Source organism: Cibotium barometz, chromosome 51 (assembly GCF_041138505.1).
Source record: "Cibotium barometz isolate CiBa-2024 chromosome 51, ASM4113850v1, whole genome shotgun sequence".
Lineage (NCBI taxonomy): Eukaryota > Viridiplantae > Streptophyta > Polypodiopsida > Cyatheales > Cibotiaceae > Cibotium > Cibotium barometz.
The window spans coordinates 17,831,939-17,976,117 of NC_141096.1; the positions used below are offsets into that span (position 1 = coordinate 17,831,939).

At 43.0% G+C, this 144,179-nt stretch overlaps 2 protein-coding genes across 2 annotated transcripts; one reads left to right on the forward strand and one right to left on the reverse strand.

The window, feature by feature from the left end:
* Positions 1–9,268: 9,268 nt before the first annotated feature.
* Positions 9,269–12,053, forward strand: LOC147609380 (elongation factor 1-delta-like). Its single transcript, XM_086787840.1, has 7 exons — positions 9,269–9,453; positions 10,630–10,746; positions 10,939–11,044; positions 11,152–11,263; positions 11,354–11,467; positions 11,550–11,711; positions 11,810–12,053. Coding segments are annotated over exons 1-7 (702 nt in total). The 5' UTR covers positions 9,269–9,364; the 3' UTR covers positions 11,812–12,053.
* Positions 12,054–31,363: 19,310 nt separating this feature from the next.
* Positions 31,364–68,203, reverse strand: LOC147609381 (putative clathrin assembly protein At5g57200). The gene is made up of 15 exons (XM_086787841.1): positions 67,811–68,203; positions 67,581–67,650; positions 67,199–67,296; positions 66,965–67,106; positions 39,250–39,353; positions 39,065–39,148; positions 38,930–38,980; positions 38,775–38,840; positions 38,600–38,665; positions 38,409–38,489; positions 38,235–38,318; positions 37,877–38,053; positions 37,690–37,756; positions 37,224–37,357; positions 31,364–31,989 (listed from the first exon to the last, which is right to left on the reverse strand). The coding sequence occupies exons 1-15, from the start codon at positions 67,907–67,909 to the stop codon at positions 31,621–31,623; spliced, it is 1,692 nt and encodes a 563-aa protein (XP_086643967.1). The 5' UTR covers positions 67,910–68,203; the 3' UTR covers positions 31,364–31,620.
* Positions 68,204–144,179: the final 75,976 nt, after the last annotated feature.

Consider the following 144,179-nt stretch of genomic DNA (forward strand, 5'->3'; position numbering starts at 1 on the left):
GACGATGGAGTGTGTATGGCCCAGACACCTTTTGGTAGATATTGGTGTTGAATAGTAGTCCCCCAACTCCATCTTCACTGATAGCCAAAGTGCATCAGCTGTTTTGCAAGGGACCTATGTTTTATACTCGCATAAAGCAAATGGAGGTGCATTATCATTATGCCAACAAGGAGAGGCTCATTTGCAGAAGAGATTAGACTGACTTATGTCTTTATACATGACAATGTGGCAGATATGTTCATAATGGCTCTCTCAAGAGAGGTTTAAATCTTTTCGTGCAAAGCTTTGGGTTGAGTGTGCGATTTGGGGATTGATCAACCACATGATCCATGCACATGTTCACATCACCATAGGGGGGATTTAGGGCATTTTCAACGGCCTTCTCCAAAATCTCACTTGTGTTTACACTCAGCTTGCCATTTTGATCCAATGGTACAGAAATGGACTTACAGCCAGCCATACCATATGTAGACAACATGTCCAATGCATATTATCTCTATGTGACAGGCATATGCCCTCATGCGTCTTGATGACCTCAATGCCAAGAAAGTATCTCAGCTCACCCAAATCCTTCATATCAAACTTCTTCTTGAGGAGACCCTTTACATTCCCAACTTCCTGTTTATTATAATCAAGTCATCCACATAGATGGTGATGAGCAATATAAAAGCCTAAAAAACACATGGGAAGAAGCATGTAGGAATAGGTCCTACTCAAAAACATTTGACAAGAATCCTGCCACAAAAACATTTGACAAGAATCCTACCACAAAAAGGAACTTCATTTCTTGTCAAAAACATTTGACAAGAATCCTGCCACAAAAAGGAACTTCATCGAAGGCTAATTTCTTCAAATGATGAATGTCACTTCAATGAATCAAATGAGGAACTGAAAAACATAATCTCGTTCTGATGATTATGTCTACGTTCCTCCGAATCCTCCCTTCTCTTCTTCCTCGCTATTAACATCTCTTAGTTTCCCAACTTACACATATTAATTTTGTAACATTGCACATGATTGCCAAAAACAAAGTGAGCAAAAAAAAAACATGCTCACAAAAATATAAAAATGCAATCACTCTCGCAAAAAACCCCACACGCCCAACCCGTTAGGAAATCCCAATAAACCACTAACCTTTTCATTTATTAACTAGCCCTTCTTATTCCTTTCGAAGGAACAAAGATCGTTGAACATCAATCAAAATCAAATCCATCTACAAGCATAACAATTCTCCCCACACAAAGATCTTCAACGCGATCATGAGGACGCGATCGCTATCAGGAAGGGGGGAATGTTAACCCATTACCAGGCTTAACAAGAGCTACTACCATTATCTTATATCAAATAGTCAAGGTAGATACACTAAAAGGTCATATATTCAAGATATGAAGCAATGGTATCCAAATCTACAACTTGGACGGGCGCCCATAATGGTGTGACGGAGTATTTATGGCGATTCCCGCTTCAAGAGCATGTGGTAGTAAGTTGGGATGAAGTCCTAAGTGATGTACTTCATAGATATAATATGAGAGTAGTCATTATAATATAATTAGGCCTCTTATGAGCCTAAAGTGCTCGTCCAACCACAGTTTAAGTGAGTGTGAACACTTATGGCCATGTATTAAGTGAATATCTCTCATAATACAAGGATACTCTCCTATTGTGCAATGGAGTCTTGCTCTTACTAATCCTCTTGCTAATCTCTCTCTCTAATTCATGCTAGTGAGTGTGTGAGTGAAGTGAGGTTAGAGGAGGGACAAGTACACGTAGTGCAACATGACGGTGTAAACACTCGTGGTGGGAGATGCGGTGAAATTGCTTCTCAAGGAGTTGCAGAGCTTGGAGACCTCAAGGGTTATGAGCTTGGCCATTGGAAAAATCCTGACGAGACGACAGTTGCAGTTCACCAGGTAATCTCTTATTGAATGTGTTTCAAGGGGGGTCAGGGCGAGCCATAACAGTTAAATTAATTGATGATCCGAGCTATGTAGAAAAAGAAATCATCCATGAATTGCCAGCTTAATTAGTCTCGATGAAGAATGAGGTGAGAAAAGTGAAGTTAGATCAATCATAATGGACTGAAAGGGCAAGCTTCTTGAAATGGCCAAGAAATATGTGGAAGGGAAATATAAATTCAGAGGATTAGAAGAATCCCTTCCCAAGAAGTTACAATCTTACCCTAACCTGAGAGAGAAAATATCGAGGTTGAATGATGGCACATAGGAGTTGGTGTAGTAGACCCAACTAGAAAAAGAAGAGCTAATGGGACCAATTTCTATGTTCCCACACAAAATCCTCGTTCATAACACCATTAGATCCTATAGAGAGGAATCACAAGAGGGGAGTGTCTCAAGTAAGGAACAGAAATGGCCTACAAAAATGCTAAAGCCTCAAGAAGAGTTCAAAAACAAAACAAAAACATTTGGAAGAGCTTCAAGAGCTTGCAGAAATAGAGAATATGAGGTTGTTCCACAAGCACATCATAAAAGAGAGACTCAACCAACAGTGGCAATATTATGCCCTTGGAGAATCCCCAATGGGAGAATACACCAAGAGACTACCTTTAGAATGAGCATGGGTGGTGCCACACAAATCTAAACCTAGCTCATGCCTCGAGAGCAATCCTATGAACCCCAATCATTATAACCATGGCTGAATACTGGGAATGCAATCCGGAAGCTTGGGGATAAAGTCCATCAATGGATGAATGAGAAGCTTAAACCTATTGGGAAATTGAGGAGATAGACCACACTCAAATAGATAATCCATAATAGACATTCAAGGATGTTCTAGCTAGTGCAACTAGGAAGTACTATAAGGGTGATGATATGAATTCCACCATTCCAATCAAATTGGGAAGATTGGCCACCACTACAAGGGAGAAGGAGTCAACATTGTAACCAAAGACATGTGAAAAAGATAGGGAACAAAGCCCCTTAAACGAGCGATAATAGTCCTCAAGCTAGTAGTAGATGAAAATTTAGGAACCCCTAAAGGACATGGAGGTAACATCATGTGGCCTAACCTATGAGTATACATTTACTATTGTTGACTTTGGAAGGCCCACCAACTACAATGTGATTCTTGGAAGACCATTCATGTGTGCCGATTATCAAAGATCCACTATTAGGGCTATGACTTCGACTACCTCTGTTAAGAGAAAAATACCATTAAGGTAAACCTAAAAAACCATAAGTACAAAGAAGTCACGAGAACACCTATCAATGACTTGGGGTCAAATATGATGGCTTGCTTGGACCTAATACATATGCACCACTTCAATGGATAAAGTGGCAAAAGGTGTGAGTCGAAAGATGAAGCTTCCATAGCTTCACTACCAAACCCCAAGGAGGAGGAAAACTTGATGCACTTGCTAGCAACAACGATGGATGTATGTCCTACACCCATGGGAATGCAATTTTGTGATGATGAGAACGGTAGAGATGTAATCCCACTCAAGATTGTAGCCCCAGTGCTTCCAAAAGTAGATATATTGATCCTTCCAGGAAGGAGGAATTAAAATGAGGGAAAATTCTTCCTAAGAGCCAAAATTTGTACCAATCAGGGGTTTACGTACAAGTCTTGCACCATGCATCTCCTCTAAGAGTAAAGATGCCAAAGGAGAAGTATTGCTAGGACACTAGGCCCTTCTTAGAGAATTCATCGAAAAGAGAGAAGCTCTACTCGAGAGATTTAAGAAACCAAAAAGGATTAGAGCAAGAGACCCATCAGGCCTCAAGGGGGAAGACCAGTTCTTGCAATATGTGGAAGCCTTGAAGGCAACCAAGGAATTATTCTCTAGCTAGAAGGATCTAATGAAAAGACCCAATGTAAATGCCATGAAAATAGATCCTAAGATAGCTGAAGTACTAGCTCATGACTACCTTTATGATGTAGTTTCGATGGACTCCAAGTTTGGATAGAGAAGACAAAACAAGGCCATAAAGAAAGGGAGAGTCGAGAAAGAGGTTGAGCCTTCAAGACCAACCACCAGTGTCAGGAAGAGGACTCTAAACAAGTCCCTTCTCGATTCAAAAACTATAAAGTGGAAAGTCAAAAGGTATTTACACCACCACCAAAAATCGAAAGGTGTGTACACCACCACCAAAAATTCAAAGGTGTGCATGCCACCACCAAAAATCAAAAGGTGTGTACACCACCACCAAAAGAACAACTATAAAGTGGAAAATCAAAAGGTGTCCAACCACCACCAAAAATGAAAAACCTCAAGGAACCAGGAGTGTCTTACGACAGACCAAAGGATGCAAAACAAGTGGATTTAGTGTTGCATAGAGAGGAGCGCAAGTTGATGTAGATAGCCATAGACTTATCCCAAGAGGAGACAGAACTTGTAGCTATTCTCAAGGAATACAGAGATGTGTTCATTTGAAGCTATGTAGATTTGAAAGGAGTCCCTCCAAATGTTGCCAGCACACAATTCCTTTAAAAGGATGGTGCTAGTAGGTCGGTCAAACAATGACCATACACATACAATGAGACCTATACAAGGATTTCCTAATAAGGAAATTTAAGATCTACATAGATGGTCTCTACGTGAACTGAAAGTTGAGACGAGAGCACATACCCGATCTACAGTTAGTGTTGGAAAGGTGCCGACTATACAAGCTATGTCTGAATCCTAAAAGGTGATGACTATACAAGCTATGTGTGAACCCTAAAAAGTGTAAGCTCATGGTGAGATAAGTGTAATCCGTGGTGTCAAAAAATGGAATCTCCATACATAAAGGGAAGATTCAAGTAGTCATAGGACTTAAAAAACCCGAAATACCCAAAGCAGTCCAAAGATTCATGGGTGTCACACAAGGTATTATAGACACTTCATATTCATGTATGGGGAGATTGCTAGACTATATATGCCCTATTGTTATGTTTTGTGTGGACTGAAGAGTATGAAGAGTCATTCCATAAGCTCAAGGAGGCCTTGATGATAATTTGTATTCTCAAAGCGGATGTCATCGTCCAGGTATACATAGATGCATCAATGTATGCTATAGGATACATCAACTCAACCTGGCGAATAAAACATTGACTTTTCTATTAGTTAAGCCAATAGACAACTCAACCATCCTGACAAGCATTATGCCACCACAAAAAGGGAAGGCTTAGTAAATGATTTATGTGGTTAAAAAGTTTTGCCATTATCTTTTGGTAAATAAATTTAGATTTTTTATAGACCATCAAGCTTTACTCTAACTTATGAATAAACCCTGTCCCATATGGCAAAATTACATGGTGGTTGTTACTTTTTATTGAGTTTGGTTTCACAATATCATAGTTTTTTATATAGACCATCAAGCGTTACTCTAACTTATGAATTAAACCATGTGCCATTGGCAAAATTACATGGTGGTTGTTACTTTTTATTGAATTTGGTTTCACAATGTCATATAGTTCGCAATTCGCAAAGGAACAGTACATGTTAGAGATGAGAATTTCTAATGGGGAGGGAAGGATGATCTTTCAGATACGTCCCTATTTCAAATAATCTTAGTGCTAAGGTGGAGTTATGAGATTACTGGGTATTTGAGCAATGGACTTCCCTTAAATGAGACCATGTCCCTAATAAGACAACATCAATTAGTGAAAGCAGCTGCCCCATACACCTCATTTCTATAGAAGGGGGAAAGATGATTTTTTTAAGACTTTGCATATACTTGGATGAGTACATTGATATTCTAGAACAAGCTCATGAAGGATCCATTGAAGAACACTTCGAAGGAGACATCAGAGTAAGAAAATTCCTATATGCAGGACTATGGCGGTGGCCAACATTCTTTGATGATGCAATGAAATATATCAAATATTGGCGATGAGTGCCACTCCTTCACCATTTCCCAACAAAAGGATAGAATGCCTTTACAGCCAATCATGTCCATAAGACCTTTTGCCAAATGGGACATTCACTTTGTGGCCCATTAGCCTTGCCACTAATGGGCTAGAAGCACACAAGCATGATACATCATCGTAGGGCTACTGATTATGTGACCAAGTGGGTTGAGGCTAAGGCCATAGTAAAAGTTGATGGAAGAACAACTACCAAATTTACTTATGAGCACATCATCACTAGTTTCGGATGTCCTTTGGAGCTAATTAGCAAAATAAGGAACCAATTTCTTAAGTGACATGGTGATGTTTCTCTTAGCAGGAAGGTCCTATGCACTATGCTTACAAAGATAGTCGAAGCATCGGGAGGATAGATTGGGAGTAGAAGCTCTCATCCACATTGTGGGCTTATAAAACTGACAACTTTGACTGGGACTACACCATATATAACCTAGTCTTTGGACTTGATACTATACTCCCAATATAATTCGTGATCCCAACTTTGAGGGTAGTAAAGAAAATTGAATGGATAGGCAATGAGTTATCTGAATGTCTTATAAAGCTTGAGAAACTTGATAAAGTAAGGTTGTACTCAGTGGTAGGCACGTATGTTGAGAAAGAGAGAAAAAAAGGGTGATTCGATGCCAACATCAAAGCCAAGAGGTTCAAGAAAGGGGACCTAGTTCTACTTTATAACCTTAAGAAAAACAAAATGAAATTGAAGTTGAGAGAGATGGGTCCTTTTAGGATCTACGAACTCATGACTGGAGGGGCAACATGCCTAAAGACCCTTGATGGAGTAGTCCAAATGGAGGGATTCCTATTTAGAAAGTACTATGGACCGCTATCCTATTCAAGCCATTTACAAGGCTAAAGAAAGGAGAAAACATGAGGCTCAGATGAAGAGATGAGCCCAACGAGAAGCTAAAGCCTAGGCATAAGAGGAGAGGTATTATATCTATCCACATGGTAGGCATGCAAAACGATCATGAGGAAGAAGTCAAATCCACAAGGCTTTACCTAGACTTCCCTATGAACATAAACCATACATAAACTTAATTTATTGGATATAGAAGTAGAAAGAAACCTAATGTCATATGAGACTTGAGTCTCATTAGGAAAACCTGCCCTTGATCTAACACAAGCTCCGGTAAAAATTGTCTCACGCCTTTAGAATGAATGCAAGGGAATGTTAAATCTCTAGTTCTATATCAATTCTTACCCCATGGAAGGTAGCTTTTATGCTATGACTACAAGGACAATGTCAGAAGAGATTATCCTTGGAAGGGGATGGGTAAGTCAAACATGACTACAATGTAGATTGGACTATAAGGACAGCCCACAAGCTTGCGCAACGGGTAATAAATATTCTTCTAGTCAAAGGAAAACCGACACAGATCTCTACTGAGATCTAGTGGTTATTGACGCTGTTAAAAGAAAGTTCCATTGAGCCGGTAAGTGCAATTATCCATAAGATCAAGGCCTCATCCAATAAATACTCTCCGCATTCCATAAAATCGAGAAGACACTAAAACATATAAAGTGGCCTTACCTTGAACTTAATGTCAAATAGGGAAAGTCTAAGGATTCATGTATATACTTACTTAAGACTAGTAATAGTGAGTGCACCATTTATAAGTTTGGCCGGCCTAGTGTGAAAATTAGCCACTTATATATAAGTTAATTTTGACACTAAGCAGTAATAGAATACTTGTGAGCTCTTCTCTTCTCTATTCTTGCTTACATGTGCTCTATTAGATTCTTGTATGGTTTGCCTACTTGAATAGATTTGCTTGTAGGTTGTTCTCTCTCATTGGCTTCTTCTTCCTCTGTTTTTGTGAGGGAGAACCATCGTAAAGGACATTATTTTTTTGCCTCCATATAGGCATAGAGAGCTTTGCCTTCACCCCATTAGCATAGGAGCATTCCGGTGTGATTGCAATAGAGAAGAGTACGAGAAGCACTCTATTGCCATAACATGCCAACATTCATCCACACTTAGTACACACAAAAGAGCAAGAATATACACTCTAGTTTGGATAAATGGGTCCTTTCTTATTGACAAAATTGTCTTATTATACATGAACACCTTTTTACCCATTATTTCTTATCATTAAGCACTTAATGCAAAAAGAAAAATCCAAAGTTATGTCACAACACTTACAAAAATATATGGCCATGCACCCAAAGAATGTTAACCATAGCAAAAATGGGTCCCAAATTTTGTTTTACATTGATTAATTAGTTGATGCAAGAGGGACCTTCGGGTTATTTTTATCAACATTATGTTTTGGAACCTTTAAAGGCAGGTGACGTTTAGAAAAAGAGGAGTTATCTCAAATCTTCTTAACCGATTAAGATGGCGAGTGCAGAGAGATTAAGAAGGCGAGTGCAGAGAGATTAAGAAGATGACGTCCATGTTTTTTCACGTGTGCGCTCTTGTTTCGCATTATCCGCCTCAGAGAGAGAGAGAGAGAGAGAGAGAGAGAGAGAGAGGGAGAGGGAGAGGGAGAGAGAGAGAGAGAGAGAGAGAGAGAGAGAGAGGAAGTAATCTTACAAGGCTGGTGGTCTAAGATTCCATATCAAGGCAAGCCGTTCCTATGGCACATGCTAGTTGGAGGCCTACCATTAGGGGATCAGTTGCGAAAGCGATGGATTGCTTCTAGTAATTGTGTGTTTTGTACTACATGCCCACATCTTTTCATTTCATGTATGGTGGCAAAGAAGGTGTGGGATTTCCGTTTTCGTGTATGGATTCCGTTGACAAATAGGCCCGTAAAGGTTAAAGATTGGATTTTTGGCAAGATTCCAAATGGGCCAAATAACCCAGAACATTCAGTTTTCTTTCATTTTTTCAGGTGGACAGGTTTGTGGCATATCTGGTTAACTAGGAATGCCTTCATATTTGATGCAAAAGTGAGGATTACCGCTCACATAGGTCGTATAAAAGGGCTACTATTGTGACAAGTCTCTTCCTTACGATCAGCTCATTTGGCGGAGAATGATACGACTATATATTGCATGAGGGTACTCTGAGCTACACCTGTGGTTCAGAGTAATCAGTGAGGGAAAGCTAGTACATCACATGGCGGGCGGCCATGTGAACCATTTGTAAAGTAATTTTTGGTAATATATCTTCTATTACGAAAGAAAAGGAGAAAGGACGATTGAAATCGAAATCGGGTAAAAGAGAGTGCTTTTCCTGGTCGTCTCATTGCAAGAGAGTGCTTTTCACATTAGTCGTTGCTCGGTGCCTTCGCATAGAATAGACAGAGAGACATTTGTTTGCATAGGTTAAGCTTAGCCTTTAGCTAAGCTTTTAATTAATTAATCAGGCCCGTTGCCTGATTAATTAATTAATATATGTAGTAAATCCTCCTCTCTCCAAACTCTTATATTAATTCTTTGGTTAGTAACTAACTGTAAATAATCTTAGCTCTACAAAACCCTCGCTTCGTTAGGAGGTCTTTTGAAGCAACCACTTGCAGTGTGCCGCTTGCTTCTCTAGAGAAGAGCTTTAATGGCGGCCGTGGAGCTTCCCGATCTAAGTTCTTCTTCCGGCCTTGAGCAGTTTGATCAGTACCTCCTCACTAGAAGCTGTATCACCGGGTAATCAATTCCATCGTCTTCTCCAGAAGCTCCTGTCTTGGGTTTGATTTCTTTCCGTGTTAGGGCTTCTGTGTTTAGGGTTTTGGGTGCCCACTGTGTATGATTTTCACTGCGTTTAGGGTTTTTGTTGACTACTGTATTTCAAGATTTTGTTTGAATGAAGCTTTTTAGGCCTTCTGTGTACTCCTTGTGTGTGCAGCGTTTGTCTCGTATGTCTATTGATAGGGAGTTTCGATCTCCTTTGTCTTTGCTTATGCTTTCTACCTTTTTGTTCTAGGGGTATATCGTCAACCCAAGGCTGTCATCGTTTGTGTGCTTGCTTTCACCCTCTTCTTCAGCGATCTTGTGGCGACAAGAGTGTGCAATGCTTGCACTCAAGGTCACGTTCTGGATTAGGGACACAATGGTTGCCATAGAAATCAAAGATTGCGACTCAACTTGTGATGCCCAGTACTACCAAAGCTGTAGGGTGTTCGCTCCAATTGGCCGAGCTACTAACTTGTGGGTTCATCTTATTCGATTGTCCTGGCGCTCGCCTCCACCCTCCTGCTCAACAATCTTGCGGTGACAAGAGTGTGCAATGCTTGCCCTCAAGCTGACACTCTGGATCAGGGACAATGGTTGCCATGGAAATCAAAGATTGTGACTCAACTTGTGATGCCTAGTTCTGCCAAAGCTATGTAGGGTGTTCACTCCAATTGGGGTTTATCTCGCACTTGTTCACTGCCTACAAAGTCGTCAATATTTGGAACGGTGGTACCCCTTGTGGTGTGTGTGGGGGTGGAGTAGTATGGTGTGTGTGTGTGTAGCCAAGTGAAATTCCCATGTGCGACTAGGAACCTTATGAGAAAAAAGAAGAAAGAAAGATCCATAGGTGGGAATCTTCCTCTTTTTGGTGGAGACTGTGTGTATAGGTTTAGGGTTCATATGGTACAGGAAGGAAGCTATCATTTATGGCATAAGGTGTCTGTGTCCAAGGTTTTAGTGCCGCAATTAGAGCTTTGGACATAATTATTTTCTCATGTTTTGTTTGAAAAACTCTACTGGGTGTGGTTGCGTTATTTTGTATGCTCGTCTTCTTTAATGTGCTGATGGGAGACTGGCCTGGATCATTGTAGCAAAATATTAATGTTAAGTGGTGTTGGTTTTTGCTGACACTCGTGGGTTTGTGGTCAGTGATCAGCCCTCTAAGGATGATGTTCTGGCATATTGTGCCTTTTCTCAAGCACCGAAGGCAGATTTGGTGAATGCCTCACGTTGGTACAATCATATCTCGGCTCTATTGCTGAAGTAGTAAGTTTCTTTGAGCACTCTCTTCTTTTGCTAATGTAGATCGCATCATTTCAAGTGCTTTTGTAGTTTGCATGCAATGTCATCAAGGCTTTAGCATATTAGTTGCAGCAAGGAGTGTAATGTGCAAGCTCTTCTAGTTAGCTCGTGATGCATGTGCTTTTGTTTGACTCCGCTTCACTATTCTTCGTGCAGTTTTCCAGGCACACCTGTTGGTGTCAAGGTTGCTGGATGGTCTGTCCCACAGACCAGAGAGTTGGCCAATGGTGCCCCCGCCCCTGAAACTCCTCCAGCTGTGGAGGTGTGGTTTTACAATGTCCTAACGTTCATACTTTTTCTCTCTATACAATGTTGTTGAGATTTTGAAACCTTGGGAGTTAAAAAACCCATTATCCTCTATATTTGAAGGCTGGAGAAGATGATGATGATCTAGATCTGTTTGGCGAGGAAACAGAAGAGGAGAAGAAAGCTTCTGCCGAACGGGAGGAGAAGAAGGCGGCATCGGGAAAGAAGAAAGAGAGTATGTTACTCATGTTTGGAGGAAGAAATCTTTGATCTTTCCAAGTCAGGGTTGTGGGCAAGTTTGCAACTTAAAATGGGTTGTGAGCAGGTGGAAAGTCCTCAGTCCTTTTGGATGTAAAGCCATGGGATGATGAAACGGATATGGTAAAGCTTGAAGAAGCAGTTCGCAGTGTTTCTATGCCTGGCCTTCATTGGGGTGCCTGTAAGTAGTGCCGTAGTAGGAGTTTTATCTGTTTTGTGCCAAAATCGTTTGTGTATGAAGATCAAGTGTGTCTGGTTGGCAGCCAAGCTTGCACCTGTTGGCTATGGCATCAAGAAGCTGCAGATAATGATGACCATTGAAGATGATTTGGTATCAGTTGACAACCTTATTGAGGATTATTTGACTGAAGAGCCGAGAAATGAGTATATTCAAAGCTGTGACATTGTTGCCTTCAACAAGATTTGTAAGCATGTGTTTCTTTGGGTGTATATGATGCATGTGTAGGTTGTCGATTTCTGTCAAATTTGCCCTTTTCCTAATTTTTGTTTTTTATGGTTGCAGAAACTCTCAAGGTTGCAAATTTTCAGGTTGTGCACTACTTGCAATCCTAGCTTAGGAGTGTAGAAGTGGCTTGTCTTGTTGATCAGGCACAATTCGGTTAATAGGCAGTCTCAGACTATCTCAACAGAAAACTTTTACTGTCAGAATCTTTATTATGTTTGCTTTTGAAATGTAGACCTATGCAGAGCAAAACCTAGTTCACGGTCCTGGCCTTTTGTTAATTTAATATCTTATTTTTGTGCAAGTAAACACACACCCCCTTCCCCCCCCCTTCTTTTTTCTTTTATCAGTACATGGAGGAGTGTGATGTCTAGTTAGGTTGGTTACACAGCCCATGAGTGTTGTCACCAGCATTGAAGGATGGGACGAGGTAAAACAGAATGAAAGAGAATGGAGAATGAAAGAGAATGGGTATGCCTTGCAATTGCTCCTCTTTACACTGTTGACCGATCGGAAGGTCTGAACCATGCAGAGCTTGCACATTGTAATTATCCTTGCAACTGCTCCCTGAAGTGTGCTGAAACCTGAAAAGTTAGTGGATGGTTGTTAAGGCTTCAAGAATTTACCAGCTTTGGCTGCCAGAATGGGAAGGCTCTTCATGGCCACAAGCTGGCTGCCAAGCTACAGGTTCAGCTGATGCTCCTTGGCAACAGCGCGCAATGAGTAACCGTTGCTAGCATGATGATGGTGAAGTGTCACTATTCCTCTTTTTTGGGGGGATTTACTCACCCATGCAAAGGGTCCTACCCCGCCACCTTACACCTCTTGTTCAATTCCCCATATGATTTGCTTACAAGCATGTTTCAATTCCCCAGATGATTTGTTTAAATATCTAGGTTGGGGTTGTGGATGGTTTAAATCTTACATTAGTTTTGACTTGTTGAAATAATTTTGATCTTTGAATATCCCTAGCCAGGCATAAAGTTGCTCATTTGCTGCTATTATGATTTGTTTGTATGTCTTGAGCATGGTGGAGTTGGGAATATGGAATTCCTGATGTGGTTTGGGACCTTGGGATCTACGGTTGGTTTGTGAGCCCCAGATGTTGCATAATGGGCTGGTTCTGTTCTTAGAAGATAGTGTAGAGAACTGCAGCACCAGACAATTAATGCTAGTGTGATATGTAGAGAATTTCAGCTCTAGATAATAGTAGATGGTGTAGAGAACTGCAGTTCCAGACAATTAATGCTAGCGAGACATGTAGAAAATTTCAGCTCTAGATAACAAGGTGGTAGTGATGCAAGGGCATCGCTATCACTCTTGCAACGCTTGCCTCACTTTCAAATTTTACTTCGACCTTGCTACGTATGTCAAAGTACTTGGAAGATAGGGTTCCAAGATTGTGCTGTATAAACCGTGGGTTGCACATCTGCTGGCGAAAATCTCCTTTGAGGGTGTACCCTCCCCAAGTGGGGTTTCTGTGGAATATTCTGAACACTGGACGGGTATCCAACCCTGCATCAAAGGGCATCCAGCATGTTTGGAGCTCTCTGATGTACGTACTCAGATGAGTGCCACCTTTTTCAGCCAAAACATGGACTATGTACTCACAGGAGTGCCACTGGCAATTGTGACAAATTCTTAGATACCTTGATTTGTACTTACTTTCATTGAGAGAGTGGTCTACAGTGCTCATTTTGAAAAGGAGTCTGTGGATGTACTCGTGTCCTGAAAACATGTAGTAGCCAAGTGTTCTCTTATTGACTATTTAGGTCTTGTTTGGACTTGACCCAAGTCCCAAGGGTGGTTACATGGATGACAAATGGGAGTTGGTATTTGTGCACCACGATGCCATACATACTGAGTTTTAGGATGGTGAGTCATCGAGAAATTAAGGTTGGTGCTGACTGTTTTCTGAAGGTGTTGTTTACCCTTAGGTTATCATATTTTTTGTAGCATGTTAAAGGCACTTATAAGCTCTCATGTTGTCTCTGCATCAAGTGCCTATTGAAAAATGTAAAGTGGCAATCTAATGGAAAAATAATTTGCACCTAAAGCCTGTGAGTAGCAAAAGTGAAGGACAAGCACCATGGGCACATAAGCATGGGGTCGCTACATATATGGAATCATTTATATATGCAAGTTTTAAAGTAGTGAGAACAACGTTCCCATTGTTTAAACTTTGAGCTTCCTTTTTTTCTTTCCTTTCGTGTGTGTGTGTGTGTGTGTGTGTGTGTGTGTGTGAGACTCCCTAAGTGCAAGAATGTCTTGCATGTTTGTGTGAGAGGAATGTGTTGCATGCTTGTGTGAGAATCCTCCTCCTTTGTTCTTGTCAATGCAAACTTTCCTTTTCTTACCACATTTGTCTAGTTAGTCTCCAATAACTAACTAAGTCTCTAACTTGGCTGACTCCAAGAGGTCGACACCAAGATAGGCAAGAAAACTTTGTGCAATCAACTAGTGGCAGGTAGAAATCCTATGAGTAGTGGGAATTGTTTGATTGTGAGGCAAGCATGTCAGGTGCACATCAATTTGCGAGCTGGTGAAGGTTTCCTTGCATAATTGTTCATTTGCAGTTGGTTTTTCCTTCCACATCTCCTTTTCATTGTGGGTTGCAAATACAAAGATTCTTCATCTTTGTTTAGGTTTTTGGCACACGTACTGGTTTAAGGTTGAGGCATGGCATCTCTTCTACCTATTGGCTTGTTATTAAAGCAGAGCAAGTTTGACAGGTCCAACTATCTGTAGTAGAAAATGAAGATCCATAGTCAATTTGTTGTCTGCAAGTTGTGTAAGATTGTTGAAGGCAAGGAGTTGAAACTAGGAAAGCTAGAGAAAGGTCACATGTTTGGGTTGAAATGATGATGAAGGTATGATGAGGAAGAAAAAGTTGATTGGATTGGGAGGATCATGATGTTCAAGCCTTTGCCTTGATCCTTATGTCTATGTTGGATTTTGTGATTCCACTCATTCAAATGACGAGTCATGCTGAGGCGTGGAAAATTTTGAAAGGTCAGGGTGATTAGTCTAGAAAGTCAGTTGTATGGATTTTCTCTTAATGAAAGTGATTATGTCATTTCTTACATTACTCATGTGAAGGGTGTACAAGACAAGTTGGTGGGCGTTGACTCCAAAGTTGGCACATATGCTATTTAATTGCCATAATCTTATCGAGGTTTTGTGACGTCATTGACTCCAAAGTTAACAATACATAGTTGGCACTTATGCTATTGGACAAATTGCCATAATCATATTGAGATTTTGTGACTTCATTGACAAGAAACACATGAAGCCAATCCATGGCTTCCACTGGAATCTAGAGCTTGTAGCATAGTATAGTTTTGCTCCTTAACTATTTGTCGATCTGATCCAACAGCTACTGCAACACAGTGGTAGCTACTGTGGTGACTTCGGTGGATGCAATGGCATTTGTCAATTTATGATTAGCGTTCTAGTCTTTGTGTAGACCTTTTACATCTCTTTGGATCCAAAGGGAGATGTGAAAGGAAGAGGGATATTGATTCTCTTTGTATTATCTGGATGGGGTCATGCTGGTGCTAAGGAGATCTAGGGTGGTCATGGGTTGCCTCGAAAGGACCAATCATTGTCTTCTTTTACAGGTCTGGAGCTGTTCATCATGATCTAACGAGCTGATCAGATGTGAATAGCTCATTGGGAGACATAGTATAATTAGGCATGAACGTCTAGAGAAAAGGGAAAAGGACTTCTTTGTCCATGGCATCACTGGTTGTGGAGCTAAGAGGAAGTATTGGATGTAGGTCATCTGCACTTATGTACCTCCTAAAGGGGATATGGAGTGGATGCACATATGGGCATATGAACAGTCTCTTATGTGAGTGTGGGTCAATGTGAATGCACTTTTAATGCACCTAATTTTAGGGATGGGCCATGTGCCTATATAAAGGACCCTCATGTAATACTTTTTGTATACAATCAATCTGAAACAAGTTCTCTTATGCTCAATCTCTCTTGTGTGCAAGTACATGTGTTGATGCAATCTTGTTTATTCTCTCTCTCTCTCTCTCTCTCCCCCTGGGGTTGTGGTTTTCCTACAAGAAGGTGTTGTTAATGATTAGGTTAACATATCTTTTGGAATGTGCAAAAGGCACTTATAAGCTCATGGTTTTTCTCCGCACTAAGTGTTTAATAAAAGATGTAAAATGGGAAGATGGGCCTATCAAGGCAACAATCTAATGGAAGCGAGTAATAATTTGTAAAAAAATGTAAAATGGGAAGATGGGTGTGTCAAGGCAACAATCCCATGGAAGCGAGTAATAATTTGCACATTTAACCCCATGATTAGTGAAAACTAAGGGACGAGCACAACCACATACACAATCATGGGTGGCTAAATGTAAATATATAATTATTTAACGAAAACCATATTCCCATTGTGTAAACTTTGAGCTCCCTTTTTTCTTTTGTGTGGGCAACTCCCAAGCTCTAGCTAGCATGGTAGTTTGAGTGGGCTTAAGTGCGAGAATGTCTTGCATGATTGTGTGAGAGTCTGCTTCTTCTCCTCCTCTCTTCTCTATGCAATTTTTCCTTTTCCTACAATAGTTATCTAGTTAGTTTCCAATTATTATCTAAGTCACCTATTACTAACTATGTCCTAGTTATTGTGACCAAAGGAGTTACTTGATAGAGTCACAATCTCTTTTGTGGTGACAAAATAGCTCTCCAACTACCCAAGATTGTTACATTCAGGTTGTAACCACAATCTAGATGGTGATCCTTGACCCATGGTGTGCCCTTTTACCACGTGCCACAATCAAGTAATATCAAGAAGGCGAGTCAACAAGAAGCTACTATAATGTACCAAGATTGGTCAGCCAAGAAAACTTTTTGCCTTCATATTTGGTGATTCTTTCATTTGGAAGATTTTTTTAAAGTCAAGAGCTTACCTTAGCCCTGTTGAAGCATGTGTCGTTGGGTCTTACCTTAGAGCCGTAATCTTGAACTTCCCATGTGGGTGCGCTATCTCGTCCATTGCATTCTCACGCTGTTGTCACATCGGAATGCTTCTTTACTAAAGGGGTGAAGGGAGAGATCTCAATGCCAAGATGGAAGCAAGAAGAGATGATCCTTCACGATGGTTCTCTCTCACAAAAAGCAAGGGAAGAAGAAGCTAATCGAAGAAGAAAGCCTGCAAATCAAACCTACTCAAGCATGTATCCATCAAGCAAGCATAAATTCAAAAGCGTACAAGCAAGAAAGAAGAGGGTGATGGGAGAAACAGAATTAGGGTTAGGTTAGAGTATTCATGGGAGACATACACAGAGAAGAACAAGGGAGAGAGAGAGAGAGAGAGTTGTGGGGATAAGTCAACTCATGAGGCATTATGCCCACCCTTATAGTGTGTACAAGCCCATAAGTTAGAGTATTCATGGGAGACATACACAGAGAAGAACAAGGGAGAGAGAGAGAGAGAGTTGTGGGGATAAGTCAACTCATGAGGCATGAGTGTGTGACTCCCCTATCACACATGTATATTGCACTAGTACACATAGTGCACTTAGTACATTAAAAGTACTAAGTGTACTATGTACTATAACTTATGGGCTTGTACACACTATAAGGGTGGGCATAACGCCTTTACCCCAACAACCTCCCACTTAAAGGCAAAGTGCCCTTAAGTAAAGGAAAAGAAAAATCAGCATGTACATGATAATATACAAGGCCATATCAAGGCTGAAACTGGCCTCATCCAATGCCCATCAAGTGTCTGCAATGAGCAAACCGCTCCGGAGGCAAACTCTTCGTCAACAGATCAGCCGGGTTGTCATCCGTATGAATCTTAACAAGCTGAATTTGCTTGTTCTCTATCACCTCTCTGATGAAGTGATACTTCACATCCACATGCTTTGTCTTTGCATGAAAGACAGGGTTCTTTGCCAACTGGATGGCACTCTGACTATCACAATGCAACAATGGAATATCCCCTGTATAGCCCAAATCAACCACTAACCGAGATAGCCATAATGCCTCCTTGCAAGCCTCTGTGGCTGCAATATACTCGGCCTCTGTAGTAGATAAGGCAGTGCACTTCTGCATCCTGGATATCCATGACACAGCACCTCCTGTGAATGTAAACACATAACCGGTAGTAGACTTCCGGTTATCTGGATGACCGGCATAATCCGAATCCCTATAACCATGCACTAATGCATCCTGTTTGCCAAAACAAATGCACAAATCCTGTGTGCCCTTCAGGTATCTCATGACACCTTTCACTGCTTCCCAATGCTTCTTGCCAGGGTTGGCCATGTATCTAGAAACCACTCCCACTACAAATGCAATGTCCGGCCTAGTAGCAACCATGGCATACATGAGACTGCCACAAGCTGAAGCATACGGAATCTTGGCCATATCAGCCCTGTCTCTATCCGACTGTGGGCTGTCCATAGCACTGAGTTTCACATATGGAGGCAAAGGAGTACTAGTCTTCTTCCCCCCGTCCATATTGAACCTCTGCAAGACTTTGCCAATGTATTCCTTCTGAGACAAATACAACACATGCTGATTTCTGTCCCGAAGTATCCGCATACCCAAGATGTGATTTGCATCACCCAAATCCTTCATATCAAAGGTTTGATGCAGCCTCTGCTTCAAGGTATCCATCTCCTTACGAGATTTCCCGGCAATCAACATATCATCAACATACAAAATGAGAATCAATAGACTGCCATCCAAAGCTTTCTTGGTGTACAAGCAGTGATCTATGTCACTTCTCCTGAATTTCTAAGATTTCATGAATGTATCAAATTTATGATACCATTCTCTTGGTGCCTGTTTGAGCCCATAAAGACTCTTTTTCAGCTTGCATACAAGCTTTTCCTTTCCACTTACTGCATAACCCTCTGGCTGCTGCATATATATCTCCTCATGGAGATCACCGTGAAGAAAAGCAGTCTTCACATCCATCTGAATCAAGTCCAGATCATCATGCGCAACCAAAGCTAACACAGCTCTAAGTGTGGTCATTTTGACCACTGGAGAGAAGATCTCATCAAAGTCCACACCATATTCCTGCTTGAAGCCCTTAGCCACTAACCTGGCTTTGTATCTTGGCTTTGCATCTGGTGCAACTTTGAGCCTGTATACCCACTTGCATGGCAAAACCTTCTTGCCTGCAGGCAAATGCACCAACTTCCAAGTTCCATTTTTGTGCAGAGAATCCATCTCTGACTTCATGGCACGCTCCCATAGAGCCTTGTCTGCCCTCTGTAAAGCCTCCTTATAACATGAGGGCTCTCCACAGTCAGTAAGCATCAAATAGTCAACCCCTGGAACAAACCTGTCAGGGGCTCTGGAGGGTCTTGTGGACCTCCGTACCCAATGACCATCATTTGCAGGTTGCTGTCCAGCCTGCATATCACCCATTGGTGGCTCCTGTTCCATGCCATAAGGCTGAAAAATCATGCCCGGTATCTCCTCCAACTGTGGTATATCCATAGGGATATCTTCTGCCATCTCTGGCTGTCCATTTGGACCATTTTCAGCACCATTTAAGGGCTGGTTTTCCTGCTGTAATGGCTGATTTACAGCCCTTTGTTGTTGTCCATGATGTCCATCATCATCAAAGATGACTCTGCCAGGCTCCTGTTGCCTTGCAGGCTCCTTATACATGCATGTTTCATCAAAAATGACATCATTGCTGCGTATGAGCTTTCTATTCATGGGATCCCAAAGTCTATACCCCATTTCACCTCTGTCACCATATCCTAGGAATATGCATTTGTGAGACTTAGGATCAAGTTTGGTGCGCATTTCCCTGCGTATGTGCACGTACGCAACGCAACCAAACACTCTCAAGTGCTTGTATGACGGAGGCTTCCCTGTCCATACTTCTTCTGGCACTTTCCCACCAAGCCTCGTGTTAGGTGACCTGTTTATAAGGTGAACGGCTGTCATAACAGCTTCAGCCCAAAAACCATGAGGTAACGCAGCATGTGACAACATAGAACGGACCTGCTCCTGAATGGTCCTGTTCATCCTCTCTGCTGTCCCGTTTTGTGGAGGATCATAAGGAGTAGAGAGCTCCCTCTTGATGCCTTTAGCATCACAAAAGTCCTGAAACTGTTTGGACATATACTCTCCACCATTGTCGGAACGCAAAGCCTTCAGTGTTTTGCCAGTTTGATTCTCAACATGAGCAACAAACTTCTGAAACACTGAGAATGTATCACTCTTTAAACGAAGAGGATAAACCCACACCTTGCGTGTGGCATCATCTATAAAAGACACAAAGTAAGCTGAGGCATCTCACATACATCTGTATGCACAAGATCTAACTGAGCATCTTTCTGTCCAAGAGCTTTCTTGTGGGGGCACTGTAGTTGCCTACCATATATACAATGCTCACAAAATTGAAAACTTGAAAACTTTAGAGAAGGCAAGTAACCCAAACGAGACAATTGCTCCATTCCCTTGACACTCATGTGTCCCAACCGGCTATGCCACATAGAGATTTCCGGCAGCTCGGTTGCATTTACATTAGCATGGTGACAAACACCTGCATGCATAAAGTAAAGAGTGTCCACCTTAGAGCCTCTGGCAACAACCAGTGAGCCCTTACTAATTTTCCACTTTCCACTACCAAATGTGGTAACATAATCAGCATCATCAAGCTGTCCAGTAGAAAGCAGATTCTTCTTGATCTCAGGCACATGCCTGACATCATGGAGCATAAGCTGTGAGCCATCTGAAAATACAAGCCTCACATCACCTCTGCCAAGAATCTTGCATGCATGGTTATCACCCAAATAAACCACTCCTTCATTGCCAGCAGTATACCTGACAAACAAGTCTCTGCAACCTGTGACATGAAAGGAGGCACCTGAATCAATGATCCATGAGTGCATACTATGACCACCTGTAAGAAGTGAATGGGCATCAAGTGAAGAAGTAAATAGGACCTCATCCTCACTGCCACCTGCATGTGACACATTGATTTCTTCAATCTTGACTCCACTTTTGCCCTTTGGCTTTACATCTTTGGCTTCATCTTTCTCTTTGTCTTTGCCTTTTCTCTTTTCTTTTTGATCATTTTTCCATTTGTAGCATTGCTTTTTAATGTGTCCCTTTTTGCCACAATAATGGCATTCCAAATCCTTTTTGGAGCGAGACTTGCTCCTTCCCCGTTCTTGGCTTTTCCCCCTTTGCTGGGATCTCCCACGTGCATTCATTGCATTGGACTTTCCAACAGAGTTGTTTTTCCTGTTCATCTCTTCTTGAAGAAGAGCACCCTCAACATCTGCATATGACAGCATAGCATGCGAATTGCTAGTGGCTATCCTGAATGTGTCCCAACTCTCTGGCAAAGTGCATAACAGAAAAGTGGCTTTGAACTCATCGTCCATTGCCAACTTTTGATTAATGACCTGGCTGACAATACCATTAAACTCATTTAGATGGGCTGTCATAGACGCCCCTTCCTTCATCTGAAGACCTATGAGTTTCTTCAACCAATACACTTTGCTTGAGGCACTTTGTTGGGCATACAAGTCCTGCAATCTCTGCCACATTCCCCAAGCTGTCTTCTCTTCACGAATGCTGAAAAGTAATGAGTCTGACACAGACAACATGATAGTAGATCTTGCCAGCTCATCCATATCTTCCCACTCTTCAGCAGTAAGAGAAGCGGGCATTACACCCCTTTCTTTGATAGGCTTGTGCTGCTTTTTCTGGAGCAACACATTGTAGCACTGGGTTTGCCAAATATCATAATTTTGCGAGCCTTCAAGCTTCTTGATATGAAGCAATGAAGAGCTCTCACCTGTGGTTGCCATAGCAAAATGCAACCTGTCAATGCCTGACTCCCTGCAAAATATGCAAACACTGCACCAAAAGCACACAAAGTGCTCACAGTTTTTCTCCCAAGCTTTATCTCCCACTGCGGAAGCAAGAATGCAACTTTTCTCCCACTTTATGTGATGAAATCACCAAAATCTGGTTGCTGCAGATTTTGGATAGCACCTTAAATGTGCTCTGTTGCCCTTCCAAAGTACTGTACAGCAGTACCAAGTGCTCACCAATGATGTACCAAACCTGTACCGGCAAATACAGCAGCTGAAATTGAACCTTTTGGTCACTCAAAACAGTGTACAGCCATGCCAAAACATGCACAAAGCTGTGCCAAATCTGTACCAGCAGGTACAATAGCAATAAATGCTCTCCTGGCTGTCCAAATGAGTGAAAATCAGACTTTTACAGTCCTATACACTGCATACAACAGTTCCGAACAGAAATTGGGCAAAAGCCCCTTGACTGCAAGCTGATTTTTGAGGATTCAAGGCATAAATGTCTTGCCTGCTGCTTTGCCAAGCTCAACAAGCATAAAAACTTGAAAAGCCCCTTGATTTAAGATCAATTTTTGATCATACATGGTACATTGACGCACATGAAGGCATCCAGAGTGTTCACGATGCTTCCCCCTGGCCACATATACATCAAATACATGAAAGCCCCTTGATTTACAGGCACATTGAGTGCTTGTAAGGCATCAACACATTATCCACAGCATCAAATGCGATTGCCTGCATGCAAATCAACCAAATCGGCACAAAAGCCCCTTGATTTGCACTGCAATTTGCTGCAATTTTGCCCAAATGTGCGATTTTTCACATCATACAGCATGTATGAGTGCTTAATTGCACAATTACATCAAAAGCCCCAAATTTCGACATCCAATTTCCTGCAAAATGATCCTGATTGTGACCAATTTCCTGCAAATTGATCCTGATTGTGACCAATTTCTTGCAAATTGATTCTGATTGTGACCAATGTCACCCAATTTTGCCAATTTTGCTCAAAAATTGAGCAATTGGGCACCTGTACCTGCTCAATTGATTACTGTACTTGCTCAATTGCAAATCCCAAAAAAAAATTGAAGCATGTACCTCTGAAAAAAAAATTCTGTTTGCAGGAAAGAGGAGGGTCGTGTTGATGCTGCTGCAGTTGTGCAGGTGAAGGACTCCTCAGGCAAACTGCAGAAGACTGAGCCAATGGAGGGCTCCTGTTTGCAGCAACTGTGCAGAGAGGTGGTCGAGTTGCCACTTCACGGTCAAGCACAAGGGCGCTGCATAGAACTGCCTTCGTTTAGTTGTATGCTACGCGTACGGGCGAGCAGTCGAGCAGACCAGTTGTTACGCCTTCGCCCAATTCGACGCCTGTTATATTGACGTCTAGCGTTTCGGCTCGCTGCTCACGCTCGACGCCTCCAGCTACCGCTTATGTTTCGCCTAGCGCCAGCCGACGCCCAGCGCTACACGCTTGTAGTCGACAGCTCGGGTGGCGCCTGACACGCCTCTTCGCTAATGTTCGCTCGCTTTGCTGCCTTCGTTCACGCCCAGCACTCAGCCTACACAGGCTTTCGCTCGGTGACCAGCGATCGACTAAAGCCTTCGTCGCTTGATTGGCTGCGCCTCCTTCAATGGCTAACGCTCGCTTTGCTGCCTTCGTTCACGCCCAGCACTCAGCTTACACAGGCTTTCTTTGCTCGATCAAACAGAGAGGACGGGCCTGCTCCAGCTTCAGCTTCAGCTACGCGTTTCTGAAGAAACTCAGCGTCAACCCCTAGTCGACCTGCAGGCTCTGATACCAGTTGATGGGAGAAACAAAATTAGGGTTAGGTCATGTGGGAGACATACACAGAGAAGAACAAGGGAGAGAGAGAGAGAGAGTTGTGGGGATAAGTCAACTCATGAGGCATGAGTGTGTGACTCCCCTATCACACATGTATATTGCACTAGTACACATAGTGCACTTAGTACATTAAAAGTACTAAGTGTACTATGTACTATAACTTATGGGCTTGTACAGACTATAAGGGTGGGCATAACGCCTTTACCCCAACAGAAATAGAATTAGGGTTAGGTTAGAGTATTCATGGGAGACGTACACAGAGAAGAACAAGGGAGAGAGAGAGAGAGAGTTGTGGGGATAAGTCAACTCATGAGGCATGAGTGTGTGACTCCCCTATCACACATGTATATTGCACTAGTACACATAGTGCACTTAGTACATTAAAAGTACTAAGTGTACTATGTACTATAACTTATGGGCTTGTACACACTATAAGGGTGGGCATAACGCGTTTACCCCAACAGAGGGAAGAAGAAGGAGAGCTCACAAGTAAACTATTGTAAGGGAATAATTGTGTATTGGCTGATTGTTAAAAATGACTTATATGCAAGTGACTAGTCTTTACACTAGGCTAGCCAAAATTAAAAACGATCTAGCCTCTATTACTAATCTCAAGAAACTATATACACACTAAGTCCATATACTTTACCTATTTGACATTAAGTGCATGGTAAGGCCGCTTTTTAAATGTTAGTGCCGTCTTACAAAAGATAAGTACTCGTTCGTGTGGGAAAGATAGCAAAGCGCCTTCTAGTAGGTCGGGTGGGCAAAACCATGTTAACCAATGGAGTGGTTAACATACCCCCTTCCTAATGGAAACCACGTCCTTGCATCATTCCATCAATGGTGAAGTTACTACCACCAAGAAGTGGATGGTCCAAGATACACCATGGAGTTGGTGACCAAAGGTTGAGTGAGTAGTTCGAGATCGATCCGCAACCAAATGTAGGGCAAAACGATGGGAAACTTTGGCCAGCCTTGATGGGCGCACAGCTTGTCGAGGCATCATGGGACGTGATAGGCGATGTAGAGGTGCTTCATGCCAGGCGTCCGTTGGTTATGGAAGTGTGGATCAGTTTAAGATGAGGTAGCTAGGAGAAGCGGTCCACATAGGACCACCATGGAATGATTAGCCTAGATGGCTGGAGATCCAGGGTAGCTTGACACGACATGGTATTATGACTAGATGGGATTTGCTTGATAGCATTTTGCCATTATTGCCAAAAATGGAAAAAAAAGGATCCGTGTAAGGATTGGATTAACTTTCTTAATCAAAGTGATTTAACTAAAATAGTAGAGACAAATAGCTATATTAAATGCGTACCTTTTACCTATATTTAGAGGATAGTGTCTTTAATATGCCATCCCATCACATATCTATAGTGTCTTTAATTCACTTATACTTGGCAACCATCTTAGCTACTTTAGTACACTCTTGAATGTTTTCTAAAATAATCTTATTTTAAAAAAAATTAATCCACATACTTCTCTCTTCCATAGGGCATGACACGAGTTTTTCCCTCTCTTTTCTTTTTACTATCTTTTTCTCCCTCCCTGCCATCTCTTGCTTTCTCTTTGAATCTTCATCATTTGGTGTTCAATGTTCAATACTGCTTTCTTTTCTCTTCCTACTATGCCGACTCAAGGGGTTGATCCTCACTCAAAGAAAAGACACCATTTCAACTTGATACTTGATAAAGACTACATCACATGGAGACATATTCATCATAAAGCTTTGCATGATGAGGTTAAAGCTGAAAGACTACGTGTAGAAGGGAAGAACCATGTGGATTTGTGGTTTCAAGGAGGTCTATACCCTCTTGACCCAATCAACTAGTAAGCCTCCATCATTCAACCCTTTGCATGATCTTGTTCAATTCATTGGGGATGGTAGAGAAGGCTTATACTGCTCAAGATTAAACAATCAAGCTACCATTTCCCATTATCAACACATACACATGGCTGCAACTATGCTTGGTGTAATTTGTTAAAGAGTTAGAAGACATTTGATCTCACAAGCTCAGCGTGTAAATGAGTTAGAAAGACTACTTCAATCATCTCAGGAAGAGATCGAAAAGATTAGACAAACTAACAAAAAATGGGAGGAACATGCACTCCAAAAAACGCAACTAAAAAGCACTCCTTTTGGATTAAGGGCAAGATCTAGATAGTGTAAGAGTATTACATGCCTAGCAACACATGGGGGTGCTAAGAAAGAAATGTATGAAGCTTGCTTAAAGCTACATGAATAGTGTGGGAGGTTAATAGTATTACATGCCTAGCAACACATGGGGGTGCTAAGAAAAAAATATATAAAGCTTGCTTAAATCTACATGAATAGTGTGGGAGGTTTCTACCTGGATAATCCTATAGATAGAATTGCTATAATCAAGTCTGCTATCAAGAACAAACCCTTGATTGAAATGCTCAAGCTTCTAGAGTGTGTAGGGCTTTGAAGGAGGGTAGTCAAGGAAGTTTGCAAATGACTTTTATGAGTTAGTCAAGGAAGTTTGCAATGACTTTTGTGACTTGGTCAAGCCTGATGAGGTGGTGAAGGCATGTGACAAGGTTTCAATAAAGTAGGAAGGGATACATGCAATGCCTCAAATCGCGTTGTCTTTCTGTGCCATTAGTTTTACAAAATTCAGGGCAAGTCTGTTCTGACTGGTGGGCTACTTTGCAAAATCTAGGGATGATTTGTTGTTTTGGGTGGGGGGCTTCTTTGCAAAAGTTAGGGCAAGGGTGGGTAGGTGGCTGCTTGGAAGGGGCAAGGAAAAATGTATTAAATTAAACTTTATGAATTTTTTATAATCGGTCAAAAAGACCGTTGTAGTACGGAACCACATGGCAATGGTACGGCCACACGTGGCTGAGCACATGTCCACTATACAGTCACATGTGGATGTACGATCACACTTGTAGAGCACGTGGAACGTAAACGGTCAACACGTGGCATTTCTCTCTCTCTCTCTCTCTCTCTCTCTCTCTCTCTTTCTTTCTCCTCTTTACACACACACACACACACACACACACACACACACACACACACACACACACACACTTAAAAAATAAGTTTTTTTGACACGTGACACACATGAGCCTACTTTGCCACGTGGCACACATGAGCCTACGTGGCACACATGAGCCTACGTCACCACATGATACTTTTTTTTCCTTGAATTTTTTTGGTTGTGATGATGTGGCATCGTGAGCTTACATTGCCATGTGGCACATGTCAGCCTACATTGCCACATGGCACATGTGAGCCTACGCCACCATGTCACTTTTTTTTTTCCAAAATGTTCTTTTTTTTAAAAAAAATGTTTTTTTGTGATGACATGGCATCGTGAGCCTACGTTGCCATGTGGCACATGCGAGCCAACATCGCCACATGGTACTTCCAAATTATTTTTCATCTCTTTTTTGGTAACGATATGGCACCATGAGCGTACATTGTCACATCGCACAAGTGAGCCTATGTCGCCACGTGAAACTTATTTTTTCTTTTTTCTGGTATACGTTTATGTATAATTAATAGGAAGTGCTATGTTACATATGTACAATGGGGTTTTAAGGTTTCGGGCTTACCATGTGGTCTCACTGAGGAGAGGCAGAGAGTCACTTGTCCTCACTGGCTTTGCTGGTACGCTTTATTGATCTGTCTTTCTAGTTCTAGTTGGTGAGTTGGTGTTATTTTTCAGTGTGATGTACACAGGTGTGGTGGGTCATGGTCAGCAATGCCACAAAAGTGTGTGCACGACACCCTTTAGTGTTTGGCACCATGGGTGGCTCTTCTTTAATGGAAACTAGGATGGATAAGGCCACAGTACTACATGGTCTAAGTATTACCTCTTGTTACTTGGTATCCACGGACTCCTCTTCTTTGAAGGTGGTGTTAGCACATGAATTGAGGTGGAACCCACTACTCTCCATTCTGCTTAAGCTTTGGGGTCGGCATCGGAGGCATAGGTTTTGGTCTCCACTACATCTTTGTTTCGATGTTTGATGGTGTGGTTACAAAAGCCTGTGCCGTGGGTTTTTGTGACTTTAGAACCCAAATGTAGGGGTTCATCTTCTATGAAGCATCTTGGTTAGGAACCAACGAAATGTCGACTATTGTGCTAGGCTCGAAGTGGCATTCGAGGACTATCTTTGGCTTGGAGATTAGGGTGCAGTTCACAAGGTTTTCGCGACCCAAATAAAAGTGTTTCTATCATAGATGCCTTCAGCTTCTAACATCTTGACTGGGATCCAATGGGGCTTGCGGGTTGGGTAAACTCCATTGCATGGGGTTCCCACTTATCGCTCATAGGCAAGTTTCTAGCTAAATGGTGGTTGTCATGTCTTTGCTTGGGTATTTTTTATGCATCCTTTTATGCATAAATTTAATTTTATTGAGAATAACACTTTTGAAATGAAATTAAATCTTTTATGCATCAACTGGTACCTACTCCCTAGTGACCTCTCTGAAGGGTTGTTAAGGTTAAGGTTTGCTAGATGGTCTTCGTCTTCACCAGTGAGGTTTTGGATCTTCATAAAGGTTTGAGGGGGTGGTCAACACGACGAGGCAAGAGGAGTGTTTAATGTTAGGGGTTACCTGAGGTGATGGCTTGTAAGTGCTTGCTAAAGGGTCAGACTTGGGATGTTGTGTGTTAGGGGTTACTTGAGGTGATGGCTTGTAAATGGTGGAGGGGGAAGCTTGGGATGTCGATAGGTGAGGGGTGCCCTCATCCACTAAAGGGTAGGGTAACCATTCTATGGTGGGCAAGCTCAAGTGTTGTAGTTATATCCCACCAATTGATGACTACACAATCAATGGCTACAATCCATCCCCTCACAAGGATGATGCTTTCTTTCATGTACCTAGAATGGTCACATAACACTTGCAAGACATAGGCTTAGTTTCACTAAAATACTCAGCTTCAAAACTACCGACGGTCATAGATTGAGGATTGCTTACTGTGATAATGGTGATTGTGGATGGTGTAAGGGGTGGGTGGCCTAATGATGTCCACATCTCCCAAGACACATTGTGGCGAGCCTTGGTGTCAAGCAAGAAGGGTCAAGCACCTAGGTGGCCTTTCTGGGGGAACTCTAGCTCAAGGCAATCAAGTTCCACCCACTCGTTCTTCTGTAATCTGGCTACCTGGAATTTCTTGGAGGAAGTGGATAAGAGGAAAGCAATCATGCTGAAGCCTTGGTATTTCACAATGATCGAGGCGGAGTTGCTATACTAGCGCAGGCGCAAATATGGTTCTTCATCGATGTGTTGCACGAGAAGACCGAAAAGCATTTATCAATGAAGCTCATGCAGGAGATGATATCACCAACACAAGAAACATTTTCCAAGTGGGACCACACATCTTTTCTCTCTTCTCCTCTTCTACCTGTTGTGCCTTTGTCTGTGTTATTTTGCATTCTACTCTGCACATTGCTTTACCCTGTTCGCCCTAGCAGTTTGCATTGTGCTTTCTTTGAGCTGTGTTCTGTGTGTGTGGTTGAGAGATTGCCACCATGCCTAGGATGTTAGTAAGTTTGGTGTAAAGATCGAGGGATGGCGTTGTTGGACTTACGGCAGTTTTACGACACTTACATAGTATTCAAGATATGTGGCCATAGCACACAAGGCAACTAAGACCTTCAATGCAGACAAGGAAACCATTTTCTTAGGTAGATGTGAGCTCTAACTTATAGAGGAGCTGTTAGGCTATGTTTACCAGAGGAAGAAGATGGAGAAGACGTTCCAAAGGAAGATTTAATTGATTATCTTGAGACAGCAGTAGAGACCAAGAAGGCCATGAAACAAGCTGTTATGTTGAACAAACTGCCCAATGAGGAAGAGGCCAACTTCTTCAAGTTTGTAGTCATATTGAAGAAAGATGCCAATACCATGTTTGGGAAAATCATATAGCAACTCTTGAAGATTAAAACTAGGAAAAAAAACTAAATTGGATGAATCACTTGAGAGAACTCATAATACTTCTCTGTAATTGCTCTACATACGCTGTATGTAATTATAATTCCAATTATCTTGCTTCATTTGCTCACACGTCTTTGATGTCTATTGGAGTGTTCAACAACACTAATTGCACCAAGCACTTCCGATCTTGTTAGTTTCTCGCACCACAGCAAGTGGGAACAGCAACGGACCCGAGTAAAGTAGATTATTAGTTTACCTCACTAAACCATGAGTGCTTGGAGATAATCTTCTAGTAGCTAATTGGTCAAACACGAGAGTAAAACAAACACCCACTACAATGTAGTTAAGGTTCAAGTAGGTTTTTGTGAAGGACCATGGTTAGTAATGTCAAGTTCACGTTCAAAGTGGCGATCTGAAGGTCAAAAACTATTCATTTCTATAGATATAACTAGCACGCATGCTCTACACATAGAACTAGCTTTGAATTTTGACAAAATGGGATCTACTTCCTTTTTTTAGCACTATTCCTAGGCACAGAATAGTTCCTCTTATTAGGCCAGCTCTACCAATGGGAGACTGTGGAGGCATTTCTTCCACTTGCTTGTTACACATCAAAGTTAGATTGCCACACGAATACAACTATTTTGTAAAACCTTGCCTCTTTTACTTGAGACCCATGACACTAGTTCTCTTTCCACATATACTACTAAGTAAAGGTACTACCTACATACATTACCTCTTCTACTCTCTATACTCTAGTGAGGTCTAAAATCAAGAAATTTCTGCTATTGCGGTAGAAAATGACGCTCTTAGTACTATATTTGGTTTTGGCACAAGACCAACTAAGCTATGAGGTGTATAACTTTTTGGTGCCTAGAATAGTAGAAGCATGCACATCCTTACTTTGTTTCCTTCCTATAGGTTGAAGTCTCCTGAATTTAGGGGACTGTAGATAATGTTACATAAGATGTCAACAGATAAGTCAGTTTAGTCCATAGAACAATTTCTTAGAGAAACAACTAACCAAGTCAAAAAGTTTGTAGAATACCATAACGTGTGAAAATTTTAAGGGCAGAATCAAGACTAGAGAAACGGTCGCAGCCAAGGCGTGTATCAAAACAAACTCCACATAATTAAACTGGATCAAGATGCCGTGCACCAACGTGGGAGACCAGCATTTAGTCAAGATGAATGTCGAATCTTAAGGTTCTATGGTGTCTGCACTCTCATTCATATGTAGGTTGATTTAAAGGACTAAAACCTGCTAAACAAAGCATAATCCTAGCCCCTTATAAGGGAAAGTTTCAACATGGACATTTATAAAGGGTCAAGAATAAACACACATCAAACACCACAAGCAGCCCCTGCTACCTCATGACGAAGTCTAACTAGACCATTCTGACAACTCAATCACAAATGCTCTCTTTGGTAGGTAAGGGACGCATTTTACTGGAGCTCTCTATATAGACGAGTATCACACTTGCTGATACTCCCATTTGCAATTAATCTATGGAATATAATTGAGCAAACACAAGAACATGAATGTGTGTACTTCATAACAATTTTTCAAAAATTTGGGATGATTTACTTCACACCCTTTACCACCCCTTGCTGGCGTGAACAGATGCATACGAATGTGTATACTTCATAAAGCCAATGCATATTTTGTAAGTGCAGTTTTGTAATTTAGACAACCATAACAAAGTACAATACAATATATGAACTCCCATAAAAAGAAAATACTAACAGCTGAAGTGAAAACCTGTGTGATGAATACCGAAATAATACTAAACCAAAACTGGGGAGAGAGAGAGAGAGAGAGAGAGAGAGAGAGAGAGAGCCAAGCCAATGTACCATCAATGGTCCATATGACACCACCAATGGTCTTGAACCCAGAATTTCTCAATTGGAAGCCTGCTGCTGAGAGAGAGAGCGCTTTGAAACACGGCCATATATGCAACTGTGGTTTGTGTGCAAGCTACTATACAAAAGCATTTGATAGCCATCCACAGAACAAGGCATAAAAGTAATGAATGCATAGCCCGGTGTTAAGCTTTTTACTTTACATTCTTCCACGATTGTGATGTACAACTGTCCAGTGAGAAGATGGCACAAACACTATTTCCTCGAGGGAAACATGTTCAAAGGACCTTAATCTCACTAAAAATACTGCATGAAACTAACAAAATCTGTCAGGAAGCATGTGTTCCTGTGAGCTTTATTGAAATATGGAAAGGTTCACAGAATGCACCTTTCTCAAATAAATAGTAGGTGTCCGCCTTGTCTACAATAGACCTGGATTTCCAAATGGATTGCTCTGCATGTGACCTTGATACTGATTTGAAACAGGCGTCATATACGGCATGCCATAAGAGTAAGGATTCACTGGCTGTCCACCACCCATCATCTGCTGCTGCATCATCATGGCCTGCTGCTGCTGGGCAAGTGCTGCTAGTTGCACATTTGAAGGGGGAGCCACTTTGTTTGACGCAAGGAAGGGATCTTGCTGAGCACTCGGCTCCAATGCAGTTGATGCAAATGGATTTGGCCCTATATGACCCATCCCATTGGTAGTAGATGCTGTAGAATAGGCTCGTCTAGACATTGCATCATCATACAAGCTGTCTAATGTCAAGTGATCAAACCCGCCAGCCTGCAAATACAACAAGTAACAATTAGGCTTTAACTTCTGACAGCGTTCTGAATGACATCCAAATATGCTATGCAGCATCAGTATCGAGCAGAATGCATCACTTTCGATAAAATGGATAAAATGAAATGGCACAAGGCAGCTGAACACAACTTGGCTGAGAATTCGGAAGAAAACTGCATGTCTGCTATGGCAGAGAGGCTTGACAAAAAGAAAATTGTGCCCTTGGTGTATCTACAAAGCTTCAAACCAATATCATGCACAACATGTAATAAAATCCTCCTCTGGTCATGTAGACCCAGAGGTTTATGTATAAAGATATGTCCATTCTAAGTTCCCATCACTTCCCCAGAGGTGAAGTAGACCCAGCCATGATGAAGGCTAGCAGCTAAGACAAAAACACAGACCACCATTCCGCAAACACACGTGTATGCACACACGCACACGCACACGCACACACGTGAGAAGGTGACTGACTAGGTAACACAATAAATCAAGGAAATTGCATACACCATGCAACACTCTGGCCGCCATCCTTCAAAACCTGGACATTATTGATAATGCGAGTGCTTTCCAAGTATTGCAAGCTAAGAGGAAGGTATTTCTCCATTAGAAACTAACCTGTCATAGACAAATGAGCAGACACTAAGGTGGTAGTTTATGAAATCAAGGACTTCGTGCCAAAAACCAAGCCAAGTTGCAAGGGACAGACTGTACTAGGAAACCAACCCAGACACCATATGCCAGGTGGTAATTTGTGAAAATCAAGAAGACTTCCCTGTCTAGCATGCACCTTTCAGCGAAGCTATGTCCAAGTAAATATTACAGTTGAGAAGTTGCTGCTAGTTTCCGGAACATGGTACATATTAAAAACTAGAGAAAAGTTCACAAATGAAAGGATTGCCTGTACTAAAGAAGATTCAATAAAAAAGCTCACAAATGCTGTTATGTTCTAAACTCCCCTCTTTAAAAAGTGCTCCTCTCACCCTCCTACGGACCACCTACAAAATCTCAGCCAAATCCATCAGCCGGTGACTGCAGCCTTTCCTCCCCGATTTGAGTCATGGCACACAGACAGGTTGTGTCCAGGATAGGATCATTCTGGACAACATCTTCACATTTTGGGAGGTGACCGCTCGGCCAGGTTGAGGCAGCAGGATTTGATAGTTCTCCTGAATTTTGAGAAAGCATGTGACAAGGTGGACTAGGGCTTTCTGGAGGGGACGATGTGCTGGATGGGATTTCCAGAGAGTGGGTTTGAGGTGTTTTTGGGCTCTATTTGGCTTTGCCCAGCCAAGTTCTCATTCACGGGGCCAGAGGTGACAGATTTCTGCTTTCTTGCTCAATCGGCAAGGCTGCCCACTGGCACCTTTTCTCTTCTTGTTTGGTGCCGAGGCCATGAGCAATTCTCTCTCCACACAGAGCAATTTTCTCTCCACACAGGAGACATGGCTACAAGGGCTGCGTCTTCCCATCCGCTCACAGGAGCTGCTTGACTTGGAGTTTGCCGATGACACAGCAGCAGCATACTTATCCGAGATGAGGGGTTATCTCCATAGGTTCACCGATGCGATTGAGATCTTCTGTTGTGCATCCGGCACACACATCAATTGGCATAAGTTGTGGATTCTGGGTTGGCTCATCACCTGCCCTAAATTGGAGGCCAGTTGAGGCTTTTCATTGGATCCCGAGCAGCACTCATTTCGTCATCTTGAATGCTAGGCTGGTATTGATATTTCCTTGGGAGCAACAATTAGCCCCTTTTCTCCTGAGCATTCGGAACCAATCGCTATAGTGGAGTTCAGCCAATCTTTCCTTATCATGGTGGCGAACCAAGTTCTTCTTGCCCCACTATGTGGTACATCACCTCTTGCTAGGCCTTTTCCTAGGCTTGCATTGGTCAGGTTCAGCGGTTGATCTGCAACTTTCTTTGGGCTGGTAGCGATGGGAGGCATACCCTGGCCAAGGTGGCCTAGAGAGTGATCATTCAGCCTTGCGCAGGGGGGCCTGGGCATCATCAACCCCTCTATTGAGAGCCGTGCCCTTTGGGCAAGTTGATAGTTCGTGGACTTCTTCCGGGTGGCAAGCCCTGGAAAGAACTTCTCTTAGCCTAGATCTCCACCCGCACCCCCGTTTTGGGAGGCCACCCCAAGAGTATGAGATGGATTTCACAGAGGACAGATTTGCAGCCAGCCTCCTACGAGCTTGGGATCACCTCAGGCCAGCCCTTCAGCAGTCCACTCAACTTGCATCAGAGGAACACCTCTATCAACCCTTGATATGGAACCCCTTGGTCGGTTTACCCAGTAGTAATATGTTGGGGGCCCATTCGCACGTATCGTAGGGAGCTTTGAGTATAGGTCCAGTTTGGTCACTCAAAGATTGGCTTCTTTTAAGACAGCTGCCCCTGGATGCCTAGGAGAGGAGCCTCAGTAGGATACTTGGGGGCACGCCCGCACGTATCATGGGGAGCTTTGAGTATGGGTCTAGCTCGGTCACTCGGAGATTGGCTTCTTTTCAGTCAGCTGCCTCGGATGCCTAGGAGAGGAGCCTCACTAGGATACAAGGGAGAGACAGACTTAGCTTTGACATTGACTCTATTACGCACAGTCAATGGGAGAGGAGGGAGAGAGAAACACTTGATTACATGAACACACACTCTTGCACGAGAGAGAGAGAGAGAGAGAGAGAGAGAGCAACGGAACTTGCTTCAGCTTGTTTGCACTTCTGAATAACGTTACATGAGGGTCCTCTATATAGGAACCGGACCTAGCCTCAAAGTGCGTGCACTAAAGTGCATTCACACTAACCTTACACTTAATTAAGAGACCGTCCACATGCCCATAAATATAACACTTAAGTATGCACTCCAATGTCCCCTCAAGGAGGCTCACAAGTGGAGATGCACCGTAAATTGTCACTGTCCTGTGTGTTTTGACATCCAAGGAACCAAGAACAAAGGCCAATGCTCAAGGTTTATATTTCACTGCCGGGAATTGAGTATTCTAGAACTCGAGAATTGTTGTCCAAGTTGTATCCAAAAGGAGCAACTCTGAGATTGAACAACACTAATTCTTTTGTACAAGAGTCACGGGACTAGCCATCTATGTATGTGTGCCAAGAGTCGGGGATGCCCAGTTAAACACAAGGACGATCATGTGCGCACGTGTTTATATCTTCTGACATATAATGGATGCATGTTGATCTTGACAGGAAGATGAGAGCGATGTGCAAGGGGTGGGAGTATCTCTGCCAGAGAGGTCAAACCCAAGGTCACTTTATGTAAAGGGTAAAAACCGTGAGAGCAAGATACTCCCCGAAACCAAGCACAAGAGAAGAGGAGGACATTCCACATGAAGAATCATGTCTAGAGAGACGAGCTAGGACTAGAGCCAAAAAAAGTAGAGAAAAGCAAGAAAAAGCAAGAATGCTAAGACAAGGCTAGACCTATAAGTTGATGACAATTGTTTAATAAGTTGGGGGGATCTCACCAAAACATCAACGTAATGCACCCCCCAAAAAAAACAGTTTTGACAAAAAAAGTGGCGTGGCATCGATGACATGGCACTGCCATGTGGTGGCAAGATAGCACCACAGAGCCACCTTATAGGCTTGGAATGATGCAACTAGCTTTTGGAAAGCAATAGATTAAAAGCTTTTATTATTAAAAAGATGCTTTTTGGGCTATAGTGAGTTCTTAAGTGCTTAACCCTACATCCAACACACTCTTCCATCCCCCTGTAGTGGTTGGCCCCGACCCCAGACCCCCCTCCCCCCCCCTCCCCAGTTGGGAATGTTCACACCCTTGGCCGTCCATGGCGTTGATGAGAGCTCTGCTTCCTCACCTTCTCTATCAAACCACATGGCAGAATCCACACAACAGAGCCCCCTTTGGAGGATTTTAGTGGATGCACCTTGCAAAGGGTGAGGATGATTGGTTTCCACGAGCATAGTTGACACATAGACTCTCCACCGGCCAAGGTGGCCAGAGAGGGATTTTGGCCGTTATGGCTATGGGAGGGTCGCCCTCTCACGCGACTTCAAGGGGATCCAAGGAAGTGGACAAGGCACGATCCCTTTGATAGAGAGGAGCCTTTTGACACCCTTTTCTTTGCTTACACCACACAGCTGAGCCACACGATTCAGATACCTACGATCGAGGGCACTCCAACAACAGGACGGCACTGGCAGTCTCACGGCCTCCCTCAGATTTTTGGAAGTGGCTGTGGGACAGCTTTCGGCTATGAAAGATCACTCTCTTTCTGTGGTAATTGGCACATTGGAGCTTGGCGGTTGGCACTTGGCTGGCCATTTGAGGTAGGCCACAGCTTGTTTGAGGTGTGGCCACCTTCAAAAACCCAACGACATTGACTATGGGATGGCTCGAAGGCTCAACAGATTTGGCAAAGGATTCTCCGCATTTTCACCACAGAACGCGCCCCCCCCCCCCCCCCCCCCCCAACACAACTACTTGGGCACAGTTGCTGGGCAAGGCTGGCATATGAAGAGGATGGTGGGGGCCTTGCCTTGCAAGTCTCTCATCTCCGTATCTCTGCAGTTCCATTTCCAACTCCGAGTTCTGATCATTGTAGCGAGGCCATCGAGGGCATCATCACCTCGTGAGCGAAGTCCATCCGGAGCATCTAGCTCGATATCATACATACCCTCGTGGACATTGGGGGAAGCTTAAGGTGGCTTCGATCGCATGCAGAAGCACCACAAGACAGCGTAAAGATATAACTAGATGAATCCAAGAACATGCCCAAATTCACCTTATGAAAGTGCAATTTATAACCTCATGGTAGTCATCCACAAGACAATAAACCATCAACTCCATCATGCATAGTATGGACTAGATACTACGACATCCCCACTAATGTCATCAGTGCCCAATAGTGAGTGCAGAACTTGGTATCAATATATGCTCCCACACACACACACACACCCCACGCGCACACACACATGAGAGCATACATTGGTCTGGGCACAGTACAAGGGCCAAGAAGGTCTGGCCTCAAGCTCCAAACAAAAGAGAAGTAAGGTGGAAGTTGGTGGGGGGAGAAGGTCTAAGAAAAGAAATGCAGAAACTTCATGATCGTACAATTTTTACATTTGTTCTCCAAGAACAAATTAGACAGAGCTACTATTACCTATATTAAAACATGTAATCCATCATTTAAAAATCAGAACAGATCAAGTTCATATCGTTTCCATGACACTACATCCTGGAGTCTTACAAGTTTGCTTTGACTGAGTGCACCATCGTTGCTACTTGTTGTAGTAACAAGAGCTACCTCCCAACCAGTTACTCCCGCCGCTATGTCGAGCCCTTCTTCATTTTTGTTAGAGGTGGTACCATTTGATGCAGGTACTGCAAAAGTGAGTAGTCATATCATTACTGAGAAATTTGCAAAAGCTGCAAAAAAAACAAAATCCTTATAAAGCCACTAGAAGGTTGTGTAGGTCATCAAAATGGCTTCATCACACCCTTGCATGCTCATATGAGTGACTGCCTGTGCACCTGTGTTCTGCACATGCTCATTTTTTATAGGAGTCCACACAACCTTTCATACTGCAGAAAAACTGACAGATGATTCAGGTCATACCGTAGGAGTCTATGCAGGTAGCTCTAGGCGAGAATGAAACAAGTGTGGGTAAAGGCAAGGGACAAGGCACACAGAAACTTCAAATCTCAAGGCTTACCAATTGCCAAAGCTAAAGCATTGCTTTCCTCCAGCACAGATGGATCAACTTTGGAGTCATCCAGACCCTGGTGCTCAGCAGAGTCATGAACGTCCAATTTCCGTTTAGCACACAGACATGACTACGAAAAATGAAAAAAAGTAACAAGTAATGCAAGATGGAGCTGTACTCTGTAGATAAGGTATACCAGAAGATCAACATTCTCAAAAGATGGGGCCAGCACCGAAGCCGGGGAAGGATAAGTGTTCTCCTCTGTCGGTATTTTTGCAGGTAGAGGGGGGTGAGACTCTTTTGATTCAGCTAGATTGTACTGAAGAGCTGGAATGCTTAGTGCCTTCTTGACCCCACGACCATCATGATCCTCCTATGTCATAAGAGAAATATTAAACAGTATGCACATCTGATGTTATAAGTAAGAAAGTAGTAACAGCTATACAGCACTGATGGCAATCACAAGTTTAATGTGCCTTACATCCACTACAGTCTACTACCATTGAGAGTTTAAGAGAATAGCAAAGCATAAACCAGCAGTTAGGAGGAGGTACCATTGAATCTTTGCGTGCAAATGATGACTGGCGGGGTGCATCACACACATACTGCTCCATCGAGGAAAGGAATGATTGTGGAGGCTGTAAGGTCCAGTGTAAATCTCGAGCTTTATGAGCAATAGAGCAGCAAGCACTTTGTACTCTGCCTAAAGAAATAGGCCCCATTCTTACCTGCTCTAGAGGGGGGAACTTCATATTTCGAGAGAAATCCAGCCCTTTACAGATATCGTAAAACTCTGATAGCTTCTCGGTCTGGCAAAAAAGGAAGGTTTAGATGCCATCAATAACATTACAGTTAACTGAACTTTGAAGCCATGCAAACATGTTTCAGCATCAGTTCATCCAGAAGTTTCTGCCTCAACCTGTTGTCCACCTCGCCTGTATATGTCAAGAGCTTTGGAAGCATCATGGCGCTGCATTTCAAAAAACTGGCAGAAAGAAAGGAATCAAAACCCCCTATAGAGAGAAAACTCACATATAAGCAAACACTACAATGAGCTGAATTGAAATTTTCCACGACACCATGGTGCAACGTACCTTGTCAACCAGGTTGATCATACCATCATTGATTGCTTGATATATCTTCATGCTTTCCTTCAAGACCTGACAAGCAAAAAACCTTCCTGGTTAAGTTGTTTCAAAAGAAATGGAAGATGCTTTAGGCTAATAGTCTTGGTCAAAGGTTACCTTACCAAATTAAGTGCACATTGGATGACATAATTTGAGTATGCAGCTTCTTCGGGCTGCCATATACAAGAAAACCCCATTAGTTTACTTGATAAATGCAGGGGCAGAACAAGAATACATGCTTCTTTCAAGAACTGAACCTGGCATCCCATCAAACGGTAAAGAAGCTGTTGCAGGGCCGGCAAGTGCTCCAACAAATCAACTGTATCCAGTTCCTTTGTCCTCTGCATTGCAGAAATAAGTAAGCCCTTCACCTCCCAAAAAAAAAAATCTGAATCAATGTGAATAGATAATGCGGCAGGTGGATAAGATCCACAAATCGCACCAAAAAGTGATCTGATTCCAAATCATACTTCAAAGTCCGAAAGCACTCCAGGCGTTCCTCTAGGTATAGGGCATATGTGCGAACCCATGAAGAGTAATCCCATGCTGTAAACAATTTCAATGCATTAGTATAGACAATATACTGCACATGAAGAATTTATTATAAGAAAGGCAGGGGACAAGACAGGCCAAAAGCATCCAGGAGGGAGAAGGAAAGCTTGAGATTCATCAACATCAAAAGTGGCCTCGGTATGGACTTGCCTTACCAAAAGAAGCTCTACTTCAAAGGAGAATTGGTGGTCAGGGTCAACTTTCAAAACTCAGCAGCAGCCTTTCAAAAGCCACATTCTTTAGCACCTAGAATTGCAACTTTATGAACGTCTTACATCAGGCTATAGAAAGGAGGGCCCAGAAAAATGTCCACCTCAAAGAACCAAACAAAATTCTGCGTTCTATCACACCTCAATGGTTTTGTATCAAGTAGCAACTTTGAAACCCCAAGGTGTTCTATCACACCTTTCAAAACTCAGCATCAGCCTTTCAAAAGCCACATTCTTTAGCACCTAGATTGCAACTTTTACGTCAGTTATAGAAAGGAGGGCCCGGGCAAATATCCACCTCAAAGAACCAAACAAAATTCTGTGTTCTATCACACCTCAAATGTTTTGTATCAAGTAGCAACTTCGAAATCCAAACAATGATCCTCTTATACATCACATTTCTAAGTTCACTACAGCTTCAAGTATTAGAAACAATTAAAAATTCTTGGAAAAATAATGACCTTTGCACTCCTTAAAGAATGAAAGATACCCAGCTGTGGCATGCTAGGTTTGGCCATACATCTCTTGGTGTTTTAATGCTTTTGCAGAAGCATGGGATGGCTGCAAATCAGCACCAAGACTACTGATGTTGGACCTCTACAGAGTATCCATGGAGGAGGAAAACAGGGCACCTTCTGCCACAGCACTTGTACTAGCATTAATCCCCAGAAAGACCTCTACAGCACCTTTCCCCTTGTGTTTACCTTGTCTTGGGCTGCTCAAGGCATGTGCACAAGCAAGAACTTAATGGCAAAGTTCTCAGATGAGGAAATGATCCCTGGAAGCACCTTTATATAGTGAATATGGGGCTGTTTCTACTGGGCATTGCTGCTGGCTGACTTGCAAGAGAACAAAGGATCATTCATATGATCCACTAATGTGGGTGCCAGGTGCCTATGTGTGGCCTTCTGCCTACCCAATAGCCTGGTGAACGGGTTGTCCACAGCCCATGGCTTCAACAAGCCTCCACAAACCCTAATGTATGTTGCCAGTTACCATGCTAATGATGGATTTACACATATACAGGGTCCTCGATCTAAACCTAAGACTTGAACTAATGCCCATACACCCCTCTACAAGCCTAAGTGCCCAGAACATCAATAGATCATTCAAGAGGGTTATATCATTCAACAGGCTAATCAAGTAAAAGTGTAGCATGCGAAAGACTTGGAGATGAATCATAAACTTGATTAGAGCAGAAATTCAGCACTTAAACTTGACGATTTCATATGCACAAATAAAAGAGAGAGCAGCCCGAGAGAGTACTCCTTATTGGGTCCCAAACAACCTTCTAAAGGCCCCCCACCATGAAGGTGCATTTGCTTCTTCTATTGCTGAATGAGTCGTGGACTGACTGTTGGCTGCAAATCAGCACCAAGACTACTGATGTTGGACCTCTGCAGTACCCATGGAGGAGGACAACAGACCACCTTCTGCTACAGCACCTAGTACTTGCATTAATCCCCAGAAAGACCTCTACAAGCTACATTTTCTGTCCACAGAAGGTCACCTTCAGCAAAGTCCTCAGATGAGGAAACGACACCTGGAAGCACCTTTATATAGTGAATATGGGGCTGTTTCTACTGGCTGACTGGGCATTGCTGCTCGCTGACTTGCAAAAGAGGACAAAAGATCATTCGTATGATGCATTTTTCTCATATTTGTCCACTTGGCCAACGGGTTGTCCACAGCCCATGGCTTCAACTAGCCTCCACAAACCCTAATGTATATTGCTAGTTACTATGCTAACGATGGGTTCACATATACACGCTCCTCTATGTAAACCTAAGACTTGAACTTATGCCCATACACCCCTCTACAAGCCTAAGTGCCCAAGACATCAATACATCATTCAAGCACGACTAACTTGTGCAGGTGACCCTCACTCTCCTAAGGTGGCACACAAGCTTGCATGTCCCTCTATCTAAACCTAAGACTTGAACTAATGCCCATTCACCCTTCTACAAGCCTAATAAGTGCCCGGAACATCAGTACATCATTCAAGAGGGTTATATAGGTGTGTGGACATGCACGACTTACTTGTGTGGGACGTGCACACATGACCCTCACTCTCCTGAGGTGGCACACATGCTCGCATGTCCCTGGACAAGGGCTCACAAGGGACCAGGTGTCAAGCCACAAGGGTTGCACTTATAGTTTACAATTATGTCTCCATGGCATCCAAGTGCGGGCTGTACATAACATCCCTTCTAGCTTAGCTTGACGACAGAGTCGGCAATGTCCTCGGAGAATCCTTCAACCATGCGAGATCTTTGTCATAGTTTTCAGATACGATACCGTATGATTCGTACGATACAATACTGTACGAGAAAATACGGTATGATATAAAAACATTTCTTGTCTTACGATAAAATACAGTGTTTTTAAAAATACTTATAAACTTAGGTATTTCCAATTTCCACATATGGAGTATATTAAAAAGGAGAGAAGCATCATAGTATAGAGGAAGCTCAAACAGCCATAGACAAGCAAAAGCAAGACCATTACCCCCAAAAAAAAACTATTCCCAAAACTTTTTTTCTTGAAAAATCCATATGAGTCCGTACGGCGTAGTAACACAGAACGCCGTTCCATAGCCCTGGGAACGAGGGAACGCGTTCCGTAACCTGTGTCATTCCCATTCCCGTTCTGCAAATATGCATCCTTGGCTAAAGGCATTCTAGGTCTAATTTTTTAGTAAATGAGAATTTTTGTAACTATTTGGTCCTCCTAGCTCTATTTCACATGATGAAACTCATGCCCAGACACCACACGAGTGAAAGAAGACATGGGGACAGGGTCGATAAGGTTTGATTAAGAAAAAGCACCATTCTTGGTCAAAAAGCAAGAAAAAGCAAAAAGTCAAATAGGGTTGACCGTGAGCCAAGGGCACCATCGAAAAGAGGAGACTGAGCCGAACCAAAAAGCTAAATGGCGCTTTCTCAAAAAGCAGCTCTAAGGACAAAAAGCAAGGCCTTAAAGCCAAAAAAACAAAGCACCAAAAGTTGAGTAATATTTAATTAATAAAAGTAAAAAGTGTTGGATTATATCTCCAAATGGTCTACATCACCATTTTCATGCTTGTATTGGCCATTTATGAGACCCTGCATTGGCATATCTTATCAGATATTATTCAGCATTTTTCTACCATTTTCTAGGTATTCTTTATGCTACTGTCTTGCTGTCAGCCTACTACAACTGGCCGACCAGCACTCTAGGGAGTATATAAGGGCTGACCTCCTTTCCCCCAGTTTATCTCATTCTTTTGCATCCAGTTGAGGTCATTAGCAGTTGCTTCTGCTTCTTACCATTGTACAACACCTACGGGCTTCCCTCGTGCTCAGTTTTCAGCAGTAAACATCAGTTTCCAGCATTTACAGGTCTTGTACCTAGGCCTACATCTGTGTTTTCTATTTGCTTTACTTTCTTTCATGGTATTAGAGAAAAACACTGACCTGTGAGCAGAAGAGAGCTGCATTTTCTGTTTTGGAGCAGAGGCTTTCACAGTTTGCTGCATTTTCTGAAGATTTCAGCGTAGAAGGTGCTGTGTTTTCTTCTAGGAGCAGTGGCTTCCTCAAGGTTGTTGAGTTTTCTTCCTCTGACACTTGGGACTGTTGTATTTCTGAATTTTCAGCAAAGATTGCTGATTTTTATGCTGAATGGATTGATGGAGCCCTCTTCTAGGTGCTGAGGACAAGGATCTACATCTTGGAGAGATCTTCCCTCTTTCTCTTCTTTCAGTTTCCCACCCTCGCTCCCTTTCTCCTTGCTGTGCACTGCCTGAGAGAAGGACTTGCTGATTTTTTTCAGCCCCTTTCTTCAAAGAAGGTTTCTTGTCAGAGGACATGGCTGTTAGATATCATCCCCTACTTGCTGGCTTCCTATTTGGTGTCCTATTTTAGCCTCTAGGGCTGACCATGTTAGTCTGAGGGGCTGGTCACCCCTCACATGTATTTTACCCATATTTATTCCCATTTATGGTCTTGGGTATTTTTCCCGATCGTGGAGATATTTATCACCAGTCGGCTGCCTTCATGTAGTGAAACTCGTGGCGGGTGCCCGGGGGACTAGGGCCTTTGACACACTTGTTGATACCATCAATGCATATTAAAACATTTAAACATGGCCACAGCCTTAACACATATCCATCATCACTACAAAAAACATAAAGCTGGACAAAACATCCACAAATGCTGAAAATGGAGCTTGCACGTGTGACACCGCATAGAGGCCGGAATAGGCTGACCCCCCCTTAGAGTATTTTATTACCCAAGGAGAATAATTTCATGTACAAGCTTTGAGGGCCTTAGTCTCCCCACGAGATGCCAAATTATCCATATACAAATGCCATAACACAGCCCAACACCAGGCTACCAAGCCGGAACATAAGCTGTAGAAATGCCAAGCCAACAATATAATCAATCCATATACCTCCGTGTGGGTACTGGTTCTTCTCCAAAAACCACGGGTCTTCATGCAATAGAGCTAGTACAGCAAGTATAACTCTCCAAGGACTGATACAACCAATACAATGGCAGGTATAGCAAGTACAAAAACTGGTACAACAAGTACAATGGCTAGAAATCATAATAAATGATTAAATACCCTTGCCTTCAGTATTTCTTCGCGATGGAAGCCTCCAAAACAGTCCCCAACAGCCGGTATTCTTCATAGGCAGCCTTCAAGAGAGAGAGAGAGAGAAAGGGCAGCCTGTAACTGTGGTAGAGGCTAGTGTGTAGCAATAGAGCCTCTATTAATGAAGAGAGAGGACTCCAATTTATAGATTTGGGCCTCCCATGAGCTAAAATGGCAAGAGAAGGCTACAATGACAAGTGTGCAGCAAGAGAGCCTCTATTAATGAAGAGAGAGGACTCCAATTTATAGATTTGGGCCTCCCATGAGCTAAAATGGCAAGAGAAGGCTACAATGACAAGAGGAGAGTCACACAATAGCTGAAGTGACAAGTGTGAGGCCACTTGTCTCACTTTGATCCACTTTCTAACAAGTGTCAGGCCACTTGTCTCACTTTGGTCCACTTTCTTGCCACATGTCCCAATCTAAGAGATGGGTTCTTCCATAAACTTTATCTCTAAAAATATCCCAACTGGTAGACATTCTGTCATAGGCACTTTGCCAACTCTTGGTATCTCCTCAATTCCAGATGTAGTGACGCGAACAGAATTTCCATCGGAGTCAGGCCAAAAATAGCAACTCTCCTAAATTTTAGGAGTGTGGTTTTTTGTATTCGAGGATAATCCCCCATTCCCAAAGCTTGTACTTTCCAAATATTTAGACATCCTGGAATCCACCAGACTTCTTTCATACTGGGAAATGTCCAGGCTGGTGACATCCTCCCCAACTTCTTTAAAGTTGTCCGCAACTTTAAGCTTCAAGCCATATATTCAAGATATAATCATGTCCCATCGAGCGGACGAGACGAGACAGTCTCAATAATCCAATATAGCATGTCCCAAAGAAATGGTGAGACTAAATACGTTTCCATAATACCAATATCAAAATCATGTCCCAAAATAAATGGGCGAGAATTCCATGGAAGATATGCTAGACACAGGCACAAGAGCCAATTGTGTCTCAATCACCAATATCAATGAGATAATCATATGCCAATGAAAATCACGAACTAGGTGCTAAGACACTTGAATAAGTGCCATGCACAAGAAACTAGTGCCTCACATAGAAACATGTGCTATGCACACAAACTGGTGCCATTCAAGAGCACAAACCATGGTGACAGAAAAGCTGGTTCTCCATAGTTCTGGCAATCCTTTCTCCCAATCCCAACAGTTCCCATGTTCTCCCATACAACCCCAACTCTGATCAATAAGCATGGTGTGGAAACAATGAAACACTCACTCCATAATCGCAACACGAATCCACGTGTATGGTGGAGTGTTCATTGAATTGTCCTCTCACAATCCCAACATGAATCCACATGCATGGTGAGATGAACAATGAACCTCTTGGCCTCTGTATGGGGAGATAGTGATTCCAATAAGTCCAGATATCATAATCATGTCCCAAGTAAATGGGCGAGACAAATCAGTTCCATAAGTCAAGATATTATAATCCAAGCTCAAAGCACACAAACATGTGCCAATCCACATGACCCTTGGCGTACACATAAGTCCCTTGCCAACCAGGTATCATGTCCACTTTACCACTTGCACTCCGTGTTGGTACTCTGACCACACACCTTGGATGAGAGGTGGGCTCAAGTAACAAGATAAAACAATCACTCGCAAGCATAAATAGCCTGGTGTTCCATAAGCATTTCTACTGCACATAGTTTATAGGCATTTCAGCCACCAACTCACTCTACCCTCTCAAGTGCCCATGTTCCCTTCCATTTGCTCTCTATTGTTCCACCCAGATATGGTAAAAACAATCTTCAAGAAAGCACGTAGGACAAGAGAACACTACACACGGTATGTTGTGCTCCACACTACCCTCTGAAGTGCCCATGTTCCCTTCCATCTGCTCTCTATTGTTCCACCCACACATGGTAGAAACAATCTTCAAGAGAGCACGTAGGACAAGAGAACACTACACAAGGTATGTGAACCATGAGTTTCATAAGTCCAATGCATCCCAAATAAAGGGAGCTATAAAGAATAATCCATCCTAGTAAAAGGGAGTCATAAACATAATCCATAAACCTGAGGATGGATCCAAATCCCTAGAAAAGAAATCCAGGAATCCATAGACCTGTATACCATAACTCTTACCACATACTCCGTGCTAACCACACACCTTGGAGTAGAGGTGGACTTTTATTCATAAAAGCATTATATCCATGAGATATCCAAATATTTCTTCTCTATAAACTCGGACAGATTCGTCCATAGAAATTGCTTGTGAAGCCCAATATCTATATAAATCTCGTCCAAGAAAGAAATCTCCATAGATATAATCCATCCCAATAAAGAGAGCCATAAACAATGTTTCCCATATCCTTAAGATATCCCGAGATATATCTCCATATAGCTTGCCTGTAAGCTTTGATAATATAATCCACAATATCCATATGGAAAGAGTGCTAAACGTGTGCACATAAAGCCAACTCCATACTTCCAAGATAAATTTTGTGAATTCATAAATCCTTAGATCAACAAGCTGTCTACTGCTCCTGCTCTTGCTTCATAAGCTATGAAGCGGCTAGCCATGCTTAACAGCAATGATGGTAAGTGTGAACCCCACTTGAGATCTTTTCTCTTCCCTATTGATAGAAGGAAGCCTCCGCTTCCAAGAAAGCCTATGCTCTGATACCAATGAAACTCGCGGCGGGTGCCCGGGAGACTAGGGCCTTTGACACACTTGTTGATACCATCAATGCATATTAAAACATTTAAACATGGCCACAACCTTAACACATATCCATCATCACTTTGCATAAAACATAAAGCTGGACAAAACATCCACAAATGTTGAAAATGGAGCTTGCACGTGTGACACCACATAGAGGCCAAAATGGGCTAACCCCCCCCCCCTCCCCCCTTGGAGTATTTTATTACCCAAGGAGAATAATTTCATGTACAAGCTTTGAGGGCCTTACTCTCCCCACGGGAGATGCCGGATTATCCATATACAAATGCCATAACACAGCCCAACACGAGGCTACCAAGCCGGAACATAAGCTGTAGAAATGCCGAGCCAACAATATAATCCATATACCTCCGTGTGGGTACTGATTCTTCCCCAAAAACCACGGGTCTTCATGCAATAGAGCTGGTCCATTCAACCGGTACAGCAGGTACAATGGCTCGTACAACAAGTACAATGGCTGGTACAGTCGATACGATGGCTGATACAACAAGTACAAATGCTGGTACAACATGTACAGTGACTAGTACAGCAGGTACAGCGGTTGGTACAGCAAGTACAGAAGCTGATACAATCGGTACAATGGGTGGTACAACAAGTACAACAAGTACAAGGACTTGTACAACCAATACAATGACAGGTACAACAAGTACAATGACTAGAAATCATAATAAATGATTAAATACCCTTGCCTTCAATATTTCTTCGCGATGGAAGCCTCCAAAACAGTCCCCAACAGCCGATATTCTTCATGGGCAGCCTTCAAGAGAGAGAGAAAGAGAGTAGCCATCATTAGGGCAGCCTGTAACGGTGGTAGAGGCTAGTGTGTAGCAAGAGAGCCTCTATTAATGAAGAGAGAGGACTCCAATTTATAGATTTGGACCTCCCATGAGCTAAAATGGCAAGAGAAGGCTACAATGACAAGTGTGCAGCAAGAGAGCCTCTATTAATGAAGAGAGAGGACTCCAATTTATAGATTTGGGCCTCCCATGAGCTAAAATGGCAAGAGAAGGCTACAATGACAAGTGGAGAGTCACACAATAGCTGAAGTGACAAGTGTGAGGCCACTTGTCTCACTTTGATCCACTTTCTAACAAGTGTCAAGCCACTTGTCTCACTTTGGTCCACTTTCTTGCCACATATCCCAATCTAAGAGATGGGTTCTTCCATAAACTTTATCTCTAAAAATATCCCAACTGGTAGACATTCTGTCATAGGCACTTTGCCAACTCTTGGTATCTCCTCAATTCCAGATGTAGTGACGTGAACAGAATTTCCATCGGAGTCAGGCCAAAAATAGCAACTCTCCTAAATTTTAGGAGTGTGGTTTTTTGTATTCTAGGATAATCTCCCATTCCCAAAGCTTGTACTTTCCAAATATTTAGACATCCTGGAGTCCACCAAACTCCTTTCTGCCATCTCTCCCCCCCCTTGATTGTACTTGTTCTCTGCAGCAGTTCTTGATTTGAGGCTCAGCATTTCCATATTCAGCCTATTCCTCAGCCCCTTTTACCTTTGTGTTTTCAGATTTGCAGCCATGGTTACTGCATTTTTCTGAACCGATCTTACTGGTAGCTCTACCTTCACCTAGGCTTCATCTATTGATAATTGGACCCGAAGGTACCTTCTCTTCAGTGTTTTTCCTCATAGGAGGTGTGGACACTGGTTGACCTAAATTTTCAGGTTTGTAGCCCCTTGTTTGGCTGCGTTTTCTTCTCCAGTGGACACAGATCACTTGCAAAGGGGGTTTCTTGTTTGGATTATGGCTTTGGAGGCAGTTTGGTACTTGAGGAGGATTCTAAATTTCAGTTTTCAGTCAGTGTTTTGTGATTTTGGAGCATCTATACCTGTGTTTTGTTCCTGGCCTACACGGTTTCCCGGTTTCTACATGTTCCTTGCCTTTTATTGGCGGTGGAGTGCTATTTTTTGCTGGATAGCAGTGTTTTGGCTGCGTTTTGCTTCCCACAGGAATTTTCTACACTCAGAGGGGACCTATCTCCAGCTACTTCACTTGAGGATCAGTTTCAAGAGCTGTTTTGTATCTGTGGAGACTTTCTTCTGTGACAGGAGTTTACATACTTTGGAGGAGAGCAGTGATCTTTTCAGAGATCCTGAGCAGAGTTTATTTTGTCCGAGCTTGTGTTCTTTGCAGTAATTGCAGAATAATCCCAAACAGGGCCTTTCCCGTGGAGGCATGGATCGCATTGTTATAGGCAAACTCAACAAGTGGAAGATACTTCTCCGTAGTTAACAAAATTATGCGAACTGCCAGGGTCTAACAGAATGTGAATTTTATGGCCATTCACTTCTCCATAAACTCGGAGAAGATCATGCATGCCAAATACCTTAGAATTGAACAGACAATCAGAACAAGTACTAGGGCGAGAAAGTACAGTAATTGACGTACCTGTCAAAGACAACTGGTTAGCTGCCTTTGGCTTGGGTCCTGCGTTGGACTTGGTACCCTTTTTCTTCGGGCACTCATTACGCATGTGTCCTTTTTCTTCGCAGATAAAACAACGTCCTTCCTTCTTGAGCTTCAAAGCCCTAAGGAGCCGTTTCTTCTTCGCTGGTGTCGAACTTGTATTCTTCGAAGGTTGGTCCGAAGACTTGCCTTCAGTCGTGTTAGCCATAGGTGCGGAGAACTTCCTTTTCTGCTTGTTCCCCTGCTCGGTAACGGGTTTTGACTTGGAAGAGACCATCGTATCATCATAGATACGAGCTGAATGAATGGCCTCGTCCAATGTTTTACATTTGTTATTTTTAACCTGTAATCGGTACGAGTCGGGTAAACCAGCTACGAAAAACCCCAAAAGAGTAGTGAGATCCATCTTTGTAGCTTTCATCTGCAAGTCACGAAACTTCTGGAGGTAGACCTCATAACTGAGGTGCTGCGAGGTCATGGTCAAAGCTGAAAACCGGGCTACAACATCATAATCATCCTCTTTCTTGAGGAATTCTTTCTTGAAAATATCTTCAAATTGTGCCCAAGTCGTTGGCTTTGGGTTCAGTTCCTTCCACCAAAGCAAAGCTTTGCCGGACAGGAAACCTCCTGCTAACTGTATCTTCTTTCCATCATCATATGGATGAAACTGAAAGTGAACTTGCCACTTGTGTAGCCAAGTGTCCACGATCTCCTTGGTTCTCTGCTTTTGCTCGCCCCCGAACGGTTCCGGAGTAATATTGGGGCCTAAAGCTGAAGCCAAGGTATCCATTCCCCAGAAAGTAGAGAGGGTAGTAGTCAATAGAGCAATGGAGTTCTGCAAAGCCTGCATCTGGGCTGCGATTTGTGCCTGACGTTCCGTCGAAGAAGCTTCGAGAGCTACTTTGAACTCTTGGAAATCTGATTTTGACACAAACTCGTCAAAAAGATCGGCATCAGTGCCTTTCGTAGCCGGCAAGCCTTCCCGTTCCACGAGGAGCTCCAACTCTGATTCTTGGGTCGACATCGTGAAGAGGGTACGTGGAGAGAAAATTTGGTCTTTGCACAACAAAAGTGCGAACGAACTCGAGAGCTTGAGAGCTTGAAAACTTGAGAACTTGAGAACTCGAGAGAGGTGTGGCAAGAAGCCCACGTGAGGGGGTTTATAAAGGTTTCCCAAAAGCCAAAAAAACTCGAAAAGCTAGGCTTAGCTTTTGCTTTAGCTTTTGTGTTTTTTTTTTTTTCGTGAATAAATATATATATATATTTTTTTTTTAATATATATATATATATGGAATATATATATTCTAAAGTCTTAAAAAAAATAAAAACCTTGGAAACCTTAGAGAGGAGAGAACTTTTAAACTTCTTTTTTTTTATATAAAAAAAATTAAACTCAAAAAAAACGAAAGCTAAAAAAAACGTAGCTTTTCTTCTTTTTTTTTTTTCTCCCCTGGATTCGCCCGTCGGTCCTCTGTAGGTGCATGCTTTTCCACTCAGCGTTGACGTCTGTCTGCTGACGGCGAGTACTGGAGGCGTGACCCTGCCTGCCGTCGGCTACTTCCGGTAGTTGCGCTGCACGCCAGCCTGCGCCTGCCATCAGCTGCTGGAAACCGGCGCCTGCTAACGTAAGCTGGTCGCCTACAGGGCCTGGCTGGGGTAGCGCTGGCCTGGGCCGCCTGCGCTAGGCTACGTAAGCCTGGGCGCTGCCCGCTTGGCCTAAGCGCCGCCTGGGCTGGCTGCCTTAACCTGGCCACAAGGCCACGTGGCCTGGCCTAGCCGCCGGTCTGGCCTGGTTGCTTGGCCGCCTAGTCTGAGGCGCCTCCAGCCCGCTGCCTGCAAACATGCCAACGCATCCACCTGCCCGCGTAGCCACCTTCTCACACGTGCTCACTCGTTCAAGCGTTCAACGAAAGCAACATGCTTGCGCTCTCTCTCACGTTCGAAACAGGAAAGCAAACATGCTTTGTCTCTTCTTTTTCCTGTTTTCTCTCATGCGACTGCACAACACGACAGGCTCTTCTTTGCAAAAGCAATCAACCCTATTCAACCTACCATCTCCCATCAACATGGGGTTCTTTGATGAAGAAAAAACACATACAAAACTGAAATCTGCAGTATGCACAGAAAAAACAGCAAGCTTTTTTAACACATACCGTTCTTCGACCTCTTCTTCTCTACCTACCGACTTGCTCGTTCACGAGGTATGCTCTGATACCACTATCAAATCCCCACGGATCCCCTCGTGATCGATCTTGGTTCGAAACTCGAATCCTGCAAACAAACGAACAACAAACAAGCAAGGGGGTGCAGGCCTGACTCACCTCCCAACCATGACAGCCGTGGGCAAGCCCACAGTCTTGGCTGTCTCCACCGAGCCACGAGCTGAGCTAACTAGGTTGACGTACCGACCAATCTCCTCCTCGCGACGTCCCATACCGCCACGAAGCTACCCTCGCGGGCCTCGAGACTGCTGCCGGCCTCGGCTGCATAAAGCAGGTGCACGTCTGCACTAGATCCAGGCTCCAAGACCATAGAGCTCTCACTAACTCGCGAGACTCTCTATAATACAATAACTAACCTTGGCCACCCTTTTATAGGCTCTTGGCCGGTCATCGGGCGTCCACACTTGGCCACCCGCCCGTCCATACTTGGGTGCCCGCCCGTTAGTATATCCCTAACTCAGCTCGTCAATCAGCCTGCCTAGTTCCAAGCTTCCCCAAGCCTCGAAACTAGTCTTGCATGCGTATAGCACACGGTAGATACCCACTGTGCACATGACAATCATAGATATGACTTCTCCTAAAGAGGTTAGTGACACACCTCAAGCAGTGGAATGGGTTGGTGATAGTGGTGCTTCTGTCAGAATACGCAGCGGAGATGATGACCAGATCTGGGAACACGAGCAAAAAATGCATGCAGAAAAACAGCACAAGAGAGAGAGAGAGATGTAGGCGTGTAACTCTGCTCTAATATACACAAGAAGATCCCGAATATGATACAATAAGTGGTATGGGGATGGGGGCCTATATATATGCCCCCACATCAGCAGTCGGCCTGCTGTAGGGCAGCCGACTGGACACCCGAACCTCCACGACTGGATAATCACAGTCGGCCAGCATCAGAATGGGTCGGCCAGCACCAGAAGAGTCCCACGACTCATGCACTGCAATCGGCCATGTCACAGATGCAGTCGGCTAGGCTCAGGGTCCTCCTGCCACTACTAGACTGCCTCCCATGCCACAGAAAAATGGGAAAAAATAGGGGAAAAATGCGGGGAGTGAGGAAAAATGATAAAACACCTGATAAGGGCGGGCACACCCACAACAAAGGCCCTGGTGTATAAATCTAGACAGGAGATGACTTCTAACACCCCCTCTCAGCTCCTGGCTGTGAAACCAACCACTGGGAGCTGGGGTGCCGCCTGAGCAAATCCTGAGAGAGCGACTTCGTGAAGAGGTCCACCGTACTGTCCTCCGTCGAACAGAACTCTAGCAAGATGTCATCAGCCACGATCTGTTCACGAACAAAGGGCCTCTGGATGACCATGGGTTCCTCCAGTGGAAGTCCAAACCTGCAATGCAACCTCTGCATCTTCACCACCTCACAAACAGCATCACAAACAGCTCGGTACTCTGCCTCTGTTCTCGACAAGGCAAAAGATGACTGTCTCCAACTGCTCCGTAAAACTGCTCCTGGGCCTGAAGTAGATCCCCTCGTGTCCGGATCTCCTCCCCAAACTGAGTCACTCCGACCGTGGAGTCGGACTCCATCCAACAATCCCCCTCCTGTGTACAAGAGTCCATAGTCCTTCGCATGCCGCAGAAACCACAGGAAACGCAATCCTGCCTCCCAAAGAGTCATCTGCAACCATGAGCTCAACTGCCTCATCAGGAAGCTCCCGTCCAATCTGGTGTCCATCAACCAGATCAATGAACCATACAGCTTCTGAGTCACAGAGACATCACACTGCTAACAAGGATCAACACCTGTTACGGTGCACAAACAAGTCCTGGAAACCTGATGAAACCTGTCAACCACCCCCTCTCAATCCGGAACCACAAAGCCTGGAGAAACCACCTCCTTCTGCAAGTAAGCACCTGTCACCTGCCTGGCTTTCCGAAAGGTCCCCGTGGAAAGAACATCCTCAACAACTGGAAGTTCTCTGTCCCGAACACTACGACATCAGAGCATAAGTGACCTGTTCAGCTTCCTCTGACTGACGAACACAAGAACTACCAACATCAGTACTGGAAAGTTCCTGCCAACTGCTGCCATCTACTGGCAAGCTATCCACCATCTGGTCCCGGAAAGCCTGTACCTGCAGCGTATCCACACACAAGTGGCCATTACCAGACTGCCACTCATCACAAACCTGAGGACCTGGGAGAGAGAGTGCTGAAAGCCTGTAAACTCCATTCTCCACTCCGCCTTCCCAAACCACTTGGCCTGTTGCTTTATCCCAGAGAGCAACAAAATGCTCATCAAACTCCACCCGTACGCCAGTCTTGCAAACCTGATGCACTGACAACAGATGAAAACCAAGTGCCGGAACATACAACACCTGGGAGGAATGCTTCCCCCCTCTGCCATCGCATCCTGCCCTCACTGTGAACTGGGATAGTGGATGTATCCCCAGTAAGAATGTGACCAGAAAGCCTGCAGAGATCCTATAAACCAGAACGGGAAGGGGTCATGTGCCTGGAAGCACCACTATCGAGAATCCACTCCCGAGTATCCGTTGAGGAGAGTCCTCCAATCTCCTCCTTGCCTGAAGAAAATGAAACATCGGTGTCCATTACCTCCAGGTGCACAAAAGCCGGAGTCTTCATGATTGCTGCTGAGGAATCTTCACCCTTCTCGGTCTTCCGCTCGGGACACTGCCTCCAATAGTGGCCTTTCTCGCCACAATCATTACACGTCCTCTCTGCCTTCAGTTTCTCGCGGTCAGCGTCGGACTTCTTCTCAGAAGACTTCTCCGATGAAGCCTTCCCTTTGCCCGAGTTACGGCCTTTCGACCGTTGGCCAGTTAAGGCCTCCGAACCTCAACCCTGAGGAGGGTTCGTGAATCGTTCCTCCTGGTCCAGGACCATGGGCACAAGCTCCTCCCACGTGATGGTGCTGAGCCTCCACTGGTAATCAAAGAGGAGTAAAATGCTGAGTACGAAGAGGGCAAGTGCGACAGCAATGTTACGGCCATGTCCTCTGACGATATCTCCTTCCCAGCCTGAAGAACTTCCTGCTGAAGAGCCTGCAGCTTATTAATATGCTCCCGCTAAGTCGACGACTTTGCAGGGCTCAAAACCTGCATCTGTACTTCCAAGGAAATCCTCTTCATGGGCGATACCCTGTTGTAAAGTGAGGCCAAATGCTGCCATATACCTCTGGCCAGCGTCATATGCCTTACATGATTGATTACCTACGGTGTGCGATCCCACATCTGTGTCTGGGCCTCCCGGTCCTTTCGGGTTGACGGTAACTCCCCTTCCTCAACTTCCAGCCGTGGAACACCAACGACGACGAAATCGGCGAGGTCGTAAGACTCCAGAACAGATTCCATCATCACCTTCCATATGCCGTAGTTGCTCCCGTCCAACTGACGGTCCACCGGGAACGTGGGGAGTGTCGGGATCTTCACATGTCTATCGGCCATCTCAAACAGATCTGCCATAGCGGGGATGTACTCTAAAAAGGGTGGGTGGGTGGGAACAAAGAAGAACTAAAACCTGCAAGTGGCTGTCCAGCAAATCAGCCCGCCTTCCTCTTGCACCTTCTCTTCCCGATCAGCCCAAAACAGTCCACCAATCAGCCACAAAACAGTCCCCCTCTTGCTCACACAAATCCCAAGACCTATCTAGAGCCTAGGCTCTGATACCATGTCAGAATACACAGCGGAGATGATGACCAGATCTGGGAACACAAGAGCAAAAAACACACGCAGAAAAACAGCACAGGAGAGAGAGAGAGAGAGATGTAGGCATGTAACTCTGCTCTGATATACACAAGAAGATACCGAATATGATACAATAAGTGGTATGGGGCTGGGGGCCTATATATATGCCCCCACATCAGCAGTCGGCCTGCTATAGGGCAGCCGACTGGACACAGGAACCTCCACGATTGGATAATCACAGTCGGCCAGCATCAGAATGGGTCAGCCAGCACCAGAAGAGTCCCACGACTCATGCACTGCAGTCGGCCATGTCACAGATGCAGTCGGCTAGGCTCAGGGTCCTCCTGTCACTACTAGACTGCCTCCCATGCCACAGAAAAATGGGAAAAAATAGGGGAAAAATGCGGGGAGTGAGGAAAAATGATAAAACACCTGATAAGGGCGGGCACACCCACAACAAAGGCCCTAGTGTATAAATCTAGACAGGAGATGACTTCTAACAGCTTCTACCCACATGACCAATCAGGCTCATATCTTGGAGGACTACCAGACTCTCTCTTCTTCAGTTCGTATCAACGACAACTCTTCACTTCCTGTCACCGGTGTTGGTAATGTTTCTTTGGGTTCTTCTGCCACCTTACATGATGTTCTATATATACCACGGATTTCCAAAAATCTGTTTTCAATATACAAAGTTTCTCAAAAGGAACTTGGTGTGTACTTTGACGATGAGGTCATCGAAGTAATTGACAGGAAGACTCTCTCAGTAATTGCCAATGGAGTCCATGATGGGAATCTCTACAAGATCACCAATTTTTCTTCCCAGATCCCTCACATTGACACCCATATACATCAACTTTTCTCCCCCTTGATGGCTTTGGTTTCTGAGGCAGATACTTCTCTGTGGCATTCTCGCTTCGGTCATGTACCCATTGTTGCCTTACAGAAGTTCCATTCTAAGAATGGTTGTCAGCGGACTACCTCAGCTCAGGTCTCTCTCACACATCTGCTCATCCTGCATGATGGGCAAGCATCATCGAGATGCATTTCTAGAGGCGGCCACTCATCGAGCAACCCGAAGACTGGAGCTTATACATGCAGATCTTGCAAGACCTATGGATGATGGTCTACATCACCATTTTCATGCTTGTATTGGCCATTTATGAGGCCCTGCATTGGCATATCTTATCAGATATTATTCAGCATTTTTCTACCATTTTTAAGGTATTTTACAACATTTTTAGAGCATTTTGCGCTATTGTCCCGTTGTCGGCCTACTCCAGCTGGCCGACCAACACTCTACGGGAGTATATAAGGGCTGACCCCCTTTTCCCCAGTTTATCTCATTCTTTTGCATCTAGTTGAGATCATTAGCAACTACTTCTGCTTCTTACCATTGTACAGCACCTACAGGCTTCCCTCGTGCTTAGTTTTCAGCAGTAAACATCAGTTTCCAACATTTACAGGTCTTGAACCTAGGCCTACATTTGTGTTTTCTATTTGCTTCACTTTCTTTCAAAAAGAGCAAAAGCAAAGGCAAAAGGGAAAAAGCAAAGCATAAAAAGGCAAAGCAAAAGCATGAAGGCTTTTTGGCAAAAAGCAGGGTCTCTTACAAGTATAAAAGGCATGAACCTCTCCCTTCTCTTCATCGTGGGAGGTTGGAGCTTATCATCTACGTCAACATCATCAAGATCGAGGAGGTGTGAAGATTGTCATCTTCATCAACAATGAAGGATGATCATCGACAAAGCAAGGTGTTCATCAACAGCACTGTCTCGACCTTGGTAGCGTGGAGTTTTTCCGCATCCACCTATCCTTGCCATCTGGGCGTTGCTCCTTGCCGCCACCTTGTCTATGTTGTCTGCAACCCCACACAGCCACCTGCTGCAAGCACTTCTTCTCGTTGGCTGCGACTCTTGTACATCACCACCGCCATCAGAGCCGTCGTTGCCACCTCAGCTAGCACCGCCCAAGTCTGCACTGCAGTTCCAGCCAGCGTTTCCCCCTCCACTTCTTGGTCGTGGCTGCCTGTGTGCAATTGTACCATCTCTGCTCTTCTGCCTTACATGCTGAACGTTGCTTTTGAAGGACAGCCGCCAACCATTTCTCCGCCTGGCAACCGCTGTCTGCTACAGTCAGCGCCAACTTCTGTACTACCTGGAACACCATCCAATTGTCGCCAAGCTGCTACTGCCAGATTGCAACTACTGGTGCTGCTCCATGTCTGGCTGCATCATCTAAATTGCCAGCTGCCGCCACTAGAATCCCTGCCGTCTGCCTGTTTTGACTGCTGCCGCCTTCTCAGAAGAGCCACCAGCACTACCTCTCTGTGCTGCTGCCCCGCCGACTTCACCAAGACTCCTGCCAGTACCGTACAGCTGTTGTGGGCCAAACCGAACCACTAGCTATTGTGGCCAGGTGTTGACCCTAACTATACCATTCAGCTCCCAAAATGCTTCATGGAGCTTCTTCAATCAGACTCCTTTGTGAGGCCTCTTTTGTGGGCTGCCTTCTAATCTAGGACTGGATTTAGACTTGGACATTGGACTTGGATCTAGATTTGGAACATAGAGCTTGGGCATGGAACCTAGACATGAACATGGAACCTCGACATGAACATGGAGCTTGGGTATGGAGCTTGGACATGAACATGGATTTGAACTTGGATTTGGATTTGGATATTGGATCTGGTACTAGCCGAGTGAGAGATACTTGTGGGTCATCCCCGTGGTGTGCTCGGCGTCAGAGATCTTGTGCCTAGACATCGACATCGACTTGGATATCCTACATCGACATATCTGTTTGTTTTGTATTCATTGATTGTATTGATCCTGTCCAGAGCCCGTTCCCCACTCAGTGTGGTGTACTGTGCAAGATCCCCATTCCCTTTTCTCTTTCCCCTCTTTCTCTTTATATTTTCATCTCTTGGACACGTGGTTGAGTCTCTCATTGCACGCCCCGTTGGGCTTACAATGGTATCAGAGCAAGATTTCTCATGAAAAAACTTTCTTGGGGTGACAGAGCCACATCGAGAGCAAAGGGAGACCAAGGGCCTCATGAAGAGAATAGCTAAGAGGCCGATCCAGGACTTCAGGATGGGAACCAACGTCATCTAAAGAGTATCATGACTTTCAGCAATTCAGGCAATTTCTCAGAGACAAAGAAGTCCTTGATTGGAGAACCAAGAGGGAACATGATCAAAGAAGGGCTCAAATGTTTGAAGATTTCATCAAGGATCAAGCCACCAAAGCCAAGGGAGTTGAGCTTATCTTAGAAGGATCTAGAGCTACTTGGTCTATTTCTCGTGGAGGAAACAAGGAGGCTACTCATAGGCCTGCTATCTTCGATGCCGCTTCTTCGGAAGAGGTAAGGGAAAGAAGGGACACTTGGCTGCAAATTGTCCCAACAAACCAAAGTAAGAAACCAAAGAGATTATCAGATTGACATCATGCCAAGAAGCTCAACAAGAGGAAATTTTGAAGCAAATGACCGAGCTATTGTAAAAGGGTTTGATTAGACCTAGCTCATTATCTTTTTGCTCCCCAATCTTATTGGTTCAAAAAAAGGATGGTTTTTGGCGTATGTGTATTGATTACAAGACTCTTAACAAGATCACAGTGAAGAACAGGTTTCCTTTTCCTAGGATTGATGATGTCCTAGATAGATTGGATGGAGCCACTATCTTCAACAAGATCGACTTGAAGAGTAGTTACCACAGGTCAGGATTGTTCTAGAGGACATTCATAAGACCGCATTCAAGACATTCACAAGATCGCATTCAGGACTACCTTTGGGCTCTATTGTTGAAAACACCAAATTATCCATGTGACATTGGGGATAAGGGCACATGGTTCAAAGGTTAATGACATATTTACCAAGCAGTAGAATAGTCAAAGGAGGGCAGTAAATCTAGAGGATGGAAGATTCCACTGTCCCTCAAAACTAGGCAAGTGGGTGCACACTTTTAGGAGATGGGTGCTCAAATCTAGGAGAATGTTAATTGGGATTATGGCTTAATCATTTGGCTAACCCTTTTGTACTCTTGCCTATATAAAGGCACATACCTAATGAAAGAGATACAACACATCTCACATTCTCATCTATATGCTGTCCACGTTTTCATTATGCCTCTCATTAGCTTAATCATGTGATTAATACTAATCATCTTTGCTTAGCCACTAATGTTGTCTTCACCATGAACATCATCACCTTCTTTGAGCCACCATGAATGCCAACATGGTATCAAAGCTATGCTATTTAGTGATTATGCTATGCTTATCATCTACTCCACTCTCATTAGCCTCATCCTCACATACTCATCTTGATTAGTGAATAATTAGCTATTTTTCCATTTTTCTCATTTAGGTTATCTCTCTCTTCTACCCCCTACCATTATAGCCACAATTTCTCCTTAGATACACAACCAAATCAAGGACTTCGAGTTTGAGCTTCACAACAGCTCATAGGCACATCCTCCAACCGGCTCAATCAAGCCGATTTGCGCGTGAAGAAGCCGGAAGAAGACGATTAACAAAACGCAAAAATCTGGAGTTTTTCTTCAAATTCGTCGTCTTCAGTTTGAATTGGCCCAAGTCCTCCTTGCTGTAGCTACCGTATGGTAAGAGCTACGAGCTCACAACTTTTGAGCTTTTTTGGTCCATTAAAGTAACCAGGAGAAGCGAATTAAAATAACACAAGTTTTTGGGAAAAAACGTAATGGCGGCTTAGTCGCTTCAAATCAACGTGAATCTACTCGTCTCCAGGGGTTTTTGAGGCTGCCACATCCGTTTGCAATATTATTTTTTCAAAAAAACACTTGGAGAAATCACTACAGCACTAGTCTTGCCTCTAATAGCCATTTTGGCCAAAGAGAGATGAAGGTATGCATACTTTGGTCAATCTCATGTTTATGGGCTTCAAACACAACTAAATCTTCTACTATAAGTACCCCTTGAAGATGTTTTGAAGAAGAATTGTGGAAGGGCTTCAATTAAACACTCCAAGTTACCCCTTCTTGTGCACTGCAAACAGTTTTTTACCTCTGTTAATCAAGTGATTAATGCTCATCATTGAGGTGATTTTGGACCATTGAGGGTTCAAACCTACCATTGAGGACTTGCTACAGCTTGCCAAAGGTTCATATCAAGAAAGCCCCTTGATTTGCCCCTCCGATGGTGCTCTACAAATCAAGGTATTTTCTGCTCAAAAACCAAAAAATTACATTCACTAATACCTTGATTAGTGCTAATCATATGAGGTTTTTAGGGCCATTAATGGTTCATATCTCACATTTGAGTATTGCTAAACCTCTGTAAAGCATCAAATCAGATTTGCCCCTTGATTTGAGTGGTCAATTTGTTAATCCAAAATCAGGTATAAATATGTATCAGCATTGTTTGGGACAATGGGATTTCTGTACTCATCTCAAAATCCACCTTGCATACACACATCTAATCAAGGGGGGATCATTCTACATACTCAAAGTCACATGATTAGATATGTCTTATGCCATACACTTCATGTAAGTGAGCTAGACACTGCCATTGCTTTCGTCAATTGGTAAGACCTCTCACATCACCTATGGCATCCTTCATTGATGGCATGCACACCACGCAGATTGAGCTTCATCAACAAGAAAAGAAAAGATGTCAGCATCATCACAAGAAGGAAGACAAGGACTACAATCCAAGTGGAGAAAAAGCTCTTCATGGATGTAAAGACACAAAGAAGACCAAGAGCACAAAGATCTTCATCAATATAAAGAGCACAAAGAACTACACCAGCAAGAGCTAGATGCCTCTACCAAGGCCAACTACTTCATCGACAACCAAGCTTGCTAAGACCAGTAGGACCTGCCTACCTATAGTCACCCCTTTATCCTAAGCGAAATGTAAACATAACTAGGATCCTAGCATCTCTCTCATCAACTTCTGGCATTGTAAACCACCATGAGTATATACGGGCACGTGGATGATCATCATAACCAGTGTTGTAAACAATAACTAGAACTAGCATTGTCATCATAGTAGCCATGGATATTTTGTTGAGGGAGGGTGTTGAAAACACCAAATTATCCATGTGACATTGGGGATAAGGGCATATGGTTCAAAGGTTAATGACATATTTACCACGCAATAGAATGGTAAAGGAAGGTAGTAAAAGTTACCATTTGGCCACCCAATTGGTCCACCCGTGCTTTCTCATCATGTATGTACATTGGACTCGTGTCCATGGCAGTTGTATATGCCGGGGATTGATGCCACTCATGTGATACTGTGGACTTGGCTTTCCGTTGGGACTTGTGCCTCCGTGTACATGCCCGGAAATGCTTGGTGGATTATTGTTCCATTGGGTCTGGTACCTCGTGTACTTGCCTGGAGCACGTCTATTTTGGTATAGTCTCATGAACAGGGATCGTCCATATCAATGCTGCATTGCATAGCATCTTTATGTGCTTGCTTGCAATTGAAATTGCATGCTGTTTTCATGCTTGCTTGACCAATGTGTAGTTCCGGGTAAAGGGACGCCCGCCGCCCGCGAACCGTGCGTGTGAAACTGTTTGCTGACGTGGTTATGTGGCATGTGACAGGTGGTGAGTAATGGTCATAAACCTGGCCTTAAGAGTTAGCACTAATTTATAAGTGAGTGTGTACACACTTCATTAAGTTTTGGGCGGCCAAAACTCACTTATAAATTATGACCAACCCGGTGTTCACACACACTGATGTCCCGAGGTGGACATAACCCAATGTCCACCGCCCAGACCTTATCCCCTTTGTACAAAGGGAGTAACCAGCCATGTGTCCACTCTAGCTTGCTCCACAAAGCACCTGCCTTCCACCTACACTGGACAACTCACCACCTCTCTCCTCCTCCTCTCTCTAGAGATTGGCGCCTCCTTCGTGAGGGCTGTTGGGCTGCATTTTCTACACTTTCTCCTTCCCAACTCCATTTCCAAGCTTGCTAAGGTGTTTTTTTCAAGCTTCCAAGAGTGTTTCCGGATGCTAATCACTCTCTTACACACTCCCAATGACTGAAATTCAACAAAACAGCTCTCTTTATTGCTGTAATTTTTGGTCTTTTTGCTGAAAACCCTAATTTCAGCCCTCCTTTCTCAAGTTGAACCATAGGGGAAGCTTTTCCAAGATTCCCTTCATCCTCTTGAAGACTTTTGTCGCGAAGAAATGCAACAAATTGAAGATCTCAACACTCCAAGGACTTCCATCGCGAAGACTTCCGCTATCATTGACTCTACTTGCTATTGGTAAGCTTTTATGCTTAAATATGGGAGCAAGTAGCAAGGAGGAACCGGATTACAAGATCACATACCCTGTGTAGCGTTCTCTTGTCCTACGTGCTCTCTTGCAGATTATTACTACTATGTGTTGGTGGAACAATAGAGAGCAGATGGTAGGAAACACCGGCACTTGAGAGGGTAGTGTGGATTGCAAGTCTACATCGACAACCACTTGTTTGCAATACTGTATTCATATGCATTGGTATGGAAATCCGGTCAGAAATGCCCATGACACTATGTACTTGATTCTCCTAAGATCAATATACTTTATTTGAGGGAGGGGTTGCCCGTTCCGGCTCATTGTGTCTCTTGTCAATTCACCAATTTACTTCTTGTATTTCAGCAAGTATCCATCAAATCTTAGTGTATTTAAGTGTATTGATTAGCATTGTGTTCAACCAAGTTACAGTAAATCTAGAGGATGGAAGATTCCACTATCCCTCAAAACTAGGCAAGTGGGTGCACACTTTTAGGAGATGGGTGCTCAAATCTAGAAGAATGTTAATTGAGATTATGGCTTAATCATTTGGCTAATCCTTTTGTACTCTTGTCTATATAAAAGCACATACCTAATGGAAGAGATACAACACATCTCACATTCTCATCTATATGTTGTCCATGTTTTCATCATGCCTCTCATTAGCTTAATCATGTGATTAATACTAATCACCTTTGCTTAGCCACTAATGTTGTCTTCACCATGAACATCATCACCTTCTTTGAGCCACCATGAATGCCAACATCTATGAGTATTTGGTGATGCCTTTTGGTCTTACTAATGCCTTAGCTACTTTCAACCGAATGATGGAAAGAATATTTTGAGCTCAGAGAAAGTTTACAACTACTTTCTTTGATGACATTATTGTGCGTTTAAAGAACGAAGAAGAGCATCGAAAGCACTTGTAAATGGTATTTCAGGAATTACGAAAGCACAAGTTTGTTATCAAGAGGGATCATCAAAGTCTTAGGTATTTGATATCTCAACCTAAGATATCAAAAAAGCATATAAGATGGTCTAGTTATTTGGCCCAATTTCATTTTCAGATTATGCATACCCATGGTAAAGACAACAAAGTAGCAGATGCTCAATCTCGAAGACCCTTGAATCACGAGGTTTCTATGGATTACCATATGGATTTCACTTTGATGAAAGATCCTTATGCTACCAAAGAGGATTCCAAAGATGTTTTGGAACAGATTGCAAAATAGAAATTTGGTGACTTTTTATGTCATCAAGAAGGGTTTTCTTATGATACAAACTAGGTCATGTGTGACACAAGGAATTGAGAACAAAGTAATGGAAGAGTGCCATGCTCCTCCGCAGTCCCTACATGGGACATAGACACACTTTGACTACACTTCAAGCTTTGGAGAGCTACTTCTATTGGCCTACTATGAGAAAGGACATTGAACTTTATGATTCGAGAATGGTTTGGTTTATCAGTGGTCAAGTTTGATCGACAAACACCATCAGGATTATTACACCCATTGAATGATCTATGGAAGAATATTGTGCCACAGATGATCACTCCACAACCAATCTCCAACACTTTTCCAATGGAACGAGATACGAGGAACAAGCAGCTCCCTCTCAAAACTGAGAAAGAGGCTGGACAATAGCAAACCGTCCACCAAAACTTGCCAAAAAAACACCCACAAAGGAGGTAGATTCATCAAAGAAGAGGCAAGCTGAAGATGCCACAAGTCTGTGGCACTCCACACGCAAAGAAGAGGACCACCAACTGCTGTCCAGAGCTCTGCTCCAAACGCCAACACCGAGAAAGCACAGGACCGACAGCCCCCTCTCAAGCAAAGGCAAGGCTGAAGCACAAGCAAAGAAACACCTCCACTGCTGCCCATGGCTGAAAACACAGCCCACACACCACCACCACCACCAACACCGGAGAGAGAGACATCAGACAATGAACATCATGTTATGTAGCAAGAGACTTTTACAATACCAGCCAACAAATGGTGTAGAACATGTGCTTGTCAATTAGGTTAGAGTGAATATGAGAGGGCCTCTTGCTGGAAAGATGGCCGACTACTACTAGGAGCTGGCCGACAGCCCACGATCTACTAAATAGGAGAATAAAAGGATAAAGCCTCATAAATAGGCATTCCCCAAATACACTGAGATGCACAATTTCTAGCACATTGAGTGTCTTCAGTGCATTGTCAAGTGACACTTACTAGTGACAATTTGATAGTTTGCTTTGAGTCATGGTTGGTAATAATGTATTCGGGGTGCGCTCTACCGAGGACAAGCTTGACAGGACTACCTCCCGTTGTGGGCCTATATGATGAGGTATCTATTGTAACGGAAGGGCAGCTATAACACGGAAGCTATGACACGGAAACAAGGTGCCCATGAGCCATACATGTACACCATGTCAAGCCACACATGTATTATCATGTCAGGCTCCATGAGCCATACATATACTGTCATGTCAGGCTCCATATGCCATATAGACACACCATGTCAGGCTCCACAAGCCATACATGTATGTCATGTCAAGCTCCATATGCCACACATGAACAGTAGAAAACAGAAGCTGTGAGGAATTTTGTGCCATCTATTGGTAGCCAAAGGGCTTTGACATATTGTCACAGGTGATGATGCTTGTCCAGTGGCTACTACACCTCCTATTGCTGCAGATCAGAGACGATGGGATTCTAGAGATGCACAAGCACATGCTCTCATTGCTCTCTCTCAATGAAGAGGAGTACCATACCGCACATCTATTTATGTGTCACTGCTAAGTTAGCATGGGATGCCTTTACACACTATGGCAGATGCGCAATGAGGCTTGTGTGGCCTACTTGCAAAAGCCGGAACATTCGCATATGGACGAGGGTGACTCTATGGATAAGTATCTCACGAAGGTGAAAGATCTTCAAGAACAACTTGCAAACATTGATGAGCTTATTCCAGACAATTCTCTTGTACCATCCTCAATGCATTGCCTAACACCTCTCAGGGTTTTGCTACTACACTGCCTTTTCTTTTGATGAGCTAGTGCCTTTTCTTTTGATGAGCTAGTGCCTTTGCTTCTACAAGAGGAGCAATCCCAAACAAACAGGTCGAGAATGAGGATTGGTTATCACACTTTTGCCGCTCAAGGCAAAGGTAAAGACAAGGCATCCAGTGCCAACGGCTACAAGACTAACGGTGGGATAACTGTCGCTTCTAGCAAGGATGTGGACAAGGGTGGCAGTGAGAAGCCCAAGAAGAAGGGTAAATGTAATTACTATCCGAAGCCGGGGCACTATATAAAAGAGGCTTGCAAAAGAGGAGAAGAAAGACTCGCATGTCTCTGGCTGATGCATCTCTTCTCTTCCTTGGAGGATGCTCCCAAGGATACATGTGTAAACAACTCCAGTCATGCTGTCAAAGGAGTTGGAAAGATTGTGCTCACTGCTGCAAATGGCGGGATGATTACTCTCTCTCGTATATTGTATGTACCAAGTATCAAGCAGAATCTCCTATCAGTTTCGGCCATTGTTGGGTCTAGCCTAGTGGTCCATTTTATGGATGATAGATGCACTGTGCATGATTGCAATGATGGGGATATTATTATTGCATCTCGTACTTTATGTCATGGTCTCTACAAACTTGATGCATATGAGAGATGCATATGATGCACATAAAGTGTCTAGTACATCCAGTGTAACAAATGCAGAGCTTTGGCAAGCTTGATTTGGTCACCTAAACTTTGCTAGTCTACTATGCCTACAAAGGCATGATATGGTCTCCACATTGCCGGCACTTGATGCACTTGTCAAACATGTATGTGAGGTTTGCATCTTAGGCAAAATGCATCGGGCACCATTTCCCAAGGATGGTTTAGTGAGGGCTGCCCCGAAATTCCATCTCGTACATAGTGATGTATGTAGGACACCATCCATTGGAGGTTATCTCCACTTTGTTACGTTTATTGATGACCTTTCCAAATTCAGCTGGGTCTATGCTATGAAGCAAAAATCAGAGCTATTTATGTGCTTTAAGCACTTTCAGCTCATGGCTGAAAATGTATTTGGATGTAAGATTTAGACATTACGTACAAATCTTCATCCATCCAAAATGTCCTGAATAGAAGAGTCAATGGCTGATCAGAGACTCACCATGTCTACTGTTAGTGGGAAAGCGTCTTTGTGACGCTGGATAAATTTCCCGATCTGGAGCTGCCATAAAAAGGGCAGTCGTGGACCAGGCGGCCGAGACCGAGAGAGAGAGAGAGAGAGAGAGAGAGAGGGGGGGGGGGGATGGGGAACAGGGATGGGGGATCATTGAGGTTATAAGACCTCCACCTGGTATATCATAAATCATTGAGGTTATAAGACCTCCACCTGGTATATCATTACTTTGGCTCTTTTTACACCATTTTTAGCACCACCTTAGAATACAAACTAAGAAACTAGCATAAAAAGACCACAACCTACCATTGGGACTGGATTCATCTCTGAAATTAGATAGGTTGAATGCAAGCCTTCTTGACCGAGAATAATTGATAAGCTCCTCTCTAAACGTAGGATCTCCTTCTCTCAAGATGCGATGAATAACTATCAAAGATTTTAAAGCAACCTGTTTGAACGGCAACAGTGCTGCTAAGTTTGAAGTCCTAAAGTTGTTTGCCAAATCATGAAGCAGCACAATGAGCAATATGCCTGTCTTACAGTCCAATTGTGAGTCTTGGAAACTCGTCTTGCAAGAGCGTGAATACAGTATGCAACATCAGCTCGAGGTCTCGCTGCAGACGTAGCCGCAAAGATAGCTGTATGTTGGACAATATAAAAACAAAAGTATTTACCCTTCGAATTGTATTTTCCGTTGTGATCCAAGTATTGCATGAGAATGAAGAAACCAAGACAAATGTTGAGCCTACTAATCAGAAGTCCTGTTCCTAAAGTAGACACTCACAACTCTTCCAAATCTTCCTGACATAGGACCTTAAGACAGATTATGTAGCTACAATCACAATCAGCCTGAGATTTATTCCGGGATTAGTCTGCCATAGATCTATCGAAAAAAACCATCTGATAAAGAAGTGGCACGCACTTCTCACATGTTTCTCCTTAGGTGGGCTTTCCACGTGATTGGTGGCTTTAACAATGGCTATGTCGAGATCCTGTGAAGCGGCGGTAAGATACAAAAATGCCGATCAGATTTGTGACTATGCAAAAACCGTAGATACAGAAGCCAAAACCCACCATTGCTGCACTCAGAGATCATAAGAAGCGTTTTCAAGGGGATCTGAAGCGAGGTGGCGGAGAGGAAAAGCTCCATACCTTGTATTCGCTGTTGATCTGCGCAAGACCGACCTTGGTAGAGTCTTTGATGGCACCGAGAACCTTTCTTAAGCTGTCCTGAGTTGAACCTGTCGCCATAGCTGAAGAGAACTGTCTACCCACGGATCATGTAAGACTAGAATAAACCCTAAATAGACCGCCTGGATGGTGGAAAAACCCTAATCCTTGGATGAAAACAACATAACCGGAAAGAACTGCAAGCTGTAAGGGTTTCTGCAACACGAAAGGGGATCGATGCGTGTGAGGTTTCAGGGTTTCTGACTATTAGATGTCTAATACGTTGGAATGTTTTTTTTTTTTTTTGGGAATGGACATGGAGTCAAAATGTCATGGGTCTCATCTCCAAAAACACGAGTAAGAGACCGTTCACACAAGAGGCTTTTTTTTCTTTCTTTCTTTTTTGTGGAATGGAGATGGAGTCAAAATGTCATGGGTCTCATTTCCAAAAACACATAAGTGTGAGACCATTCACGCAAGAGGCTGGAGCTTGCCACTAGAGGAGGCATCAAACGAAATATAAAAAAGCATCAAAGTCTTAATTCCTCTGGCTTAGTTTGCGAATAGTTTAAAAACACACAGCTTTTTAGCGCCCTTTTCTATTTTGGGGGCATGAAAATGCTTCACACTCTAATGGCACCACCCACCGCGAGCTAGGGCTCATCTCCAATGTGTGCTTGAACGTACTCTAAGTCCCCTTACAGATCTCTACACACGTGCATGATGACATTCGCGATTTTACCTGCCCAATCTTTGAAATCCTCATACAAGGATAAACCACCATAAAATCAAGCTCTCTCTCTCTCTCTCTCTCTCTCTCTCTCTCTCTCTCTCTCTCTCTCTCTCTTAGGATGTTACTATTTTCATTCTTTCTTTCATATTTGTTATGATGAGACATCATCATCATCATCAGTTGTACCTTGTTTTGGTCTCATGGGCCATTTCGGCGTTTAGGAGATGTTAATACCTCTCTCTCTCTCTCTCTCTCTCTCTCTCTCTCTCTCTCTCTCTCTCTCTCTCTCTCTCTCTCTCTCTCTCTCTCTCTCTCTCTCTCTCTCTCTCTCTCTCTCTCTCTCTCTCTCTCTCTCTCTCTCCCCGATAAAATTGGGAGAGGCCATGTGAAAGACTCTCTCTGCACGATAAAATTGGGAGAGGCCATGTGAAAGACACAAACAAATGAGGGGCCATTATCCATGTGGATGGGGTAGAAAGTAAAGGAAATTCTATGTGTGGCTATGCCAAAGTGAAAAGATAAAAGATAGATGCTCTAAATGCAAACTTGAACTCAAAGAGCACAAGTTATAGAAATTAGCTTTGTATAGTAGAAAAAGTACATTGCCCACAATGAAAGGCTTAGGTATACTCTTTTTATACCATTCATTACCATCTTTGTTTTTTATACCATGTGTTACCATCTTTGCTTTTTATACCATGCGTTACCATCTTTGCTTTTCAAGTTCACAAACACTTGTAATGGGCCTTTTTTCTTAATTACATTGACATTCATACTATGTAAGTCAAGATAAACAACATCACATTCTTGCTAAATAATGAGTGTTAGTAGTGACACATGAATATGCCACTTTTTGAAAAAAGTGTGAACTCTCTCCTTTATATTATCAAAGTTTTTAGCAAGATGTAGCATAGAGCTATATTCACTCTAAGTGACATATTCATTAATTAGTGCCCACAAACGGGCACTAATTAATGAGTATACTAAGGTTCAAACCAAAGGTTTGAACCTTAGCACCTTAGTGTTGCTCCCTACTCTAAGCGAATACGCCGGGCACATGAGAGAGACACCTTCCTCTAAGCAAATACGCTAGGAACCGCGCGAGAGAGACGAACATGCTAAGAAAAGAAAAAAAGCCTACGAAAGCCACAAAGAGGCGGCGAAGCTATGAATTCTCTGGAGAAATCCAGCAAGATCCCACCACCTTTCAAAAAATTAATTAATAGTATGGTAAGGTTTTCTCAAAAAATTAAACCTCAAAGGTTCGAGGCTTGTCACTAATAGTGATAAATAATTTTGGACCCATATTCTTTTTTCAAGCCATAGCAATTTTTGGGCTAGGATTATGTTTAATGATAGACAGCTTTACCTCAGAGGGTGACATGATGATTATGCACTTCAAAGTGGATGTTTTAAACTCAAGCAATATGCAATTGTATATACAGTACCAACCAATTATATATAATTGTACGCACTTCAAAGTGGATGTTTTAAACTCAAGCAATATGCAATTGTATGTACAATACCAACCAATTATATATAATCCCATTATAAAAGTGTTGAGTTCTACATTTTTTTGTAAATGGGGGCAATTGACACTTCTTTTCCAAGGTGAGCCTTCAGGAATTTTGTGTGTTTTATAGTGGACACCCCACTACATAATCAGGGGTCATGATTGTAGTGAAATCTCAATTTAAGCCATCAGTGGTTATGCAGGATGTTCGAGGGCAGTTCATTGTTGTGGAAGTGGAGTTTATGGATGAAACATTATGGCTTGTGGGGCTATATGTGCCTAATGGTGCTACACAACAGCGTTAGTTATGGGACGATTTATTGTGTTTGTGCAACGCTAAGCTTGGCTTTGTGCTGGGCAATTTTAATGTATATGAATTGCCGGAGCATGCTTCTACACCTAACTCTATTATGGATGGCCTGGAGAGGCTCAACTGGAACGTGTTTGCGAATCAAGTTTTGAAACAAGATATGTGGTCATGGCTACACCCCATGAGAGAGGATTTACATATGCCTCTCAACAATACGTGGGTACAGGAGCTCGTCTAGGCTGAATGTATATTTACCAACATGATTTGTTTTTGCCAAAGTTATTGTCCATGCAGGTGAAATATAACCATATTTTGTCAGATCATTTTTCTTTGGTATTGGAGATGTATAGCCATTATGTGGAATGCTTATAGGCCATTAGTGAGGAAGGCTACTCTTAAGGTTAACCAAACTTTCTTGGAGCATACTATTTTCCATCAATTTATGTTGCAGGTGTTACAAAACTTTCGAGGCCATGTAATCTCTGTTGGGGTGTCAGCTTGGGAGTGTTGTATGTTCAATATTAAAAAGCTTGCTCGCCAGTATGGGATGCATAATGCATCATATTTTAGGGAGAAGTTGCAGAACCTAGAATCGTTTGTTGGTTGATTTGAACCAGGTGGTTCAAGAGGACAGTTCTTGCCCTGACATTAAGATAGCTATTGATTGGTTGTCCCATTAGGTTACAGCATTGCATGAGAATCAATATGTGAGATATAAGCTTATGGCTCGAATGGATGCCCTAATGGATTCTAATTGTCAGTCACATATGTTCTTTGCTCGTTTGCACCAAAAGCATGTAGGTGAGAATATTGTCGTTTTGCAAGACAAGCAAGGAGCATTGATTACTGATCCTACTCGTGTTCTAGATATGTGTATGGACTTTTACTGCCATTTATTGGGTCCGCAGGAGGTCATATCTCCTAATGTCATTGCAACTAGAGAGTCTTTGTTTCACTTGGTTCATTACCAGGTATCATACGTTTCTGCAAAAATGAATTGGAAAGTGATATTTCTGCAAATGAGGTGGAAGATGTGTTGATGCATTTGCCTAAAGGGAAAAGTCCAAGATGGGATGGGTCCCCAATTAGCTTTTCACAAAGTATGTTGATGAGTTAAAGGTCCCTCTCGCTTCTATTTTTCAGGAGGTGTGGAATACAGGTATCATGCCTATGAGTTGAAAGATTGGGCTTGTACGTTTATTGCCTAAAGTTCCATCCCCAGTTATTCTACATCAATGGAGACCAATCACATTGATGGGGATCATGTATAAGATATTTTCAAAGGTCTTGGCCAACAGTTTGTAGCAATTTCTTCCTACTTTGATTTATCCAAAGGCAATATGGATTTATTAAAGGTCAGAATATTTTGCATAATATACTAAATGTACAAATTGGAATCAATTATGTAAGGGCTTCGAGGGGCAAGAGGTGGTTATGATTCAACTAGAATAGATAGGTCATACAAAGGGGATGCATCACGCACCACTTGGGTTATCCGATTGGAGTTTATGTTGATTCATAGGCTTTGTTGGTATGGATTTCTACAAGGATAAATGAAAATTTTGTGTATTGGAAATCTCCGGGTTGGCCTATGCATGTTCAGCTCAAAGTGACACGATCCATTATAATTAGCATGATATCTTTTTTCTTGCCTTTATTGCCATGGACGGGCAAAGCTTTGCATCAGATACAACAACCAATTAGATTTATGTTATGGAAAAGAGTAGAAAATAAGCCAGGGCAAACGTGGATTTCTTGGGAACATGTACTATTCCTAAGAGGAGTGGAGGGGCAGCCCTATTAGATGTCAGATTACATATGATCGCTAGGAGATGGTCTTTATTGCAAGGTATGTGTGTATCTCAAGAGCCATGGGTGGTAATGGCTAAGGCCCTCATAGAGGAGATCACACTTGTGCATGGTAATACCAGGATTGATGGTACATGGTGGGATGTAGTGAATGGTTTCCATTAGGTTCGAGTGGTGGCTTCACCTCTCCTTTCTCATTTGATGATCTCATGGAAGGAGGCATTGGCACACACTAAATGGAAGCCTTTAGATCAGCGGTTGAATTCTATGGTAGTTGAGGGGCTGGATTGGGGGACCAGTTGTGAAAGCGGGGCGGATTGCTTCTGGTAATTATGTGTTTGTACTACATGCTTGGAAACGTGCCCATATCTTTTCATTTCATGTCCAGTGTGGCAAAGACGGTGTAGGATTTCCTTTCTTTGCTGCAGATGGATTCCGTTGACAAATAGGCCCGTAAAGGTTAAAGACTGGATTTTCGGCAAGATTCCAAATGGGCCGGATAACCCAGAACATTCAGTTTTCTTTCATTTTTTTAGGTGGAGAGGTTTATGGCATATCTGGTTAACTAGGAATGCTTTCATATTTGGTTAACTAGGAATGCCTTCATATTTGATGCAAAAGTTGGTATTATAGCTCACATAGCTCGTATAAAAGGGCTACTATTGTGGCAAGTCTCCTTGTGCGATCAGCTCATTTGGTGGAGAATGACACGGCTATATATTGCATGAGGATACTCTGAGCTACGAATGTGGTTCATAGTAATTAGTGAGGGAAAGTTAGTACATCACCTGGCGGCGGCCATGTGGCCATTTGTAAAGTAATTTGGGTAATATATCTTCTATTACGAGAGAGAGAGAGAGAGAGAGAGAGAGAGAGAGAGAGAGAGAGGGGGGGGGGGGGTTATGTAACAAGGCACTTGAACTATGCAAGCCATACATGTACAATGAAAGGTGAGGCAAGTGTAATAAAAAAGTTACTAAAAGAAAAGTTAACACCAAAAAGATGACAAAGAAAAAAATGCATACATGCGCATGTGTGTGTGTGCATGCATGCGCCTCCTATCCTACAATTTGTCATCACTATCACTTCAATAAATCATGTGCATGGGCATGCATGTGCTATCCTACAATTTGTCACTGTCACTTCAATAATTGAATGACAATTGGACTAGCCTCATATGCATAAGATCAATTTCATTGAGTCAAGAAAAAAAAACCATAACCACTATGGGAGAATGGTCAAATAATCATGGCTCATAAACCAATATTGCAAGGTGCAATAACATATCTAGGGGACAATTACCCATTACACATAGCTTGGTGCACACAAACCTTAAGGTGATTGGCTGAGATGTTCCTAGAAGAATCTTAGTCAAAGTATGTTATCATTAACCTTGTAATCGTCACAAGGTCAATCATTGACCTTGTAATTTTCATAAGTCAATCATTATTGAAGGTACTCATCATTTGGGTTATAATCCATTACAAGGAAGGTTATAATCCATTATAATTCATTACAAGGAAGGTACTCATACTTTGGGTTGTAATTCATTACAAGGAAGGTTTAGAACCTTCGATTACCAGGATTATGGATAAGTACATCTTATGCTACCCAATATTGCATTGAGAAGAGAGAAAAAGCTGAGATTTATGAAATAGGCTTCTCTATATGCAAGATGTGTAAATGAGAGGATATATATGGCATATATAATACCTTAAAAGATTAAAAACATTAAGGAAAGGAGTGACCATGGTTTTTAAAATAACATAGAGCTGCTACTTTGGCCCACCATGCATTCATTCTACATGTGTTTGGCATGGGTACTGAGAAAAAAGAAAAGTTTAACCTTTGTATTGCCTATGTGTGCTTTCCATGTAGGTATTCCCATATCACAAAAATGTGAGTGGTGAAATATTTGAGCAATGTAATATCACATCAATATAGGCACATGGTGGATATTTTAAAAGTGTAATAGAATTCATATACAGTAGCTACCTTAAGGTATATAAAATTCCAAAATGAATAAACACCTCAGCATGCATAACCATCTTAAGCTAGATTGTTTTGCCCTTGTGTTTGTGTGAAGGGTTGATGCACCTTGGAACGAGAAGATACAATTGAGCTTAATATATGCTAGCAAACCGGTAGCTTCCTATTACTATCATACTCAAGGTAAAGCGAATCATATTTGGCTACATGAGATGAATTAATGCTGCACATTTTAGCTAGCAACTATTGCTATGTAGGTCATAAGAGCTTTAGAGTGCTTCACCTACAAGCATATGCCTCTAGTCTTAACACTATTTGTGCATTTTTCTACTGGTGTTGAGTGCTAGCCTCACTTGGTGTTCAACATAACGTCTCAAAAAAGCACATGCCAACCGTCAAACTCAAAGTTAGCCCCATTGCAATACTATGCTTGCAAGGGCTATCTATATGACTATTCACCATGTGTTGCAAGCATGTAGGCAGTATACTATATATAACCTTGTATGGGACCAAAGGAGGCAAAGTGTCATGAGGACTTGAAAGGTCAAGTAGCTAAATCAATTTTGTGCATATCTATTCAAGAAAATTGTGTAGCAAAATGCATCAACCCAAGATTAGTTGCACGGTTTGCCACTATAACACCCCCCAATAGGAGAGGAAGTGACCCAAGGATCAGACCTCGTTATGAAGAAACTATGATAATTATCTATGTGGCATTGTATGGGCATCACGAATGACATCAGTATTAACATGTCATGACGGTATAAACCCTCATGTCATGAGGGTGTAAACCCTTCTTGCGTATTTCAAAAGGAAACATTCTTGCATATATTAAAAGGAAAGATTCAATACTTAGATGTCCATGGGAAAAAACACAGCGGGACAAAAGAGCCCATGGCATAAGTATATGACCTCACAATGTAGTACTACCAAATATCTAACAAATCCCCTTGTAGTACAAATGTGAGGTTCAAAGTTTACAGATCATTCTTTGAAAGGAAAGAGTCCCAAAGCTTTGCAAAAGAAATCAAACTTTTCACATGATAAGGTTTTAGCGAAAAGATTTGTCACATTGTCGTGTGTACGAAATGGAGTCCCTCTCTGACATACTGGCAATGCACTTCAATTTGCTTGGTCTCTTTGCATGAAAATTGGGTTCTTGGCAACTGCCATTGCACTCTAACTATCAGTGAGAATAGGAGTAGGGGTAATGGAAGGGACACAAAGATCCTCTATTAATCTTCTCAACTATACACATTCAATTGTCACCAGTGAATGCTGTTTTATATTCAGTTTCATAGGATGATGTTGCCATAGATGGTTGTTTCTTGCCAAGATATGCACGAATTGCCAACAAGAAAGAAATAATTTTTAAATGTGGACTATCGTGTATCATAATCGCCTGCCCAATCAAAATCACTGAAGGCTTGCAGCTGTAAATCACCCATCTTGGCATAAAATTATCCCAGATCTTGAGTGCCTTGCAAGTATTGAAAGATATGTTTAACTGCATGCCAATGCTTAGTGCTTGGGCAATGCATGAACTTTGAAAGCTATGACACATCATACTAGATGTCTGACCATGAGGAGTTGCATAAATAGATCAGGCATCCAACAACTTGATCATACTTGGTTATGTCGAATGGTTTGCCAGCATCTTGCAAACTAAGTTTTACACCAAGTTCCATCAATGTGGAGATTGGTTTACAACTTTCCATATCAAAGATTTTTAGCAGTGCCTTGATGTACTTGGATTGCTTATCAATGACTATATCGTCATCTTTTTGTATAAACTGCATACCAAGATTGCAGTGCAAAAGATCAAGATCTGACATCTCAATATTTGAGGCAACATTAGCTTTGAAGTCTGTAATAATGAAATCCTCATTGGTGCATGTCACTAACATGTCATCTACATAGATAATGATAATAAGCAAATCTTGCTCAACCTTTTTCACATATAAAGTGCTTTTTATAGGACTTTTGAAATCCATGTCCAATCAAATATGTATGAATCTTCTGATACCAAGCTTTGGGAGCTTGTTTCTTTTTTTTTTTCCGGAAAAAAGATCCTTCTATTAGTTAATGAGAAAACGCCATAAGGCTACAAAGCTCACCTCGCAAGGAGGGATAAAAAAACACAGTGAACTCCTGAGCTCCACCCCCGTGGCTGGCCGCTCTCTGGGGGGGGCTACCTAGTAGTACATGTGGGAGGTGAGAAAAGCCAAACTGGAGGCCTGTAGTGCCAAGTGACATCCTCGCCCCTCGCGGTGAGGAAAGGGCCAGGCTGCCAAGTGCGGAGGAAAGCCTTACGGCGCCCTCTCATGCGATTCGAGTCGCCCTGGTGGAGTTTCCCCCCAGTGACCTCTCATGGTGTGAATGATGTCCACCCAGAGGGCCTGTATGACCTCCGCCGGTGGAGTCGCTTGGCGGTCAATGGCCTCCCTGCATCGGGCTCTCCAAATGTGCCAAGCCGTCATGCTGCTGATCAACTCCCATCTGTGCCCGACCCCCTCCTGAGGGGCTGCCGAAGAGAAGTCTGGTGTCGGAACCACCGCCATCGCCCTGTCAGAGACCTGGATGGTCGCACTGCCAGGGACGTCCTCATATCCAAGGGCCGGGCCGCTGTCCGTGGCCCAAGCCACCGCACCCCACGTCACCAGCATCTCACCTGGTGAGCCTGCAAAAACCATCCTGAGAGCGCGCTGCCAGACCTGCTGTGCTTGTGGGCAATCCCATAAGCAGTGCCGCTGCGACTCCTGTGCATGGCCGCACCGAGGGCAGGACGCTGGGTGACTGCCGAAAGCTAGCCAACCCCCACAGCCAGTCCTCTATGCGCTGTGAGCCAGAGAAACAGCGTCACCTTCCGCCGGGGCCGGAAGCTGGCCCAAAGGCGCTGCCAGAAGTCCCTAAGAAAGGTAGGGGAGAGCCCCTATCGCCGCCAATGCTCGGCCGCCGCCGGGGTGCTCGCTATCCTGTGTCTCTGAATCCTCCGCCCCAGCCTTGCTGTGTACTGAAAAAAGGGGATGCCTGGGCTGGTAGGGGCCAAGTAGGGATCTCGCCAAAACCACTCACCTGGATCCCACTGCCCTATCGAGGCCGGTGAGGGGTCTACATGCCACTGTCTCTGATGAAAGCCGACCACCCGCACCCTCTGAAGAATACATCCCTGGAGCCCATCCAAATCTAGTCGTGTCCTCTGAAGCTGGCCACCCTCTCCCACCTCGAAAGTGGGTGGGGCGACTCTCTCCGCTGTGCCGCAGACCGCTAGAAGGATCTCATGCCGAGTGAAGACACCCATCCACTGTGGAGGTGGAGGGTCCTGTATTGGGGTCCGCCACTCCCGGGGGATGGCCGCCTCAATGTCCTGTCTCATCAACTCTCTGCCCCTCATCCCACTGAGTCTCCTCTCCTGAGCCTCTAGAGGCAGCTGCTGAAAACCTATCCAGTCGTCTAGGGACTGGGCTGGGCTAGAGCTCAGCGGGCCCCACGACACGTGAGACCGCGATCCAACCATATGGCCATTGGGGAGACGAATCAAGGGGTTCCAGATCAAAGGCTGCCTCAGGCGCTCCTCATCGGTGCCCGGGGGAGTCTGGAAGAGTGACGGCCTCAGATGCGCCCAGGCCCTCAGAAGGCTAGCTGCAAAACGCTCCTCGAAGCCAAGGCCCACTCCTCTGGATCGCTGCTCTGTAAAGATCCACCTGATGCTGGGGGTCCAGGGGCCGCTAAGAGAAGGGGTGCGGCTGAGCATCCTGGAAACAAGAAACTCCTTCCACGGCTCAGCGCTTGGCAGGAGGCCACGAACTACCAACTTGCCAAGCAATGCTCGGCTTTGGCAAATAGGATCAACAATGCCCAGGCCGCCTCTCTCCCTCGGGTGAGTGATCACCGCCCATGCCACCTTGGCCCTGGCGGGCCGCCCGTCGCCACCGGACCAAAGAAAGTTCCTGATGAGCCTCTGCACCTAGCCAATGCACGCCCGAGAGAAGGCCCAGCAAGAAGTGATGTACCACATAGTAGCAAGCAGAACCTGGTTGGCCACAACTACTCGGCCAGCCAGAGATAAACGAGCGGTACTCCAATACAGAAGCTTCTTCCGAATGCTCAGAAGAAGGGGGGCTATCTGCTGCTCCGGAGATATGTCAATGCCCACATAGCATCCCAAATAACGCACTGTAGTGCCGGGGGGCAGCCACTGAAAACCGTCAACTGGCCTCCAAGTCGGGGGGGGCATAGAGCTGACCCACAACCCACACGACTTGTGCCAGTTGATCAAGGCGCCCGAAGCTCTGCAAAACCTGTCCATGGCTAAGGTGAAGCGGCGGAGGTTCTCCTCACCTCCCTGAAGATAGACAGCAGTGTCATCCACAAACTCCGAGTCTAGGAGCTCCTCCGAGGTGCGGATGGGAAGCTGGAGGCCCCGCAAACCTGTATCCTGTGCCGTCAAAAAAGTGCTCATGGCCTCCGCCACAAAAAGAAAAAGAAAGGGCGCCAAGGGGCACCCCTGCCGCACCGAGCGCGAGAGCTGGAACCTCTCTCCGCGCACGCCCTGTATCAGCACCTGGCTATGAGCCGATGTGTAGAGTGCAGAGACCCCACGGATCCACTGAGGGGGGAAGCCCATCCTCTCCATAGTGCCTTCCAAGAAGGCCCAGTCCACCCGATCATATGCCTTCTCGAAGTCGAGAAGGAGCACTGCCAGATCCTCCTGTCGAAATCTAGCCAGAGCCGTAGCCTCCCAGAAAGAGAAAATGTTATCCAGAATGCTCCTATCCTGGATGAAGCCTGTCTGCGTGGAGTGGATGATGTCTGGAAGGTGAGGCTGAAGCCGCCTGCTGATCGCCTTAGCTAGGACCTTGTAGGCCGTGCCTAGCAAGGTGATCGGTCTCCACTGTCTAATCTCCAGTCTATCTCCTCCCTCTTTGGGGATCAAGTGGATCAACCCCTCTGCCATGCTGTCCGGCATGACTCCTGACTCCATAATCTCCTGGAATGCCAATCTGAAGCCCCTATGTAAGAGGCCCCAGTACCTCTGGAAGAAAGCCACCGAAAGACCGTCCTCTCCTGGGCATTTGCCCCGAGGTAATGCCTGAAGAGCCTCCTCCAGTTCCGTATCCGAGAAGGGGGAGAGAAGGGAGTGCTGCAAATGGGCCGGCACAACCGGTCTCGTGAAGCTCCAGACTGCCTCCCGAGCCTCTCTCACCCTGTCGTCTACCTACTGGCTCAGCAGAGAGAAGATCCCTGTAAAAATCTGTGGCTATAGCCCGAACCCTGGGGGATCCACCACAACCTGGCCATCAGCCTGCCGAAGACGCCTGAGACCCTCTCGTCTGAAGTGAGGCCCTGTCGCCTCAAAGAAATCTCGAGTCACTCTGTCTCCAGCCTGTGTCCAAAAAGAAGCCCGAGCATGGAATCGGAACTCCACCCTCCTCTCCTCGATGGATCTGATCTCAGTGCGAGCTCTGAGATCCAAGGGCTCGTAGGATCCCTCTCCTGGAGTCTCTGGAGGGACGCTAGACTCCTCCGTAGGCTCCTCTCCTGCTCTCTGAAGGCCTCCAGCCGGTCCAAGGCAGCCTGTCTGAGCATCTGGCTGATCTCCTGCAAGCCACTGGCAAGATCGCTGGCTGCCAATCCTCTCCTGAACTATAGCTCCTGCCAGACCTGCTCAACTCTGATCGCAATCTCGGGCTCCTCTATGAGACAATCTGGAATCCGGACGCTCTGGCCCTGCTCTCCTCTCGTGGGGTCCTCGATCTGGAGAAGCACTGGAAAGTGGTCTGAAAACGAGGAGCCTGCAAGTATGCCCACTGTGCCACCTCTATCACAGGCCCACTCATCAATGTAAAACCTGTCGATGCGGGAAAGGTTAACTCCTGTGGCCCGTCTATCCGAGCGCGAGAAAGAAAGACTCCCCTGCAACCTGCCAAACTCTGGGAGAGTCCACGGATCCTGGCCTCTCACCTGTAGCACTAGTTCCTCCCAGGCAGCGAGCTCCGGCCCATGAATGGTCTCCTGGCTGCCCCCCATCCTATCCTCTGCATCCTCCAGCATGTTGCAATCCCCTCCGAGGCACCAGTGGTCTGCCAAGGGGAGGGACTGCCTAATGGTGCTCCAGAACTCGGCTCTCCCGGTCGCCCCATTAGGGGCGTAGAAGTTGAGGAAGCCAATGCGGTCTTCCCCAACCCGAAGGATGATCCACTGCGCACGACCCTGGACCAGAATGCCAGAGTCCACAACCTCGGATAGAAGCTGCTCGCTGACTGAGATGCATACTCCACCCTGGTTCCCCTGGGAGCCATATGCCGGTGACCAAAAAGTGTGACTCTTGCCTGGCAAGATCTTCCCGCAGGTGCGGGTACGCCCGGCAGAAAGGTGGTGCTCCTGGATGAAAAGGATATCTATGGGTCCTCCAACGAGAGCCCTCTGGATCTCCTGGCGAAGTCTGCCCGACCAATGTAGCAGCGATGTCCACCGAGACCCTGGATGTTCCATGAGAGGATCCTCATGGATGAGCTATGGCAAGTGAAGCAGCCTCCACTGGCTCACCCCTCTCGGCCGGCTCGGCGGATGATCTGCCCTCCACTCTGTGAGTCTTGGGCGCCGGCTTGGAGGGAGAATAATCACTGTCTGTCCGGGTGCGGAGTGTCTCCAAAAAGAGGGTGACCTGTCTCTGTGTCCAGCCCCACTCCGCCTTCGCCCTGTCCAGGGCATAGGCGTGAGACCAATCCTCTACATATATGTATCTAAAGGTAGGCTGCACCCTCGGGGCGGCATGGAGAAGAATCAGAAGCACCGCCTCAACTGAGGTGTGGACCGGATCCGCCCGCCAGTCTCCTATACCAAACAAGCTCATGCGGGCTGAGTGTAATCGGGTCTGCAATAGGTCCGTGAGCCCCAGGTCACTGAAGTGGTGAGAAAACTCCAGTATCTGATCACGCAAGACTTCCTCTACAGAGTTGCTATCCCATGCTGTGTCTGGGGCAACAGTGAGAGGAAAGGAGAAAGCCACCATGCTGCTCACCACTGAGGGAGAACGAGAGGGATGGCACACCACGCAAACTCGCAAGGGCGCGACCAGTGTCTCGAATGGGCCAGCGTCCAGCTGGAGGCACCTGAAAAAACCGTAATCCACTGGTAGCCCCATCACTCGCGGGGGCCCCCCACCAGGGGAGAGAACTCTGTGGCGGGCGAAGCAAGGATCGCCATCTCCACCGGCCCGGAGTGGCGGTGGAACAGCCGCTGGACTGAGCTCTGGCCTACCCAGCTGCGCTGCCCCGGGGCAGTGGGTGGTCTGGCGAAGTAACCTGGAGAGGCCGAGGGAGGGATGGGGGCTCACGGCGAGGAGGGGGGAGAGCGAGGAGAGGATGGAGAGGCAGCTGCCAGAGGATAGGTGTCAGGGGGGGCCGCCGGCGGGGAGGCGGGAGGGGGGGCTGGGGGGGGGAGAGGGGAGGGTGGAAGGAGTGCTCTCCGGGTGAGGGGAAGGGGAGCCGGGGGTCGAAGAGTGCGGCCCAGGATCCTTAGGAATCTGCTCCAAGGAGGGGGCGGGGCCCCCCGCGGGGGGAGGCGGGAGCGGGGTCTCCACGTGGGAGGCTCCACCAGCGGCCTCAACGGGCACTGAGCCTGAATCCTCGTCCATCGGGGTGGGACCTGCTGGCCGCCTATCCCTGACAGGAGCATAAGTGCGGGTAGGTGCCTGTACGCCAACCGGAGTCGCCTGTCCGCCAGCCTGTCCGCCAGCCTGTGCTGCCTGCTGGCGTCTGCGACGGACCCTGCGGGCCGGGCGTTTCCGCCGGCGAACCTCCTGCCACTCGCCAGCCTCCTGAGACTGCGCGGCATCCTCCGCCGGGGCCTGCTCATCAGATGATGGCGCCTGCTATGGCGAGCCAGGGATGTCCAGTCTCTGAGGTGGATGGTCACCCCTCGGGTCTCCTGCAGGGGGTCCAGAGGCGGCATAGCGTGAAGGATGAGCCCCCTTGCGGGGACAGGCGCGTGCGAGATGGCCCATCTCCCGACATGCGTAGCACTGGCCGGGGAGGCCCGAATACTCCACGCGCTGTATCATATGTCCTCCAGAAAGACAAGGGAGAAGGATCGTCTTCGGGAGGGACTCCGGTGACGGAACCATAACCCGAATGGCCGGGAGTCCTGCTGCCCGAGCAATCACTGAAGCCGCTATCTGAGGCGTCTCCACCACCTGCCCGAATGCCTTGCCAATGGATGACAAGAGGGGCAAGTACTCCCTGCGGAGTCCAGGAAAGCAGATAGTGACGGGGAAACCTGTCGCGCCTGCTCTAGCGGGTCAGAAGCGGGGTCGAAACCATGAGTCCATCGCGCCAGGAACGCCCGGGATGAGCGGAGGGCAATGGGGCTCCGAGCCAGCACCATCTGAGCTGCCTGTGGGGACTCGAAATCCACCTGGTAGTAGCCACGTCCCAAAAAATCTACGCTGACGATCTTGGCGGGCACGCCAACAAGGCTGCCTTGCAGAAGGTCGCGAAGCTCTCTCCGCATCGGACGGCTACCCACTATCTTGCAGACCAAGGAGGAGGCCTCAAGAGCGGAAACTGTGGAAACAAACAACTGAAGATCTTCAACTGTGAACTCCAGACGGAGACCGGAATCGGCAGGGTTAGTCGGAGCGGCTTCCATGGAGTCCTCCAGAGGGAAAAGGCCAGAAACCGGGGTCACCAAAGGGAGGGACACAGCCCTGCGAGGAAAAAAGAGGCGGAGGGCTACAGGATAGCGGGGGCGGGGGGGGGGGGGGAAGCTGAGGCGGGGAGGAGTTAGCGGTGGGCGGAGGGGCGAGACGAAACGAAAGGGAGGAGAGAGAAGGCGGAGGGGGGAGAGGTGGCGGGGGAGAGAAGAGAGGCGGGGTAGAAGGAGGCGAAGGGGATAGAGAGGCAGAGGTAAAGATGACGGGAAGGAAGCAAGCGGCGAGGGGAATGGCGGGGAAAGCAGCGTGGAAGGTGGCGAGGGAAGAGAAGGCGGGGGGAGAGAAGGCGGAAACGAGGAGGGAGGCAGGGGAGCGAAGGCGGGGGAGGACGCTAGGCAGAAGGCGGGGGAGAGATGGCGAAGAGGGGCGCAATGAAGGAGGCGGGGAGAGGACGGCGACGCAATGAAGGAGGAGGGGGGCGCGATGGCGAGAAGCAGCGGGGAGGGGGAGAAACGGAGCTCGCAGGCGAGGTCAACGTCGTCGTAGCTTACACCTTTTGGGGCTAAGGTTTATTGACCCATGTGTGGACAACCCCAAGAGTTCACAACAACGATCTAAGTTGTATCTTTGGGAGCTTGTTTCAAACCATATAAAGCTTTATTAAGCTTGTAAACATTCTGTTCTTAACCAGGTTGGGCGTAACTAGTTGGTTGACTCGCATAAACTTCTTCCTACAAGTCATCATTCAAAAAACGTTGTTTTGATGTCCAATTGGTGTACTTTTCATCCATGATGGGCTGCCAAAGCAATAACAAATCAGATAGTGGTCATACGGAAGTGGGAGCAAAAGTTTCATCATAATTGATCCCTTTCTATTGGGCATAATCTTTTACAACAAATCTGGCCTTGAATTTGTCAATAGATCCATTTGCCTTTCTCTTAACTTTGAAAACCCACTTAGTACTAGTAGCTTTCTTACCAAGTGGTAGATTTACTAAATCTTAAGTACCATTTTTTTTAAATGGAATTAATTTCATCTTGCATGGCTTTCACTCGGTTTGGATCTTCGTGAGCCTCTTCAGAAGACTCAGGTTCATCTACATCATGTAGAGAACTAAGAAATGCAAACTCAGCAACATCTGCTAAAGAAGTGGTTCGAGCACCAGAGACAAGTTGCTATCCTGCAAGGTGCTTCTAACCCATCTAGGCATAACCCTAGATTCATTGATTGTTGATCTTTTTAGCATTTACTACATCTTCTAGCTAATCTGAAGTTGATGTATCAATTTCTTGAGCATTTCCTCCTTGCATCAAGCAAGGATCAGTATAGATAAAATTTGTTAAGAATCAGCAATAGCGGCACAGGTAGCGGCACATGTAATAAACCATCAAACATGTCTCGATAAATTTCATAGGCATGCTTATTATATCAATAGAATCCTATGCAACAACCATATCTCTAGTGACAATAATCTTCTTAGTGAGAGGATTGTAGAGATGATAACCTTTTCTTTTGGCACTATAGCCAATAAAAATGCATTTCACACTGCCTTGTCATCAATCGTAGTCCAATTTTGTTACTAGCACATGTGCATATTCCAAACAACCAAAAACATGCATGCATTCAACCTTAGGTTTTTGATTGAACTAAGCCTCATAAGGAGTCATAGTCTAGTGGGGCAGCACATAGGTAGCACATAGAACTACTTTCATCCAAAACTTGTGTGAAAGTTGCTGACCTTTAACCATGCATCTAACCATCTCCATGAGAGTCATGATGCATCTCTCAATAGCAACACCATTTTGCTTGTCATGAAGTGCTAAGGCATAAAAAGGATAATGGATAAAATAAAAGGGGGTCATGGGCATGGTCCAATGTAGGGGCCAAGGCAATAAGTGTGTGTGAATATGGGAAAAGTATATAACACAACTATAAGCCCTAATTATACACAACTCATAATCACTTTTGATATTACTAATTAAGTCTTGCTTAGCATGCTTCCATGGAGAACTCTCCCATGTCATAGACATCCATATAAATGAGGTCTACGTGTCTCTAGACTCCATGTTAACGAGACTCCATCTTCCTTCCATCCTTTTAATGGTATCAGAGCCTTGCCTTTGATCCATCTTTCTTCTTGCACCTCCCAAGAGAGAACTCTACATATTCACAATCGGAAGAAGCAATACACAATAACTATCGTCGGGTACTTATCAATGCTTCGAGCTCATGTCCCTTGGGGCTCTCCAAGCTTGCTTTTAGGAAGATCCAACCTCCAATCTCCACCTCCATGCTATCACTGCGGAGTCATTCACACCACATGCAAGGTGATCTCTTCCTCACACTCTCTCACACATAAGCATTAAAGAGGCACATGCACTAGAGTACACACTCTCTCTCTCTCTCTCTTTCTCTCTCTCTTATACACAAGACAAGGGAAGAGTTCTCATAACACAAAGGGGGATTGTGTGTTTCCATTATGAGAAAATTCCTTTTATGCAATTGGCCCTTATTCATACTTGGGTGCCCAAAACTTACTAACTAAACACTTGGCTGGCTATTATCTCATAATGTACAACCTTTATAGTACTTTTACATAACACTTATTAATGTCCTCAAATGGAGGAGCATCTTTGTTAATCCAAGATGGGATTAACATCCCTCCCTACCTGATGTAAGTTCTATCCTCAGAACCTTTACCTAGGTTAAAAGACTTGGTTACCGAACTCATGTCGATAGAAGTTACGTTGTGATTGAAGCTTTTTTAGGGTTCTTTGGAATGCTAAGTGTGATGTCCAAAACCTAGTGTCTACCATGTCTTCGGAATGCTAAGTGTGATGTCCAAAACCTAGTGTCTACCATGTCCAAAACCTAGTGTCTTCGAATGTGACATGTATATAACTTGGTAGATACTTTAGGTGATGATAATAAAGCATCATTCTGCGTTCATTAGGGCCTTTGTTCATGTCAAAGCACAACTGTTCTACCTCATAGCCATCATACCTTTCTTTCGGTTGATCGATAAGAACTATGATCAACTTCAAAAATCTGACGACAACCAGTATGTCGTGTTGAAATCATGGATTAAGCTCCCTAATCAACTATCTGTCCTAATTTAATCTAATCCTACACTAATGACAACACTAATCTAAGGTGGATAAAAATGAACAATACTCATGGTGATGATGAGTGTGTGCTAATTAAGTTTAGACTCAAGTTCAGTTGGGTTACAAGATGGAAACTTGTACTCACATAAAAAGACTTGAGATGTGCTGCTTGTATTCCAATGCTTCAAATGTCCTCATTTTATACGAGGAAAGTATAACAAAGCTATGATAGCTCATGTGGGATAACTTGGCTAGATGACTTGGCACTCTAGCATCACTCATTTCAACACCTCCCCTTGATGCTAGATAGGGTACAATTTTTAGGCTTTCACTCTTCCTCTCTCTCCCCTTGTGTTAGGCTACTTTGGCCTTTATGTTACTTTGGCATTATAGCTACTTTGGCTATGAATTTCAGCTTGAGTGCATCATATGGCCTCAGAGTTTGATTACATCACACTTTTTGTAGAGACAAGAGGGGTGAAAAATACAATGGTTCTTTCTCTAGAAAAGTGCGTCTTCAGTTGGGGCAGCTTTGACCTCAATGCTCTTTTTGTGATAGCAATCTTCTTCTAGGTGACCAATTTTTCCATAATAGTCACAAACAAGCTTTGGTTTATCTTTATTACAACATTCATTCTTGGTATGACCAAGTTTTCCATAGTGATAGCATCTTGGAAGTTGAGATGTTGATTGATTTGTCCTTTGAAATCTCCCACCCTTTGTGTACAGTGCTTGCTCACTTGAATGTGATTTGAAAGACTCTTTATTTTTGAATTTGGATTCTTGTTCAAGTAGAGATGATTCTACATCTTAAAGTTTAGTGTTGGGCACATTTTTAAGTGTAGCAACAATTGATTCATAAGGTTCTTTATCAACACTTTTTAGCAATAGAGCAATAGATTTATCTTCCTCAATGTCTTTCTTTAATGCACTAAGTTGTTGTTTGATACCTTTGAATTTACTGATGTGTTGTGCCATGGTTTCTATCTCCTTCTTGTCGAGCTTGTAGAATTGCATGAGAAGGTTGATCTTTGAGCTCTTTGAGTCGATGTGACGAAAATCTTGTTAAGTTCCTGCCATGCCAACTTGGCATCCTCGATTCCAGCAATGTGAATAATCACATCATCACCAAGATTTTGAGCAACGAGGCCCAATGCTTTGTTGTTTTGAAGTGGCTCAACCTCCACTTCTTCATCCTCAATAAGGTGCCAAAGCCCCTTACGTATAAGCAAGTACATGGTCTTACTTTGCCATGTGAAAAAACTATCACCATTAAATCTTGAGATGACTTCTACATGTTCCATGATTAGAAGGGGATCTTACCTTGAGCCTTGATTTTAGTGCTCAGGTAGTGTCTAACCCTTTTACAAGTGATTTTAAATTATATGCTGCTAGAGATAAACTCAATGCAGTGAAAAAATCACTTAAGTTGAGCAATGCAAGTGGTTAAGATGGATTTTGATACAACAAAGAGTTTTCCACAATGGAATATCACTCTAATTTTCTAATTTTGATTTTGGTTCAGCTCAATTTTTGCTAATTGCTTGCTAATACTAGTGATTAAGTGCTAATCATAGTGATTAACAACAACAACAGACTTTGGAGGGAAAATTTGAGAAAATGAGAAAGCTTTTGGATGGGGCTTTCTTGATGAACTTCTTGCCCTTGATGAGGGTCAAAGGCTCATGTAAAAAAACCAGCTCAAAGATGCCCAAAAAGATTGATTTTTGCCTGTTTTTGCCGCCTGCTAAAACAGATGCTCCCGGTGTGTAGACTAAGCCTTTAGCCACAATATTTGAGTTGTGGAGGCCTTTAAGTAAGTAGAACACATGGCTAAAAGGGCTTGCCCTAATTTGGCATACATGGCGTGAATGAATCAAAAGACCAGTCATCAGCGGTTTCTAGCGATTTTCGGGCAGCCGCGTTCGAATCTATTTGATTTCTCTGGTTGGAGTGAATAGCTATGTGAGGCCAACACTTGGCTAGAAGGGTTTTGAAAATGGTGAAGAGAATGATCAATGGCAAGGTTGTGAAATTTGGACCACAAGTAGAAGAGAAGATAAGAATGTGATTGACTAATGAGATGATTTGTGAAGAGATTAGACTAATGTGGGGTTAGGGAAGATGGATGCTAAGCTATAGGGAGCTTAAACCAAGCTCTGATACCATGTTGAAATCATGGATCAAGCTCCCTAATCAACTATCTAATTAGATCCTAATCCTAATCTAATCTTATACTAATGACAACACTAATCTAAGGTGGATAAAAATGAACAATACTCATGGTGATGAGTGTGTGCTAATTAAGTTTAGACTCAAGTTCAGTTTGGTTACAAGATGGAAACTTGTACCCATAAAAAGACTTGAGATGTTGTGCTTATATTCCAATGCTTCAAATGTCTTCCTTTTATATAAGGAAAGTATAACAAAGCTATGATAGCTCATGTGGGATAACTTGGTTAGGTGACTTGGCACTCTAGCATCACTCATTTCAACATGTCGGGATCTGGTATTTTGCACCATGCTCTTATTCATATCATAACTTGATATCTTTGACTGGTAATATCATGAAATGTTGATGATGAGAATTGAGGGAAGTTATAGCAAACGTGGGAATCCCGCTTCTTTGCCTCATGGAACTCTAAAGGAGCGAGCCGCCTTTTGATTGGCGTATATAGAGGATCTACTCTTTGTTTTGGCGGGGAGCATTGGTGCAGAAGAGTGTACTTTGGCATTGTGAGATACTCCTTTCTCTAATCAGGCTATATTCCAAAATCCACAAGGTGGGGGTTGGTATCATCTGTAACTATTGTTGTGTATCCACCATGTTGTTAATCCCATTTTGGATTAACAAAGATGCTTCTCCAACTGAGGACATTAAAAAGTGTCATGTAAAGGCACTATAAAAGTTGTACATTTTGAGATATTGGCCACACAAGGCCTTACATAATAAGTTTTGGGTGCCCAAGTGTGAATAAGGGCCAATTGTATAAAAGGCAAATTCTCATAATGAAATGAGACAATCTCCCTTTGTGCTATGAGAGCTCTTGTCTTGTCTTGTGTGTGTGTGAGAGAGAGAGTGAGAGTGTACTCTAGTGTATGTTCCTCTTCTATACATGTGTGTGGGAGAGTGAGAGGTAGATTATCTTGCATTGTGGTGCGAGCGACTTCGCACGGTGACAGCGTGGAGGTGGAGATCAGAGGAGTGGAGCTGCCAAAGCAAGCTTGGGGAGCCTCAAGGGATGTGAGCTTGAAGCATTGGTAAGTACCCAATGATTGTTGTGTCTATTGCTTCTCCCAATTGCGGTTGTGTGGAGTTCCCTCTTGGGAGGTGTGGTAGCCCATAACATTTTTGGCGCCACTACCGGGGAAACACCTTTGTTTCTTCCATCATCTTAGAGCTCCAGCTCCCACTATGCAAGATTCACTATTGCCTTTGCATTTGGAAGGTGCAATGTGAATAAAGGTGTAGATAAGGCTTTGAGTGGTAGAGAAGGAATTACAGAAAATCGTGTGGGTAAGTGTGGATGAGTACTTAGAGGAAAGCTACGCTCAGTTTTACCTTAAATTTTATTGTTTTTCATCACCAATTCCTATAGCGTGAGCTAGCAGGGGGTGACACATTTTGTTTTATTTTTCTAAAAATCACAAAAACTATAAAAATAAGGAGCTATTGGTTGTGTTCGTGAGCTGCATTGCATTCCTAATCCTTGGCACAACTTTTTGGATCATTTGGATAGGAAAATCACCCTCTAACCATCATTTTGTCGACGCGGTTGTTAATACGTGAAAGTGCAAGAGATGTTTCACAACGTGAAACATAACTTGCTACTTCATGGCGTGAAACACTTTCCGCAATCGATGCCAAGAATATTGGGATTACCTTACTAAAATAAGGCTATCTTATCCTGATACAACGGAACAGAAAAATCTTATCACGTGAAATAGCAGCGAAGCACTTCATGACATCAACAACACTCTATTTCATGGCATGAACCATATTCTGTTTCATGGCATGAAGCATTTGATACTTCACGATGTGAACCATAACATGCTACTTCAATACTTCACAAGTTAACCCTTCATGTGTTAGCAATCCACGAGTTAAGCCTTCATAGACTGCTAGTTCACGAATTAAGGGTTGTTAGACCAGTGGTAAGAGAAGTACCCTAATTGCACCAATGGAGTCTATTTGACTAAAATTGAAGTAATTTTGAGCTGAAAATTTGAAACGCGAAACATCAGTTGCCACTGTAGCATGAAAAACAGTTCACTACGTAAACAACATTCTATTTCACGGCGTGAACTACTACCTGCTACTTCACGATGTGAACCATTGTCTGTGATTTCACGGCCAAAAAAGACAGTTCGGCAAAAAACAAGATGGAACGGTTGGAGTAGTGATTTCGCCCATCGAAACACATTCTCATGCACTTGAGGTTTGACAAACTCATTGGAGACGACCTTACCCCCGACGACCACCATCATAGAAACACGCAGCGAAGAATCTATGGAAAAAGGGCTAAGATTCTCTGGCCTTGGAGATGAAGAAAAACTCTCTTCTCCTACGAGATCTAGCGGAATCTTTTCTATGAGTAGGGGATTTTTTGGTCTCTAGCATGGCATGGAAGATGAAGCACAATCTATGGGCACGGGCCCATCAACAAGCGTAGGATATGGTTTAAGACCAGATTTATCAACCCAACCTTCTGGCCCTAGGAATGCTAACACAATGAGGATTAGTGGGATGACCCCCAGGGTTGGAAGGGATAAGGAAAGCACCGCTAGAATAGGTCGTCTTCTTCCCCACAGCATAGGAAATGAAAATAGACTTGAAGAGGGCTGAGGCAGAGCGACAATCGAGGCTATTGAGCTTAAGAAAACAAGAGCTTGTTATGCGAAGAGCAAGGGTAGGAACATAGGGAAATGGAGAATGTAAATCTGTTTTGACCATGTGGTAAAGAACCAGAAACATTTAGAAATGCCATTGATAGCATGTGGATGGGAATAACAGAAGGAGTGACACCAACTCTACAACCCATCAATGAGGAATTAAAGGCTAACGCGAAAGCCTTGAGACACAAGGAGAGGAGGACAATTTACTTAGGGCACCTACAGGAGGTGAGGATCGTCTCTATACAATAGAGGATATACAAGAAATGATCAATGATCCCACGTTCTTGCAGAGCATGGAACTCCTAATCGAACAAAGGTGGGCTAAGGTTGCTAACAATGAGCCAGACAATGAGGAATTACCTGGACCCAGCCACCATAGGCCCGAATTAAATAGAAGAACCTATCCAGGAAGAGGACGTGGTCTAGGTAGGGGGTAGCTCCTTGGAGGCCAATTATAGATCCTAATGCAGATCTAAACGCAATCATAAGGGTAGATCTTCTGAACATGGCTGTGGAAATGGGTCGAGGTATGGTTAGGGAACTTGGCGCTACCTTGGAAGAAATGGAAGAATATATCAATGAAAGTAAGCTAAAAAAATATTATGGACCCTTGACCTAGGAAATGCTCGCTCAAGAGCATCTTCTAAAACAAAAGAAAGAGCTAGTCAAGGAAAAAATGAGACAAGCTCAAGAGGAAGCCAAGGCAAAATAAAGACTCCAAGAAAGAGTGCTACATGTAAACATGGCTGTAGTCACCTTGCTTGAAGAGGATGACCTGGATATTGAGCCTGCACGCCTCACAGTGTATATGTCTCTACAAAGGGTAGTCACAAGACCTTTACCTAGGTCAAAAGACTTGGTCACCGAACTCGTGTCTATAGAAGTTACGATGGGATTGAAGCTTTTTAAGGGTTCTTCGGAATGCTGAGTGGGACGTTTAGAACCCAATGTCAACCATGTCTTCAAATGTGACATGCATACATTCTAGAAGACACCTGCTGTGATGATAGTAAAGCATCATGCCTCTTTCAGTGGGGCCTCTATTCATGTCAAAGCAAAGCTGCTCTACCTCAAATCCATCATGTCTTTCCTTTGGTTGATCGATGAGAATTACGATCAACTTCATGAATCTCACGGTAGCTACTATATCTTGGTATGGAATTATGCACCGTGCTCGTATATCCATGTGAGCAATTGTTGTCTTTGACTTGTTATATCCTAGAATGTGAGCAATTGTTGTCTTTGACTTGTTATATCCTAGAATGTGGATGGCGAGAAGTGTGAGAAGTTGTAGCAGCAGACATGAGAATCCCATTTCTTTGCCTCGTGGAATTGGAGTGGAGTCAGGTGCCTTTTGAGTGGCATGAATAAGGGATCCACTTGTTGTGTTGGCGAGAGCACTAGTATTGATAACTATATTCTGGTACTATAAGATACTCCTACCATTTTGACTATATGTCAAAATCCGCTAGGTGAGGGTTGGTATCATATGTTTGGATTGCCGTATAGCCTCCCCTTGTATGCACTGGGTGTTTTCTATGCCATCTGCAGAAACAATGTTGATCATGAATGTGACAATTCTTATCTCTAGCAGACCAATGGATTGGCCAGCTTGGTGTGATGAGCCACATTCTCCCATAAGGTTCCCTCTCGTCCCATTGGTAGCAGCTCTTCTAATTCTAGCATTGGGACTCAGAGAGGGTATGGTACATAAGGCTTTCTCCTTGACTCCATGTTTGAGTATGTATCCGACAGGATCCTTCTGGTAGGCTCAAATGGTGTGATTTGCGTCAGCACCTTGAACATGAGCTTTGGCTTTAAGAGTGGGTTGCCTACTACATGGATGAAGCCTTCATATTTTGCTGCTTGACAAAGATTCAAGAACATGTACATCATTAAAATCTTGTATCTCATCTTGAGGTTGCTGATTACGTACCTCATCGTTCAACCTTGGTAGAGATAGAGTTGGTGCCAGTATTTCCTTGGGGGCGAGAGTGTTAGTGGGAAAATCAACGGAGATAGAAGTGAAGCGAGAGAATATACAATCAACCTTAGTTTTGTTAGTAGGAGTTACATTAGGAAAGGGATTTAATAGCTTACTTTCGATGGAAGAGAACATTGGATAAGTATAAGAAGTGGAAGTTCCTTGTGTTTCTTCTTGACCCTCCCCGAAACTTGGCGGCGGTAGATTGGGCTTGTTAGTTTTCATAAATTCTTGTAGGTCACTTATATCATCGGTGGTTATATTAGGATATTCTATATGCTCTTTATCAAAATTAAAAATCACATTAGTGAGCATAGCCTCCAAATGCTTATGGATATTTTGATAAAGTTTTATAATACCAAAAGGATGATATAATGTAGATTCTGAGAGGTTTAGATGTTGATGGGTATTATAAACTTCAGTCCAGCCATAGCTAATAACCTGTTGGTAACTTCGTGCAACCGCCTCATAGTTGGCCGATGTCATTGGGATATCATCTGGGAGAAATAGGTTGAGTTTATCGACATTGTCATGCAAGATTTCTAAGTCTTACAGCACCCAACACCAACTATGAAGGTTTAGCACTATTGAATGTAAGGGAAAAAAGAAAATATCAGCAGGGTCAGTTAGAATTATACCCCCCCTAGGATTCCCATAATAATGGTTGGGTCTGCATCCCTTTTTGGATTTTGGTGAATCAGGGTTAGGTCTCCTAGACTGAGGTCTTCAGTTAAGTTAATTTCATATTGAAGAAGAGAGAGGGTTAGTGTAGATAAAAACAATGTTAGAGTTTGAGGAGGGGCCCAAGGAGTTACTGGCAATGATCCTATCTTCGAGGCACGTTCGATGAGTTGGCCTAATTCATTTGGTTGTCCAGTTCATTGAGATCTTTGTTGGAGGGCTAGTTAGCATTCCAGATCCTATATCCTGGAATCTTTGGTGGTGAGTAATGTGGAGATGGCTGCCTCTCGCACATCTCGAGCAGCAGCCACCTCTGTATATCTTCTTGCTGCTTCCTCTGCCACTGTAATACTGGAAGCTGTGGCTTGAACATTAGCCTCTTCATGTAGCCTTTGCCGCTCCTCTTCCAAGCTTTGGCTTGCAGTTAACTCCTGGTGTAGAGGCTCAAGCACCTATTGATGGCTAGCCAGCATTCAAGGACTTTGTAGTGATCACCTCATTGAGGGCCTTCAGTTTCTCAGCATGCTGTGCTTTGTTTATCTGCTCTCTTTTTGTTTGAAGGCTTACCATTCTATGTTTTGCTTGAGCAATGGCCTTAGTAAGTGTGTTGATTTGCTGAAAGATCCCTGCCCCCTCCGCGCAACGGCGGATTCGGGGGTGCTAGCAGCGGAAGTAGCACTCCTTGCGCGGTGCAGGGTCCTCTCACCCACGGATATTCGGACAGGAGACTAATCCCTCGATTCTTCCAAAACTGAATCCGGAAAAACTTCCCTTGCCCAGAAAGCATGGGCAATTCCTCCAGGATATTTTTACTCTAACGTAGTCAAGGTCATTGCTGACCAAACTGATCCGACCGAACCTCTTGGTCAGATCAAGGAAGAACTTGCACTTGGATCATAGAGATCAACGCTTTTTTTCCCATCGAGAGGCACAGCCGTTGATTCCTTTTTCCATAGAACAATTACTATCCAGGATTTACTTCATCTAACGTACTACAATAGAAATTGAGTCTCATTTTACGGATCCATCAGTCCAGCACCATGGGTTAGCCAACCGCCCAACTACTATAGTGATGGGATCCAATTAAAAATTTGGTTAGGTTTTGTCTCGGGTACGAGGGAAAAGAAATCCCAGTCCCCCTAACCGAATGTTCATGCAAACTTAAAGCTAGTCACACCACTTACACACCCAATATGAAATTGCTTTCTTCACAAATTCAGCTATCTTTAAAATAATCATTTAATGAAGCCATAGTATCACTGATCACAATCCTCCAAAATATCCGGTTGAATCTTAATTTCCAATCATGCCTTCATCGGAGTATCTATGGCATCATTGGCAACCAGAACGCTCACCACCTGTCCACTCAGGGGCCTTTTCAATAGTTCCTAGCTCATAGTACCCGCCGGCAATATAATCACTTATAAAAAATTTCAAGGTGGAATCTTCGTTGAAGATCAACAAGATAGTCAGATCAAGGAAAAGATTGCACTCGGATCATAGAGACCAACGCTTTTTTCCTTATTGAGAGGCACAACCGTTGATTCTTTTCCATAGAACAATTTTTATCCGGGACTTACTTCATCTATCGTACCATAACAGAATTGAGTCTCATTTTAGGGATCCATCAGTCCAGCCTAGCCCAAGGGATGCACACATGAAATATAATGAAATACATCATACCTCTACCTTTATGTCCCATACCATCAAGAGGTATAACTCCAATCCAATAGTATGTAGCTATAGTGTGAAATGGTAGGTGAATAGATATGATCCTCTACACAAGAGAGCATAACATAGCTTTGGCCTCACAAGCCCAAGCCTCCAAGCCTCCCTTGAGTGTGCCCCATGTCCCTATTATATAGGAGGGCCCTCAAGTGACTCTTGACTCTCCATTTCTCATGTGTGACCCTTGGATGCCTGACCCTAACCTTAACCCTTAAGGTTAGTCCTAACCCATGCTCCACTAGAGCTTGTTCCCATGCTCCTATGCTCACAAGCCTAATGTGGGTTAGCCTCCTAGTATATGCACACATAATGTGCATATAACATACTTCCCCTCTCTCAAAACATTGCACTCTTGCAATGAAAAGAAGAAGAACTGTGCTGAACAATCCAACTGACTCCCAAGTCAAATCCTCTATTTCCCTATCTTTCCACCTAATTTTAACCTCAGGGATTAGTCAACTACAAAGTTTCCTTTCCCTGAATTCAAGTACCTTATCAGGTTCATGTGGAACATAGGATAAATCTTCGATTTCATTGAGTTCTTGAGGAGTAACGTGTTATCCTCATCTCCAAGTTTCCCTTTCAACCTATCGATATGAAAGACTGGATGAACTCTAACAATTGGAGGTAGTTTAAGTTCATACACAACCATGCCAATTTGATGTATAAATCAAAATGGACCACGATATCTAGGAGATAAATTCGAGCATTTTCCTTTTGAAAAAGTCTAAAAATCTTTAGGAACTTTTAAATAAACCAATGCTCCTGGGCCTCTCGCCTTCGTAGGCTCCGTCGCTTGATCCTCCCGCCCCCCTCAGAGGGATGTCTACACACTAGGGTGGGCTAATTAACCGCACTAGCCTCGGCCCTCAGAACTAGGCAGCATCACAATCACTCGCCTCAATCGGCGAACCTCATTCTCCCAATGGTATGAGGAATACCATGGGCCAACTCCGAGCCTTACTAATGTCTCCGCCGTCCGGCTACACAAGCACAAGAACGGGGCAGCATCAAGGCAGGGAGAAGTTGTACCTGTACCTTAATTAAACCAATTATAACAATCCATTTACTCAACTAAACCATAGGACTAGAATCCATGTTACCTTCTTAAGAAAACAATCCTTTTCACAAAGATTTTAGCATTTCAACTTAAGATTGCGATAAGACATTCTTTATTAAGGCATATGCTCTTGTTTAAAAGAATACAAACTTTAACTAGTAAATTAATCAAATAGATCACTATTAACAAATAATAGAGAATCTGGGGCCATACCTCAACCCCTAAGAATGATATATAATTGAAAAACAAAATATGTATATACCTTATAGAAATTTGTCGTTTATCGTTACCTTTGCTCGATAACAAGAGCTTTAGAACTTGACATATGAGAATAGAGTCTTCTAATACCTTCTCTTATGATTGAAATCATCCGATCATCCCCAAGCTTTATCTTCTCTTACTCGTACTGTGACTTTTCTCTCTTTCGAAGGTCTATGGCATAATAGCCTTCTTTTACATCGCTACGGCATATTTCACAGATTCAGCTATCTTTAAAATAATCTTTTAATGAAACCATAGTATCACTGATCATAATCCTCCAAAATATCCAGCTTGAATTCTAATTTTCAATCATTCCTTCATCGGTGTACCTATGACATCATTGGCAACAACCAAAACGCTCACCACCTGTTCACTCATCAGGGGCCTTTTCAAGAGTTCACTCAGGGGCCTTTTCAAGAGTTCCTAGCTCATAGGTACCCCCGACAATATAATCACATAAGAAAATCTAGATGGACTCTCCGTTTTGAAGATCAGCAAGAGCAACCAACAGATCCATATAAAAGAGCCATGGACTCATCCGTTGAGGACCAGCAAGGACAATCAACGAGATCCATGCTTGAGTAGTTCAGAAAACAACTCTAACTCCTTGTTCCATTTTCTTCCTCAACGCACGCATGGGTATCTTCACGGTGACCGAGCACCGTATGGTCAGCACCCTCTAGGTTCCTTCGCAGGTCACCTAGCGCTTCACTCATAGGCCTCTTCCTTGGTCCCTCATCCACCGTATCGGAAGCTCACCATTTAAATCGAACCGAGGTTGGTCAAGACCTCGGCTGACCTTGCTACGCGAGACGTCCTCCGTTGACTCTCCATCAGCTGTTGCAACGTTATCACTTAGGTCTCCACGACCTCATTCACAAGATGGTCAAAATGCTTCCCCAACATTCTTGACATAAAACAGTCATTTAAAAACAGGTCATAAATACAATTTCTAACAAACTCTCATCTTTCCACATTGTTCCACATCATCTATCCACATCACATCACATTCATCCACATCGCATCTTATCACATCCAATTACATCTATTCAGATCCTCATCACATCATGTCACATCTATCCTTATCACATCTCATCCATTCACATCTACCCATGTCCACATCACATCCATTCACATATACCCTGATCCACACACATCACATCACATCCATTCACCTCACATCTCATTCAATCACATCTATCTAGATCCACATTCACCTCACATCTCATTCATTCACATCTATCTAGATCCACATCACATCACATCACATCTATCCACATCACATCTCATCCATTCACATCTACCTAGATTCACATTCATCCACCTTACATCTCATCCATCCATTCACATTACGTCACATCCATTCAGATATCATCATATCACATTCACATCCATTCACATCTCATCGCATCCATTGACATCTCATCACACCCATTCACATCCATCACACCCATCACATCCATCACACCCATTCACATCCATCACATTCATTGCATCCTCATCACATCACATACATTCCATCCATATCTATCCTTATCACATCACATTCATTCCATCCATATCACATCACATTCATTCCATCCACCTTACATCACGTCCACATCTATTCACATCACATCTCATTCATTCCATCTACGTTACATCACATCCACATCTATCCATATCTCATCACATCCATTCACATCACATCACATTCATCCACATCCATCCATTCATTCACATGCACATCTATCCACATCCATCCATTCATTCACATGCACATCTATCCACATCCATCCATCCATTCACATTCACATCTATCCACATCCATCCATTCATTCACATGCACATCTCTCATTGTCATCCATTTACATCACATCACCCCCATTCACATATCATCACATCTCATCACATTCACATCCACATCTATTTACATCGCATCACGTCTCATCCACATCTCATCACATCCACTCACATCTCCTCACATCACATTCACATCATATCACATTCACATCCACATCCATTTACATCACATCATATCTCATCCACATCTCATCACATCCACTCACATCTCCTCACATCACATTCACATCTTATCACATTCACATCCACATCCATTTACATCATATCACATCTCATCCACATCTCATCACATCCACTCACATCGCATTCACATCTTATCACATCGCATTCACATCCACTCACATCTCCTCACATCACATTCACATCTTATCACATTCACATCCACATCCATTTACATCACATCACATCACATCTCATCCACATCTCATCACATCCACTCACATCGCATTCACATCTTATCACATCGCATTCACATCTTATCACATCACGTTTACATCTCCTCTTATCACATTCAGATCTCATCTAATCACATCGCATCCATTTACGTCATGTCGTCACATTTATTTGCATTCATTCAGCTCTACATCACATCTTATCACATCCACTTTTGGTACTGTTTTCTATTGAGAGATGTAATCGTTGTGTGTATGTGGGAAAGCAAACTAAAGGTGCAAGATATTGTGGCAAGATAGGAATGCCACATGTAATATTGAATGGTGTGTGAGTGTTGACCAAAAGAGTGGAAAAGGGAGTGCCACATGGATGATGATGTGTAAAAGTGGGATAAGGCTAGAAAGCCTATATCATTGTATGGTTTATTGTAATATGCAATAGAATAGAATTGAGTGTTGAGTGTGCAATCTCTCTCTCTCTTATGGAGTTTTTAGTGTGGTATAACCCACCTTAATTATGTTGCTTAATTTATGTCTATCACCATGATCAATCCCATTTTAGGATTGTTAACATGGTATCAGAGCTTGGGTGGGCTCTTGGTCATGGTGATTATTTATGTATAGTTTTTCTTGGTTATGAGTTCTTTGATTAAGTATTATTTTTAGTTATATGAAAAAAAATTATGCACACTTATATTATCATTTGGATTTGCATTTGTGAGGATTTGAGAGAGTTTTGGAGCTGCCATTCTCAAGTTTGAGAGGAGATTTGCAATAAGGAGGTTGCATAGAAGATGCCCAAGAGAGTTGCAAATGGAGTTTTGCAACAAAGAGAAGATTTGCATCAAGGGAAGATGCAAATGGAGTTGGAGATGGAGATTTCAGTAATCAAGAAGCTGCCAACAAAGTTTTGTGAAGGTAAAAGTGTGATTTTGCCTCAAGTTTTTGTTATTGAGCATGGAGGAATACTCAATGAAGAAGGGTTGCTGATTTGTGGGATGAGAAGATCCCATGGTTCTTTGCATTTAAGCAAAGAGTGTAAGAGGTGCAAGCTTGTCAACTTGGTGGCAAGCTATAATGGGCTGATTTGCAGCTCATGTCAAGAAAATGGCATGGCTTGTAGTTTGCTTAATGAAGGAGAGCAAAGAAGGGGATGGAAACGTTGGCAGTTTCCACATGTTTTGCACCCTGGTTTCATGGTTATGAAACCTCAAATGAAGAAATCACCCGTAAAGTTTCAGCATGCAAAAAAAGAAGAAGAAGGGCATGCATATTGGAGCTCAATTTGTGAGCTCATCATGGCTACAGACCTTCACAGAGAGGTAAATATTTGCAGCAATGGTAAGCTGCATATGGAGCTTGATGGAGAGCTCACAAAGCCATCACAAGGTGGCATCGAAAATGACAACAATGACGGTCTTAACATCACAGTATGGGCCATGGCTATGGAAACTCCTAGAGGAGGTTTCACAGTCGTGAGATTGTTTCAGAGCAGAGATGAGCTACACAAAGAGACTTATGTAGAGAACGCAAGAGAGAGCAAACTCAATAGCAGATGGGTGAGCATCAACTATTGATGCAGCAGGTAGGTGCCTACAAGAAATTGAGCAGGGCTCTTGAAGAAGCTAGAGGAGCTGATCAAAGTATGCATGGCGAGCTCAGATTAGAAGAAAGACAGGCTGAAGAAGACTACGGGAGATAGAGGACACTGGATTGTCTCCTGGAATGTGTTAGCCATAGGGTATTGTTGCTACTACTGCATATCTACATCTATGCCACTCTGACGGTAGGCAAGCGACACAGAGTGGAGCGAATGCTGGTGACGGGCCACTTACAAACCACAGAGTCGTGGAGGTGGCCATCCGCACCAAGCTAGCGATACTTTCCATATCTTACAAACAACAAGCACAAGAGCAAAGCAGGGCTGCGAAAGAAGATGACAGTGCAAGATTGTAGCTATGGCGCTACTCAGGAAATTGCAAAGAAAGATGCAGTCAACGGAGCAAGAGCTGGTGACGCAACAGGTCTATTGATGCAACAACTGAAGTGGAAGCATCTAGAGCAGTAGATACAAGAGTGTATGGACAGCATTATCTCTATACGATGCGGTCAGGCTAGAAGACAAAGACCTATATGAAGCAAAAGCCAGCTATGGTGTGTGTGTAAAGGCTGGCCATCAATGCAAGAAGACAAGTAGCTCATAGGTTGTCCCAACGATTCTGAGACAGGCGCCGCACCAGCAGTGGTGCAGAGAGTAGCCACATTAGAGTTTGCAAATTTGTCAGCAGAAATTTATTTTTTTTCAAAAGGAAAAAAACCTTTAATTAAAAAAACTTTGACAAGGGGTGTTCCCATGCATGTGTTATAAGCCTTTAAAAAGGCATGTTTTGGGCATCATGTTCATGATGGGTGAAGGCAACTTGAGATTTGTGGTGCCTCTCTCCCTAGTGCCTTTTCACCCATGATTATGAGATGGGTAACCGTACCCGAGCTTGAAGCTCAAAACGAGATGTGTATTCACCCATGGTATGAGGGTAACCATGCCAAAGCTCACCGAGAAGCTCGAAATGGTTGTCATGATGTGTGCATGAGCGATGCACGTGTGAGGTGCATGCGCATGGGTTGGTTCCCACCCGAACTTCCATGTTCAAATTGAACTCAGTGGTTCCGCTGTGAGAGTGAGTGGGCTCAAAATGGACTTGGTGTCTAAGATGGTAGACACACGCACACATGTTTGATTGATGGAAACTCCATTGAGGGGGAGTGTTGAGAGGTAGCAATTGCGGTTGTGCAATGCTACATTGAGATGGGTGATGGGTGAGTTGTGGAACACCTTGATTAAGAGGGGTGTTGAGAGATGTAATTACGGTGTTGTGTTTTTGTGGGAAAGCATCCTAAAGGCGCAAGAAATTGTGGCGAGATAGGAATGCCACATGTAATATTGAATGATGTGTGAGTGTTGACCAAAAGAGTGGAAAAGGGAGTGCCACATGAATGATGATGTGTAAAGTGGGATAAGGCTAGAAAGCCTATATCATTGTATGGTTCATTATAATATGCAATAGAATAGAATTGAGTGTTGAGTGTGCAATCTCTCTCTCTCTTATGGAGTTTTTAGTGTGGTATAACCCACCTTAATTATGTTGCTTAATCTATGTCTATCACCATGATCAATCCCATTTTAGGATTGTTAACATTTTCTACTTTCGATACCGATGGGACTTTTCTAAGTTTCTGCCAATTGCTTGGCCTAGTTAAAGGTACTTTTTCTCGATGGATATTTTAATATTCTTTCTCAAATTTCTCAAGTGAAATATATTCAATATTCTTCTTTTGAGTAAAAGATTCATGGGATTTACAAAAATCAATTCTACCCATATTTTCCAATAAAATTAATAATGCTCAAAATTTCACTTTTGATAAATACTCATAATTTGAATTATGCCAAAAGTTACTCTTTTACCATTTAATTACTTATCCAATCCTAGAATGTGGTAGGAAGTCCTCTTTGAACATTATGCATAAAAATAATATATGTATTATTTTTTGAAAATTTTACCATAGCTTTGCTGCTATTACTGATAATTCTCAAATTTTTCTAAAGAATAAAAACTTGTAATGAAAATATGATAGTAGTTCCTCTTTTATGCTTAAAATCAAATTATGAATTTAAATCATAATTATAACCATAATCATAAACTTAATTATGATTATCCCACTAGATTAAGCTATTTCTATTATTTCTCTTTTTCCAAATTGATAGGATAATCTATTTCTCATTTAGAATCAATCAAAGTAGTTTTTAACTAGTTATAAATAATCTAAAAGAAATAACCATTATTTTGGTAACACAAAATATAAAAATACCATTTCCTTAATCTCTAGATTATCAAGCCTAGAGTTTAGCTTTGAATTAAGAGACTTTCATTGAGAAGCATCTTTTTTCAAAGGATTTAGCCATAAAGATGGCTATTCTTTTAGGGAGAGAGATTTACTTAAAGAAAGCATTACAATTAAGCATAAAGATTAACTTTCTCTTAATTAAGCATTAAGACTTTAAGAGAAAGCTTGATTTGAATTAAAACAATTATTTAGAAAGCTTCTCAAGCTTGAGAGGGGTCGAGAAGAAGAAAGTCATTGAGATAAATTGGAAAAAACCATAAAATTTGACTTTACCTCCAAGGTTGGCTTGATTCTCTATTAGCAGTGAAGCCCTCGACCAATCAATTGGTCCACCAAGAGGAGAAGAGCACCTCCAAGAGTTGTTGTAGAGAGAGAGAGCTCCAAGCTCCCAAGAGAGAGAAAAATTTAAGGGATAATAGAAAATATGATTATTTTCATATAATACTGGCATGGGATAGCTCCAATATTTTTTTACAAAAGACTAAGGGTCTATTTATAGGTGAGGAAGGCCACTATCCAAGTCCAACTGGGTTCTAGAATTTTCCAGGTTCAGTTTGACTCAATTTGGACAAGATTTGGACCAGTTTGGCTCCCTTTTTGATTTAGTTTGATCTAGGAGAGAGGAGAGATAAAAATATCATAATGTTTTTGAATTAAAAACCCTTCCACACATGTGAAAAATGTGCCTACCTCAAGAGTCCCCCTCTCCTTACCAAGGTGTCAAAAATGCATCATTATTCCAAAATATCTCATTTTTTAAATAATATCTCATAATTTTTAACTAATAAACCTTGTACTGAGTCAACTCTTCATCTTATGTGAGCATTTACTCATTTTTGGGCATTTTCTTTTATTCTTTGGATTTATCTCATGCCAACATCTGGATTAATCCAATTGGCCCATTGGAACCTTAATTGGACCATAATCCAAAAATTTCTAAAAATGTAGACCCTTAGGCTAAGGTCTCTACCATTTTCAATTAATTCCTAATGCACATTGGAAAGTTCATTTTGAACTTTTGTTTCAGGGGAATCCAGTTTAGACACTGGAAGGATTTTTATATCCAAAGATATCTAAATTTTGGATTATCTCTCTCTAGGCCAAAACAGGGTAAAACAAGATCTTTCTCCTATTTCAGAGAGGGGAATAATTTCAAGAACAGAAGGGGAGGTGCTTACACCTTTACACCTCAAAAGCTGGAGGGAGGAATCTTACACATCTCGTTCACATCCATCAACATCACATCACATTCATTCCATCCACATCTATCCATATCACACCATATCCATTCACAGCTCGTCACATTCATCCACATCCATTCATTCATTCATATGCACATCTATCACATCACATCTCATTCTCATCCATTTTCATCACATCACATCCTTTCATATATCATCACATCTCATCACATTCACATCCACATCCATTTACATCACATCACACCCATTCACATATCATCACATCTCATCCTTATCTCATCACATCCACTCACATCTCCTCACATCACATTCACATCTTATCACATCGCATCACATCTTATCACATCACATTCACATCTTCTCTTATCACATTCACATCTCATCTAATCACATCGCATCCATTTACATCCCATCACATTCATTTACATTCATTCAGCTTCACATCACATCTTATCACATCCATTTTTAGTACCGTTTTCTACTTTCGATACGGATAGGACTTTTCTAGGTTTCTGCCAATTGCTTGGCCTAGTTAAAGGTACTTTTTCTCGATCCCATTGAATCTACATATCAGAGTGTTGTTGAAGGTTTAAAAAGAGAAAATAAACCTTATCCGAATAGAATAGTAAAAACTCAGAAAGAGCATTTACGTATTGTATTTTCATTCCTTAAGCTTCATTAATGAGAACTAATTCTAAACTTCCGTATCCTCCCAGGGATTCCAGATTCCCTTTTTCTCTCTGAATAATAATTATCCAAGTTTTCGCGATGGATATTTTCATATTCTTTCTCAAATTTCTCAAGTAAGATATATTCAATATTCTTCTTTTTGAGTAAAAGATTCATGGGATTTACAAAAATCAATTCGACCCATCTTTCCCAATAAAATTAATAATGCTCAAAATTTCACTTTTGATAAATACTCAAAATTTGAATTATGCCAAAAATTCATCTTTTACCATTTAATTACTTGGATCTCAAATATCATGGGAATTCCTCTTTTTGTTAAAAGTAAATTTACCAAAAATTACTCTTTTCTCATAATCAATTAATTATGCATAATTACAAAAAATTATTTCTCATGAATATGATGAAAACTCATTGTTTTTGCATAGGATGTCCAATCCTAGAATACATTATGCATAAAAAAAAGATATGTATTATTTTTTAAAAATTTTACCATAGCTTCACTACTATTACTGATAATTCTCAAATTTTTTCTAAAAAGAATAAAAGCTTGTAATGAAAATATGATAGTAGTTCCTCTTTTATGCTTAAAATCAAACTACGACTTTAAATCATAATTTTAACCATAAAATTAAACATAACTATGATTATCCCACTAGATTAAGCTAATTTCAACATTCCTCTTTTCCCAAATTGTTAGGATAATCCATTTCTCATTTAGAATGAATTAGAGTAGTTTTTAATTACTCATAAACAATCTAAAAGCATTTACCATTATTTTAATAGTACAAAATCATGAAAATATAATTTTCTTAATCTCTAGCTTATCAAGAGACTATCATTGAGAAGCATCCTTTTCCAAGGGATTTAGCCATAAAGATGGCTATTCTTTTAGAGAGAGAGATTTACTTAAAGAAAGCATTACAAATAAGCATAAAGATTTACTTTCTCTTAATTTAAACATTAAGACTTTGAGGGAAAGCTTGATTTGAATTAAAACAATCATTTTGAAAGCTTCTCAAGCTTGAGAGGAGTTGAGAAGAAGAAAGTTATTGAGAAAATTGGAAAAAACCATAAAAATTTGATTTTACCTCCAAGTTTGTCTTGACTCTCTAATTGCAGTGAAGCCCCCGACCAATCAATTGGTCCACCAAGAGGAGAAGAGACTCCAAGAGTTGTTGTAGAGAGAGAGAGAGAGAGAGAGAGAGAGAGAGAGAGAGCTCCAAGCTCCCAAGTGAGAGAAAAATTTAAGAGATAATAGAAAATTTGATTATTTCAATATAATAGTGGCATGATATAGCTCCAATATTTAATTATAAATTACTGAGGGTCTATTTATAGGTGAGGGGGGACACAACCAAGTCCAACTGGGTTCTAGAATTTTCCAGGTTTAGTTTGACTCAATTTGGACAAGATTTGGACCAGTTTGGCTCCCTTTTTGATTTGGTTTCATCCAAGAGAGAGGAGAGATAAAAATATCACAATTTTTTTGAATTAAAAACCCTTCCACATGTGAAAGAGACTCCCCCTTTCCTCACCAAGGTGTCAAAAATGCATCATTATTCTAAAATATCTCATTTTTTTAGTAATATCTTATAATTTTTAACTAATAAACCTTGTACTCAGTCAACTCTTCATCTTATGTGAGCATTTACTCATTTTTGGGTATTTTCTTTTATTCTTTTGGATTTATCTCATCCCAACACTTGGATTAATCCAATTGGCCCATTGGAACCTTAATTGGACCATAATCCAAATTTTTTTGAAAATGTAGACCCTTAGGCTAAGGTCTCTTATACCATTGTTAATTGATTCCTAATGCACATTGGAAAGTTCATTTTGAACTTGTGTTTCAGGGGAATCCAATTTAGGCAGCAAGAGGATTTTTATATCCAAAGATATCTCAATTTTGGATTATCTCTCTCTAGACATTTTCTCACTCTAGGCCAAAACAGGGTAAAACAAGATCTTTCTTCTATTTCAGAGAGGGGAATAATAACAAGAACAGAAGGGGAGGTTCTTCCACCTTTACACCTCAAAAGCTAGAGGGAGGAATCTTACATTAGATGTAGCCACCACAATCACAGCTCTCATAGTTGCCATCTTTGTAACCACGGTAAATGTCTCCTCATAATCAATCCCTTGTGTCTATGCATTTCCTTTTGCTACCAATCTAGCCTTGTACTTGCTTATAATACCATTACTGTTATGTTTTACCTTATACACTGACTTATAACCAATAGCTTTCTTGCCTTCAGGCAATGGCACCAAATCCCAAGTCTCATTTCCATACAATGCATCCATCTACCCATGCATAGCATTCTCCCAACATAAATTTTCGATATGCTCATCAAAACTTGTGGGTTCTATAACCTACACAACTTCTGCCATATACGCATAGTGATGTGCCACATAACCATTATAAGTCAACCTTTGCACAGGGTTTTTGACTCTTCCAGATCTTTGTAACATTGCATTCATGGCTTCCATAGCCTTCTTCACACCAGGTGTCCTCATTGCTGGAATCCCAAGCTTCTCATCAAGGCTCATCTCCGAGCCACTAGACTCTCCAGTAAAACAAGAGAATGCCCTGCAAAAATATCAGGCATACCAAGGGGATCAACCACTTTCTCTTTGCCTTTATGTGATGTACCAACTACATTTCTAGGACTGGTATTATGATGCAGCGTGCCACTCTATGGTCTATCAAAAAAACCGCTTGATGAGGATTCCCTTGGTCCACTCAATGACTGTGATTGTTGACTTGCATTCTATGCAACCACATTTCCACTTACATCAGCCCCAAAAGCATCTTTTTCAGCAGCATACCAGCTACTCATCTCATCAAATACAAAATCCCTTACTTACCCCCTTAATTCACATGTAGCAAGATTATAACATGTATATCCCTTTTTCTCAAGGGAATACCCAATAAACACACATTTTTCTGCCTTTGGATCCAACTTAGTACGCAACTCATCTGGCACATGCACATATGTAATACATCCAAAAACTTTCAAGTGAGACAAATCAGGTTTCTTGCTAGTAAACTTCTCCTCTGGCATTACATCATGTATGGCTAAGCAGGAGTCATGTTCATGATATAAATTGCTGTAGACACTGCCTCAGCCCAATAGCTATGCGGCATATTCTTTTCTGCCATCAATGCTCGTGCTATCTCTGCAATGTGCCTGTTTTTCTGCTTAGTGTGAGGTGAAAAAAAAGAAAGAAAACCCTGCCTCTATAGTTCTTCCACCTCGCAAACTTGGAAACACTACCACGAACGGGGCACCACCAGCCACCGGCTGGAACACTCTCTCACACTTCACCACCCAACCCACGCTAGACAGACAGCATAAAACAGGGGCACCATAGACCAAAGCAAACACCCAGCAATATATTTCCAGATCAACACTTCATACAAGCTTCTCCCGACACAGAAGCCTTACTCACACCACTTACAAACACACACTCAGGCCTGTCAGCCAAGGATACACCACATCCCCAATCATCACATAACTTGCCTGCCTGCTGTACCAGTCACACCAGAATGAACCCGGCCACTCTCACTCCAGAAGGCGCCCACACCAGCTAACCCTCGAGTCCTCTGCGACCCATCACTCCTGCATGTGTCGTCAGCCGCAGCTACCCAAACCATCTCTCTCTCACTCTCTCTCTGTGCTGATCCTCTGTCAGCTCGCACCCTTGAACACTTCTCTGCAGCTTATCTGCAGTGCTACTGGCCCACCACCAAGCAGCAACACCTGTCCTTTTCTCTGTCTCACTCGGCACCCTGCTCTCTGTCCACTGTCCTGTCTCCTAGGCGGCCCACACCAGCCAACCTGTCACTTGCAGCTTATCTGCATCCCTTTTGTCCATGACGAGGCGATCACCCTCATCAACGAGGCCTCAACTCCTTCTGGAACCACAGCGCCTCTGCTAGCCTCTCTTCACTCTGCCTGGGCGATTACCTGCAGCAGGCCTCCCACCAGGCGGCCTGCACGTTTGCGCTCTCCACAAGGGAGGCCCCCCACGACTACACGATGGCCCTCACTTCCAACATCGGCTCTCTTTCCGAAGTCTGACCCAACTCTCCACCTTCATACAAGGCGGCCCTCTCTGCTTTTGCCTGCAGCTGCCACTTCACAAACAGCTGCGCTTCTCTTCTTGCACTTTAACCACGCCAGCCACTGTCGGCACTCTCACTTCACTAGGGAGGCTCCCCGTGATTACACCAGCCACACGTTATCCTTAACGCCACCATCTCGCCGTTCCTTCCTCTGCAATCCTGGTGTTGCGCCTGGGAACCCCCGACTCTTCCAAACGGCGACCTCACCTTTTACTGCACGCTGCACCGACCCGCCACCTTCTCTGCCTTTCCAGAACGTTGCGTTGGCAGCGTAGTAAAGCTCCACGCCTTCTTTTCTTTTTTGGCCATTTAATATTATATATTTTTCATTTTACCTCAAATACCTTTACACACAAATTGCTAATGGTTGCATTGGGCCATCAATCATTAAAAAAACTCCACGCTTTCCACACACCTCTTTCTCAAGGTAACACCGGCCCTCTCAGTGTTTAATGCCCATGCCTCCGTACACATTCCAAATACAGCCTTTCGATGCCCATTCTTTTTCTTGGACGCGCACACACTTCAAGTTGCCACGAATAGCTGAAACCACCTTCATCTGACATTACTCCGGACGGCTTGCACGAGCCTTAAAACAAATCCATCCACACTGAACACCTGGCAGAGCATTCCCGAGCAAAGCTCTTCATTCACACCATGCACACGTATGTACACAAGCCAAAAAGACCACTCAGAAAAACGCCTGACATACTTTGCCACCCCCCCCATCTGCTAGAGCATTCATGCTCAGCAGCAAAAGATATATTCTAATAGCTATCCACCAGGATCAAAAGGAAACAGCAACTCACCATCCCATTCCCTAGCATCCCTCAAACACCATGGCTGCATCACTGCACACCAAACATCAACCACGGCCAAACATCAATCACTGCACACCAAACATCAACCACGGCCACAAAATCATTTCTGTCCATTATCTGATCAGCATTCACCGATTCTAACCACGCAGCATCATCTTCAAACCTTTGCTCTTCACCCACAACCAACCTCCTCGTCTTCAAAACCTGTGGCATTCCAGCATTTAGCATCCCATTTATCAATACCTGTGAAGGCCAAGTTCCAGCATTTTGACCTTTATCAACACCAAAATCCACATCCTCTCCAACGGAAGTGTCCACAAGCACTTCCAGCTCTTGTAAAACAGGCATCTCCTCACAACCATGCAGCTTACCTGGCTCAGAATCTTTGTCTTCCATGCACTTAGCTTTTAGCATCTCAGCAATCCGCATTGAAGCCTTTGCCACACTCTCGATCATATCTGCATCCATCTCCACCTCTCGCTCCTGTTCATCAAGGCTAGCAACTTCCCATATATCATCAGGCACAATACTCTCCTCACGACGCTCTTCATCAGCCAAATCTTCATGCATACCTTTTTCAGTGTTGCCAACCCCCCTGGTATCATCGTCCAAAGACTCCTCAGCACATAATGCATCCAATGGACAAACATCCATACCTTTCATCGCAGGTACCATACCACCATCAAGTTGTCCAAGAAAATCCATAATGATAGGATTTTCCTCCACACTCTCCACATCCGCATCACAAGCCATCTTCACTTCATCAGAAGTCTCTACCCCATCCTCTTCCCTTGCTGAATCTGGCAAAAAATCTTCCTCAAAGCATCCTGTGTCCAGCTCCTCTTCCTTCTTATCATCAGCCAATCCCAAGGCATCATCCGCTTTGTTTCCATGTGCATGCATGTCATCCAGATCCCTGTCATGTACAGCCACAACTTCCCCATCCAAAGAAGAATCCACTGGCAACTCCTCATCTGCACAAGTCTCCTTCACCTGCTTTTCATCCACCTGCACATGCTTTAAAGACTTTGGAAAAAAATCAGAAGGCATATAAAATATCCCCCTCTGCACTTGTATAGGCCTTTGAGGCTCCTGTCTGATCAAACCTTGCATAGGACTCTTATCCACCTCAACCAAATTTACCTGCATATCCCTTACAGACACAACACCTTCATACGGATAAATACCCATCTCCATTTGCTTCAAAATCTTGCCTTCCTTTTCCCTAGCAACCCTAACAGCATCATCAAATGACCTGGAATTCTTTAACTCAACCCTGACCCTCAAATGGGGTAACAGACCATCAATAAACAAGCTCTTCTCCAAAAACATAGGAGGAACTTCCTGCTTCAATGTCATACACCACTTACTCCACAAACATGTAAATACCTTCACAAAATCATCCAGTGATTGCCCATGGACCTGCTTCAAGATGCTCAACTCTTGCCAAAGCTCACTCGAATCCTCCACTTGCTGAAAACGCTCCAAAAGGCCTTCTTTCAACCTGTCCAAGGTCAAAACACCATCATCCTGTGCTTCAAAACCCTTAAGCCAGCTTCGGGCATCTCCCTTCAAGAAAATCTTTATCAGCCTCAAAACCTGCTCTTCATCTGTGACATGGTTGCTAATGCATGCCAACTCCATCTGCTCCAAGAAGTCACACACATCCTCTCCCTTCCTGCCATGAAACTCCAGATAAGACCACATCATGACAACTTATACCAATCCCTGAGCTCTCCTCAGTGGAACACACGCCCTTCTAGGCAAAGAACAACGCCAGAGCCACTCCTCAGTGGGGGCACCAGAAGGATGTGAGGTGAAAAAAAGAAAGAAAACCCTGCCTCTATAGCTCTTCCACCTCGCAAACTTGGAAACACTACCACGAACGGGGCACCACCAGCCACCGGCTGGAACACTCTCTCACACTTCACCACCCAACCCACGCCAGACAGACAGCATAAAACAGGGGCACCATAGACCAAAGCAAACACCCAGCAATATATTTCCAGATCAACACTTCATACAAGCTTCTCCCGACACAGAAGCCTTACTCACACCACTTACAAACACACACTCAGGCCTGTCAGCCAAGGATACACCACATCCCCAATCATCACATAGCTTGCCTGCCTGCTGTACCAGTCACACCAGAATGAACCCGGCCACTCTCACTCCAGAAGGCGCCCACACCAGCTAACCCTCGAGTCCTCTGCGACCCATCACTCCTGCATGTGTCGTCAGCCGCAGCTACCCAAACCATCTCTCTCTCACTCTCTCTCTGTGCTGATCCTCTGTCAGCTCGCACCCTTGAACACTTCTCTGCAGCTTATCTGCAGTGCTATTGGCCCACCACCAAGCAGCAACACCTGTCCTTTTCTCTGTCTCACTCGGCACCCTGCTCTCTGTCCACAGCCCAGTCTCCTAGGCGGCCCACACCAGCCACCAATCACCTGCAGCTTATCTGCATCCCTTTTGTCCATGATGAGGCGATCACCCTCATCAACGAGGCCTCAACTCCTTCTGGAACCACAGCGCCTCTGCTACCCTCTCTTCACTCTGCCTGGGCGATTACCTGCAGCAGGCCTCCCACCAGGCGGCCTGCACGTTTGCGCTCTCCACAAGGGAGGCCCCCCACGACTACACGATGGCCCTCACTTCCAACATCGGCTCTCTTTCCGAAGTCTGACCCAACTCTCCACCTTCATACAAGGCGGCCCTCTTTGCTTTTGCGTGCAGCTGCCACTTCACAAACAGCTGCGCTTCTCTTCTTGCACTTCAACCACGCCAGCCACTGTCGGCACTCTCACTTCACCAGGGAGGCTCCCCGTGATTACACCAGCCACACGTTATCCTTAACGCCACCAGCTCGCCGTTCCTTCCTCTGTAATCCTGGTGTTGCGCCTGGGAACCCCCGACTCTTCCAAACGGCGACCTCACCTTTTATTGCACGTTGCGTCGACCCGCCACCTTCTCTGCCTTTCCAGAACGTTGCGTTGGCAGCGTAGTAAAGCTCCACGCCTTCTTTTCTTTTTTGGCCATTTAATATTATATATTTTTCATTTTACCTCAAATACCTTTACACACAAATTGCTAATGGTTGCATTGGGCCATCAATCATTAAAAAAACTCCACGCTTTCCACACACCTCTTTCTCAAGGTAACACCGGCCCTCTCAGTGTTTAATGCCCATGCCTCCGTACACATTCCAAATACAGTCTTTCGATGCCCATTCTTTTTCTTGGACGCGCACACACTTCAAGCTGCCACGAATAGCTGAAACCACCTTCATCTGACCTTACTCCGGACGGCTTGCACGAGCCTTAAAACAAATCCATCCACACTGAACACCTGGCAGAGCATTCCCGAGCAAAGCTCTTCATTCACACCATGCACACGTATGTACACAAGCCAAAAAGACCACTCAGAAAAACGCCTGACACTTAGCAGCTCCATTTTGTTGCGGAGTGTATCTACATGTAAATTGTCTCTGAATCCCATTATTTCGCAAGAATTCAGAGAACTCCTTGGAGAAGTATTCTCTCCCTCCATCTGACCTTAGGTACTTCACATGCTTTCCTGTCTGTTTTTCACCCATCACTCTGAAATTCTTAAAATGAGTGCATTTCACTCTTCTCCTTCATGAAATACACCCCCACTTTCCTCGTGTGGTCATTAATGAATGTTATGTAGTACTTGCAGCCACCCATAGACATGGTCTTTTGCAGGACTCCATACATCTGAATGCACAACATCTACTAGTACATTCCTATTCACATTTCTTTCATGTGGAAATACATGCTTTGTTTGCTTTCCAAATTGACATGCTTCACATACTTTCTTCATACCTTGAACCTTAAACTTAGGTAGTCTTGTCACAATTTCTTTACTCTGCATAGACTTCATTCTTTGCACATTTATAATGTCCAATTCTCTTATGCCAAACGTCTGTTTCTGCAACAACTCTTGAACCATTTGCAAACATTACAACACTCACTTCAAGAATATTTACATTCAATGTAAAGATTGTTCACACTTTCTTTCCTTTTACAACCAACCTGCACTTATCTTTAAAGTTTTCTACATAACAGCCATCAGGGGTTAAACCGGACCTGCAAACCCTGCTCAATCATCTAGCCAACTAAAACCAAATTCAGCAGGGACAGTCAGCAAGAAGTCAACAGCGGGAGTTAGTAGGAAGTTAGTAGAGCAGGGGGAGTCAACAGGGGAAGTGAGCAGGAAGTCAGGAGGGGGAGTTAGTAGAAAGTCAAGCTTGGGGAGTCTATAGGAAGTCAGCAAGGGGAGTCAGTAGGGGAAGTGAGTAGGAAGTCATAAAGAAGCAGTTAGTAGGGGGAGTAACTAGGAAGTTAACAGGGGGAAAGTCAGTAGAGGGGAAGTCACCAAGGGGAGTCACTAGGGAGATTCAGCAGGGGGATTCAGCAAGGAGAGTCAATAGGGAAAGCTAGCAGTAGGGAGAGTTAGTAGGGGAAGTCACCAGGATGTCAGAAAGGAGTCAGGAGGGGCAGAGCAGTAGGGGAGCTAGGAGGGGAGCTAGGAGGGGACGAGCAGTAGGGGAGCTAGGAGGGGACGTCAGCAAGGAAGTCAACACGTGAAGTCAATAGGAAGTCAGTAGGGGGAAGTCGACAGGGGGTGTAAATAGGGAAAGTTTGAATGCAATAGTGCAATAGAATTAAGTGTTGAGTGTGCAATCTCTCTCTCTCTCTCTTATGGAGTTCTTAGTGTGGTTTAATCCACCCTAATTATGTTACTTAATCTATGTCTATCACCATGATCAATCCCATCTTTGGATTGCTAACATGATATCAGAGCTTGGGTGGGCTCTTGGTCATGGTGAATATTTATGTATAGTTTTCATGGTTATATGAGTTCTTTGATTAAGCATTATTTTCAGTTATTATATTAAAAAAATTTTATGTACACTCATATTATTATTTGGATTTGCATTTGTCAGGATTTGAGAGAAGATTTGCAACAAGGACGTTGCATAGAAGCTGCCCACCAAGAGAGTTGCAAATGGGAGTTTTGCAACACGGAGAGCTTGCTCATCATCATGGAAGCTAAAAATGGAGTTTTCAACAAGTATGAAGGCTATGGAGTCTTCGGTGTCAATAAGAAAGCTGCCAAGGAGATTTGAGAATTGGTGATTTTGCCTCTAATTTGGTATTTGAGCATGGAAGAATGTTCATATTTGAGAAGGGTTGCTATGTGTGGGATTTGTGAATCCCATGGCTCTTGCATTTTGGGCAAGGAGCGTATTAAAGGTGCATGATTGTTTGTGTCAATGGCAAGTGAGGCTAGTTGTAGCTCAATTTGGAGCATGTCGGAAGGGCATGGCTCACGGAATTGCTCATGGAAGAAGGGAAATAGAGGTGGAAGCAAGTTGGCTTTCATAAGATTATGCACAGTGGGTTTCTTGCAACAAATCCATGAAGAAGAAGTAGCCTTGAAGATGGTGCATGCAAGAGAAGCATGCACATAATGGAGCTCAAGTGAGAGCTCGTGGAGAAGACCATGAAGATGGTTTCCTAAGAGGTGCAAAGAAGATGGCATGATTACAACATGCAGGAGTTGCATATGAAGGTTTGGAAGCTGCACCATGCCGGAAGCTGTGTACAATGTTCACACCACAAGTGTGGTCAAAACTACCCATGGGAACCAGAACTTTTGTGTGTCCAACGATTCACTTGCAAAAGTGGTGTTTCATAGTTCGGCAAATGAAGGGCAAAGTATGAAATCAGATGATACTCGGCATTCTCAATCAAAGAAGTTAGAAGAACTTTCCAAAGGAGGTAAAAAGAGGTCTCCCCTTTTATACAGAGAGAGAGAGAGAGAGAGAGAGAGAGAGAGAGAGAGAGAGAGAGAGAGAGAGAGAGAGAGAGAGATGAGGTGGTCTCCCCTTTCACAGGGGCATTCTCTTTGCCCTGTTTATGATGTATGTTATCAAGCGAGATGGGCACCAGGAGAGTCCGTCCACTTCGACAAGATCACAGGGGGCATTCTCTTTGCCCTGTTTATGATGTATGTTATCAAGCGAGATGGGCACCAGGAGAGTCCGTCCACTTCGACAAGATCACCGCCCGCCTCAAGAAGCTCAGCTATACGGCCTGAACTTAGAGATCACTGTGACCTTGTGTTAAAACCCTAAGATCTCTCTAGATAATTGTTATGCATAAATCAGGCATAAACTCATTCACCCGACCACCCTCGAGTCCAAGGGATGCACCCATGAATTATAATGAAGTACATCATACCTTTACCTTGATGTCCCATACCATCAAGAGGTATAACTCCAATCCAGTATTATGTAGTTATAGTGTGAAATGGTAGGTGAGTAAATATAATCCTCTATACAAGAGAACATCATATCATAACAACCTAGCCTCAAGATAACATAGCCTTAGCCTCCTTTGAGTGTGCCCCATGTCCCTATTATATAGGAGGGCCCTCAAGTGACTCTTGACTCTCCATTTCCCATGTGTGACCCTTGAATGCCTGACCCTAACCTTAACCCTTAAGGTTAGTCCTAACCCATGCTCCACTAGAGCTTGTTCCCATGCTCCCATGCTCACAAGCCTAATGTGGGTTAGTCTCCTAGTATATGCACACATAATGTGCATATAATATCCTGTGCTTGTGGCTCAGAAGGTTTGCGGCACAGGCGTCTACAAGGGCATCACCACCAGCCAGCTCGATGAGATCGATGTCGAAACGGCCACTGTGCGCTCACGGCCAACCACCCCGACTATGCCCTGCTCACAGCTAGAATTGTAGTCTCCAAACTACACAAAAATACCAAGAAATCGTTCTCATCATGCTGCGTGCAATGGTGAAGATAGTGGGTGGATAAGGGCCACCCACCACAGTTTATGATGAAGAGAGATTGCAATGAAGTGAAACGAGATAAGGTTTGGCGCCAGCGACTAAGCAAAATTTTTTCGAGCTCAAAAAAGGGTGGAGATGCATGTGTGTAGTCTCGGTGGACTTCGGGATGCTTGTGAGAAAAATGGCTCGTCACATTGTTATTAGTGGTGGTGTGCAAGCGCGTGTATACTTTGAGTACACGCGATGGGTTGGTGCCTTTTCCAAACACTGCGGTGGTTCAAAAAGGACAAGGGTGGATTTGCCCAAGCAAGTGGTGCTTAAACAAACTTTGTGTCTAGGAGGTTGGCTAGGCACATGCACACACACTTGTTGTTGAACACTCCAATTTGCATTGAGGGGAGGGTTGAGATTGTCAATGCCAAATTGATAGGGGTGAGAGATGAGTTGATCCAATTGATTGGAGAGGTTTTATGCACACACCCAAGTTTACATTGAGGAGGGGTGTTGAAATGTGCAATGTAAAATGAATCGGTTATTTGGTTGAGTGTGTGAACGCACCCTAGAGGTGCAAGATATTGTGGCAAGATAAGAATGCCACATGTAATATTGTATGGTGTGTGTGAGTGTTGACCAAAAGGAGTTGCCACATGGATGATGACATGTAAAGTGGGATAAGGCTAGAAAGCCTATATCATTGTATGGTTCATTGTTGTGAATGCAATAGTGCAATAGAATTGAGTGTTGAGTGTGCAATCTCTCTCTCTCTCTCTCTCTCTCTCTCTCTTATAGAGTTCTTAGTGTGGTTTGATCCACACTAATTATGTTGTTTAATCCATTTCTATCACCATGAGTGTTGAGTGTGCAATCTCTCTCTCTCTCTCTCTCTCTCTCTCTCTCTCTCATAGAGTTCTTTGTGTGGTTTAATCCACCCTAATTATGTTGTTTAATCCATTTCTATCACCATGATCAATCACATTTTTGGATTGTTAACAGAAGTCAGCACAAAACTTAGGAGGGAGAGTCAACAGCAGCAAACAGGGGGAAGTTAGCAGGAAGTCAACATGGGAAGGGGAGTTAGCAAGAAGTCAACAGGAAGTAAGCATGAAGTCAATAAGAAGTCAGCGAGGAGAAGTCAGCACGGGGAGTCAACACAAAGTCAAGAAGTAAGAAGGGGAAGTTCGTAGAAAGCTAGCGGGAAGTCACCAGAGGGAGTTAGGAGTGGAAGTCAACAGGAAGTCACCAGAGGAGTCAGTAGGGAGAGTCAACAGGAAGTCGGCAGAAGGGAGAGTCACCAAGATGTCAATAGGGGGAGTCAGCAAGAAATTAGCAAGGGGCGCCAAAAGAGGAAGTCAGTAGGAGGAGTCAACACGGTGAGCCAATGGGAAGTCAGTAAAAGAAGTCAGTAGAGCAGCAGGGGGAGTTAATAGAAAGTCAGCATAGGAAGTCAATTGGGGGAGTCTTAGGAAATCAATAAGGGGAGTCAGCAAGAAGTGAGCAAGGGAAGTCAGTAGGGGACATCAGTAGGGAGAGTGAGCAAGGGAACGCAGCACATGAAGTCAATAGGGGGAGTTAGCAGGAAGTCAGCAGGGGGACTCAGCAACAACAGGAAGTCAATAGGGGGAGTCCGAGTCAGCAAATAGTCAGCAGGGGTAGTTAGCCAGTGTGAGACTCCTGCCCTCTCTGCGCAGCCTTCTTCGGGGTGCTAGCAGAGCGGAAGTAGCAGCCTCTTGCGCACGGCAGGGCTTCCCACTCAGGGCCTCGCCCACGAATGTCCGGGAAAGGCACTAGACCGGCGATTCCTCCGAAATCGAGATCAGAAAAACTTTCCTTGCCCATGAAGCACGGGCGATTCCACAAGGAAAATCTTCTAACGGAAAATTTTTCTAACGGGTCAAGGCCTTAACTATCCTTTCTATTCCGACCAAACCCGTAGGTCACATGGCCCGATCAAGGAAGGGACTTGCACTTGGTTCATAGAAATCATCGCTTTTTTCCCCTTAAGTGAGGCACAACCGTTGATTCTTTCCCATAGAACAAGAATTTTCCTGGGACTTACTCTAACTAATGTAACTTGAAGGTAACTGAATTTAGTTGCAAGAATCCACTGATCCAGCCTACGGCCCATGGGTAATAACCCCAACTGCCCAACCATTGTATTGGTGGGATTCCTTTTTATAAAAATTTGATTGTGTTTGGTCCCGAGTACTAGGGAAAAGGGTTCCTAGGCCCCCTAGCTGGCACTCAAGCAAAATACAAAATAGACACACCACTTACACACCCAATATGAAATTGCCTTTTTCACAGATTCAGCTATCTTTAAAATAGAATTAGAATGAAACCATAGTGTTTCCATCATAATCCTCAAAATTCTAGTCCATTGTTTTACAATCAAAATGTCATCCGGACTCTCCGTTGAAGACCAGCTAGTCAACCAACGAGATCCAATTTCAAGTTCCAGTTCACTTAGATAATTTCTTTCCAGTTCACTTAGATAATTTCGTTCCAGTCCATCAATATCTTCCTCGACATACGCATGGGTGTCCTAGCAACCGCGAGCCCGTGCATCACCTGGTCAGAACCCTCTACGATCCTCCTTAGGTGTTCTAGCACTTCACTCAGGGACCTCTTCCTCGGTCCTCGCCCATCATACCGGAAGCGCATTCTAGCCATACCGAGGCTAGTGAAGGCCTTGGCAGGCCGCGAGTGACGTCCTTTGATGACTCCCTGCCAGCTATTGCAACATAATCTCCTTAGATTAAACCATAAGCCAAATGCTTCCTCCAGCATTTTGGCGTGTAAGACAGTCCTTTTTCAAAAAACAGAGTTTCTATGCAAGTAAGAATTTCGCGTTGAGTTTGATTCCACAAGACCCTTTTTCTCAAAATCTAGACTTTCTTAATGAAAATCACAAATCTCGTATCTCGATAACCCACCCATCAATTACAATGAATTTTTGACTTATTTCTCGATGATTTCGAGTCTAAATCAGTCGGTAATCCATTCTTCGTACTGAAGAAATGGAAATGGTCACAAGGTTTTGCTTAATTTTTGATTCAAGAGATGGGCAAGCATCTTACTGACCCACCTTTCTCACGCGGTCGTGGTCTAACCCTAAATTACTCGAATTTATTCCTAAAGAAATTTTCTAAAGATAATTCTTTGTTTTTTCTGATAAATTAACTGTGACTTCCTCCAGCATTCTGGCGTAAGATAGTCCTTTTTCAAAAAATAGAGTTTCTATGCAAGTAAGAATTTCGCGTTGAGTTTGATTCCACAAGACCCTTTTTCTCAAAATCCAAACTTTCTTAATGAAAATCACAAATCTCGTATCTCGATAACCCACCCATCAATTACAATGAATTTTTGACTTATTTCTCGATGATTTCGAGTCTAAGGAAAACTTCTCTAAATCAGCCGGTAATCCATTCTTCTTCGTACTGAAGAAATGGAAATGGTCACAAGGTTTTGCTTAATTTCTGATTCAAGAGATGGGCAAGCATCTTACTGACCCACCTTTCTCATGCGGTCGTGGTCTAACCCTAAATTACTCGAATTCCTAAATAAATTTTCTAAAGATAATTCTTTGTTTTTTCTGATAAATTAACTGTGATTTCCATTCGTAAAGGGAAAAATCCAAAATTATGAAAATTTATTCTTTCTTGGCCATAATAGAATTATAAATAGTTCTATTCGAGAATAATGGATTTTAACGAGGATATTTCTTTTTCTAACTGATAAAATATGCATACATCATTTTATTGAATTATTCTCATAGAAATGTTCTAAAATATTATTTTCTCTATTTTGACCTAGGCATTAGTATGCCATAATTTATCTATGTAGAATTATGGTGAAACCTTCTCTTTTAACACCGAAATTACTTCATGCATTTTCCTAATTAAAGTACGATGAAAATTCCTCAAAAAAATATCCATGTATATGAATATACCTATTTTGAAATATGACCAAAATTCCTCGTTTAATATTTAAAATTTTTGCACATAAAATATCATGAAAATTCCTCTTTTTGCATCTAAATTTTTATGCATGTAAAATAAGTATAACAAAAATTCCTCTTTTCTCTATTTAAACAATTATGTATAAATACTATAAAACTATTTTCCATAAATGTAACAAAAATCATTCTTTTAACATAAAATTTTTTATGCCGAGAATATGATGAGAATTCCTCTTTTTTCATTATCAAAATTATGCATAAAATTAAATTCATTTTTTTAATGGTAAAATTTTACCATAGCTTCACTGTTGCAACTTCTGAAAATACTCAAAATTTTACTTTTAAATAAATACTCATAATTATGTAATGTGGTGGGAATTCCTCTTTTAAACTAAAAATTTATTATGCATACATAGCATAATTATAAACATAATTATAAGCATAATTATAATTAAACCTCTTCATTATTGTTATAAATATCCATTTATCATTCCTTTATGAAAATACTTACAAAAATGCTAGCATAACTCTTTTTTAACTTAAAATGAATTCATATGATTTTTCTTAATCATAAACAAGCTTAAAGAAATTAATCATCGTTTTAACTAGATTAAAAATCATAAAAATACTTGATCTTCTTCTCTAGCTTGTTAGGCCTAGTGTTTCTGGTTAAAAATAAGATTAATCACTAAGATCCATCCATCTAACAAGGATCCAATCATAAAGATTAGTATTCTTACAAAAAGAGAGATTTTCTAATCAAAAATATTATATTTAAACATAAAAGATTAGCATTAATCCATCTAAACATTATGAATCACTAAAAGCTTGGTTTTAAGAAAAATCCATTGATTAAAATGCTTCCCAAGCATTAGAGAGGTTGGGAAGAAGATTACCATTGAGAAAGATAGAAAAACACCATTGATTAAGGCTTGCCCCCTTGATTTTTGGCTTGATTCTTTGGAGAGAAGTGAAGCCCCTAAGAGAAAGCTTGGCCACCAAGAGAAAGAGGGTAATCTCCAAGAGAGGATGAAGATCAGTGAAGCTCTAAAGCTTCCCAAGGAAGAGGCAAAATAGAGGGATAAAATTACACTAAATTGAAGGTAATACTGGCATGTACAAAGATAAAAATACAAAAGGAATGAGGGTCTATTTATAGGTGAGGGAGGCCACTAACCAAGTCTAACTGGGTTTTAGAGGCTTCCAGCTTCAGTTTGATCCATTTTGGACTAGATTTGGACGAGTTTGAAAGGAGGAGAGAGGAGAGATGAAATATCTGATATTTTTGAATTAAAAATATGGAGTAATCATTTGATTTAGGAACCTCCTTCATGAGCCCCCTCCCTCCTTGCTGAGGTGTCAAAAAGTCATTTTTTTACTAATAAACCTCATTTTTAAACTAATAAACCCAGTACTTAGTCAACTCTTCATCTTATGTGAGCATTTACTCATTTTTGGGGGAATTTTCTTTTATTCTTTGTATTTTTGTCATCCCAACACTTGGATTAATCGTATTGGCCCTTTAGAACCTTATTTGGACCTTAATAAAAAATTTCTGAAAATGTGGACCCTTAGGCTAAGGTCTCCAAATACACATATTCAATTAATTTCTAATGCACATTGGAAAATTATTTTTGAACTTCTGTTTCAGGGAAATTCATCTTAAATATAAGGAGAAAATTTGTATCCAAAAATATCTCAAAATTGAATTATCTCTCTCTAGAATATTTTCTCTCTCTAGGCTAAAAATAAGGGAAAACAATGTTTTCTTGCATTCTGAAATAGGGGATAATTACAAGGGACTGAGAGAAGAGCTTATACATCATTTAGGGCTGAGGAGGAACCTTACAACTAGTGCTCAAAAAAACTATTTTCTCAGAAATTAGAAAACCTTCATATATAAAATTAAGAAATTATGAGAAGACTTTCATTTTTGAAGGTATTTGTACTATATTCCCTCAAATTTTACAAGTATTGGCACCTTCAAGCTATAAATTTAGAGGTATTTTCTAAAATTTAAATGTGCTAGTACACTAAACCTATGTTGTTTTCAAGAAGCAGGAAGTCAGCGTGCAGGGGAAGTCAGTAGGGGGGGAGTCAGCCGGAAGTCAGCAAGGGGAGTCGGCAAGGGAAGTCACTAGGGTAAGTCAGCAGTAAACAGGAAGTCACTAGGGTAAGTCAGCAGAGCAGGAAGTCAGTAGGGGAAAGTCACCACCGAGAGTCAGCAGGGGGAGTTAGTAAAGGGTGTCAGTAAGGGGAGTAAATGAAAATGGAAGGTGCATGGGTGAAGGAAGGCAAGGTGGCGAGCGACAGGTTTTGAAAGATAATTGGGGAAGTATTTGGGGACTCTCCAAGTGGAGATGTGGCTAGAGATCCCCCTAGAAAGAGGAGAGCCTAGACTGTAAAATAATGGAGTGTGTCTTCTGTAGGTCTATTGGTCGCAGGGGCTAGAGTTCCTGCATATTTTCAAGATTGTCTAAGAGAGAACAACGCAGTGTGAGAAATTAGCTTGGATCATAGGGGAGGGAGAGCTGGATGCAAAAAAGTCTTGTAGGAGGTGTGTCCCCCCGAGGATCTTTGAGGAGATGAACTTTGTTAGAGACTTGATTTAGTTCAATTCTAAGCATATGTAGGTGCCTTTTTGTCAGTTGAGTGTTGCTTTGTTTGAGAAAGACGTGGTGTGTGTGATAGTGGATTTAGAGTTTGGAAGCTGTGTTGCTGTGGTCTATCTGTGGAGGACCCTTATGTGTTTTTGTGTTTTCTTTTGATATGTCGGTGCCCAGGACTCAGGACTGTTTATGACACTGTTAAGTTTTTGTATATTTGATGAAGACATGGAGCTTGGCTTTAGTTAGCTATGTGTGAACTACCGCTGTTAGTCGAGTGCCTATTATGATGAATCCTTATTTGGTTTGATTGGTTTGAAGGTTTAGAGGTGTTAGCAGACATAGAGGAGAGGAAATATGAGTTAGTTTGGTGAGAACAATCATATTGGAGTCACCCACCCATGATTCATTTGTTGTCATAGCTGAGTGTTTTAAGCGTGGTATCTCTTTGATATTGGAGTAGCTTGAGAGGGGGTCAGAGAGGGTCTGCAGACAAATGAGAGAAGATTCTAATTCAGTTGAGGCTTTTGAATCAGTTGGTTCTGGGTCAAACTGCTGAGGTAGTTTTCAGCCAGGTTCAGTGAGAAGGGTGTTAGAGAAGGTGGTCAACTGTGAGTCAGCAAGGTGTCTAGGAAGATCCTGGGGTTGTGAGTTTGAGTGTAGCTAATGCTAGAGGATTATAGATGAGCCTAGAGGATAATTTTATGATAGGAGTTAGCATCAACATGTGGAAGTGGTTTACAGTCAGTTGAGTGTAAGTTGGAGAGGTTTCTAGTCAACTGGATGAGGCACATAGGTGGTAGATCAAAGGTGCTGAAGGTCAGTGTTGAACTTGGAGAACAACTAAAAGAGTGAGCTGGGTCAGATTGAGGAGTTTGAGGTGTGTTTAGGTGTTTGGAGGTGTTAGTTAGAGGGCATAAGAGAGGTGCCCTTGGAGTAGGGATGATCTTGGTGTCTCCTAGTTCTGATCCCTTTTACTTTTCTTCTTGTGTGTCTGTCAGTGGTGTAGTAGAGGCCATCATCCAGCCATCACACATGCTTTGGTGCCCCCACTATGGATCATAAAGTTCTTGTTTGTTAAGGGTTGTGATTAGTAGGTTTGAGTCCAATTGCTATTCAATTTCCAATGGCTAGTTTTTGTTATGATGTGCTCATAGGTGAGAAGGGTGAGGATGTCACCCAGTTTTTGAGGAGTGTTGAGGAGCAATAGAGATGTTAATGCTTTCAAGTTGAAGTTGGTGAGTTTGTTTGCTAGAGGATGTAGCTAGAGAGTGGTTTGAGTATGAAGCCATAGATGCTAAGACAGAAAGCTAGGATGGGTTGAGAGAAGCCCTGAAGAGGAAATATGGGAAAGTTGATAGCCCTAAGGACTTGTTGAGAGAGTGGGGCAGGCTCACTCAAGGAGAGAATGAATATGTGTCAGATTTTGTGGAAAGGTTTGAAGCTTCTTAGAGGAGGATTCTCGGGAGATAATCAGGTACCTCTTGAATTTTAAAAAGAAGGGGAAGTTTATTGAGTTGCTGCATGAGAAGATCAGAGAGAAGGTAGAGGTGAAAGACCCATTCACATATGTTGAAGCTGTAAAGATGGTTGTGTATCATGAAAGAAAGATAACACAAAAGGCCGATATGATAGCCACTAGGCCAATTAGAGTGGCTGCACTTGATTTGTTTGATGTTTGTCATGCTAGACATTAGGAATTTTTTGGACCCAAAGAGGGCCTCTTGGATTAACTTTTGATTAGGAATGGACCAATAGGAAGAGGGCCGGGTGCACATTTTTGACTTCTTTGACCCTAGGGGGCCTAGGCTTTGGTTTTCTAATGGGGCCTAATTACTACTCTCGTCCCCCTACCTCTTGGGCCCAAACTTTCACAGATTAGAAACCCTAAAAATTGAAAATTTTTATTTTTTTCCCGAAAGTGTGTTTTCCCTCTCAAACTTCCCCCCAACATACTCTAGGTTTGGAAAGCTCATTTTGAACCTCTTTCTTCCTCTTCTAAGCTCTCCATTACTGCAGCAACTCCATACCTCTCTAGCTCTCCCTCCTTCTCAAGCTCCCTCAGTCTAAAGCTCCCTCTCCCTCTTTCTTCCTTTTCTAAGCTCTCCATTGCTTCTGCAGAAACTCCATCCCTCTCAAGCTCTCCCTCCTTCTCAAGCTCCCTCCCTCTCAATCTCCCTGTCTCTCTCTCTCTCAAGCTCCCTCCCTCTCCATTGCTGTAGAAACTCTATCCCTCTTTAGTCTACTCTAGGTTCAGGAAGCCTATTCACAAACTCTAACCCTCTTTTAAGCTTTCCATTGCTGCACTAAAAACCCTGAACTTTCTCTCCTCTCCACTCCTGTGTTGTAAAACAAGCTTTTCTTTTCCCTTCTTCTCTTTTCTTACCACCATGACCTCTTCCAGTAATGTGAGAAGACCTAGGGAGACGGTGGAAGAGCTTGTGCTACATAACACAAGAGATGAGAATGGAGTTTGGGCTCCAATAAGATTCAGGGTTGGGGCTTGGGTCTACATGCAGCCAAGCTCTAAGGGACCACATCGAGTGCGTCACAAACTGGGCAATATGCTACATCATTGGAAGGGGCGGCTACAAGGCTTCAAGCATACTAAGAAGGAAGGACTGGTTGCCATAGTACAACATGTGTATACCCTTGGAGACCTGTACATTCAAGGTCAACGACCAAGGTTTCCTTCAAATTGTTAGTGTAATATAAACACAACTTTAACAACATGCTAATATTGGATTTTTTATTTCAAATTTTCTTATGATTCTCCATTTTCATATATCTTTATCTGCAAATATTTTCCCCTCTAATTATGTTGAGGAACAACCACTCCAAAGCCTCACTGGAGTTTTCTATGCTATGCATTCATCCATTGGAGAGGCAATGTTTGTATGTCAAAGCCCAAGTGATCTTGTACAAAAAAATATCTTTTTCTTTTCTCACTCATATTTTGTAGAAAAAAAACTAGGTTTATTTGGCAAGCTAGAAGAGATCCCCAACCCCCCTCTTAACAATCCCGAATGGCCCAAACCTAATGCTTGGACCATCTTATGCTTAAAGTTTAAGATGGTAAGTGATATCAAGACATCACTCAAGTTTTCAAAGGCATCTAGGTCAGTAGGGCTAAATTGGTTTTGTCCTTTACATGTTTTTGTGCACATGTTCAATTCCATGTCAATGAACCAAACAAAAACAATGTATATTTAAGGAGGTACGGTCTGACCTCCTTACAATGTATATTTGTAAGGAGGTACGGTCTGACCTCATTCAAGGATTACTAGGAGAGGGTTGGGAGGTTAATGAGGGGTCACATCAAGGTGATGTGTACAAGTGCAATGTAGTAGATTCTACAGTGTCTTTCAGGTTCTTAAAGGCACGCTCTATTTTGTACATGCGTCTGCACTACCAAAGATGGATGCAAAAGCACGGGACATGGATCCCACTTCAAGCCTCAGAAGAAGAAATTGTGCCTATTAAGGTATCTGTGATGCAAAATGGATGGATTGAGCGAGTGGCAATAAGCAAGCATTGGAGCCTAGCAAACCTACGTCAACACTTTAGCATCATGGGCTTTGACAATGTGGAAGAGTCAAGTTTCAAGTTGATGAGAAGAAAGGTATATCTGATTCCACTACATGTCTAGAATTAACCCTTACACTTTCTGGTTATTGTACCACTTTCTATATTTTTACAGATTGGGAAGCGTAAGGAGGGGAAAACCATGGTCTCAGAATCATGGCAAATGGGGGACCTTGAATTTTTAGCAGAGCAAGGTGCATAGCCCTACCAACACATAGCAAGGTGCATAGCCCTACCAACACATAGTAGGCATGTGAAAGAGCTTGAAGATGAACTGGGTATATGGGAAAATAGCCTCTATTCTGATGCACGTGAGGGTAAGAGTTTCAAGATCAAGGTGAAGGCAATGACGAGCTTTCAAGTCAACAAGGAGATGGAGATCAACATGAAGTAAATGTCACAAGAGATGCAAAAAATGAAGACATTATAACAATTTTAGATTAGATGACATGCTTGTAATTTTGTAGCAGGCTCTTTTTTAACCAATCTTTATTTAATTGAAATCTTAATATTTTTACAAACTGTGATTTTTTTGTCTAGCGGTCTAGTGTGAAAAGGCCAAACCTTAAATTTTAACTATAAATAGCCAAAGGTGCCTTCTTTCTCATTTTCACATGTGATAGAAACTAAGCACAAGCTCACACACTCTCTTTGCATTCACATGGCTACCCACTTTGACAACTTTTGTAAGTTCCTCTCCACCACCCCGTGGGTGGGCAAGAGCGAGCTCTTTGCCATGTTCGCTCATGAAGTCAACTTTGAAAAGTCGCTTGCCCTTGCGTCCCAACATTATGAGACGCATATTGCATACATGGAGCAATACTTGGCTCCCCACTCCATCTCCTTTCCCCATTGCTCCAATGATTGATGGGTGCCTGTTGAGCTGCTTAAGTACATTCAACAATATGCTTGCCCCTACATCTAGCGCCTTGAATGCTTCATCGACATCTGCATCCCCTTAGGAGCTTACTGTACCTTCAATAAGCAGAAGGTGAAGAGGTTGGGGAGAAGGGCAATTTAGGAACTAGGTTCCTCTCATGGCTCGCCACTTTTGCATTCCTCATCAGCGATGAGGATTTAGATGAGGAGGTAGAGATGCCTGCATTGCAGTTGGCAGGGTATTTGTTGAGAGATGACAAGGTATTGAAGGCACTAGGTACGAGTGCTGGTGTGGAAGAGCAGCTTGCATCAGAGCACTTTCCATAGGGTGCACAATCTGCAACTGAACAGCCTGTTGTAGTAGAAGATGTGGGACCATCTTCCCCACATGAGGAGAGAAAGGTGCTGCCAGAGCTTGAGATCAATCTCTTGAGCACCATTGTGGTGGAAGGTGAAGAATACTTATTTCTTCATGACCTTGAAAAGGCAGCTGGCTTGAGAATGGATGAATGCTTGGGCATTATATGCACGCTGTATAGGAAAATATTTTAATTTTTCCTTTGATTGCAGAGGGTGGTTGATTTGATGCATTTGCTGGGAGAGGCGGTGGCAGAGCAGAGACCAGGCCAAGGTCCATGGACATGATGCTGCATTGGCGCACTATCTTGGTCAGCTTCCTGTGGATGGCATCACCATTATCCACAGGGACTACACCCCTCAATATGCCTTCACTCTCTTCTTTTTGAAAGCCCTCTCTAAGGTGCTTTGTGTAGCCTTTATGGCGCAGAGTACCAAATGTATAGCTCTGATTAAAAAATTCCTTGCCCTCAATGTTTTTGGTTCTAGATTTAGGGGTAAGCTTCTTGCTCGTATAGGTATAGCCAAAAGCATAGGCACAGAGGATTCTCAAGAAATAGCCCAATCACTCCTTGAGCACACTCTGCCCAATAAAGATGATGTATCACTTCTTCTTTTATGAATACAATACAGTTTTTGCAAACTTATTTTCATCAAGTATATCATTATTTTTTCTAGTTTGTACCATTAATTTTTTTGTAAATGCAACAGAAACGACCCTAAGGGCATGGGGGAGCAGTGCCAGAACAGTGCGAATTTTGAGCCTGCACCGCTGCTGTAGAGCCCAAATTCGCACTGTTTTGGCACAGCTTCCCTAGCCCTTCAGGAGCAATTATGATGTATTGGATGACAAATAATGTATTTTTACACATAATTAAAGGTGTTTTTATCTTGTAAATTACTATTTTTCATAATCAATGTACTCAACTTCATTATAAATGCATCAGAAATAATCATGAGTGACTGGGGGAGCAGTGCCAGAACAGTGCGAATTTTGAGCCTGCACTGCCGCCGTCGCTGCAGAGCCTAAATTTGCACTATTCTGGCATAGCTTCCCTAGTCCTCCAGGAGTAATTATGATGCATTGGATGATAAACAATGTATTTTTACACATGATTAAAGGTGTTTTTATCTTGTAAAAGTTCTATTGTTTCTCACAATTAGTGTACTCAACTTCATTATAAATGCATCAAAAATAATCCTGAGTGGCTAGGGGAGCAGTGCCAGAATAATGCAAATTTTGAGCCTGCACCGTCGCTATAGAATATCTCAAGTGGCCTGCTACTCATGTTGCCTTCTTTAGGAAATGGCAACCTTGTTTGCTTTCCAAATTTGCAAGCATCACAGACATGCATATTCCCATCATACTTAAATCTAGGCAGCCCACCAACAATGCCTCTTGTTCTTTAACCTTTGTATGTTCACATGTCCAATCCTTTTATGCCACATTTCAATGTCTTGTACCACATTTTGGTTTTTAGAGAACATGGCCGATTTCAACTCAGGAATCCCAGTATCCAGCTTAAATAGCCTTCCTTCTTTCTTGCCTTTGGCAATGACTCTACATCCATTTTTGAAATCCTCAACAAAGCAACCATGCTCATTGAAACGAACCTGTAAACCTTGTTCAACCATTTGACCAACTGAGGCCAAACTTTTTGTAATAAAAGGCACATACAAGACATCTACCATAGACTTTGTTTCACCATTGTGAATCAGCAATGGTACACTCCCAACAAGAGTGATGGCATGATGGGAATCATCATCTGTCTTCACATAGCCTTTCACATCCATTGGCTTCATATGTTCAAACCATTCGCCATGACAAGTCATATGGTTTGATGCTCCAGAGTCCATATACCAAATGTCATCACTGTCACCATGTGTCATCATAGATCACACGACATGTTTCATGGCAAACAAGTGATTTGCACTGCCATCATGACTGCTTGATGCAAAATTTCCACCATTTGCATAATTTCCACCATGTTGTGCAAAATTTTCACCATGTTGTGCTCTACCCCCTCTTAAATCAATTTTTTCGCGCGGTAACAATCACGTGCCATATGACCAAACTTCCCACAGTAATGGCATTCCACATTTTGCATAGATGTTTGTTGGCCTTGCCAACGTCCTCTTCCACGAGGATTACCTCTACCTCTTTGAGGTGTATATCCACGACCACCTCTAGCACCATATGAAGGCTGAAAATTCTATTGTGGTGACCTATCCTGCCATCCACAACCATTACCATGACCTCGTGATGCAAATCTCCCCCTGCCTCTAAATCCCCTTTGTGAATAGAAAGCTTGATTCCTGCCATTATCATCATGGCTAGTAGATGCATCATGAAAAGAGTCATTGAGTTTGATTTCCTCAAGCAAGAGTGAAACCAACTCATCAAAATCTGGTAAACCTATAGTATTACTTCGAACAGAGATAGATGTATCAAAAGACTTGTACTCCTTGCTAAGTCCACGCAAGGCAATGTCTACCAAATCATCATCAGGCATGGGGGCATTGATAGTTGCCAATACATCTGCATACTTCTTTATCTCTTGTACATAATCATGAATACTCCTTCCTTTCCGCTTCACATTATGAATCTGTTGTCTGAACTGAGACTTACAAGCAGTAATATCTGTATCAAACAGCTTTACCAAAGTATCCCATGCATCCTTGGGATTCTTAGCATCATGTATATGTATGAGTATAGCATCCGAGATACATATAGACAAGTAATGCAAAACTTTGTATGCTCTCTTTGACCATTGTTTATGAGCTACAACTTGTTGTTGTGTAGGTTGTTGGGGTAGATCTGGCTCTGGCTCTGCACTTGTAATAAGATTCCAAAATGCTTTTCCTTTCAGAAAGCTTTTAATCCTATACTACCATGCCTGGAAGTATCTTTCTATCCAACTTCTCACCCACAATCTGTACTGGGTTGTCTGACATATTTGCTCAATGATGCAAATGCACCTTCCGCACATGTTGAATTCTATAAATGAGCCTTCCTCAGCTCAACCACACTCTAATAAGTGTTCCAGATACTCCAAAGTACTCAATGAACTTCACTATTGATGTAGAAAATCACACTGATTGCATTCAAATTGCACTGGCATACGCAATCCAAAGTACCCTATTTTGGCACACTTTCCAAGGCTTCAAATTGCAATATAGTGGTTCAATCAAGTGTGGATAACTTGCATTGATACCCAAACAAGCTCAATGTTGCATATTAGCACCAACCAAGGTGCATACATACCAGAAATATCAAATCCCCTTCTCTGTTTTGAGAAAAACCAGTAAAACAAGTAGGAAAAGTGCTCTAATTTCTTCAATTCTTGTCCAAATTGAGAGACCAGGCATTCATTAGCTTAGAAATGATGTCTACTAACTCCATGTAAAAGGAATTAGACCAATTGTAAAAGTTGAGAGAGTAATTAGCCCAATTAATGACCCTCTATTTCACTAATCACTGTTTACAGCCTTTTTAACCAGCTCATAATTAGCTCCAAAATGCATAATTGCTCCAACAAACCGCATAGCAACCTTTGCCTCTGTGTGTATCACAACATCGCTAAGACAATTTTGAAGTTAATCGACCACCAAGCTTGTATTTGACCTCCACTTATGCAAGACTAGCAAAATCTACCCTCCTGTTTCTGGCCTTCAGGCTGCGCCGCTTGCCCTTGGGGGGATTTCGAGAGTTGGTTGTAGCTATTGAAGATACATGAAGGTTCCCAACACTCCTAGGCATGCACACAAGCCACCAATTGGTTGATTTTTGCAAGAGATCGGCTCCAATTGCATCAAAATTGAACCTCTATTTTTGCAAGAGATCGGCTCCAATTACATCAAAATTGAACCTCTATTTTTGCAAGAGATCGGCTCCAATTACATCAAAATTGAACCTTTATTCTCTGTTTTTTTGAGGGCTTCAAAATAGTAATTTTCCAATCACTTCAATGCATCAAACTTGCTCTAAATTCATTCTAGGCTTGCACATGAGTTGCCAACACTACCATTTGCGAGATACATGAATCTTTGCCAGATTTGCAACCATTTGCCTCATACATTCACCACAATCAAGCTTCAATGGAGAGCTTACAAAATAGAAATTTTTCTTTGCTTTGGGCAACTTAAATCTGATGTTATTTGTGTTTTTGCACCCGCAATCCGCTCAAGGATGTTTAGTATTCCTTACCCGGTAGGCCAAGCTCTCATATTTGGTGAAAATCGGTGTGCTCCAAGCTTCACAGCTCCAATGGCAAGCTCCACAGCTTCTTCTCCCTCTTCTCTCACTCACTCATAAACCCTAATAGAGAGCACCAGGCTTTGATACCATGATGAAAAACAGGTAGAGGGAGAGGAGACACACACATAGGAGCAAACCCTAATATATTAGTCAAACCCTAACCATAGATGGAAGCCATGTCCCTTCTCACACAATGCATAAAGCCATAATCCATAAGCTACAATATACTACTTGTGTTGTGTCCACACACAGCTAACCCTAGCTACTATCCACACACTACTATGACACGAGCTGGACACAATCATTTATGTCTCACACATGTTACTACCTAACATGCTAACACATGGTGCAACTAGCATAAACTGACATCGATCTTGAATCTCAATAGTAGGGTCTTGCCACCTGTGGTGCTGCACAATGTAGGAATGTTTTCACCAACCCAGTCGAACTGCTCATCATCGGCCTCTCTGTCTTGATCTCTGGGGTGGTTGCATTGTGGGGTCTTCTTCACGCACTTGCTCCCACTAGAAGGGCCTGCATGTGTGTGCGTTGGTGTTGCTATGGGAGGAGTGTTGGACTCTAGTGATCCCATTGGGCGTGTCCTAGAATCCAAGGGGTCACTCTCTTCTGTGGTGTCGCTCTAGGATAGGGTTGTTGGGTGCCTTGCACTATGTTTTGTGAAGGCATGGTAACACGTGCGGTGTTCTTGGTGCGTGCCATATCCATGTACGACTATGCCTATTGTGCTATTGTGGTGATGTGCTGGTGTCCTTACATGGGTGCCTACATAGACCTTGAGCTCAAGCTCTCTAAAAAAGTGAAATTAAAATGAAGTGAGAGAAGGAACTATCAATAGTTTTTTTTAAGGGAAAAAAAACCTAACTAAACTTATTTTCTTTGCCTTATTACATCTAGATTTTTGCTGGTGCATGCACAACCCAACGCCTCCCTTGTCTCCTCATTTGTGCACGCCAAGCACCATGCCTATGGGGAGCATTGGTCTGCAACCATTCAAGAAGCTGAGCATGACTTTTTGCAGCCTTGCGTGCCTCTTGCGCAAGCTTTGATTGTTGGGCCCACTCCCTAACCAATACCCTTCCAAAGGTTGTGCGATAAAACCAATTGAACATCTCTTGTAGATAGTTTGTATGTGTTCCTCCTATAGAAGCTCCACCTCCATGTCTTGTATTTTTGAAATAAACCCCTCTTGCTTTATACTGTGATTTCTCCATCCCTTGGGTACTCCACATGTTGAGCGATCCATACTTGTTCATGAAATATGCACCATGCGCATCTCTCTTGTGTAGACATTGTGAATGCATAATTGATATGGCACTTACGCAATTGATCGAAGATTCTCATGAATGCATGAAGTGTGCAAAAGTGAATATTCTTTAGTGGAAAATTAATGATGGGGCTCCAATTTGAATTCTTGTTTGATTCTCCTAGCATATCAAGAGACATGACACCTTCCATCCATCTTGCATTTGGTTGTTTCTCATCTTCATCATCAGTTGACTCGGTTGGATCTACTGCATCTTCCTGTTGCTTCTTCCCTTTCTTGGGACCTTTTGAGGCATCCTTCCCAACGAAACCAACCTTCTGCATACCTTTTCCATTTGTCTTTTTCTGCCTAGGAATATCAATCTGAGCATTGCAGTATGGGCAAGGCCATCTTGATGTCGTGTCTTGAGTACAACTCATCATGCATCTTCAAATCTCCCCCAAGATGCCAATCCACCTTGAACTTTCCTCTGTTTTCTACATCTAAAAGTTGACCATCAATTTGCTTTTTAATTACATTTGTTATCTAGGGAGTCCTTTCAAACATCCATGTTAATACCTCATGTGTCTCCTTCGGTACCTCGAATGCACTAAGCCACCAGACCTCTTTCTCAGATTGCACACTAAAACTTGGTTTGGTAGTCTTTTCCCATGCACATATCATGGCCTCATTCATGAGCGTAATGCTCATACATTCTAGCTTCCGACCTTTCACAATTTGGAACTCATCTAGCTTGAGCCCAAATGAAAGTGTGCTCCTAAAAACTACAAATAAACGGTAATTTACAATATTCAAAACAAAATAATCGTCTTCATTTTCTATTGAAAAACATCATGAATAGTAGCAATTGCAAGTTCTCACCTTCTGGTGAAAGACTATAGAACTTCACCATAGCTTGTTGTAGTCTCTCAATATTAACAAAGATGTTATTGTAAACATCATAGTGAAATTGTGTACTTGTTGTCTTGATTTTCTTTCTGCTTGACCCTGTGTCTAATGTTAGTGTACCCCGAATGTGATAAAACTGTCCTGTAGCTCGCTGCACATCATCATTATTGATACGCTTGACATCGTGAATCACCTTGAGTGTAGGAAATAAAGTGCCACTGATTCCTTGTCTTAGAAATGCATCTTTTACAACCTGATGGATTGCTCGATACTCTTTGTTGATTCCAGCCACATCACAAGCATGTTGAATTAATGAAGAATCGATGGAGGTGGTAATCTTGCTCACCACATTGCTGACAAATAGCTTGGCATATTTTAGGACGATGAGGGTCAGTAATAATTGAGAGAATATCCTTGGTATTCAGAATGGCTTTGACCAAATCCTTCCATCCCTCTTCGTTAGAACCACACACCTCTTGCAGAAAATTCCTGGGCAGAACACAAATCATGACAATTTTGTTTAAATCACTGAGTGCATAATGAAAGTTTATGTTACTTACTTTGTTGTACGAATCCTTTTCTTCCATGCTCCACCTTTAAACGCAAGAGATTCTATATCAGCCAATGTTTTTTTGCATTCACGAGCACCATTTGGCATTGCTTTGAGTCGTTTAATAAGTTCCTCTAGCCTTTGAATCTTTGCATCCTTCTCCACATTCTATGCGAGGATCTCTTTCATTTTATTTGATGATGTTTTAAGTCCTTCTTTACATTGTAAAAGGGTGAATTGTGATGCTTGCAATTGAGATTGGAGAATATGGGTTTGCCAAGCTCCACTTGTAGTTAATCTTCTATAGTATCCTAACAAGCCAAGCTCTCCTTCACCAACAAATTGCATAAAATATGATAAATCGCGAAAAGGAGGGTTTGCTCTTAATGGAGGGTCAATTGGATAGAGACGTCCATTAACCCAAATATCTACATTTTTCTCCTTAGCTATCCTACGAGCTTGGACAGATTGTGCATCAGTAGGATGGGTTTTTTTAGAGCTGCCATACTCTTCAAGAATACGAATGTGTAAATCAACCTTCTATTTTCTAGCTTCACAAGGGGCTACACACACAGCTTGCAAAGGCTCCATAGCTAAGCAGAGGAAGAATCTAAAGCAGAGAGATCCTGAGAGAGAGAGAGAGAGAGAGAGAGAGAGAGAGAGAGAGAGAGAGAGAGAGAGAGAGTGTTAAAACTTTGCCGTTGGAGGTTTAACACAAATCCGTTTTTCTAAGTAGAAAATGATATTTTTGATATACAAATATACTAACATGGAATTTTTCATCAATAAATTACATTTATGAGAAAAATTAAAAAATAATAATTTTTGGGGTCCCCACAATTTCGGGATCTCATGGATGTAGTGGTTCGTGATAGTTAGTTATGTTTATGGGGTTGTGGGGACCTGATAGTTAGTTATGGAGGTACTGGCTCCTGACAGGCTTCTGAGGTGACCCTTGAATTACAAGCTTTTTGGAGGGAAAAAAGTATTTTCATCATACATATTGGTTGGGTGGTGTTTTTTCCACCTCAAAATGTAAAAAAATGAAAAATGAAAAATTTTCACTTTTTGGGGCCTACCTAAATACGAGAATGTTTTGCTGATGTGGAAGGGAGATATAGTGGGAGTTAATGAGGAAGGAGATTTCAAACTGACAAGAAAGATTCAATTTGTAGAGAGTGAAGATAAAAAATTCAAAAAGAAAGAGATAAAGTATGAGAAAAGTCAAAAAGTAAGAGAGAGAGTATGAGAATATTCCCTTTAAAAAGTGAAACTAGGGGGGTATGGCTGATGTGGCAAGGCAAAAAATAGGGGTCATCATAGCATGTCTCCCTTAAGCCCAGCTTTTTAAGCTCTAATCCCTTAAAATTAGGAATCCTTAGGAGGCCCTTTTTGGGTCCAAAAAATTCCTGATGAGGTAGTGTGCATGAAATGGAACCCTATGTTAGTGCTATGTCAGAAGCTACAAAGGCAGTGGAACAATATGTTGGTGAAGTTGAAGAGAGTGCAAGTTGCATGTGTGTAGACATGTAGAGATGAAGATAGTGGATGCTTGAAAGGTGAAGGAGGAATGCCCAGAGGTTGAGGGATCTATTATGGAGGGGCAAGTGGTCCCTGGTATGCTGGAAATGTCACAAGAGCCTGAGTTGAGTATAGCTTCATTAGAGGATGCCAATGTGGAGTTTGTAAGTTTATTTGAATACATAGAGGATAATTTTTAAGAATTTCCTTTGTATGATGTTATAGGTGATGGATGAGGCTAGCATGGTTTAGTAAGCATGTGTGCTTGAAATTATGGATAGTGGTGTGGATGATGGTGCTTGGTTGGATGATGCTTTAGAGGGTGTTTGTGTTTTGTTTGACAAACCTATGGTTATAGGTGATGTTGAGCTACTTGATGCACATCGTGTGGATGAGCGCATGTCGATGAGGAGGGGGGCTTTTGAATGCTATGAGCAGACTACTATGAGACAAGGAAGTTGAGGATGCTGATGAAGAGACGCAACAGATAACTGATTTGGGTTCTTTGCTTGATGGAATTAAGGATGGTATGGTTGGGCAGCTTTTTTATGATGGTGAGGATGTATTGAGATAATGAAATGAAGGTTTGATGGAAGAACAGAGAATTGTGAGGTGTTTTGAGTTGTATGAAGAACTTAGAGTTGACAAGGATGAAGAGGTAGGGTGGACATTGGATAGCAAATATGCATGGAGGATGCATAGGATGCATCCAGATGATAAGGGTGCATAGGATGCATCCAGATGATAAGGGTGATGAAGAAATAGGTAGAGGGAGAAGGAACACACACACAAGAGCAAACCCTAGCCATAGAGGGAAGCCATGTCCCATCTCACACAGTGCATAAAGCCATAATCCAAAAAGCTACAACACACTACTTGTGTTGTGTCCACACACTGCTAACCCTAGCTACTGTCCACACAACTATGATCAGCTGGACGTGGTCATTTATGTCTGACACATGCTACTACTAACACACCAGCACATAGTGCAGCTGTCTCACAAGCTATCATTGAGCTTGAATCTCAACAGCCCCTCTCAAGCTCATGATGTACTACTATAGTAGATGAGCTTGGGCTATCAAAGCTCTTAACACTCCCCCTCAAGCTCATCCCATGTACTCCCAACATAGTACGGAAGTACTAAAACTTCTCCCTACTAAGTGGCTTTGTAAAGATGTCGGCTACCTGCTCTTCAGTCTTCACATACTGCAAATCCACTGTACCATCCAACACTTTCTCTCTGACAAAATGATAGTGGACTTCTATATGTTTGGTCCGCGCATGAAAGATTGGATTCTTGGCCAACTGTATGCTTCTCATGTTGTCACAATGAATGACAACCTTGCCATCAATAGGCTCACCCAAATCAGCCAAGAGACTCTTTAACCATACTCCTTCACATGCAGCTATGGCTGCACCCCTGTATCTAGCCTCTGTACTGAGGTTGCTTCTTACTGCTCCAACTCACCACTGCACTTCCAAATGTAGAGGCATAACCACTAGTGGACCTTCTATCATATATGAGCTACTTGCCAAATCTATGTCTGTGTAGCCGTGTACATCCAAGCCTTTACCATGCTCATAAAGAAGACCATAATGTGCAGTGGTCTTTACATAGCGCATAATGCGTCTCACTGCATCCAAATGAGGTTTTTTGGGGCTTTGCATAAATTGGCTTACTAGCCCCACAATATAACTTAGATTCGGTCGTGTGATAGTCATGTAAATAAGACTGCCAGCCATCTTTCTATACATAGATGGATCATCCAACTCTTCACCAAAATCAGCCCACAGCTTCACATTCTGCTCCAAAGGTGTACTCATTGGCTTACACCATGTCATCCCATATTTTGCCAACATATCCAATGCATATTGGCGTTGCACTAACTATGTCCCTGCATGGTCTTTGATCACTTCAATTCGAAGAAAATATCTCAATTCACCCAAGTCTTTCATATCAAACTGCCCACTTAATGCCTTCTTGACATCCATAACATCTATAGCTGTGACACTCGTCATCCACATAGATGACAAGCAAGACAATCCCATGATTTGTTTTCTTCACATAGAGTGAAGAATCTGCTGAAGAAACGTGAAATCCAAGGGAGATAAGATATCGGCTTATCTTATCACTCCAAGCACGAGGTGCTTGCTTCAAACCATATAATGCTTTCTTTAACCTGCATACATGAGTGGGGTACCTCGGGTGTACATATCCTTCTGGCTATGCCATATAAACTTCCTCTTGTAAATCACCATTTAGAAATGCATTTTTCACATCCATTTGATGCATTTCACAACCATTTGCTGCAGACATAGCAATGACTGCTCTCACTTTTCCCATCTTTGCAACTAGACTAAATGTTTCATCATAGTCCAAGCCTTGTGTTTGTGCATAATCCTTAGCTACCATCCGTGCTTTCTGGCACTCAATGGAACCATTTGATTTGCATTTCACCTTATAAACCCATTTGCAACCAATGAGATTCTTGCCTTGTGGTGGTACGGCAACCAAATCCCAAGTTTCATTATGGACCAATGCGTCCATCTCAACATTCATTGCCTTCTCCCCCATACATGCTTCCCAATAGCTTTTGCATAGCATGTAGGTTCCACATGCTTCACCAAAGAGGTCATATATGTGTAATGCATAGCAAAGTCATGATATGTCAACCTGTCAACTGGATACGTGACCCTTTGGGATCTCTGCAATGTATGCGGATCACTCTGAACACCTGTCACTCTAGCATGTGGAGGCACATATCTATTATGCCTTGCACCTGGTGTGCATAAAACTGGTATGCCAAGTTCATCATCTAAACTTTCTGAACTTGATGACTCATAACCTGTAATGCCAATTCCTTCAACCTTCTTTTTCCCTTTATCCATAGCACTACTCCCAGTGCTCACACTATCATGTCTCAAGCGTCCTGACCATGGACGTATAGTGTTACTTTCATACTCTGCTAGCCCAGACATAGAAATAGAACTTGTTTGTGGCAAGTTCACATGCACATCAGCATCAATGGAATCAATGACACCCTCACGCTTTGCCTTGTACCAACTAGGAAGTTCATCAAACACCACATCTCGTGAAATAACTAAGCACTTGCCTAGTATGTGGATTGTAACATTTATATGCCTTGCGATCCTGTGCATACCCAACAAAATGCACTTTTCTACCTTAGGATCTAGCTTCTTCCTTCTCTCATCTAGCACATGGACATAAGCTATGCTACCAAACACTTTGAGGTGTCCAATGTCTGGCCTAAAACCTGTAAGATGCATCTCTGGCATACTTCCATGTATGGCAGCTGTGGGTGTCTTATTAAGTACATACACCGCTGTGGCACACGCTTCTGTGCCCAATAATAGTCTGGCATGCTCTTTTCATTGAGCATTGCCCTAGCCACATCACCAATGACTCTATTTTTCCTCTGACCAATACCATTTTGCTTAGGTGTGTACTTGCAAGTTAGCTGCCTTCTTATGCCATTATTTCTTAAGAAGTTCTCAAAAGCATGTGAGGTGTATTCACCACCTCCATCTGTCCTCAAACATTTTATCCAACAGCCATACTGCTTCTCTGCAAAAGCTTTGAAGTCCATAAACTTTCCCAACACTTCACTCTTCTCTTTGAGAAAGTAAATTCAAGTCATTTTGCTGAAATTATCAATGAATGTCACATAGTACATGCTGCCTTTAATGGATGGGTTTTGTACAGGATTCCATACATCACTATGAAAAATCTCAAGTGGCTTGCTACTCATGTTTCCTTCTTTAGAAAATTGCAACCTTGCTTGCTTTCCAAACTGGCAAGCATCACATACACGCTGCATACTCCCATCATACTTGAATCTAGGCAACCCACCAACAATGCCTCTTGCCTGCATGTTCTTTAACTTTTGTATGTTCACATGTCCAATCCTTTTATGCCACATTTCAATGTCTTGTACCACATTTCGGCTTTTAGAGAACATAGCTGATTTCAACTCAAGAATCCCAGCATCCAATTTAAATAATCTGCCTTCTTTCTTGCCTTTGGCAATGACTCTACATCCATTTTTAAAATCCTCAACGAAGCAACCATGCTCATTGAAATGAACCTGTAAACCTTGCTCAACCATTTGACCAACTGAGGCAAACTCTTTGTAATAGAAGGCACATATAAGACGTCTGACATAGACTTCCTTTCACCATTGTGCATCACCAATGGCAAACTCTTTGTAACAGAAGGCACATATAAGACGTCTGACATAGACTTCCTTTCACCATTGTGCATCACCAATGGCATGCTCCCAACATGAATGATAGCATGCTGAGAATCATCACCTGTCTCCACATAGCCTTTCACATCCATTGGCTTCATATGTTTAAACCATTCGCCATGACAAGTCATATGGTTTGATGCTCTAGAGTCCATATACCAAGTGTCATCACTGTCACCATGTGTCGTCATAGACCCCATGACATGTTTCATGGGCAAACAAGTGATTTGCACTACCATCATGATTGCTTGAAGCAAACTTTCCACCATTTTCATAATTTCCACCATGTTGTGCTCCAAAATTTCCACTATTTGCATAATTTCCACCAGGTTGTGCTCTACCCCCTCTCAAATCATTTTGTTTGCGGTGGTAACAGTCACGTGCCATATGACCAAGCTTTCCACAGTAATGGCATTCCACATTTTGCATAGATGCTTGTTGGCCTTGCCAACGTCCTCTTCCATGAGGATTACCTCTACCTCTTTGAGGTGTATATCCATGTATATCCACGACCACCTCTAGCACCATATGAAGGCTGAAAATTCTATTGTGGTGACCTATCCTGCCATCCACGACCAACACCATGACCTCGTGATGCAAATCTCCCCTGCCTCTAATTTTCTTTTGTGAATAGAAAGCCTGATTCTTGCCATGAATGGCTAGTAGATGCATCATGAAAAGGGTTAGTGAGTTTGATTTCCTCAACAAGCAAGAGTGAAACCAACTCATCAAAATATGGTAAACCTGTACTCTGGACAGAGATAGATGTATCAAAAGATTTGTACTCCTTGCCAAGACCATGCAAGGCAATGTCTACTAAATCATCATCAAGCATGGGGGCATTGATAGTTGCCAATGCATCTGCATACTTAATCTCTTGTACATAATCATGAATACTCCTTCCTTTTTACTTCACATTGTGAATCTGTTGTCTCAACTGAGACTTACGAGCACTAGCATCTGTACCAAACAGCTTTACCAAAGTATCCCATGCATCCTTGGGATTCTCAGCATCATGTATATGTATGAGTATAGCATCTGAGATACATATAGACAAGTAATGCAAAACTTTGTATGCTCTCTCTGACCATTGTTTATGAGCTACAACTTGTTGTGCAGGTTGTCGGGGTAGATTCGGCTCTGGCTCCGCACCTGTTAACAAGGTTCCAAAATCTTTGTCCTTTCAGAAAGCTTTTGATCCTATCTGGGATTTACTTCAACTATCGTAACTTAAAAAAATTAAGTCTCATTTAGGGATCCATCAGTCCAGCCTAACCCCATCCAATCCCATGGGTTAGCCAACCATTGTACTGATAGGATCCATTTAGAAATTTAGTTATGTTTTGCCCCGAGTACCAGGGAAAAGAGTTCCCAGGTCCCCTTGTCGATGCTTTAAGCAAACTTCAAGATAGTCCACACCACTTACACACCCAATATGAAATTGCATGTTTCAAAGATTCAATTGTTTTTAAAATAATCTTTTAATGAAACCATAGTATCACTGATCATAATCCTCCAAAATATCCAGTTTGAATTCTAATTTCTAATCATTCCTTCATCGGTGTACCTATGGCATCATTGGCAACCAGAATGCTCACCACCTGTTCAGGGGTCTTTTCAATAGTTCCTAGCTCATAGTACTCGGCAATATGATCACATAAGAAAATCCAGATGGACTCTCCGTTTTTGAAGATCAGCAAGATCAACTTTAAGATCCATATAAAAGAGCCATGGACTCATCCATTGAGGACCAACAAGGACAATCAACCAGATCCATGCCCGAGTTTAGAAAACAACTCTAACACCTTGTTCCATTTTTCTTCCCCAACACACGCGTGGGTATCTTCAGCGACCCAGAGCCCGAGCACCGTATGGTAAGCACCCTCTAGGCTCCTTCGCAGGTCACCTAGCGCTTCACTCATAGGCCGCTTCCTTGGTCCCTCATTCACCGTACTGGGAGCTCACCATTTAAATCGAACCGAGGCTAGTCAAGACCTTGGCCGACCTTGCTACGTGAGATGTCTTCCATTGACTCTCCGTCAGCTGTTGCAACTTTATCACTTAGGTCTCCACAACCTAATTCACAAGATGGTCAAAATGCTTCCCCAGCATTCTTGACATAAAACAGTCATTTAAAAGCAGGTTTCATAAATACAGTTTCTAAACGAACTCTCATTTTTCCACATTGTTTCACATCATTTCTCATTATTCCACATTCTTCTACATCAATTGACATTGCTTATTCCACATCCAGTCATATGTATTCCCATCGTCCTTCATCCATTCCAATCCAATCACATCATATTATATCTCATCTCATCTATCCACATCTATCCTCATCACATCACATCACAACATATCCACATTGCATCTCATCCATTCATATCACATTACATTCATCTACATTCATTCAGATCCACATCACATCCACATACATTCATTCAAATCCACATCACATCCACATATCATCACATCACGTTCACATCTATTTACATCTACCCAAGTTCACATCACATCACGTTCACATCTATTTACATCATTCAAATCCACATCACATCCACATATCATCACATCACATCCACATATCATCACATCACGTTTACATCTATTTACATCACATCACGTTCACATCTATTTACATCACGTTCACATCTATTTACATTACTTCACATCCATTCACATCTACCCAAGTCCACATCACATCACATCTCATCTTTCCACATCATATCTCATCCATTCATATCTAACCAGATCCACATCACATCACATCCATTCACATCTCATTACATCACATTCATATCTCACCTCATCCACTCACATCTCATCACATCCATCACACCCATTCACATCCCACATTCATTCACATGCATATTGTTGAAATGTCAAGCTCGTATACAGCTGGAGGATAGCACATGGGTGCTGACAGAGTGACAGTATGGTAGATAGATATTGTGTGGTGTGTTTATGACCACGTCCAGCTGGTCATGTGTGGTGTGGACATTACATTAGGTTTACTTTGTAGTGTGGACATAACACTATGTTGTGTTCTCCTTTGTGTGTGAGAGAGAGATGATGACTATGGCTTCTCTCCTTCTTTATGATTGATGGTTATGGATTAGGGTTTGCTTCTCTTGTGTGTGCTCTCTCTTGCTTCTGTTTTTTATCATGGTATCAGAGCCAAGAGCTCATTAGCTGTGTTGTGAGAGTGAGTGAGAGAAGAGGGAAGAAGAAGAAAAAGCTGTGAAGGAAGCCATTGGAGCTTGGAGCAAAGGAGAAGCTGTGGAGCTCACCTCGGTTACAGATCTGAAGCTTGGCCTAACTGGTAAGAGTAGCAAAACTCCCTTGAGCGGATTGCAGGTGCCAAAGAGCAGGTTCAGTGAAGATTGAAGTGCATAAAGCAAGCAGAAAATTTCTGGTTTTTCTCTAAGCTTTCATGGAAAGCTTGAAGTGAATATACTCTTGGCAAATGTATACACAAAGGCACGTGTATTTGAGCTTGCACATGTATTAGCAAAGTGGGCACAAGCAACATACAGAATCTTGAAGCAGATTGATGCATACAGATTTGAACAAAATCAAGTGGAAGTGAATTTATGCAAAAGGTTCTGGTTTTTCACAAAAACAGTGGACATACCCTCCGTGGAGGATTGAT

What these genes read in the sequence shown, in the direction of transcription:
- LOC147609381 (XM_086787841.1), bottom strand. Translation starts at nt 67,909, where the DNA reads ATGGCGACAGGTTCAACTCAGGACAGCTTAAGAAAGGTTCTCGGTGCC. An exon ending in CCAAGACTCACAATTGGACT is followed by an intron (nt 67,107 to 67,198) that starts GTAAGACAGGCA and finishes CCGTTCAAACAG; the next exon opens with GTTGCTTTAAAATCTTTGAT. An exon ending in AGATGAATCCAGTCCCAATG is followed by an intron (nt 39,354 to 66,964) that starts GTAGGTTGTGGT and finishes AATTGTTTACAG; the next exon opens with CATGGGATTACTCTTCATGG.
- LOC147609380 (XM_086787840.1), top strand. Translation starts at nt 9,365, where the DNA reads ATGGCGGCCGTGGAGCTTCCCGATCTAAGTTCTTCTTCCGGCCTTGAG. An exon ending in TCGGCTCTATTGCTGAAGTA is followed by an intron (nt 10,747 to 10,938) that starts GTAAGTTTCTTT and finishes TTCTTCGTGCAG; the next exon opens with TTTTCCAGGCACACCTGTTG. An exon ending in ATCGGGAAAGAAGAAAGAGA is followed by an intron (nt 11,264 to 11,353) that starts GTATGTTACTCA and finishes GGTTGTGAGCAG; the next exon opens with GTGGAAAGTCCTCAGTCCTT.